The sequence below is a fragment of the Eumetopias jubatus genome, unplaced genomic scaffold (assembly GCF_037043125.1).
Source record: "Eumetopias jubatus isolate StellerSeaLion01/CBP00866 unplaced genomic scaffold, mEumJub1_p1.0 scaffold_1, whole genome shotgun sequence".
In the NCBI taxonomy this organism is placed as follows: Eukaryota; Metazoa; Chordata; class Mammalia; order Carnivora; family Otariidae; genus Eumetopias; species Eumetopias jubatus.
Window position 1 is genome coordinate 6,644,720 of NW_028274807.1, and position 144,179 is coordinate 6,788,898.

The 144,179-nt window shown below is 39.9% G+C and overlaps 3 protein-coding genes across 6 annotated transcripts; all 3 read left to right on the top strand.

The window, feature by feature from the left end:
• Positions 1 to 2,743: 2,743 nt before the first annotated feature.
• On the top strand, positions 2,744 to 114,396 carry BRWD1 (bromodomain and WD repeat domain containing 1). The gene is made up of 41 exons (XM_028095609.2): positions 2,744 to 3,004; positions 3,118 to 3,176; positions 3,320 to 3,349; positions 3,517 to 3,576; positions 25,535 to 25,685; positions 27,736 to 27,834; positions 28,201 to 28,361; positions 29,728 to 29,949; positions 39,219 to 39,319; positions 40,549 to 40,619; positions 42,227 to 42,327; positions 43,090 to 43,130; positions 43,918 to 44,016; positions 46,146 to 46,296; positions 46,549 to 46,683; positions 50,831 to 50,959; positions 51,385 to 51,610; positions 57,564 to 57,749; positions 59,797 to 59,980; positions 63,644 to 63,737; positions 67,485 to 67,616; positions 73,646 to 73,740; positions 75,443 to 75,632; positions 77,312 to 77,437; positions 77,527 to 77,634; positions 79,617 to 79,741; positions 80,402 to 80,484; positions 84,459 to 84,570; positions 85,197 to 85,258; positions 85,768 to 85,923; positions 86,149 to 86,269; positions 87,176 to 87,301; positions 88,779 to 88,851; positions 89,951 to 89,989; positions 91,570 to 91,716; positions 92,340 to 92,492; positions 95,316 to 95,482; positions 99,878 to 100,101; positions 101,588 to 101,752; positions 104,725 to 105,636; positions 106,669 to 114,396. Exons 1-41 carry the CDS (start codon positions 2,956 to 2,958, stop codon positions 107,829 to 107,831), a joined length of 6,828 nt encoding a protein of 2,275 aa, XP_027951410.1. The 5' UTR covers positions 2,744 to 2,955; the 3' UTR covers positions 107,832 to 114,396.
• A 7,140-nt stretch (positions 114,397 to 121,536) lies between these two features.
• On the top strand, positions 121,537 to 132,785 carry PSMG1 (proteasome assembly chaperone 1). The gene is made up of 7 exons (XM_028095610.2): positions 121,537 to 121,690; positions 122,773 to 122,879; positions 124,014 to 124,165; positions 125,902 to 125,964; positions 128,929 to 129,127; positions 130,646 to 130,782; positions 132,565 to 132,785. The coding sequence occupies exons 1-7, from the start codon at positions 121,557 to 121,559 to the stop codon at positions 132,637 to 132,639; spliced, it is 867 nt and encodes a 288-aa protein (XP_027951411.1). The 5' UTR covers positions 121,537 to 121,556; the 3' UTR covers positions 132,640 to 132,785.
• A 305-nt stretch (positions 132,786 to 133,090) lies between these two features.
• Positions 133,091 to 136,950, top strand: LOC148164960 (uncharacterized). Of its 4 annotated transcripts, none has more exons than XR_015768304.1 (3): positions 133,091 to 134,183; positions 134,655 to 135,326; positions 135,453 to 136,950. XR_015768304.1 is itself a non-coding variant. In XM_088023867.1 (2 exons), exons 1-2 carry the CDS (start codon positions 135,281 to 135,283, stop codon positions 136,001 to 136,003), a joined length of 537 nt encoding a protein of 178 aa, XP_087879993.1. In that variant the 5' UTR covers positions 133,091 to 135,280; the 3' UTR covers positions 136,004 to 136,950. The 4 variants fall into 4 exon arrangements, 1 of the variants encoding a protein (XP_087879993.1); XR_015768303.1 differs by having other exon boundaries at positions 133,091 to 133,536; positions 133,652 to 135,326; XR_015768302.1 differs by having other exon boundaries at positions 133,091 to 135,326.
• Positions 136,951 to 144,179: the final 7,229 nt, after the last annotated feature.

Consider the following 144,179-nt stretch of genomic DNA (forward strand, 5'->3'; position numbering starts at 1 on the left):
GGGCTTTTGCAAAAGAAAACTGTCCTCACTCTGATGCCTCATAATGGTTACCGGGCTGCCCATACCGGAATTGTAGTTTTGGACAATGACCAGTACTTGATATATAAATTCTTATATGTTTTGGGGGCTCTCTTTTGCTTTTATGATATTACGGCAAAGTGAAATATGTTGGGGCACCTGACTGGCTCATGGGATGGATCGTGGGACTCTTGATCTTGGCCTTCTGAGTTCGAGGCCCACATTGGGTGTAGATTGCTTAAAGAGAAAATCTTTCAAAAACAAAACCAAAAACAAACCAACAAACCACCCAAAGTGAAATATGCAACTTCTGGGTCAATCTTTGAAAGTTTAAATCCTCCCTTCTTTAGGTCTTTATCACTTGCTAACTTGGGTAATCTTAAGCATCAGATCATACTGTCCCACAAATATGCACTGTAACTTCAAATAATCAAGTTGTGCCAAGTACTCATTTTAACAAATGAGCTACAGCCTGTACGTCCTATCTTAGTTGGTGGCACAAACTTGACCTACTCAGCTCCAAACTTGAGACTTTGTGACTCTTCTCATTCCACTTCAACCTCATCTTGCTGACTTAACCTCCAATGCGTTTCTGATCCTGTCTCTGCCTCTTTGTCCTTGTCCATTGGCCTAGTGCATCTTCATTTCTTTCCTATTTAAAAGGTCATCTAGGGTGCCTGGGTGGCTCAGTTGGTTAAGCGACTGCCTTCAGCTCAGGTCATGATCCTGGAGTCCCGGGATCGAGTCCCACATCGGGCTCCCTGCTCAGCGGGGAGTCTGCTTCTCCCTCTGACCCTCTTCCCTCTTGTGCTCTCTGTCTCTCACTCTCTCTCTCTCTCAAATAAATAAAATCTTAAAAAAAAAAAAAGGTCATCTAAGTGGTTTTCCTGCCTCTTGGTCCTAAAACTCTCAAATCAATCCTAAAATTAAAACGGACCCTTCTTGGCTTAGAACCTTTCGATTGCTCCCAATTTTAACTTTTTTCTTCTCAATTTTAACTTCTTAGTGGGTCCCATCCACACCTCCAAAATCCCCCCAAAGAGTCATACTAGAGTTCCTTAAACTTGAAATGTTACTCATGTCTTGGCCCTTTGTTGTTCAGACGCCTGGAATCCCGTTCCACACAGAAACTGGGAAGGCTCAAACCTCTCTAACAACTCTCCCTCCCACAGGCAGGTTGATCTCCTCTCTTTGCCCTAAATTTTGTCATTATTTGCTTACATCTGTTTCTCCTAAAAGACACTTAAGTCTCTGATGGCAAGGAAGTGGCTCATTCTTTCTTGGTCTCCGTCATTTGATAATGTTTGCTGAATTAACAGATAGAAGAACACGTTACTGATGCACTTGTCTGAACATGTTCGGGTTGTTCACTCACAAACATATATAGGATCTTTCGTTACCTGGTGTAAATGATTATAAAAAACTAGCACGGACAGGGTGCTTATTACTATATGCCAGGAACACGTATTAACCCACAGGGTTGTAAATGGTCACAACCCTACGAAGTAGGCACAAATATGATTTACAGTTTACAGGTGAGGGAAAACTGAAGCCCAGAGGTTAAGTGATTTACTCAGAGTCAAACATCTAAGAGTGGCACAGGACCCAGGGTCAGTTCCACCTGAACCTGAGCTGAACCGCTACGTGGGGGTTGTTACACGGAGTAGGAATTCGAACGACAGTATGCGACATACCCCACGGCGGGTAGGGCTCTTTGCTTTGCTCACTGCTGTTCTTTCGCGCTCAGAATAGGATGCCCTGGACATGCTGAGCGCTGAACCCAGTTCGGCCAGAAGCCTAGCCCGGCAATTGAGAGAGGCCAAAACCCTCGTCCACTGCTCCAGCTCTGAATCCACGCCGCTGCCCTCGTGCGTTCCCCCAGGTTCCTGCTTCTCTTCCCGGGAATGGGCTGCCGCCTGTCGGTACCGCCCGCTTCCTCCCATTCCTTTTCCCCATCCGGCTAAGTCATCGCCGGTTCCAAGCGGCTTTCCCTGGCTAGCGCGGTGGACATCCTCTGCGATTGACTGCATTTTCCCTAACCCCGTCTGTCTGCTGGACTGCTGGGCTCTCCCAGGACCGCGGCTGGGCTTATTTATTCATCCTTCCGTCCCGTGGACGTTGGCCGAGCCCTCCACAAGGCGGACGCATCGGCGTCCGCGGACCCCTGCCCCCCCCCACCTGTGGCTTCCCCGCATCCGTTCTCTCCTCCCCCGGGAAAGCTTTGCGGGCCGACGTTCTCCTCTCTGCGGGTGGTGCGACTCTCAAGTTCTACGGGTTTCGCGTCCTCCCAGCGAGCCATCTTTCGTGAGGGGCAAGCACACCGGCCCCGATGACTGTCCGAGAAACGTGCCCTCCTGCAGCCCGAAGCGGGCGACCCCGCCAGACCCGCTGCGCGTTCCGCACCCCCGTGGGGAGCGACACCACTCCGGCCGGGGCACGGGAACCTTCCCCCGCCCCCGCCGCGCCCCCGGCCGGCCCCCGCCCCTGCGCAGCGCCCGACCTCCGCCCCGGCGCCCGCCCCGCCGCGAGCCCGGCCGCCGCGCCGCCGCCTCACAATGGCCGGGCGCCGCCTCACCGCGCGCAGGGATCCCGGCCACGCGCGCTCCCCGCCCCCACCCGCCGCCTGCCCGGGCCCGGGCCTTCGCCCACCCGCCACGTTACCGTCGCGGCGCCCCTGGCACGGGGGAGAGAGAGGCACAGCCAGCCGCTCTGGTCGCGACCCCACCGTCGGTCGGACGGGGGCGCCGGGCGGTCGCCGCGCAGGGACTACTTTCCCTCCCGCGGAGGGACTACTTCGCGGAGGCATCGGCGTGGCGGCGCGCACGGCATGGCGGCGGCGGCGGCGCGCCAGAGGTAGAGGGACGCCGGCCCGCTCAGGCCTCGGCGCGGCCTACACGCTTCGCTCGCCCGCTCCCGCCCCGCGCCCCGCGCCCGGCCATGGCGGAGCCCTCGCCCGCCCGACGCCCGGTGCCCCTCATCGAGTCGGGTAAGACGCGCCGTCCGCGCCCTCCCCGCCCTCCCCGCGGCGCCCCCAGCCCGGCCCCGGCCCCCTCCCCGCCGCCGCGCCCGCTCTTGACCCGACTCCCCGTCTTCCCGCAGAGCTGTACTTCCTCATCGCCCGGTACCTATCGGCCGGCCCGTGTCGGAGAGCCGCCCAGGTGAGTGCGGGCCCCGCGGGCGGCGGCGGGGGCCTCCGCGTCCCGGCCCCGGCCCCGCCGCCGCCGCCTGGGTCGCGGGTGGAGGGCGCCGGGTGGACCGGGGTGCCCCCCGCCCTGCTAACTGCGCGTCTCGTCGGCTGCAGGTGCTGGTGCAGGAGCTGGAGCAGTACCAGGTCTGTGCTTCGTGGCGCCCGCCGCGCGCCCGCCCCGCCGCGCCCCCTCCGCGCCCCCCTCCCCACCGTGCCGGGGCCGCTCGCCCAGCTCCCCACCCCAGCCCGCCCCGCCGCCCCCCGCCCGGCCCCGCGCGGTGGTCACTCGTGTGCGTCTCGTGCCTTTGCAGTTGCTGCCGAAGAGGTTGGACTGGGAGGGCAACGAGCACAACAGGAGCTACGAGGAGTTGGTGAGATTTTTGACATTTCCATCCCCGTGTGTCCGAGCACCCGCTCCCCGCCCCCTGGTCGGGGCTCCTGCTTGCGGGGCGAAGCGGCCGAGCGCTGCTCGGGGGCGACCCCGGGAGAGCGGGACTCCCTCGGCAGGTTTTGTTTTGTTTTGGGGCGGCCAGGTTTGTTTTGGGAGGAAACGGCCCAGGGGGGTGGCTGGCGGGAGGTGGGGGCGACCCTGCGCCGCGGTTTGCGGTGGGGTGGGTCCCCAGGTGCGGCTGCCTATGGTGAGAGCCGGGGGCGCGCGTGCGCGCGGGCGGGGGGGGGGGGGGAGGCGCCAGCCACTCAGCAAGCTGCTCTCGTCCTTCTGTTTTCGTACCCGACTTGTAACTCGACCTCTGATTGGTGTTCTCTCTTTTGCCCCGCCCAGCTCCTCTAACCACTTGTTCCCTAGGAATAGAATCGGTGGTGCCTGAAAGGTGGAGAAATGTTCTCTTTAGCGATGTTTTCTTTCCCCCCAGCAGCGCCATAAAAATCTTGCCGTTGTGACAGTATGCTACTCCTCCAGTACTTTTGCTTCTCGAAACTGTATAATACTTGTTGAGTGCCTTAGAGAACTTATTTGGATGAATTTTTGTGTTGACCTTGCTGTACGTAACTTAACGTAGGCCCTAACTGTGCCGTTTCTCCGTTTAGAGCACCATTAGCGTAGATTATGCTTCTCTCTTCAGTGCACCTTGCCAACTTTTTGAGTTGCTCTCACAATATAGAATTAGGTCTTGCCCACTGGTTCGTCGTATGAGATAAAACAATCTTTAGGAAAATATTTTTGCCGACTTGTGTATTAGGAGAAAGGATTTCGTTAGTTGCCAGGCTGTATCAGCATCTTGTATGAGCAAAACAGTGAGGACAAAACAGAGACTCCTGAGTGATCTATTACCACAGTTCTAATACTTGTGATAGAACTTGGTAGTAGGATACGATCACTTCTTGGATTAAACAAAAGGACAAAAAGTAAACGGGGATTTGTCGTCTGTATACGAACAGTTAAGTATTACTGACAAAGGCTGGAGAAAGGATTTTATTTCAGTCATCAGTTGTAATATTTACTGATGCAGAGTTTTTTGAAGCAAAAACTTAAAAGTGAATAGTATTTCCAAGAAAGTTCTAAAAATTCTGCATCATGACAGAATTGAATATGTTATTTTGATATTTAAGTCTAGGAAACGTTTAAAGGACTACTTGTTTTACACCTTCTGGTGAGAGAAAATGGTGTTATCAGGGAAGCAGAAGAGCATTATTGACAGTGCAGTTGTGCTGTGGAAGAGATAACTGTGTAAATTTTGAGATGCTGTAACTACTGGAAAACTTTTTAAGTATTACATTTTTGGCTTCTCTGTTAGAATCGCTTAAAATCCTACTTAAAATTCTGCTTAGAATTACCCCAGATCTCTGTGATGCATTCCTGTGGTGTGGCTGTGAGCCAGGTCATCTCTCCTCACCTGCTCGTGGGCTCTGGTGGATATCGTCTTTGTCCTTTGCCTTTCCCTGCCTCTACCCTCTCCTAGCTCTTAAGTGACAGAGGATGAGCTTCCTTTTTTTTTTTTTTTTTAAAGATTTTATTTATTTATTTGACAGAGAGAGCGAGAGCAGGAACACAAGCAGGGGGAGTGGGAGAGGGCGAAGCAGGCAGGCTTCCTGCCGAGCAGGGAGCCTAATGCGGAGCTCAATCCCAGGATCCTGGGATATGACCTGAGCTGAAGGCAGACCCTTAACGACCGAGCCTCCCAGGCTGAGCATCTTGTATCCAGGAGAGTTATTTTTTGTCAGAGTACGTGAGTAGCTTCTAGTTCTTCAAACCAAGCCCGCTTTTCTTTCTATTAAGCAGTATTTCAGATATACGCAAATCAGAATAATGAAATGAACCCCGTTGCCAATTTGCTATCTTTACTTCGGGTTCTATTTGAAGTTTTTTTTTTTATGAATTACCAGTGGAAATCTTCAAACAGAAAAGTAAGAGTAATGAACCATCCACTAGGTACTTCTTATCAGCCTCAGTGATTAGCAAAGAATGTTGCATCTGTTAGCTCCCTCCCCTAGGCTGTATTGTTTTAAAGCAAATTCCAGACATTCCTTTATTTTATTGGTTAATATGCTGAAGTATTTTAAAGTAAATCTAGACATTATATTTCCTTTCTCAATTCTGCTGAGTGCATCTCGAAAAAATTGAAGGACTGTTTCTTAGACCATCACAGTGCCAGTGTCTGTCACACTTATGATCCAAAGAATAATATTCTTTGATAGTATTTATGTGGGTTTCTTTATATATTTAGACCATATTCGGATTTCCTCTTGTTCCTTGGATTTCTTTTTATATTTAGTTAGAATTGGGTTTTAGGCAAGGTCCATGTGTTGTACTGAAATTATTTTCCATCTCTCTTTTTTTTTTTTATCTTCCATAGTTTTTTCTCCTGTGCCATTGATTTCCCGAAGAGGCTTGAGTTGGTCTGTAAAGTGTTTCACCTTCGGGTTTTGTCTGATAGTTTCCTTATGCTGTTTCCTTGTGCTGTTAAATTTACTCCTTTTTCTCAGGAGTTCTCATTCTTGGATCAGAGCTCTCTGGGAAGCTTTATAAAATCTGAATACTCAGGCCATGTCTCAACACCAGTTAAATCAGAATTACTGTGTTGGGACTGGACGTTGGTAGTTTTTGAAACCTTTCAGGTGAGTCCAGAGTCACTGCTTACAAAGTTACAGTTTATCTAAGACTTGGGACCATGTTGTCACTCCAACCTGTACTTTGGAAGCCAGAGTATTTTTGCTATTTCTTGAAAGAATTGAGACTACTTATCTGCAGTAGCAGTTGGGCCTGTGAATTCGTAAAATGTAATTGGGGTATTCATGATTTATAGGTGGTGAACATGAAAGAGGAAGAAGGAAATAGAGCTATGGAATGGGGTACAGGAGTGAGGAAGGACCTAATTTGTAAAGAAGGAGCATGTTTAAATAAGGCAAACGTGATTCAAGAGACTTACTAATTGAGTAACATGCAATTTTGTAGGTCACCGTCTTCCTTAACCAGTAAATAAAATCAGGAAATCCTTACATTGGAGCCTGTTGTTAGAGAATTTATTGTCACTATGCTTTTTCTTTCAAATAATGTATAATAGGCCTTTAAGGAAAACACTTAAAGTTATTTGTATTGAAATACAAAGTTTAGGGGCGCCTGGGTGGCTCAGTCTTTAGGTGTCTGCCTTCAGCTCAGGTCATGATCCCAGGGTTCTGGGATTGAGCCCCGCATTGGGCTCCCTGCTCGGCGGGAGGCCTGCTTGTGTTCCAACCTCTCTTGCTGTGTCTCTCTCTGTCAAATAAATAAATAAAATCTTAAAAAAAAAAAAAAACAAAGTTTATTTGTTGTACGTAGTCATTTTTCTTAAATCTTTAAATTCCGTTATAAATCTTACAGTGATTCTAGAAATATTAATTTTTATTTTATTTTTTACTGACGTTTAATTTGTAATGAGAATTTAATCTTAAGATATTTAACATCACTTAATTGTCTTAATTAAATTTCTTTGAGCATTTCACAGTGATACAAATATATGATTATTTCAGCCACCTCAGGATTGCAAACTTTGTCAAATCTAAGTTTCATCTTTCTAAAAGTTAACACTTGTAAATATTTTAAATTTATTGTAATAAATTACTCTTTTTACTCTACCAAATATAAAAATAGTTCAGTCATTACAAAACCTTATTATTACCATTTGGTTATTACTATTATTACTATCTGGTTACTACTAACCAAAGTAGTTGCAGAATAATTTGCACAAATGTATCAATACATTTTTCTATTTCTCATCTCTTACTTGTCCATCTCCCTCAGTTATGAATTAACTCCCCAAACCAAGGAGGAGAGCAATATTACCACTGTGAGCTCCCTACTGGATTAAGGAATTAAGTTATGGTAGATTATAAACCAAGATTTAGAATTTGGGTGCACTGTTAGACTCTACTTGAGGGTTGAGTTGAGCCTTTTTTATAGCAAGGCTACTTATTTACCTATTTCAAACAAAAACAACTTTGTATTGGGTAATCGTATTGCAACTGACTCCACTATTTTATTTTCATTGTGGGATACTGACGCAGCTTATCTCTTTCCTGTCTGAATTCTGCATTTCCTTTGTAGTTGACTGTAGAGGTGTATCGTTCTGTAGGCATTTCATTGATAATTTGGGACCACTAAATGATCATGGCAGTGTGATGACAAGTTACAGTCCAGCAATATAGCGGTATAGAAATTATAAACTTGGATTTTTGTGCCATGTATTTGGGCTGTAATCCTGATTTGTGCTGCTTTCTAGATGTTCTAATCTCTACCTGAGTGAGTTTCTTGATGTTTGTAACAAAGATAATAGTAATTTTTTAAGATTTTATTCATTTGAGAGAGAGAGAGCATGAGCAGGGGGAGAGGGAGAAGCAAGACTCCCCAATGAGCCGGGAGCCCGATGTAGGGCTCGATCCCAGGACCTGGAGATCATGACCTAAGCCGAAGGCAGATGCTTAAACATCTGAGCCACCCAGGCACCCCAAAGATAATAGTAATTGTATCAAAGCATTGTTGTAAACATGGGGAAAAAAATGGCTTACGATGCCGGGCATGCAGTAATAATCAGCACTTACAAGTAACGATGTTGGTAGGATGACAAGGCCTAATTGGGTAGACTTTCCCTTTGCTTAATTTATATTTGTAGGGTCTAAATGAGATAACAAAATACAGTCTCTTTTGGCTCTTATGTCTGAATGAATGATACCTGGTATTTACCCATTTATCGGTGAACGTGTTGTGGGCTGGGGAACTTATGGTGCCTTCTAGCTAGGTGCTGAATAATGGTAGTGGTGTTGTTATCGATGAGTCCCTTAGCCCTGACTGTGCTACCGTATTTGGGTAAGCTCTCCATGCCACGTAGGGCTTGAACTGCGTATCCTGAGATCGAGAGCGTGCTCTGCCCTGCTGTGAAAGAGGATAGTTATTAATTACTTTGTTTTCAGAGGCTCACCTGATCATAACAGTTATTTGCATCTAAGGGACAAAAGTCACATGAAATTTTTTCCTTTCACATTGTCTAAATCCTTACAGATTTTTGCCATTTGGCTCTATTGGTGTCTGAGAAGGATTGTTACAACCTCCATCCATTATAGAGTTGTCTTTTTTCTTTCTCCAGTTCTTTCTTTATGTTGGTGGGTACGTACAAATTCATAATTGTTAACTTCCTATTGAATTAACTTTTTTTAAGAAGACTTTTTTAGAGTAGTTTTAGGTTCATAGCAAAATTGAGCACTGTCCCCTGTAAGTGCACAGCCTCCCTCGTTTTCCGCATTCCCCGGAATGGTACCTTTGCTGCAGTCGATGAACCTCTGTTGACCCGTCATATTCACCCAAGTCCATAGTTTACATTAGGGTTCTCTTAACATTTACAGTGGGTACTCTTGGTGGTGTGCATTTTGTGGGTTTAGACAAATGACACATACCCATTAATACAATATCATACAGATACTGCCCCCAAATCCTCTGTGCTATGCCTAATTATCCTTCCCTCCCTCCTAACCACTGATTTTTACTGTTCCCATAGTTTTACCTTTTCCAGAATTTGACCTTTTTTTTTTAAATTAGGAAATGTTCTCTCTTTCTCTCATAATAGCTTCTTACCTCAAAGTCTGACTTGGCCTTAGTACAGCCAGCCCTGCTTTCTCTCTGTTAGTGATGGCATAGTGCATCTTTTTCTGTCCTTTTACTTTTAGTAAAGCAGACATTTTCCCGTGTTCTCATTTTCTAAGTATGTCTCCTGTAAACAGCATATAGTTTTATTATTCAGTCTTCTACTTGGAGGCTTTAGTTATAATGTAAGTAATTAATACAATTAAATAAAATTGTGTTAAGCCTACCAGGTATCTTTCTTATATGTTCCCATCTCTTTATTTCTCTTCTCTTTTGGATTAATTGTTACACTATTTATTGCTTTTTAGGTATATATCCTTTTATTATTTTAGCGGTTACCCTAGAGGTTACAATATGTGTTGACCATTTTACGTGAGTTATTTTACCACCTCCCAAGTAAATGAGATTAAAACTGTTAATTCTTACCCTCCTGTCCTTTGGGCTATTTCATATTTTACTTTTACATATGTTATAAATTTTTCCAGGTGTTACTGCTGTTGTTTTAAAGTTAATACTCATTTGCTTACCCACCGTCTACCTTTTCTGGTATTTTCAGTTCTTTCCTATCTTCCCATGTATCTTATCTGTGATTATTTTTCTTCAGTCTGGACAACTTACTCCATTACTTATTTTAATGAAGTTTTGTTGGCAATGGCTTTGGTTTTCCTTTTTCTTATTTATTTTTGGTTTGAAACATTTTTGTTTTGTCTTTGTTTTTAAAAGTTGTTTTAAAGGTGAAATTCCGGTTGGTGCTTTTTTTTTCTCCTTCCCTTTCAGCACATTAATAGTGAAAAATTGGCAGTCTTACTATTTCTCCTTTCAAGATAATGCTTTTTTTCTTTTTTGGCTGCTTTTTAAGATTTTCATTTTGTTTTTGATTTTTAGTAGTTTTACTGTGATGTACCATAGTTGTTATCTGTTGCTGCATGACAGGGTACCCCAAAACTTAGTGGCTTAAAACAACGCGGATTTAATATTAATTATTCCAGAATTTATGTAAATTAGAAGTCCAGGCACAGCTGAGCTGAGTCATCTCAGTCTTCATCAAGGTTACAGTCCAGGTGTTGGCCAGCTCTGGGGTTTCAACTGGAGACTTGATTGTAGGTAAGGTAAGGTAAGGGTCTGTTTCCAAGCTCACCCGGTTTTTGCCAGATCAGTTCTTGGGTTGTTGGACTCAGAAGTCTCAGTTCTAGTTGTCTGTTGGCTGTCCTCAGTTCCTTGCCACTTGTCTATCCAACGGGGCAGCTTGCATCATCAAAAGGTGAAAGCTGACGAGGAAATAATAATCTGCTAGTAAGACAGAAGTCACAATAATGGAAGTGGTATCCCTCAGTGTTGAGTGTATTCTTTTGGTTAGAAGTAACTTACTCAAGGGGAAGGGATTTGGGATTTCACAAGGTAGTTAGTACCAGGAGGTGGGGATCATTGGAGGCCACGTCAGAAGTTTCCTACTACATGCACTTTAGATTTCTTTGCATTTACTGTGCTTGAGGTTGTTCAAACTTCTTGAATCTGTGTGATATCAAATTGTCTAATGTGTAATTAAATTCCTAAAGGGAAAGAATAAGAATGGTGCAGAAGAAATATTTTGAAGAGATAATGGCTGAGCATTTTCAACATCTGGGCCTTCTCTGGGTTCACTGTTGACTACTCCCTCTCTTGATCAGGGGTCGCGTTTGGCTTTGTGTATCCCATCATCTTTTGAAGTATGCTGGGCAAAGAGTAGAGGTTGAGGTAATACAGTTAGTCCCAGTAAAGGATGCACCCTTTTACTCTCAAGTTCTTTTTTTTTTTTTTTTTTTTAAGATTTTATTTGTTAGCGTGGGCGAGAGAGAGTGAGCAAGGGTACAAGCAGGGGGAGCTGCAGGCAGAGGGAGAAGCAGGCTCCCTGCTGAGCAAGGAGCCTGATGCGGGATTTGATCCCAGGGCACTGGGATCATGACCTGAGCCGAAGGCAGATGCTTAACCGACTGAGCCACCCAGGTGTCCCTACTCTCAAGTTCTTAATGTGAGAGGCTGGGTGCATCTAATTCGTGTCCTATCTGGTTGTCTCTGGGTTCTGTTGCAGCTATAGGTACATTTGGTTCATCAGTAGCTTCACATAGTTTAAGGATTGGATCAGGATTTTCTCTTCCAGCAGAGTTTGGGGTTCGGGCACTGGTGAGATTTCTGAGCGAGCGAGTGACCGATCTATTTTTTTAAGTAGGCTCCACATTCAGCATGGAGCCCAACACGGGGTCTGAACTCCCGGAGACGTCTATATTTTATAGCCAGGTTGCTAGCCTCCCAAACCTTGAAAGAGCTTGCTCTGTTTTATAGTCCAGTTGCCAGCTTTTGGGTTGCTGAGATCTCTTTGCCCAAATGGAATTTGGGCCCTTGGCTTTCTACTCTATTTTCCTATCCCTAGCTTTCAGAGGGCCTCTGGAGTGCACTTGGTGTGGACTGGGTCTTCCCCAGCTGCTCTGCATCCTGTTTTCGGCCCTTTGCAGTTGGTGAAGGCCCGTGGGGAGAATTGGGGTGGTGGAGACACTCTTTTTTTTTTTTCTTAAAGATTTTATTTATTTATTTGACAGAGACACACCGAGAGAGGGAACACAAGCAGGGGGAGTGGGAGAGGGAGAAGCAGGCTTCCCGCCGAGCAGGGAGCCCGACGCGGGGCTCGATCCTAGGACCCTGGGATCATGACCTGAGTCGAAGGCAGACACTCAACGACTGAGCCACACAGGTGGCGCCCCTGCTGTAGACACTCTTGACTGAGGGCCCTCAGCATTCTCATCAGGCCTCAGACATGCCAGCCCACAGATGTTTGTGAAGTTTAAAAGTTTGGCAGGTTTTTCCTTATTCTCATCTGTGCTCAGTTTGTCCTGCCTCTCTGCTAGGGATGAAAGCAGCTGTGAATCTTTTTCTGGTCACACAAGGGCTCACCAGTTTCTGGGGCGTAGTTGATGTCAACTTGTTTTCTCAGCTCTGTGATGGGTTTAAAAATTATTTCCTTTTTTTTTTTTTAAAGATTTTATTTTATTTATTTGACAGAGAGAGACGCAGCAAGAGAGGGAACACAAGCAGGGGGAGCGGGAGAGGGAGAAGCAGGCTTCCCGCAGAGCAGGGAGCCCGATGCGGGGCTCGACCCCAGGACCCCGGGATCATGACCCGAGCCGAAGGCAGATGCTTAATGACTGAGCCACCCAGGTGCCCCTAAAAATTATTTTCAAGCTAGACCAATCTGTTCTCATTGTTAACGTGAGGGCAGTAGCCTCACACATTATCTCCTTTTAATAGTTGAAATAAATGACTACTTTCAACTTAACAAAATTACGTGGGACATGTAACTGTCTGCAGTCCTCTGTGGGTACACTTAATTGTCCTTCCTGGCACATAGTCGGCTCTCACTGTTCATTGAAAGAATCAATATGGGTGGCCTAATGCTTAGTATATTTTCCTGTTGAGAACCAGCCATCACCAGTTTGGTTATTAAATGATTTTCTTTTTCTATGATCTTTGATTTCTTAAAATCTGTCTGAGACATGGACTTTATTTGTAGGTCAGAGCAGTGTTCAGCACTGGAATGGCTGTGAGATACATGGAAGTTGTACATCCCTTTTTTAAGTTCGTTAGACCATTTTAGTAGGAAGGTACAAAATAGCGTCTTTGAGTCATATTGACTATTATGTAGAAATGCGAAAGTGGCATTTTGAACACAAAACTTTTGTGTTACAGTTAAGTAATACCATAGCAGCGCAGGATGAATTATGTGTGCAGTGTTTAGAATTTGGCCGAGACTTTGACTTTGCTTATTATTTGTAATGGGGTAGGTGAATGAGATTTGGATGGGAGACTCTTAACTGCTTAGAAAAAATTCTCTGTGTTGGTTTTAATCAGTTTGCATGTATTTGGCTTTAAAAACTTCTAGGGGCCACTTTGGCTCTAAACCTCTTCAGATACTCCTTGATTATCTTGTTACGTGCCATTTTTATTAGTATGCAGTATAGCCAATTGCAAGGATCCAGTGATGCTGGAGCGTTGTGAACTAGACAGCCAGGGTTCTTATTTTTAGCTTTGCCTTTTCTTAGCTCTTTGCTTCTGGGCAAGTTATTTCATGCCCGTGCCTGTGTTTTCTCATCTGTAAAATGCAGATGAGTAGTTTGGGGATATAGTAAGTTAGTCTATGTGAAGTACTTAGAAAGTGTCAGGTAGAAATCACTGTGTACATGTTAGCTATTACCATTAATGTAGTGAAGAGTTAAAATAGTCAAAACCTTAAAAGCCTTAGAAGTGTGCCTTGTACATTGTTAAGTGTGCATTATTACCTGTTCTTTTTGCAAATGTGGAATCTGAAGTCTTAGAAAGTACCTTGTCCAAGGTCCCATAACTAGTTAGGTAGGGCCAACTAGTACTTTTAACCACACTGCCTGAGGGTCAGGAGAGTCTACTACACCCCCTTACTCTAGTTTCTGTTCAAGTTAAACTATCACTGGTATATTTCAGGCTGGATTCCACACTGAGAAACTTTTGCTGGAGAAAGACCTTGTGGTAGAGCCTCAGTTTAAAGCCTTACATTTTGCCTATATTAAATTTTGCCCATATTTATTTATTTATTTATTTTTAAAAAGATTTTTATTTATTTATTTATTTATTTGAGAGAGCGACAATGAGAAATGGAAAGAGCACATGAGAGCAGAGAGGGTCAGAGGGAGAAGCAGACTCCCTGCGGAGCAGGGAGCCTGATGCGGGACTTGATCCCAGGACTCCAGGATCATGACCTGAGCCGAAGGCAGTCGCTTAACCGACTGAGCCACCCAGGCGCCCCAAATTTTGCCCATATTTATATGTAAATGTTTGAGGATCTTGGTAGTGGTCTTTCTGTGGGGGGGGGGGTAACTGAAAAGTGATGTAATTAATTAGTTCATTAGTCTTTTCTCTGTAATCTGACCAAAAAGTGTCCTAATATTAAATAAAAATTGCTGTTTATTGTAGAATATTTAGAAAATGCAAAAGCAAAGAAAAAATAGAAAATCATGAGAGCGAGAGGTGTTTCTTTTTCTTTATATACGCTAACAGAAATAGGATCTTTTTTTGAGAGCGCGTGAGAGCGTGAAGGGGGGAGGGGCAGAAGGAGAGGGAGAAGCAGGCTCCTCACTGAGCAGGGAGACCAGCCTGCCGCCCGACGCTGACGCTTGATCCTGGGACCTGGGATCATGACCTGAGCCAAACGCAGATGCTTCACTGACTGAGCCACCCGGGGGCCCCCAAAATAGGATCTTTAAAAAGATCCTATTTTGTGAATTCCTTTCCATTTCTCTAGAAAATTTTATCTAACCTTTTGTTTGTTGGACATTTGGTTCGTTTCTAGTTTTTTTTTCTGTTAGTGATTCTATGGATACCAAAGTAAGATCTGTGTATCTGTGCATTTATTTACATCTTCTATAATTGTCATTTATCATAAATTTCTAGAAAGTTAACCATTCAGTAAAATGGTTTGTGTTTTTTTTTAAAAGTTTGTTTATTTATATGTAAATAATGAGCTCTGCACCCAAGGTGGGGTAGGAACTCATGACTCCCGAGACCTAGAGTCCCATGCTCTTCTGACTGAGCCAGCCAGGTGCCCCTCAGTAGCTAATGTTTGAGTCATTTTTTGCCAAGTACTGCACAAAAGTTAAGAGCTTTTAACCTGTATAATCTCACTTTCAGCAATCCTATTACCTTGTCTGTATTGTGATTTCCTGTTTGAGATAAAGCTGAAAGGGATAAGTAACCTCAGTGAGGTTATATTCCTAGGGGGCAGATCCAGCTGCAAGCCCACTTTGTGTGATACTCATTCATGAATGTGTGACGCATTTATTCAGTAAGTGAAAGCCTGTTGTATTCAAGGTTCCAGGGAGACCAGTGTGGATGAGATGGACAAGGCTCCTGGTTTCCTGGGGCTTTACACCCTAGGGGTAACCAGAAGTAGCAGGCAAGTTACTGCAATACAAATTCACATTTGTATGGTGATGGGGATTGGGAAGGGGGGGTGGGGAGGGACAGCTTTTGTCCATGGGGTGACATTTGTCTTGAAGGATGAAGAAGGAAAGTGAAGCCATGAGAGGATCAGAGGGAAGAGTAGTTGCCATCAGTCTTAAAAACCTGCATAGCTCTTGGCCGCATCTACTGCAAGAATGAAGACCATTGTCAGCAATCAGACTGTCGACATTTCAGAAGTCAACATCGCTCTGAATGACACAGTGTTACTCTGAAGGGCCCCAGAGGAACCCTGAAAAGGGACTTCAGTCACATTAATGTAGAACTCATTCTCCTTGGAAGAAAAAGAAGAGGCCCTGAGTTGACAGATGGTGGGAGCTAGAACGGAACTGACTACTGTCCGCGCTTGTAGTCATGTACACAAGGAGATCAAGGGTGTTACACGGGCCTTCTGTTACAAGATGAGGTCTGTGTATGCTCCCTTCCCCATCAGCGTTGTTATTCAGGAGCATAGTTCTCTTGTTGAAATCTGAAATTTCTTGAGTGAAAAATATATCTACAGGGTGTGAATGAGGCCAGGTATTGCTTGTTAGGTATCTCAAGCCCAGAAAGATGAGTTAATTCTTGAAGGAAATGACATTGAACTTGTATCAAACTCAGTTGCTTCGATTTAGCACAACCAGTAAAAACAAGGATATCAGAAAATTTTTGGATGGTAACTATGTTTCTGAAAAAGGAACAGTTCAGCAGGCTGATGAATAAGATTTAAGTTGTCTGGTTATAGAAACAGCAAGATGCCAGATGATTTTTCAGACTTAATTTGTGATATTTTAAAGATGTAATAAAAGCTGTACTGATTGGGGGCTTTTTCTTAAACCAATCATCCTTTCCACCTATTTGGCAATTAAACCATTGCAGAAGTAAAAAAACAAAGACAGAAAACCCTGCATAACCTCTGACCCAGCAGTTACATGCTTAAGACTTGTTTTTTTAAGGAAGTTTGTTTTGTGCCTGTTGATAATTCATCTTTTCTGAATTGCCTTTTTATATCTCTTACTTGCTTTTCTGCTGCTGTCTTCCCATTTTGTAAGAATTCTTCATCTCTCTAGGTTCCTTTAGTCGGCCACATGTTCTAGGTTCCTGTCCAGGCCTGCAGGGTGCTTTTAGTTTTGTTGGGAGCTTTTTTTTTTTTGGAGCTTTTGTTTTTATGGAGGTTTAAGAGTTTTACTTTGGTTACATCTGTTAATCTTTATTTTGTCTTCAGGGTTCTCCTTAAAGCCCTTCTGCACTCTAAAAATTAATATTATAAAAGGCGGTATTATGTGTCTATTCATCGTTACTATTTTCCAGTCCATATGTAGTTCCTTTGTCATGTCTTTATGTTCATTTGATTTGAGCGTATGGTTGGTGTGAGGTATGAATCTAGCCTTTTCTAAACTGTCAGTTTGCAAGGACCATTTGAGTCGTCTTTCTCTTCAGGGACTGTGGTCATTGTCATGTACCACATTTTTGCTGACTTCTTCTCTGTTCCTGTAACATTCTATACTATGTTAGTGATGAGATTTTATAATACATTTCTTACTAAAATGGTTTATCAAATTCCCTTTGCTCAGCATTTTAGCTCAGAAAGAAGGTGATCCTTAAATATACAGTGTTATGTTTTCAGCCAATTAGGAAGGAGTTGGTTCTGAACTATCCCTTGAACCAGTAGCTGTGCAGCTATGGATCCTTTCTGGCTCGTTACTCATTTGGGGACTAATATTTCTATTCCGAATGATTTAATTGTATTTACTTAAGTATTCATACATTTCAGGACTCTGCAGCAGAACCTAGAATCTACATCAAGTGCAGGGCTTTTATTTGACTTTTTGTAAGCTCTTGTTTTGTTTGTATTGAGTTTTATGAATTTGCTTTAAAGACATAGCTAAAATGAATAGGTTTTATTTCTCTTGGTCTTTTAGAATATGGCAGACTTCTTTTTTTTTAATTTTTTATTTTAATCACCATACATTACATCATTAGTTTTTGATGTAGTGTTCCATGATTCATTGTTTGTGTATAACACCCAGTGCTCCATGCAGAACGTGCCCTCTTTAATACCCATCACCAGGCTAACCCATCCCTCCACCCCCTCCCCTCTAGAACCCTCAGTTTGTTTTTCAGAGTCCATCGTCTCTCATGGTTCGTCTCCCCCTCCGATTTCCCCCCTTCAGTCTTCCCCTCCTGCTCTCTTCTTCTTCTTCTTCTTTTTTTTTTTTTTTAACATAGATTGTATTATTTGTTTCAGAGGTACAGGTCTGTGATTCAACAGTCTTGCACAATTCACAGCGCTCACCATAGCACATACCCTCCCCGATGTCTATCACCCAGCCAACCCATCCCTCCCACCCCCTACCACTCCAGCAACCCTCAGTTTGTTTCCTGAGATTAAGAATTCCTCATATCATGAGGTCATATGTTACATGTCTTTCTCTGATTAACTTATTTCGCTTAGCATAACACTCTCCAGTTCTATCCACGTCGTTGCAAATGCCAAGATCTCATTCCTTTTGTTGGCTGCATAATATTCCATCGTATATATGTACCACATCTTCTTTATCTATTCATCTGTCGATGGACATCTTGGCTCTTTCCACAGTTTGGCTGTTGTGGACATTGCTGCTATAAACTTCGGGGTGCACATACCCCTTCAGATCCCTGCATTTGTATCTTTGTGGTAAATACCCAGTAGTGCAATTGATGGATCGTAGGGTAGCTCTATTTTCAACTTTTTGAAGAACCTCCATACTGTTTTCCAGAGTGGCTGCACCAGCTTGCATTCCCACCAACAGTGTAGGAGGGTTCCCCTTTCTCCACATCCCCGCCAACATCTGTCGTTTCCTGACTTGTTAATTTTAGCCATTCTGACTGGTGTGAGGTGGTATCTCACTGAGGTTTTGATTTGGATTTCCCTGATGCCGAGTGATGTTGAGCACTTTTTCATGTGTCTGTTGGCCATGTGGATGTCTTCTTTGGAAAAATGTCTGTTCATGTCTTTTGCCCTAGAATATGGCAGACTTCTTGATGAAATGATAAACTAAGTCTGGCTAGAAGATGTTTTGCATTAATATTGAAAACTCTGATCCTTAACTCTGTTCATGTGGCTGGAATTGTTCTTTGGTGCTTCACTATTTCACGGCTTCTCTGGGCTGTCGCATACTCATACATTTTGAAATGTCCTGTCTCTTCTGCTTTAATACATCTTGTGAAATATTAAAAAAAAAAAAAAGGGTTGACTTTTTGGGGCATATTTGTCTCTTCATTAAGTTTCATGTAGGACCCAGGCTTTAATTAGTCTTCACACAGGTTTATTTTAATTATGTTCTGTTTAGAAAGTTCAGTTACTTTCATATGTTACAACAGAATAATCTCAAGTATAGTGGTTTCTTTTCAGAAGTCAGTTGATTTATGGATAAAGCCCCTGAATATTTTGCCTTTTGTATTTTATTTCTTTCAGATGATATTACTCCCTATTGTGATGGTCAGTCAGAGCTCCCTATCAAGAATATCAGAACTCTTAGATTTTCTTCTTCTGAATAATTTGTAATTTGGAAAAGCTTTAATAGTCTAGAAATAGGGCTTGCTGTTTTGCTAAGTAAGGGAAGAAGAAAATGATATTAATAGGTTACACAGAATTACTAACTAAGGGTATGTCCTCATTTGGTATTGGCTGAAGCATTAATAGCATTTTCCAGGCAAGCCTCACTTTACGGGATGGCTGGTGGATGAGTTTGCTGCAGATTTTCAGATTGGTGGGCAGTGCTGATAGGATTGGTGTGATTGCATAGCACGTGATAGTAGGCTTATGGGATGCTTTACTTAAAAGCAGTGGCCTAAATAACAAAGTTACAATGATATCTTGTAAGTCTGTAGGTGGAATTGATGCACTGATTTAATGGTGTCATTAAGGCCTTAGTCTCTGTTTTTTTGATTGGGCAGTTGACATTTTGGCTTTTTTCTCCTCAAACTCTTAGTTTTCATGTTTGCTCTCATATCCTAGAAATGATGGGAGGGAAGGGTTCTTTTATTAGGGAGGAGAATTTTTCAGGAACATTGCGCTGCCTCAGAAAGTTTCTTCTCCGTTTCATTGGGCAGGACTACATAGGAGGGTCCTGCTGAAGTGGGGGAGATAGTGGCTGTAGGGTGAGCAAACCCGGTCCACTCCGGGAAGCTAAAACTAGTTGTCTTTCCTGAATTAAAATCAGTGCTTTTGAGTGAAGGATCTTTATGCCAAAACTAGATCATTTCTCTGCCTGCGTCCTTTTTTTTTTTTTTTTTTAAGATTTTCTTTATTTGTCAGAAACAGAGAGAGAGGGAACACAAGCCGGGGGAGTGGGAGAGGGAGAAGTGGGCTCCCTGCTGAGCAGGGAGCCCGATGCGGGACTCGATTCCAGGACCTTGGGATCATGACCTGAGCCGAAGGCAGACGCTTAACGACTGAGCCACCCAGGCATCCCTGCCTGCGTCCTTTTGTATAACCTGAGGGTTAAGGTCTTTTCCCCTTTTACATCTATAGCAATATTTATCTTGCTACTGACTACTAAACTTGCATTTCTTTATAAAGCTTAGAAACGAGGCCAAGAACTTCTGTGGCATCAGAGGCTGAGGGGAATTTCTTAAGGAAGACATCAATTTTTTTTATTCTGTATCAAAGGCTATGCTGTCACTTCTTGTTTCATTGTGGTGCTGTATGCCCATTGTGTAGGAGTTGCGATATGACGTGGTACTTATGTGTTTTCCCTTGTAAGGTTTCTAGATGTAGTTTAATCGAGGGAAAGCTAGCTAATAGTCAGATAGGAACATATTAAAGATATTAAACATTCATTCTAGATCCTGATTAGATTATAGTATCCCAGACTTTACAGAAAAAGCTACTTTCTCCCATAACTTTCCAGTTAGACAGGTTATCTAGACCCTACTACCACTTTGTTGTATAGTTGCTACCCTGGGCTTGAAGAGGCTCGTGCTCACAGCAGTATTTAGTGATAGTGAGAGTAACATAGTGATCCTAGGAGTATGGCTGATAAACTTTCTGAGAGTGACTGTGGCTACAAAAAATAAGATGGTAGAGAGACTGGCTATTTGATGTTGGAAGGAATTTAGTTCTGGCCTCATTCCTGAGGATGTTGTATAATTGCCTTACTCATTGAAGTCGCTGGTAGAGACTATTACCAGTCTGTGTAGGACTTGAAAATAGTGAAGGAACATTATTGTATTGATTTGGTCAATATGATACTAAATAATCCAGAACCATTTTCTGTTTTAAAAAAATATTTGAGAGTGAGAGCGCGTGCACACACGAGCAAGGGGAGGGGCAGAGGGAGAGGGAAGGAATCTCCGTGCTGAGTGTGGAGCCCAACGCTTAGTGTGGAGCCCAGCGTGGGGCTGGATCTCATGACCCTGAGATCTTGACCTGAGCTGAAGTCAAGAGTTGGCTAATGTTTAACTGACTGAGCTGCCCAGGTTTGTTTTTGTTTTTTAAGATTTTCTCTTTAAGCAAGCTCTACACCCAGTGTGAGGCTCACACTCAACCATTTTCTGTTCATCATTTTCGTTGCCTGTATTGGGACTAGAACCACCATACTTTCCATTAATACCTTGTTTTATACATAAATAGGTTAGCAAACCTCCTCCCCCTCCATCTTTGATGATTGTGCTAGAATCCTCAGAAATGCAATGAATCTGTAATTCTTTTATGGGATTACAGCTGCTGCGTGGAATTGATGTTCCTGCGACACCTGGACTTCGTCTAAGTACACGTGCCTATGTTGAAGCCTCCTATTATTTTAATCAGTTTTATTGCTTCTTCAACTCAGGCAGTGAGTGTAATCTAGAACGTTTCCCTTCTAGATCATTTAAGAGATAAAATAAGACCATGTTTAGCACTAGGAGGCACTCTGTTAAAAGTTTTCTGCCCGTACCTTTTCTGTTAGAGAAGTTGTTTCTAGCCATGTCTGTTATAGCTCATCTTTAAGAACTAGTCTCCACTCAGGAGACAGGCTTGGTTGTGTAACCTCAAAACTTAAAGCCAATTATATAAGTTATCTATCCACCTGGAGAGTAGAAATCTTAAAACTATTAGAGTGATTTTCTGCCTTATAGAAGCCATATTGCCATTGCCCAAAGTCATCTTACCTTTCTTAAGCTTTTTAGATGTATTATTTAGGTTGGTCAGTGTGAGTACTTCAGTGGGGGTTTTGTTTTCAGATTTGCATTACTGACAAGTTCTTAGATCTGTGATTTTCTTGGCCCTGTTGGAATTACTTTCTAGTTCCTTCTATCTCTCCCCTCCCATGATGAGCTCATTATCTACAACAGTTTTTGGACTTTCACATGCTGACACTTTGAAGCGCAGAGTGCTAATTCGTATTAAGAAACGATGTTTACCTGAGCTTTGATAGGCCTTTGGAGTGTTGCTGTGGGATATCTGTCAGGGTAGGAAACAGAAGTCAGGTTGAGAAGTTGAAGATACTTTATTTAGCCTCTTCTGTCACCAGGGCTTATGAACAAATATTTTAAATATTCTGTTTACTTGAGAGAAAAAGAGACAGAGAGTGGGGGAAATGGGAGGGGGAGAGGGAGAGGGAGAGAATCTCAACCGGACTCCATGCCGAGCATAGAATCCTATGTGGGGCTCCATCTCATGACCCTGAGATCATGACCTGAGCTGAAATCAAGAGTTGGACACTCAGCTTTTATATGCGGGAAGCGTCGGGTTTAGGCTATTTGATTAAGGAAGCTGAACTAATTGTTCCGATGGATGATAGAAAACATGACATGATAATCAAGAAATTAAGGTGTTATGGGTGAAGTCCTGTTTGTTTAGAATCCTGTGGTGCACTGCCAAAAGGTGATCTTAAATCTCAACAGCTTGGGTATTGAGTGGCAAATAGTGTTCTGGAAACTATCAGCGAGGTGTTTTCAATATAGGTCTGAATGTTTTTGCCTAACTATGGCGTTGAAGTAGAGAATAAGTGAGCACTTCCTTGCTTGCTATAATTAAAACGCTTGATTCATCTGGGGGAAAAAAAAAGTTGGACACTCAACTGACTGAGTGACCTGGGTGCCCCACAACAACTTTATATTGAATCCAGGCTTATTTTATATTTGAATTAATGCATAAGAACCAAAAGTGAGATCTTGAGGTATGTTTCAGATTTTCTTTGGAGCAGGGTTTCTCAGGGAGCTTGAAAAAGTGTGTGGGGCACTGTTGGTGTCAGAGTCGCATGGGGATTAGTAGGCATTGGTGGAACGGAGCCAGGGGCACCGTATGTCCTGCACCTACAGACAGTTCTGTACAGTGATGTTTTTTGTCTTTCCTCAAATGTTGGTAACGTCACCATTGAGAAACCTCATCTCATGATTGAGAAACCTTAATGCAGCATTAAAGTGTGACGTACATTCAAATCAGGTAACATTAGGCATCTTCATGAGTTAAACCTAACACAGTACCTTTTGTGTTTTTAAGTTTTTGAAGTATATATGACCTAAAATAAACTGCATGCATATTTATAAAGGTTCAGGTTGATGAATTTGGATGTGTGTTAATAACTGATGAACCCATCACAGTGAAGATAGTGAACATTTCTATCACACCCCAAAATTTCTTCTTCCCCTCTGAAATCTCTCCTGCTTTTCTTTTCTCCCTGCTTCCAGCTACCTCTGATCTGCTTTCTGTCATTATATATTAGTGTGCATTTTCTAGAGTTTATGTAAATAAAATCATATAGGGTGTACTCTTTTTCTGGGTTCTTTCAGCATAATTATTTTGAGACTTCATCCATCTCATTGTGTGTTATTAATTCATTTAAAATGTTTTTAAAATTTAAATTCAATTTAACCTATAGTATATTATTAGTTTCAGAGGTAGAGTTCATTGATTCATCAGTGGCATATAACACCCAGTGCTCATTCCATCAAGTGCCCTCCTTTAATGCCCATCACCCAGTTACCCCATCCCCCCACCCACCTCCCGTCCAGCAGCCCTCAGTTTATTTCCTAGTTTAGCATCTCTTATGGCCTCCCTCTCTGTTTTGGTCTTAATTTTATTTTTCCTTCTCTTCCCCTATGTTCATCTGTTTCTTAAATTCTACATATGAGTGAGATCAAATGGTATTTTTCCTTCTCTAACTGACTATTTCACTTAGCATAATACCCTATAGTTCCATCCATTTTGTTGCAAATGGCAAGATTTCATTCTTTTTGATAACTTTTTGATAACTGAGTAATATTCCATTTACTCCTGGGCCATAAGTTTTTGTTTCTTCGTTTTCTTCTGGAGTATCTTTTTCTTCTGTGCAGCCTCCTCTTCTGGTTTAGGAACAATCTGGTCTTCTTCAGTAAGGATTGCTCAGTGTGCCAGGAAGAGCTCTTGTGTGGATTAATCTGACCATGAGCCCCGTAAGTTCTACACTGCACCTTGGGGGCTTGTTCACCTGGATGTACTCAATGACCGGAGAATCTACATCTAAACCCTTAAGTTCAGCATTACTCTGCATTGTTAAGCGTGTGCAGTAAAAATTCAGCACTCTTTTTGGGCCATGACTGAGTGACCTGGGTGCCCCACAACAACTTTATATTGAATCCAGGCTTATTTTATATTTGAATTAATGCATAAGAACCAAAAGTGAGATCTTGAGGTATGTTTCAGATTTTCTTTGGAGCAGGGTTTCTCAGGGAGTTTGAAAAAGTGTGTGGGGCACTGTTGGTGCAGCCCCACTGTTTGGCCTGGGCACACCTACCACCTCCACCATTGTAGCAAGGCAATGGCACACACGGCTTCTGCAAAGTGACATCCTTCAGATACTTAGTGGCTTTTCAGATAAGTGTACCCTTGATGGCCTGGGCAGTTTCATGTGTGTTCTTAAAGTAAACACGAAGATTTGAACTTTGTGGTTTGCATGATTTTGTAGGGTTTTCTGTCTGGGTCAAGTGAACAGCGAGCCATTTTCAGAGATCACCTCAATCTGCTTCAGGGAATAGCACCTAACTGTTTTCCAAAGTGGTTGTACTGTCTTATATTCCCACCAGCAGTTTCTCCATGTTCTTGTCAATCTTGGTCTGGCCAGTACTTTTAATTTTAGCCATTCTAACGGGTGTGTAGTAATATCTCATGGTTTTAATTTGTGTTTCATCAGTTACCAGTGAACGATGTTGAGCATCTTTTTGTCCGTTTGTGTGTGTGTGTGTGTGTGTGTGTGTGTGTGTGTGTGTGAGACATGTCTGTTCAAATCTTTTGTCTTTTTAAAAATTAGATTTTTTTATAATTGAATTTTGAGAGTTTTTTATATTCTAGATACAAGTCCTTTATCAGAGATATGCTTTGCAGACATTTTTTTTCAGTCTGTGGGTTGTCTTTTCATGCTCTGAACAGTGCCTTTTGAAAAACCAGAAGCTGTTAGTTTTGATGAAATCTAGTTTATCGGCTGGTTTTTGTGTGGATTGTACTTTTGTTGTCATTAGAGATCTTTAACCCCAGGTCATAAAGATTTTCTCCAGTGATTTCTGTGATAAGTTTTTCAGTTCTGAATTATGCATTTTTTTAATTTTATTTTTTTAAGATTTTATTTATTTATTTGACAGAGGGAGACACAGCGAGAGAGGGAACACAAGCAGGGGGAGTGGGAGAGGGAGGAGCAGGCTTCCCACCGAGCAGGGAGCCTGATGTGGGGCTCGATCCCAGCACCCTGGGATCATGACCTGAGCTGAAGGCAGACACTTAACGACTGAGCCAACCAGGCGGCCCTCTAGATTATGCATTTAGATCTGTGATCTGTCTTGAGATAATTTTTGTTTATGGTATGATGTATGGATCAAAGCTAATTAAAAAATTTTTTTTTGGCAAATGGATATCCAGTTGTTCCAGCTCTGTTTGTTGAAAAGATTATTTTTTGTTCTTTGTGCTTTTGTCAAAAATCAGTTGTCCTCATATGATTCCTGAAATCAAGTATTATTTTTATACCTCAACTTTGTTTTTTTTTTTTTTTTTTAAAGCTGCTTGGGCTTTTGTAGGCCACTTACATTTGAATATGAATTTTAGAATAAAATTGTCAGTTTCTGCAAAAAAGGCTGCTTGGATTTTGATTGGGTTGGCTTTGAACCTATAGATCAGTTTGCTGTTTATTTATATGTAATTTCTTTCAGCAACGATTTGTAGTTTTCCTTGTACATGTTTTTCACGTTTTGTCAGACTTATCCCTAGAAGTTTAATATTTATTGATAATATTGTAAATAATGTTTTTAAAACTTGTTCTCCAATTTAGGTCTTGTCCAATAAGCATGTGGCTCCTGATCATCTGTTGCAAATCTGCCAACGCATTGGTCCCATGTTGGATAAAGAAATTCCACCCAGTATTTCAAGAGTCACTTCTTTACTTGGTGCAGGAAGGCAGTCTTTGCTACGTACAGCAAAAGGTACCTTAATTTGAAGAAGTGTTCTGCTTTGTAGCTTAATAATAATTATAATTGTGAAGTAATGTATGCATTGTGGAAGAAAGGCGATATGTAACTATAAACCATGCTGTGGACTATAAAATTTTCTGCGTTTAGCATAGACATTGAATTTTACTACGTAAGTGTTTAATGGGTCCTTCTGCATTTAAAAAAATGATAAAGGTTTAGATGTTAAGTGAAAAAGCTTGAATTTATTCTGAGATGTGTTTGAGGTTTTATCGATGTGAGTTCTTAATTTTCCATTTTGTAGCTCACTTATAACTTCATTGAATGTAATTGTATGTGTCTAATAAACTCTTTAAAAGCTAGAAGTATTTTATTTGGTATTTAGATTCTGAAAGCCCTTTGTAATAAGGGGAAGTGATTTTTTAAATTGGTAGCAGTTTGAAACAAGCACCAAAAATGTACAATTGCATGGTTCTTTTTCATCAATTTAATTTTTTTGCAAAGTTATGTGGTAGCAAAATGTTTGGAATTGCTGTTCTTTTTCTGTTAGCTTGGTATATATATCACCTAGACTAAGTATATGTATGTGATATGATCTATGTATACAACGTGGCTTAACTGCTAATGGGCAAGAATGTTGGCTCTTCTGATCCTGAGTGTATGTCAAGTTCATTCCCCATGATTATCTTTAAGATCCATTGCTGATACGGTGCTGCCTCCTAGGTGCACCAGCAGCATAAAGCTTGACTGAGAAAGAACAACCCTCCTTCTTGGTTCCATGCCAGACTGGTTTGTCAGCTTTAGTTATTTCTTAGTGCTCTGTAGCCCTGCCACACTGTGGCTTGGGTCAGGAAACTGTTCTTATTCTCCCTTCTCTGTGTCCCCATTTCCCTTGTAATTATTCTATTTTAGGTTGTTATGTAGTAGTTGCCTGAGTGGCCTGTTTTCCTCTGTTTTCTTTACTTGTGTCAAGCTCCGTGTCGTTTTGTGATGAGCACTGCTTTAGAACTGGCAGACCTTAGAAGAGACTTAAGCCAGCTGCCCTAGGGTAGGGGCCCATATTTCTCTGTTTTGTACTGGTGTCAAGAGAGGATGCCTTGTAACTGCTCTTTGGTCATGATAGTGGTAATGAATCCGTTCATGTAAAAAGTAATATGTGTGTTAGATTGGGGCACCCGAGGCTCAGTAGAGGTTTATATGATGCCTTCCTTCCCTTCCTCTTTCATTTGTGAAGAAGCTAATTTCTGGCACAGCATAATCTGTGTTCTGCTGCTATCTCCTCTAGAGGGGGCAGATGTTTCTTCTTAGTGTATTTGTTGATAGGTCAAAAAGGGACGGGACTCTAGAATTAGTGTTCACACTCACAGATCCTATGTGCTCTTGGGTAAAGGCTTATCCATGATCCTAAAACAAGAGGAAAGCCATTTAATTTTGTCAGTATTTCCTAAGGAGATTAAAGTCATGGTAATATTGGCCAAAATTGATTTTGAAACTCCATTAACATTTTAAGGATTTTCATATCAGTCAAATAAAATTTTTCTTACAAAAATTTCCATTTTGGGAAAGTTGGATCCGTTGTGATTAAGATCTCTTACCATTCATATTGTGTGGTGTAATTCTGCCTTGACAAATAAAAACTTACTCGGCATAGACTAGGACTTGGGAGTCAAAAGATCTGGTTTTACGGTCCGTCTGGACTTGGTCATTGGCAGTGGGTCTCTTGAAAGGTCCCAGAACCTTTGAGCCTCAGTTACCTCACTTGTGCATTGGCGATCACACCTACCTCACAGGGTTGTTGTGAGGATTCAATGAGATGATGTACGTGGAAAGCACTTTGTACATTGTAAAGTGCTATACTCATGTTAGCTGTTGTTGTATCTGAGATGTCTTAATTTTTTTTCCCCTTCAGAAATAGTCTAATAAACCTCTAGGGCTTTTCTGTTAAAGTATATTAGTTGGTAAAACTTTGAATAAACAGTTTGTTACAATATACGTAAGTATTCTATAAAATCTTTCTTGGGGTTAACTTTCAAGATTTTATGTGTATCTAAAATTCGTTTTAAAGACTGCAGGCACACAGTTTGGAAGGGCTCTGCCTTTGCTGCTCTTCACAGAGGAAGACCTCCAGAAATGCCAGTGAACTATGGTTCCCCACCCAGTCTTGGTGAGTGAGCGTGGCTTGGCACGTGACCGAAACCCTGCTTTTAATTTCTTGACCGATTTTGTAACGGCTATATTAAAATTTAAAAGGAAATACTGGTAGTGTTGTTTCAGTAGTGATAAGTATCCATTTCCAGACTTACTGTTTTCCTAAAGTTATTACTAAACGTAGTAAAAATTATTGAAAGATAATCTTATGCTAATAAGAAGCCCATAATGGTGATTATAGTAGAACAGAGTTGGGGAGAAACTTGTCCTTAGGATTTCTTGGACATAGATTCTGTGACCCTCTAGAAATTGTTGTGGAGTTTTTCTTCGTTTTTTACATTATTGGCTCTTCTTAACCATTTTCATTGTTTTTATTTCCTAGTGGAGATACATCGAGGAAAACAACTCACAGGGTGTTCCACTTTTAGCACAGCATTTCCAGGAACTATGTATCAGCATATAAAAATGCACAGAAGGATTCTTGGACATCTGTCTGCTGTTTACTGTGTAGCATTTGATAGGACAGGACATAGAATCTTTACCGTGAGTTAATGTTTTAAACTCAATTTGGTATCATTTAGAGCACTTCAGTGTGCATTAGAATCATGTAGGAGATCTTACAAAACATACAGATTCTGTGGTTCCCATTCTCAGGGATTTTGACTCCGTAGATCCGGGGTGGGGCCCATGAATTTGCATTTTTATTAAGTATCCCAAGTGATTCAGATGCAGATAGCCAGGCCTTGTGTTTGTGAGACATTGACTTAGTGGTTCATGGGCATGATCATCAAGGATCTTAAAAATATGCATGCCTGATACTTCCCTTCCATCCCATTCTAGACCTACTGATGATGGTAGTTTCTAGTAGTATGTCCAGTAACCAAAACAGACCAAAAAAGCTTCCATAAAAATCCAAATCTTTGCAGGTGATTCATATTCACATTGACTACTCATTGATCCAGGGAAATTGATTACTTGAAAAGTGAAAGATTATTTTATTATTATTATAAAACTATAAATATTTGTAATCTAACATTTTAATTTTTTTTTTTTTAAGATTTTATTTGTTTATTTGACGTTGAGAGAGACACAGCGAGAGAGGGAACACAAGCAGGGGGAGAGGGAGAAGCAGACTCCCTGTTGAGCAGGGAGCCCGACGTGGGACTCGATCCCAGACCCCGGGATCATGACCTGAGCCGAAGGCAGATGCTTAATGACTGAGCCACCCAGGCGCCCCTAACATTTTAATATTTTAAGGGAAGATTACGATGGGTCAGAAGTTTAAGTTTCCTTTTTCAGTTGTGAGATTCAGAGTAGATACTCAAAAATTTGCTGAGTTAGATGGATGCTGGCTGGTGCCACAAATTTGAGACCCTGTTGGGTTATTTAAAATGAGGGTGCTAGTCCCGTTCTTTTTTAGTTCTTGAGATTGCCACTTACTTAGCCCGTGAACCGTAGGTCTGTCCTAATACATATCAAATTATTTAGCTTGATGTGAACAAAACTGACATTTAACCATTGTTAATTGATACAGGTGAGCCATGAACTTTTAGTTGAACTCATTGCTTGGTGGGGAATTTTGGGAAAATAGTATTTATAATGTGGTCTGATCCACAGAAATGAAAACTTCATAGTATCTTTATATAGATGTTATTTGATATGAAGGAAAAAAATTGTTCCATACGTGTTCTGACTGTAAGATTCATAATTTACAGAATATTATACAGTTGGAAAGAAAAGAGTTATAGATACTTAATTTGAATGACATGTAAATGGTATTTTTAAAAAATGCTAGGCCATCTTGGTTACTTCTGAGTATTAGCAATTGTGAATAAAGTTGCTATAAACATGAAAAAAATGCTAGAAAAGACTTGTTTTAACGTTTGTTTTTGGGTGTATTTTTTCTCAGGGTTCAGATGATTGTTTGGTGAAGATTTGGTCAACACACAATGGCCGCCTATTATCAACATTAAGAGGTCATTCTGCAGAAATTTCAGATATGGCAGTAAACTATGAGAATACAATGATTGCTGCAGGGAGCTGTGATAAGATAATTAGAGTGTGGTGCTTGAGAACTTGTGCCCCAGTTGCTGTGCTCCAAGGACACACAGGGTCAATCACATCTTTACAGGTAAACTAGCTTTAGGCACATTTGTGTATGAACTTTTGTTTAAAACTCTTTCTCCTTAGAGATGAGAAATAGTTAAGATGCTTAGTAATTATGTGATCTATTTTAGTAACCAAGAGAAAATGTAATTAATCATACCTCCATGAATCTTGGAAGGGTGAGGTAATGTTGTCTGGTGCAGCTAAAGGCTTTACGTGAAGGCATGATGGATAACTTACTGCTTCCTAATTAGGCTTACAGTTAAGCTGGGGAATGTCATTTAGAAACAGGATAGGTTCATGATCTTTCTTTCTTTCTTCCTTTCTTCCTTTCTTTTTATTTATTTATTTGAAAGAGAGAGACATTGAGGGAGGGAACACAGGCACGGGGAGTGGGAGAAGGAGAGGGAGAAGCAGGCTTCCCACTGAGCAGGGAGCCCGTTGCGGGGCTCGATCCCAGGACCCTGGGATCATGACCTGAGCTGAAGGCACTTAACGACTGAGCCACCCAGGCGCCCCGGTTCATGATTTTTCTACTTTAAAACCTGTGGATTTTTCTAAGTTGATTAAATTTGCTGAATTATTTTTAAAAAATCTTTTCGCTTTATTGTGGAGGAGAATTTTACACATAACACAGAGTAGAATACTATAATGAACCCCTAGGTGCCCATTAACCCATGGCCAATTTTTTGCTCCAACCACACTTCACTTTGTACCTAAAGCAAATCCTAGATTTCATTCCATTTTTTTCTGTAAATATTTCAGTGTGTCTTTCTAAAAGATAAAAATTTCTTTTTAATAAACACAACCAAAACATTATCATCATACTTACTTTTCTCATGTTCAAATTTCCAGTTGTCTCATTAGTAGCAATATTTTATTTGTTTGAAGGAGGAACCAGACAGAACTTATATCTTACAGTTGGTTACTATCAATTAAAAGAAGCTTAAAACAAATTGCATTCCCTTGCCCAATTTTTTAAAAAATCCCCTTTCAGTTTCTTTGTTGAAAGAGTTGGGTTGTTTGTGTGTGGAGTTCCCACAGTCTGGATGTTACCGTCTCCATCCTTGCAGACTGGATCAACATGTTCCTGTGTATTTCCCGTAACTTGGTTGTTGGATCCAGAGCAGTAGTTCTGCTAAACGTGCATGTGAATCACTTGGAGGCCTTGTTTAAAACACAGATTGCTAGGCCCCACCACCAAAGATTCTGATAGAAAGTGTCGGAGGTGGGGCCTGAGGATGTGCATTTATAATAAGTTCCCAGGTGCCCCTGCTGCTGTTCTTCCTCCCCCAGGGACTGCACTTTCAGGATCGTTAATCGAAAGGCTTGAGCGCCTGGAGGTGTACGCTCTTCTAGTAGGCAGGGAGAGTCTGGTAGTCTCTCTCTAGCAGCCATTGAGGATACTGTCTTAGAGTCATTAGTTCATTCAGAACTGAAAATGGTGCTGTTCGGTCAGTTTTTTGAAAATTTTGTTAGGAAGATACTGATTTGTAAGGCCTTTTAAGGCACATTGGTGCCTCCGATTTGATTTTGGATAAAATTGTGGGAGTGGTTCCACTTTCAGGTACGAATGCACCCAGGCTATGTGTTAAGTGATCTCTAAATAGATTTGGTGTGAAGTCCTGTGACAAGAGACACTTTTCTCGACTCTTCCAGTCAGTTTTCTTGAAGAATAGAGATAACAGATTTATTTTTGAATGAAGACAACCAGAATTGAGATAGTGTTTTATTTTGAAACTTTAAGCAAGGTTTTTGGTGTGCCTGTTTATTTTAAGGAAAGAGTTCTTTAGAAGTTTTCATAGTCTGAACATTAATTCAAATCTTCACTGTGTGTTCCACAATTGACATTGTGTTATTTGATATGAACTTCTAGGCCAGTATAGCAGCAAATGAGAAAACTTCTGACTTTGTGCTGGTGTCTGTCCTCAAACCATCATGGAATCCCTCACTGTGAAAGTGGAGCTCTGGTCTTTCCCATAACCCATTCCTTTGGTAATGGGGCCCACATTCGGTTATCACCTACTGAAAATATCTGAAAAATCTGTTTGGTTGGTAGTAAGTTTTTATACACCAGACGGTTCATCTCTACTTGCCAGTGGTTACCAAAGTTCAAAGTCAAACAAGTACACAATTTTAGTTATTAATCTTTTTTATATTCTTTGCCCTGTTGTTACTGGCATGTAGAAACCATTTTTCACTATAGTAAAGGTTTTTTTTTTCAATTTATATTAAAAGATGCACAAGGAATATTGTTTGCAGAAGAATTAGACAGTAATTAATAGCAAATAAGAAAATAAGCCTCCATGATCTTACTATCTCGAAATAGTCACTGTGAATATTTTGATGTACACCTTTCTCAAAGGTAGCATTATACAATGTCATTTGATATCATTTACATTCTTAAAAATGTTAGTATTATTACAACCAGAAGTAGAACCTTTTGTCTGTCTGAAAGAATAGCAAATGAGCATTCTGCAGGAAGGAAAGACACTGTGTAGGTGGCTTGGACTAGCTTTCCTTTTTAAAAAGAACTTGAAAAGTTAGACACAGGTGAAAAAATACCTGAGATACACACCATGAGAAATTAGGACACCAAGGTAAGGAAAGCGAGGAGCTATGAGTCAGAAGGCATTTGCCAGTTCCAGAGGAGGTGGCCATTAAAGCTTAGCAGAATTTTTGACACACTTATGGGGTAGAGAGGATATATCTTGAAAATACCTACACATAAGTTCGACTAATTAGAATAAAAAAAATTGCAGCAGATAACTGGAAGTTAGTACAAAGGAAATTCTAGAGTTGAAATAAAAAGCTGAATATCAGAATTGAGTGGATGGTTTTGATAGATTAGACATGACTGAAGAAATTGGAAATTTAATGAACTGGAAGTGAGGTCGAAAGAAAATAAAGGGATTGAAGTGCAGCAGAAAGAGGTTGGACTCTCAGGCTCTGCTGAAAAGATACTACATGTCTGTACATACACATGCCACATGTGTAATTGGGTTTCCTGAAGAAGAGGAGAGAATGAAGCAGAGCTGTATTTGAAGTGGTAACAGCCGAGAATTTTGCAAAATGCACTGGAGGAATAGAGCCACAGATTGCAGAAACACTGGGGATCTTGAGCAGAATAAAGAAGAATACAGAAGACTACAGCCATTGAACATCACCCTACAGAGAAATCTTCAAGTAAGCCGAAGAAAAAATAAAGAAGCAGTAAGACTGATGATTAGCTTCTCAGTAGGATAGTGGAAGTCAGTAGGCAAAGAAATACTTCTAAAGTGCTAATAAGGGCACCTGGCTGGCTCAGTTGGTAGGGCATGCAACTTGATCTCAGGCTCGTGTGTTCAAGCCCCATGTTGGGCTAAATACATAAAAAATAAATAAAAATAATCTTACATTTGGATTTATTTAAGTAAATAAATTGCTAATAGGAAATGACTGCCTTTCAAGAATTCTGAACCTATCGAAAATAGTGCTTTAAACACATTTTCAATTTCCTAGCAAGGGAACGGCCCTAAGGGGGAATTCTAAATAGTAATAGGCCGAGAGGGAAATATGATCCCAGGCTTGGAGATACAAGAAGGAATAAAGAGTTAAAAAAAAAAAAAAAAAGTGTGGGCACATGAAAAAAAGCATCGATTGTATACAAGTATAATAGCTTATGGGTTTAAAAATTACTATAGAGAATCTAACAAATAATAGTAGTAAAAGCTTGTATATCAGGAGGAGGTAACTTTAGTATTTTTAACATCTTTGCATTGTTTGAGAAGTAGACTTTTAATAAGATGAAGATGGATTTTGTAATCTCCAAAATAACAACTAAAAGAATTGTAAGAGAGTGTGTAACTACCAAGCTAATAGAGGGGGAAATGCGGAATAATTAAAACAAAAGGCAAGAAAGGAGAGCAAAAGAAAGGTGGGAAGGTCTAGGATGCTACCAGGCTGTGATTAGATAGCAGTCTGTTTATGAACACTTGATGTGTAAGTGCATTAGGTGGTTCCAGCGAGAGAGAGAGATTTCAGACAGAACTAAGAAACAAAACTCCATCTTTGCTATAAGGCTGTAGGGAGGCTGGAAGTATAGGATGGAAGACTTTTGCAAATACCATAAGGCTGGTGTAGCATTCTAATATTAGCTAATAGGGCTTTAAGGCAGTTAACATTTTTGGAGGCAAAGAGGGACAGTTTATAATAAAAAGTTTCATGAGATAGAAGAGTTCTAAATTTAGGAATGTGGCATCAAAATACATAAAGCAAAAATAGAATTTATGAGGAAAAATGGATCTCAATAATCATAGTGGGAGGTTAACACACCTCCATCTCTCCATAATTGAAAGAAGAACCTATGCTATAAAGAAATCTCAGTTTGAACAGATGATGACCTTGACCTGGATGCCAGATTGACACATCGCATATAATATCTGCATCATTTCTTTGTGGTCGTAAGTGGGGTGTTTATATAAATACTATCCACATTCTGACCCTTAAAGCAACTTCTCAACAAATTTGAAAATACTGAAATAATCCCAAGTATGTTCTCTGTCAGTGGTGTAGTTAAACCAGAAATTACTAACAGCCAGAATTAATGGGAGAATAATCCTCAAATTAAGCAGTATACTTTTAAATAATCCACATATTAAAGGAGAAATCACAATAAAAATTTGAGAATACTTGAACTGATTAATGAAAATATTAGGTATTATGTATCGTGGGATGTAGAGTTTGGTAGGCAGCCACAAAGACGATGTTTGATAATTCTTGCCTCCTGGACTCATGCCCCTTGACCTGTCTTACTCTCTTGACTCATTCATCTTGAGGGAAACCAGCTGCCATGTTGATAGGACACTCAAACAGCCCTATGGACTGTTTCGTAACATTCATGGCAATTAACTGAAGTTTCTTGCCATAAGCATGTTGAGTCAGGCCTTTGGGAAGCGGGTCCGCCATCCCCCGTGTAAGCCCAGGCTGCTATCTGCTGTAATCTCATGAGACCCTGAGTGAGAACCACCTAAGCTCCTGAATTCTTGACCCTTAGTGATTTGGGTTATGAATATATATTGTTTTCGGTAGCTACATTTTGGGGTAATTTATTACATGGCATAAGATTATTAATACACGGCGGAAGCTGTGCCCAAAGGGAAATTTATAGCCCTCAATGCATGTATTTAAAAAAGCTGAAATTCAGGGGTCAAGTGTATTTCTCAGAAAGAACAGGAAACAATAGAGGACAGGGACATTAGGAAGATAAGTACAGAAATTAAGAATAGAAAAGTAAGCATAACAGTAGAGAGGATCAGCAAAGCCAAAAAGTTCTTTGAAAGACTAAAAATGTTGCTATAAGAATGCTCAAGAAGAAAATTTCAAAAGTTACCATTGTCAGCTTTGAAGAGGAGCATCTCTGTAGACCCTTTAGACATTAAAAAGAGGATATTTTATTTATTTAAAAATTTTTTTGATGTAATCTCAACCCCCCCCCCCAGTGTGGGGCTCAAACTCCTGACCCTGAGATCAAGAGTTGCTCTACTGACTGAGCCAGCCAGGTACCCCTAAAAAGATGGCTATATAGGAAATTTGAAAATTAAGATGCAACAGGTAAATATTCAGAAAAACACTTATGAAGACTGCCACAAAAGGAAAAAAATCTGAATAGATCTATAACTATAAAGCTGTGTAGTTAAATTTCTTACCCACCTATGTAGTATTTCTGTTAAAGTTTAACCTGAATCTCATGAGGAAGCAGTCAGACAAATTCAAATTAAGAAACAGTCTGTGAAATAAATCTATATCTTTCAAAAGTTTAGTTTAAAGAAAGGCAAGAAAATAATGTGTCATATAAGGAAACTAAGAAAATGGTACAAGTATAAATGTGATGTGTGAGCCTTGATTTGGTCTTGGCTTTAGGAGTGAAGAAAGCCTATAAAGCACATTTGAGAAATTAGGATAAATTTCAATATGAACCATATATTACATAATAGTATTATATTGATACTACATTTCTTGAGTGTTGGCAAGCTTGTTATAGTTATGGAGTAGAAAGTCACTGTTCTTAGGAGACTCATGCTGAGGGTCTTAGGGCTGAAGTGTTGTGATTCAGGTCCACATAGTTCACTTCTGTCCATGTATGGCAAGAGACAAGTATGGTGCCATATTATATGTATGATATACTTTAAAAAGCCATGAGAATCCATTGAAAATGCTTTGACAGGTTACAGTTTATCTTCTGAAATAATAGCTCTGGGACCAGATAGTGCCAATGGCTGCACAGCATGTGAATGTATTAAATGCTACTGAACTGTACCTTTTATTTTTATTTTTTTAGACAGGAGGAGGGACTGAGAAGGGGGAGGGGAAGAGGGGAAAGGGAAAAGAGAGAATCTTAAGCAGACTCCATGTTCAGTGTGGAGCCCGGTGTGGAGCTGGATCTCATGACCTGAACCAAAATCTAGTCAGATGCTTAACTGAGCCACCCAGGTGCTCCGTGAGTTGTACATTTTAAAATAGCTAAAATGGTGAGTTTTATGTTGTACAAATTTTCCCCCTCCACAGCTTTGTTTAGAATGCACATGTAATAAACATAACAAGAAAGATTTGCATTTAGCAGTTGATAGAGTAGCTAACTACCTTTGAGTAGTGCATTCTTTAATAGCAAAACAGAGGATCAGCATACATTAAAAACTTATTTTACCACCAAACAACTTGTAAAAGTAGAAGTTATTATGCACCCAGGCATATGTTATATACCGAATAGTTACTGAAAATGTGTAGATTTCAAAACTGTTGTGACTTTGGAAGTAGCCATATGAGATCATAGTACAGAATCACGAAGCCACCAGTGACTCTGAGAAATCATACTTGTTACTGTTTCCTTTATGCAGGACTTATCTAACCTACCTTGGAAAAGTGAGACTCATTTTTAGTATACAGAAATAAATATTATGGTCACTGATGAGTAGCTTTGAGGATGATTAATGACGCATGGCTGGCTGTCAGTGATCTGCATTTGAGGAATGTTGCTACTTAGAAACAGTGAAGGAAAGGCTTGAAATGTTAACAATGCCTGTTGGGCACTGAAAAAAAATCTAAAAAGAAAACTCCAAGCTCAGAGGACTCACTTGTGAATTTTATTAAAACTTATTAGAACTCCTGAGATCTTAGTAACCCGGATGAATATAGGACCTATGTCCTAAAACCAAAACTTTGCTATAAACCACCATAACTAATTAGATGTAACGGAGTACGAACATAATTCACAGTAGCAACAAAAGCCTTCAAACACATATACCAGGAAATGGGGAAAGTCTGTATGAAGAAAAGTCTTAAAAATAATGACAGAACCTTGGGGTCGGCGATCGGGGGGTGGAGGAAGGAATAATCTATATTAGTGAAAATGTCTAGTATACTCCTGAATGAAGATTCGGTGATGTAAAGATAGCATCTCTCTCCAAGTCTTGGTATAAAGTTAGTGTGTTTATATTTGAAATACCAGTTGCTTTGTTTTAATGGTCTTTAGCATGCCATCAAGTTCATTTAGAAGAAAATAAGCACAAAGAGCCCTTCTCCCCCCCCCCCACCTTCCCAAAAAACCCCTAAGCAAAACAAACCTCACATCTTTTGCTGTGCTAGATATTTAAAAATACGTTAGAGGTGTTACAGAGAAAACAGTATGGTGTTGAGCTAGGGACAAAATAGAGAGCAACACGACTTGTGTATCTAACAACTAGATTTACTTAGAACATAGTGACTTAAAGGAGTTAACTCTTCTGCAGAAATTCAAGTTTAGAATTCTTAAAGTACTCTATGCAGATTTACAAATTTTACTGTGATGTTTTAATTTTAATTAATAATATTTGATTATTAATTACCTTCAGTTATTAATTTTAACGGGATATTCTCCAAAACTCAGTTTTAGTCCATATTCTGGGACACATCTGTTTAGATGTAAGTAATCACTTTCAACGTTGAAAAACCCTTCATTTCCTGTACTTGAAGAGAAAGAAATTGGGAGAAGCTTCTTTTAAGAAGTATTAGGTTCACATCCTACCTCCCTTACAAAGTGTATATAATCTTGAGAAAAATCATGAAACAGATAATAATAAACCATGTCTCTCTGGGATGTTGTAGTGATAAATAATTATGTAAATAACGTAAAGACATTTCTTCCCAGCTCTTCCTTTTCTATTAATGGCAGCCCTGGTCTTTGTTTGCTAACCTCCTTCGTGTTGAATGACTCATGAGTCAGCAAGTTGTGGTGTTCTTCATGGGTTTTTCCTCCCCATTCTGGGGAAAGGAAGGGAGTACTTCCTTCCGGTTAAGGTTCTTAGATTAACTGGATTGATTCTTAGTTGTTTTTCTTATCTGTTTCCTTTCAGTGACTATTGTATACTGCTGTCTGACACATTTTTGGGTTTTACTTGAGAACTGCAGTTACTTCTTGCTCTTACTGGGTCCACATTCTCTACCCATTTAACCCATTCCTCCACCACTTGCAATAATAAGCACTTCAGTCATATAGATATTTCTGTTGCTGTCACATACCATATTCCCTCTCACTTTGGTACTTTTGTTCATATTCTTTTGCCTAGTGTGTTTTCTTGTTTTCTTTGTATTTTCCTCTCTGTTAAGCCTTGTTGGGTGTCTCTGGTCCAAATTGGTCTTACATTGTCTAGCTTGTTTGTGTCACACAGTTGAACTTTGTTAAACCTAAGTGTTAGCTCATTTCTGAAGTTACGGTATAATTCTTGTGTTTTCTTAGAATACTTTTATAGCTTCTTTTTAAATACTTGAATTTTTGATCTACTTGGAATTGATCCTGATGTACAGTCCAAAGAATAGTTTCCAGATTGCTGCACAGTTGGTAAATCATTTATGCAGTGATTCATTGTTTCCGCAACCAATTTTGGCACCTTTATCTTAGCTCTTATATTAAGGTCCATTTTGGACTTTATAGTATATTTTTCCATTGGTCATTCTGTCACTGTGTACCTACCATGCCCCATAATTTTCATTATTGAGACTTTGTATTATGCTTTCATATTGATAAGACCAGGACTTCACTTTCTCTTTGTAAAAGTTTTTCTTGTTTATTAGTTTTCAAAGTAATCTTTTACTGAGATCACATTACATTTATAAATTAGAGATAACCTAGGTTGTGATTTTTCACTATACTGTCGTGTGTATTTTGTAATTCTTATGTTTTACTTAAGTGTGTCAGTTGAAGTTAACTTTGAAAAACCATTAAACTATGACTTCGGTAGAAGCTCAGGAAACTGAATTGTCTGTGTTGTTGCATTTTAGTTTAGTCCAATGGCCAAAGGCTCCCAAAGATACATGGTCTCTACTGGTGCTGATGGAACAGTTTGTTTCTGGCAGTGGGATTTAGAATCCCTGAAATTCAGGTAAGTGGCTGTAATTATGTGGTAAGTTTTCTTTCTTTAGTGTTTAATTTAGCCTAATGAGATGAAGTCTGATTATAAAGGGAAGTTCTATATTGTGGTTGCCTTTTTACTTTTTATTATATACAGCGTTAGTGCCCTATTGACTGTTTACAGTGTGTTGTTTATTTATAAAGATTTACTTTAGAGAGCGCACAGGGGAGTGGCAAAGGGAGAGGGAAAGAGAGAATCTCAAGCCAACTCCACACTGTGTGTGGAGCCCGGTGTGGGGCTTGGCCTCACAACCCTGCGATCATGACCCGAGCTAAAATCAAGAGTTGATGCCTAACCATCTGAGCCACCCAGGCGCCCTTACAGTGTACTATTTAGATGGATATGTAGAAGAAACACAGCTGTTCTATCTTAGTGGGCACATTTTATGGGGGGAAAAAAGTGAGATCGTATATATGTGAAATGTTTTGAAAAATATTAGAGATGTACTGTCCAGGATGGTAGCCACCAGTGGTGTGTGACTTCAGATGTGGGTAGTGCATTCGAGGGACTGAATTATTAGTTTCATCTTAAAAACTGATACTTGATTCAAGTATCACAGAACCTTTAAGCATATTTCAAATAACCTATGTGAATTTAGTTTTTCAACTGTGAGTTTTAGGAAACCAAATACAGATAAAGTATCTTTGATGAAATCTGCTCAAATTGAGATGTAGTATGTATTTTGTATATTCTGGAAGATTTCAAAGATGTAGTGTGAAAAGAAGGATCTAAGGTTCTCAGTATTTTATTCATATTAATATTCTGGATATATTAGGTTAAATGAAATAAAACTGATTTTATCTTTTTACGTTTAATGTGGCTACTGTAAAAATTTAAAGTTACACGTGTGGCTCTCAGAGTTTCTGCTGAAACTATGAACAGCATTGCTGTTCCCTGGTGGCTGTATACCCTGCCCTACAACCTGGATGGCGGGTTCACTTGCACTTGAAGTTTTAGTCCCTCAGTTACGAGATGGGGTTGGTAGGTCCGCTCTTGCTGTGGGGTAGGGTTCTTGTGAACACAGGGATTGGACAGAGCCTTCCAGAATCTGTCCAGCTGTAATAGCATTTGCAGAGATACTTGTGAGGTACTTTATAAATAAGGTTATAATATTTAAATATGCTAGATTAAAACCAGCATTATAAAGCCTGTTAATGTGTTGAACTAATGAGTTTTAAAAATTGCATCTTCTTTTAAAGTCCACGTCCCCTGAAGTTCACGGAAAAGCCTAGACCAGGTGTTCAGATGCTTTGTTCTTCTTTTAGTGTTGGTAAGATAAATTTAGTAATTTTTCTTCTTAGTTTTATTTATCATTTATTGGATGATTGTGTTATTGCTAAGAGCATTTATCAGATGGATGGTAAATGACTTCTGCCCATTTCGTTAGGCTTAATCCAAGATGTTTATTTCATTAGCTTTTTTTCTTGTCTTTTACTCCCCCATTCTACCATTCTCTGATTTCTAATGGTAATCAAGAGTCAGACAGCTGGCAAAAGGAGGCTTAAGGTATCCACGTGAGCCCCCTGTGTGAGATCTACCAAAACTGTGGTTTTCTTGGATGGGCTAAACTGCAGATTTTTATAGTTTAAATTTGTTTTCCACTCATTTTGGTGAAATTATCGCACATTTTCTTTTCTTGTACAGTGAGCTTGTGTGGTAACCTTTCTTGTTAGGAGAAGTCAAAGATTTTCCCCCATAAAAGTCTGAAAACTTGAATGAGTGAACTTTGTATTCTGAAGCTAGGGTTAGGTATGTGAAGTTGTTCAGAAAGCAGAGCCCCTTTTGTCAAGCGTCTTTAGAGTAGCAGCACATATGGTCATTGCCACAATTAATAAAGCAGTGGGAGATAGTGAGCATTTCCAGATTGAATTACTTTTTGAATTAAAGTCCCATCTGAAAAAAAAAAAAGTCCCATCTGATGTATGTGTGTTTTGTTTTTTTTTTTGTTTGTTTTTGTTTTTCAGCACCATCCAGCAATTCTCCAGCACCAGCTAGGTGTCCTACAGTTCTGTTCTAAGACTATCTCCCTAAAGAACAGTTTGGGATCCCACAGGTTAAGGGCTCAGTCCTACAAAACCCCACCTCTCCCCTTTAGACCAGGTTGTCAGCTATGCTTCTGACTGACTGGCTAAAGACCAGAGGTTCCCTCGAGCCCCTCCTTGGGTTTGATTATTTTGTTAGAACAGCTTATAGAACTCAAACATTTTACTAGATTTCCAGCTTATTATAAAAGGATATAATTGAGTAATAGCCATGTGGAAGAGATGCAGAGGATGAAGTGTATGGACACTCTCGAGACACCCCACTCTTCCCAAATCTCCACATGTTCACCAACCTGGAAGCTTTCTGAACCCTGTCCTTTAGGTTTTTTTATGGAAGTTCTGTTACATAGGAACAGTTGATTAAGTCATTGGTGCTTGATTCACCTCCCTTGCTCTCCCCCTCCCCAGAGGTCAGGGGAGTGGGACTGAAAGTTCCAACCCTCTAATCACATGGTTGGTACTTCTGGCAGTCAGCACCCCCATTCTTAGGTGCTCTCCAAGAATCACTTTATTAATATATAAACTCTGTTGTGGGTGAAATTGATTTATTATGAATATCAAGATACTTTTATCAGTGTTGTTGCTTAGGAAATCCCACGGGTTTTAGGAGCTCTGTGCCAGAAATAGGGATGAAAACCAAATACATATATTTTTTATTATAAATTAAAACATCACTCTATTATATTAATTTTAAAAGGTCTTTATATAGTGAGTTAGAAAGTGGATCTATTGAGATAAATTCAATTTTGGGATAAAAGATCTTAATTTGATATAGAAATTTAATGCAGATATTTGTTATAAACTGAATTTTTAAACCTTAACATTTTTATTTCAGGTGGTATGTTTTTAGCCACAGGTAGTACTGATCATGTAATCAGAATGTATTTTTTGGGTTTTGAAGCACCTGAAAAAATCGCAGAACTTGAAAGCCACACAGTAAGTATTCATGTTATAAAATTGTATGAATTAATCACTAATAATATTCCTGTTGGTCCATAGTCAAATATTGCTAACAAAATTGTTATTGGTTCTAATTTTAAATGTAGGAAGGGTTGCATATATAAAGGTGAAGGATATTATTGACAATTAAGTATGTGACTGTGCTAATATTTTGTGGTGGTTATTTCAGCTTTAAGTCGAAAATCTTGATTATGACAGTTGATCTGGGTGGGTTTAGTTTCAAGGGGCCTATTCATTTTAATCACACTCATGAAATCAGAATGGTATTTTATTAATGTATAGTAAGATAGATGACTCTCAGGATTCTGGAATACCGCTCAGTGGTCAGGTCATCTTTTTTCCTAAAGGAAGTTTTATGAAGTTATTTGATAAACAGTTCCAAATCACTTTAAAAGAAAAATTTTTTTGTACATAAATATCAAAGTGATGCCTTGTTTTCAGCTGCTTTATGTTTTGGTCACTTTCCACATGTGTATTCTTATACAGATGTAATTCATTGTAAATATAGTTTTAAATTTATTAGGAAAGATTTTTTTATTGTCTTGTTAGAGTCATAGTTAGGTTTTTTGCACGTAAATGTAGGATACATGTTTGAACAATGGGGCTAAGCAGCACAAGTACACATTCTTATTTTAAACCAAATGTGCTTCTAGTTCTAAGATGGAGTGGAGTTTTTTTGTTTTGTTTACAAACAAGAGCGATCACTTCTGTGTTTGTTTTCTGCCCCCCCCCCCCCAGGATAAAGTTGATAGTATCCAGTTTTGTAACAATGGTGATCGGTAAGTGTGTTTGTGTTTGTGAGTGTGTTTTTACGCAAATATACTATGTTTCATATTAGTACAGCTGATCACTTTGTATATTGCAGGCACTTAGTAGAAAGTGTATTAATTGAATGAAAAGTGTCCACAGTGGGGGAAACACATTAAACATAGGTTTTTAGAATTGTAGCTTCTACCAGGTCCTATGACCAAAAGGAGCTCCCTATTAAGTGTAAAGATAATGAAATTCCTTACGTTTGAGTAGTTAAAAAAACTCTCTAGTCAACCACTGTTGATGTGTCATGTAACAGAATTGTCACTTAAATTATATACTCTGTTGTGGTCCCCAGTTTCTTTCAGGTGCCTTTCCTAAATTGCAGTTTTTAATATTTTCCTAGTTAAAAGATTGATTTATTTTTACACAGTGGCCAGTATGAATTTGAGTTTAAAATGAAGATGCTTACAATGGAGTTTTTGCTCTTACTGATTTTCCCACACATCTTTAATTCTTCCTATTTTTGCCCTCTCCAGGTACTACGTGTACATTGCCTTCTCAAAACTCAACCTGACAAGCTATTTATTGAGTTTGAAATGTGCTTTAACTCCATAGGGCCAGGCAAATTCTAGCAAACCCGATTTTTTTCCCCATCAGATTTGCTCTAAATCCCTGTCTTTTGAATTAACACCTATACATTTAGGCCAGTTAACAGTCAGGATAGCTACATTAAAAATGTTTTTGCTTGGGACTTTGACTGTATTTCTTGGTGGCATGTATGTGAGTATAAGATGTTTTTCTGAATTTTTTAAGGTTCTTAAGTGGTAGCAGAGATGGAACGGCACGGATTTGGAGATTTGAGCAGTTGGAGTGGAGAAGCATTTTATTGGATATGGCAACCCGAGTCTCAGGGTGAGTGGAGACGGTTTGTTGGAATCAGGTGGCTTCATAATCACTTGGTCCTTCTCCCTAGTGGTTGGAGCCCCCAGGTCCTGTGGCGAAGAGCAGTGACCTAAATGAATGGCTACTTCCTGTATATCTGATACATAGATAAATAAATCTCCTATATCCCAAAGAATTTGTACATTTATGTTTCTAGTACACTTGCCTGGGCTAGGGTAGTGCCATATCAGAATTCTTACCGCTTTTCCTGAAATGTTTCACATTTAGTCCTTTGGAAATCCTCATGTCTGCTTTATTTTTAATAATTATAGGGGAAATTAAATCCCCTGCTATGGCTCCGACAGTTTTATTTGGCTTCAAAATACATTTGACATTCACATTTTTGTGAAATGATCTGTGGTAGGGAATGGAGAAAATGTTTACTGGAAATCTGATAGTCCTTTCTCATAAACAAATCACATCTCTGCCATTACTTAAAAATGTTTTATCTGGATATTCAGAAGCATCTTTGTGTGAGTAAATACGGTCAGTCCTTGATTGGTTGAAATACTGAAGGTTATTTCATTATTAAGAAACAAATTGAAATTGCATTTACCTGTGAACAATGATTTTAAGCAAAATAGGAACATCAATGTAAAAACTTTAATACAAAAATTTTTACTGAGGGGCACCTGGGTGGCTCAGTCGTTAAGCGTCTGCCTTTGGCTCGGGTCATGATCCCAGGGTTCTGGGATCGAGCCCCACATCGGGCTCTCTGCTTGGCGGGAAGCCTGCTTCTCCCTCTCCCACTCCCCCTGCTTGTGTTCACTCTTTCTCTGTGTCTCTCTCTGTCAAATAAATAAATAAAATCTTTAAAAAAAATTTTTTTTTTTTATACTGAGACTGGAAACTGCTCTTGTTTTCTTGCTGCCGTGGAGAGTGCTCTGCCAGTAATTCCTTCCAATGGTGGGAATATTCTTTTTTCATTTAAAGTTTTAGCCTTTACTCCATTTTGCCTCTTCTGTTACACTTTTCCCTGACCAATCTGGTTAGAATTATTCTCTTGTGTGTGTTCCATTGTGCTTATATAGATAGGTGTTACATGGCACTTCTTCCATATTCTTACAGCTGTTTTCTTTCATTGAAATATATGTTTATTATATGTTTATAATTTCTTAGGGTGTATTCTCTGATTTCAAAAAGCAGCTGGGCTTTACCTTTTCTCTGTGTATATACTGACTACTATGTTTTACAGAGAAACTTTGCATTTCAGGCTGCAAAATATTGTAGACCTTGTATCCAAGGCCATTCTTGTCAAGAGAACCATAGTAACCATCTATAGGGAAGTGTAAAGAGATGAGTACAGTTTTATTTGTAGTTCAAAAGATGAATATCTGTGTGTCAGGCACCTTTCTAGACACTGGGGGCTGTGCAGATGCATTGCCTTCTTTCTCTCTTCCTAAAATTTCTTGTATCTTCTCTGGAGAAAGAAACAACAAAATTATTGCTGTTAGGGCTTGGGGTCAGGGGAAGGGAGTAATAGAAAAGGGGTAGAGAGAGAAAGCTTTGCTTTTATGAGCAGTGGTGATGTCCTAACATATGCCTTTATTCATACTGAACTGTTTCTTTGTCACCACGAGCAGGGGGAGGGGCGAAGGGAGAGGAAGAGAGAATCTTAAGCAGACTTCATGCCCAGTGTCTGACTTGGGACTCAATCCCAGGACCCTGAGATCATGACCTGAGCTGAAATGAACAGTCCGATGCTTAACCAACTAAGCCATCCAGGTGCCCCTGAACTGTTTGTTTCTTTTTTTTAAAGATTTTGTTTTATTTGTCAGAGAGAGTGCACTTGAGCAGGCAGAGGGAGAAGTAGGCTCCCCACCGAGCAAGGAGCCTGATGCGGGGCTCCATCCCAGGACCCTGGGATCGACCTGAGCTGAAGGCAGACGCTTAACCGACTGAGCCACCCTGGCGTCCCCCCTGAACTAGAATCATCCCCTCCCCGTCTCAGTTTTGCTGTACTCTGTTTATAGATCATCTGTTATGGGTCAGATGTATATTAGATATATAATGTATGGACATGAACTGCATTACTTCAATTAATTTTGTATTGATTGTACTTTTCAAATGAATTTACACATTGTGTATGTTTTTCTTAGGGACTTATCTTTGGAAGAGGAAAGGTTTATGAAACCCAAAGTCACAATGATCGCTTGGAATCAGAATGATAGCATTGTTGTCACAGCTGTGAATGATCATGTCCTTAAAGTGTGGAATTCTTACACAGGGCAACTGCTTCATAACTTACTGGTAGGTTGTTTTTATATAACAAATCAAGAATTTTTTTGAACTATAATTTGATTTTTGAAGCTATAATATTAACATATTAAATATGTTTCACCCACTGATTATCAAATGAGTAGAAATTTGTAGATACATTAATGTTCAAGCCACTGTTAATACATTTTTAAAAGCCTTTATACACTATGACAATATGGGTTTTTCATTTTAAACTTGATAACTTGCAAACCTTCATTAACTTTATGACTTTGTTGAATAAAGGGACATGCTGATGAAGTATTTGTTTTGGAGACACATCCCTTTGATTCCAGAATTATGTTATCTGCAGGACATGATGGCAGCATATTTATATGGGATATTACAAAAGGCACCAAGATGAAACATTATTTTAATATGGTAAGTGAAGTGTATCTTCATGTATGCTTGCATTGGTTTCAAGTACTTGGATTAGAAGTTTAGCCAGACACCAATCTGCATGTTTTGGCAGTTTATATTTCTAGAAATCAGGTTGCTTAAAGCCTAATAAATATCTGACAGCCATACATATATATACTCATGAAATTCTCTGTGTAACTGAGTCATCCAAGGGAAGGAGTTTCAAAAGTTACTTATTTAGCCCTCTGTGTATATATATGCAAATGTGTTTGAATTTGTTTAAATTCGCAAAATTATGGTAATTATACACATTTTCACTACATTTATTGAAATATTTGGTAATAAAACAATATTCAGTAAAGTCATCTAGGGAATTAAAAACATCATTGAGTTTTTCCAGCCTATTTTTTTTTTTTGCACATGTAATATCCTAAAACCAAATTAGGATCCTGTTGCAAATTTTTAGAATTTCTCATGTATAACCACAGGCTAGTTACCAAAATCAGCAAATTTAACATTGATAAAGTAGCATTATGTAGTTCTCTATATTCAAATTTTGTCAGTTGTCCTAGTAATGTCTTCTTAGTTAACTATTTGGTACTTGGAGCAGTATTTAATTCAGGATCATTCATTATGTTAAGTGGCTGTATATTTTAGGTTTCTGTAATCCTCAACAATTCTTTTTTTCTATTTCTCACCTTTTAACTTTCGATGAGTGCAGACAAATAATGTTACAGAATATTTGTGTTTTGTCTGCTGTTTTTTCATGATTTGATTCTGTTACACCTTTTTTTGGTGGTGATTTTTATTTTTTTAGATTTTTTTTTTTTTTTTTTTTGAGAGAGAGCGAGCACACATGAGAGGGGGCAGGGTCAGAGGGAGAAGCAGACTCCCTGCTGAGCAGGGAGCCCGATGTGGGGGCTCAATCCCAGGACTCCAGGATCATGACCTGAGCCGAAGGCAGTCGCTTAACCAACTGAGCCACCCAGGCGCCCCTATTTTTATTTTTTATAACCTTATTTGTTTTTAGAGAGAGCAAGAACTCTCAAGTGTGTGAGTAGTGTGGGGAGGGGCAGAGGGAGAGAGAGAATCCCAGGCAGGTTGCATGCCCAGTGCAGAGCTGGATGCAGGGCTGGATCTCAGGACCCTGAGATCATGATCTGAGCCGAAATCAAGAGTTTGACATTTAACTGACTGAGCCACCCAGAGTGCCCTGGTGGTGGTAATTTTAAATTTTGGAGATGTGGCATTTGCCAGGTTTCCCCACAATGAAATAGTTGTTTTTCCTCTTTGTAACTCTTTTTTTTTCCCCCCCTCTTTGTAACTATTAGGCTAATTTTTTCAGGAGGTATTTTGAGACTCTGTAAATATCCTGTTCCTCATTACACTTTTCACTCACAAACAGTAGCATCCCCTGAAGGTTTTTAGTGGCATCATTCTTTTCCATAGTTACTACTTGGCATTCTCGCACAGTTTTTGTAATCTTTGTTTCATTTGATGTAAAGAATGTTTTCCCAAATCTTACATATATTTTTAAGAATTTGCAGTTATATTTTTGACTGTAAATTCAGCCTTTCTCTAAGTTAACTATATATGTAATCTTCTGAGTTGTTGAGTATTTAAGTGGTTTCTGAATCAGGCACGGCAGCACCACTTCAGATATCCAGGTACATGACTGTTTATGTAGATCTGTGATTATTTCCTTAGGGTCAGTTCTAAGGGGGTTATTGTATAAAAGAGTTTCTGTGTTGTCAGGACTATCGTTTGATCTACATATGAGATGTTTTGTAAAATTACTGTACGGTTTATATTGAGTTCCAGTTCATAGTGTAATTCATTTTGGAGGCAGTCTAGTCGCAGGGTATAGATGAATGGTTCTTAGACCTTTTGAATGAAGGCCATCTGAGTCCATGTGTTCGGTTTTTTTTTTTAACCTTAAAATTTTTATTTCAGTATGCTTATTTTGGACAATTCTTGACAAACAGGTTAAAGTGCAGTATTTTATTTATTACCATAAAATGCACTGAAATAACTCAAATAACATGGCCGAATTGCACATGTGTAATTAGGCATCTCTGGAAGATGCATCTCTGGGTTCAAATTATTGGAAAAATATGTCTTTTTTAGCAGTTTTTTTGTGGTCTTAAAATTTATAGGTATCTCCATTTTCTTCATTATCCTTTAAAACTCTTTTAAGAACATTACATCCTGAATTTAACTATCAAAACAGAAAACTACATTAATTAAGGCTTTAAGCAGAAAATAAGCTAAACAACTTCTGAGCCAAAGAAGTCTCAAGTGGGCAACAATGATCTCACTTCCAGTGAGACGTACAAACTTCGCTATGTATACTGGGTTCTTCTTTTATTTTTTTAAAAATTTATTTGTTTTACAGAGAGAGCATGTGTGTGCATGCAAGCGGGGTCGGGGCGGGGAGACAGAGGGAGAGGGAGAAATCTCAAGCAGACTCTCTGCTGAGTGCGGAGCCTGATGCGGGGCTCAATCTCATGACCCTGAGATTGTGACCTGAGCCAAAATCAAGAGTTGGATGCTCAGCTGACTGAGCCACCCAGGCGCTCCTAGACTGAGTTCTTAACCTTTACTGCTCAGCTGAGAGGCTCCCAATTTTCTGTTAGACAGATTACATAGGGTTATAAATTACTAACATTACAATATTTCATTAAATACATCATAATTTTCAATGTGACATGGAATTGTTCTCCAAGCACAGTTGCAGATTGCATTTTGTCGGGAATCATTGTGGAGGACTCTTCAAACTGCAGGTAGAAACCTAAGTGGCTTGCTATATGAGTGCCTACTCAGGAAAATTTCCTTCTCTCCAGGTACCTTAGCAGCACTTTTGGTGCACTTAGGTCCATGTGTATGACAGGAGGGGAGCTGTCACCATCTTTGACTTGCCAGCCAAGGGCCTGGCCCCCGCCTCTGCTTTACTTGGACTGGAGGTTCTAGGCCTGGGGTGCAAAGTGGTTCCAGGGCATGGGTCGGGCTGTAGTGGAGATGGCTCTTCAAAGGACTGTGTGGGTGAATCTGTGTTCCTATGTTTCAACAAGAAATTGGAAGAAAGATATTTATACGGATAATTCCTTTTTATGTTATTAGAGAATACAAATTTATATACATATTATGTGTACACATAATAGGGCAGTGCCTTAAATATCCCAGTAACTTAATTTTTAAGTTTGTTAATCAGCACCCACTTGTTTGTGGTATATAGTAGTGAAGTGTTGCTTTCCAAGCAGATATTTCGGCATGGTGTGAGTTTGTTTTGGCAGTTAGTGAGTGGAGGATTCATTTTCCAGCACTGATCAAACTTGCCCTAAAGTTTAGTTATTAGAAAGTTACAGGGTCAGACAACAAATACGCATAGCTTTAAGCTGTTAATGAAACAACTCATTGATAAATTGGTAGTGCTAAACTAATATAATTTCAGTTGAAGAGCAAGAATAAAGTTGAAAAGCACTCTAAGGCAACATTCATGATATAATTGGAGTGTCCTTATTGAAATTTGCGGTAGTTTGCAATAAGGTAGATGCAGGCATTTCTGTGCGCACCTGTGTGACTTGGTAGCATTCCACTTTTGCGTGGTGGTCAGTCATCTTCGTGGAAAGCTTAAATTCTAGAAAAGTACTGATTTTAGTTCGTGAATACCAGACTTTGTTGATCTTTAATCATTTATCTTGTGGGTTGTTAGTCAATAGCCTTTTGCTATACATTAAAACAAAAGTTTATGAAATTGTCATTCACTTCTAAGAAGTAAAGGAAGCCTTTACTTTGGATTGACTTATGATCTTTCATTCTATGATTCTGAGAACTCATTCTTAGAATACCTTTCAAGATTTTTTTCTAGGCTAGTGGTATCTGAAATGAATTTTATTTTCTGAAAATATGTGCTTAATGCAGAATTTGTTTTTAAATATTTTCTTTCAGAAGTGATATATTTGGGGGTGCCTGCGTGCCTCAGTTGGTTAAGCGTCTGACTCTTGATCTCAGCTCAGGTCTAGATCTCAGGGTCATGAGATCAAGCCCCTCACTGAACTCATTGAAAAAAAAAAAGTGATATTTATAGCAGGCAATTGACATGAAAACAGTTGATAAAGCAAAAGCACTCGTGTAGAATTGGCTATAACTTTTTCCCTCTGTTTCCTAGATTGAAGGGCAAGGACATGGAGCGGTCTTTGACTGTAAGTTTTCACAGGATGGACAGCATTTTGCCTGTACAGATTCTCATGGACACCTTCTGATATTTGGTTTTGGATGCAGCAAGCCATATGAAAAGGTCTTTTTTTTTTTTTTGGTAGCATTTTAACCACTTTTAAAAAATTTTAATTCCAGTGTAGTTAACATACAGTAGCTTCAGGTGTACAATATAGAGATTCAATAATTCTGTATATTACTCAGTGCTCATCAAAATAAGTGTACTCTTAATCCCATTCATCTATTTTACCCATCTCCCTGCCCACCTCCCCTCTGGTAACCATCTGTTCTCTATTTTAAGAGTCTGTTTTTTGGTTTGTCTTGAAAAGGTCATTCTTAATAGTTTTTTACAGTAGTAAAGTAAGTAGTTGTGAAGGGTGTTTTGGAAATAGGTGTATTGATTTGGTTTCCTTGTTTTTTTTTTTCAAATTATAAATAACTTTAATATTTGTATTCTTTAACATGTATAAACCTCAAAATGTCAATCTGTAAACTTCTTTTTTTCAGATTCCTGATCAGATGTTCTTCCATACTGACTATCGACCACTGATTAGGGATTCTAATAATTATGTCTTAGATGAGCAAACTCAGCAAGCTCCTCACCTTATGCCTCCACCATTCTTGGTAGATGTAGATGGAAATCCTCATCCAACTAAGTATCAGAGATTAGTACCAGGTCGAGAAAATTCTGCAGATGAACACTTGGTTCCACAGCTAGGCTATGTGGCAACAAGTAAGTGCGGTCTTTTTTTTTTTTTTTTTCTTTCACTTTTTATATGAAAAATGTAAAAAATAATATGCAGAACTCACATACTTTTAGATTTACCAGTTAATAGTTTGTAATACTTGTTTTATCATTCTATTTCTAGATACATGTAATTGTTTTTAACCATTTGAGAGATAAGTTCTCAACCACATGTTCATTTATCCCTAAATACTTCAGTATGTGTTTTCTAAGAACAAAGGTATTCTTTTATGTAGCCATAAACAATTATCAAAAGTAGGACATTTAACACTGATGTAATACTGTTATTAAGTCTATGGTCTAATAAAATTTTGTCTGTTATTCTGATGTCTGTTAAAACTTTTATTGTTCTACTCTGATGTGGATCTCAGTTTGGGACTGCACATTAAATTTAGCTGTTCTTGGTGAAGTTCAGGTTGTGCTTTTTTTTTTTTTAAGTTTTATTTATTTTTAAGTAATCTCTACACCTAGTGTGGGGCTCAAACTCATGACCCCAAGATGAAGAATCACATGCTCTTCCGACTGAGCCAGCGAGGCACCCCCTGGTTGTACATTTTTTGATAGAATACAGTATAAATGATGATGGAGTGTTCCTGGAGCATCATGTCAGGGTGCTTATGATTGTGCTTTGTCCAAATACTGGTGACGTTTTCTTTGAAAACTTGGTTAAGGTGGTGCCTGCCAAGTTTTCCACTACAAAGTTATTTTTCTCTTAGTAAGAAATTTGTGGGGAGATATGATGTAAATAACCTGTTCCTTACCAAACTTTACCTATAAGTTTTAGTATCCATTGATGATTTTTGCCTGAATCAGTTGTTCTAAAGGTTGCAAAATGGTTGTTTTCTAACTTTATGGTCATTGCATCTGCATTTTATTAGTCTGCCTTTTATATGTTTATGTAGTTCCTTAAGTTTTAATATGGACTTAAGGGTTGTTATATAGTGGCTTATAATCCATAATGGTCATTATTTTGTTGCTTATGTTATTTTTAGATTTGAGTGTGAGAATCTCTTCAGGCTGCGTGTTCCCTTTCCTGAGTCCCTTGAACACTTCCTTAACTTTCTGGCGCAAGATGTTTGAGGTCCCGTCTTGTACTTTGCCTGGCCTAGTCAAGGGCAGAATTTTTGTTTTGTTCTGTTTTTTTGTATTTGTTACCAGCAGTGTAGTGTTTCTCCATACAGATGTTATTAAGCAAAGAAAAAAATGTTTCTTTTTTGTTTGGATGAGGTTTGTTTTACTAAAAGTTTAATCACCAATTATCACTGTATGTTTACTGTTTCAAGTGTTTCTTTTTTATTACTTTAATTGAAGTATAGTACATACAACAAAATTCACCAATTTTAAGTGTACAAGTCAAATGAGTTTGGCAAATGTTAAACAATCAGGTAACTGCTACCACAAGCAAGGTATAGAATGTTTCCAGTGCCCTTAAAAGTTCTGTTGGGCTTCTTAAATGAATTAATTTTTATTTAAATTCAGTTCATTAACATATAATGTATTATTAGTTTCAGAGATAGAGGTCAGTGATTCATCAGTCTTACATATAACACTCAGTGCTCTTTACATCACGTGCCCTCCTTAATGTCCATCACTCAGGTACCTCCCCCCTCCCCCACCCCCAGCAACCCTCAGTTTGTTTCCTATGATTTAGAGTCCCTTATGGTTTGTCTCCCTCTCTGATTTCATCTTGTTTTATTTTTCCCTCTCTTCCCCTATGACCCTCTGTTTTGTTTCTTAAATTCCATATGTGAGTGAGATCATATGATAATTGTCTTTCTCTGACTTATTTAGCTTAGCATAATACCCTCTAGCTCCATCCATGTCCTTGCAAATGGCAAGATTTCGTATTTTTTTTTGTTGTTGTTGTTGGCTGCATAATACTCCATTTTGTGTGTGTGTGTGTGTGTGTGTGTGTGTGTGTGTGTGTGTGTGTGTACACCACATCATCTTTATCCATTCATCTGTTGATGGACATCTGGGCTGTTTCCATAGTTTGGCTATTGTGGACATTGCTGCTATAAACATTGGGGTGCAGGGTCTTTTGGGCCTTTTTGGAATCTTCTCCTGGTCTATGCATACTTCCCAATTCTAAAACTCAGAACAGTTAAAATGTGTTTAAGGCAATGAAGAATACCATGACTCTTTATCCTTTAACAGTATTGATTTCCATTTTGTCACTTCTGTTTTGTCTTTTTGAGGAATTTTGTATAAATGGGATTGTACAATACTAAATCTTCTGTGTCTGGCTTCTTAGCATGGTGCTTTTGAGATTCATTTTTGTTGCACAGATCAGTTGTTTGTTCCTGTTTGTTGATAGTGTACCATGGTATGTGTATACCCTCATTTATTCATTAACAATTGGGGGACAGTTGGCTTTTTTCCATTTTGGGGTTATTATAAGGCATGCTGAAATATCAGATTACAATGTGGGCTTATCTTATGTCCTTTGGTTCTATAGTTTTGCTTTATGAATTTTAAAGTTCTGTTATTAGGTGCAGACACATTTCAGATTGTTCTCTGGGTGAATTCTTTTATCATCATGAATTGTTCCTTTTTTCCTTGGTAGTATTTCTTCTTTTGAAGACTTTTTCTTTGTTTCATGTTAATATGCTAATCCAGCCAATTTTGATGAGTATTGTCATGGTGTATCTTTTCAGGTTTTACAACCAGTTTGTGTCTTTATATTAAAAATGGATTTCGTGCAGGCACCAATCCAATCTGACAACCCGTCTATTAATTGGAAAATGTGGACCATTTACATTTAAATAAAATTATTAGAATTGTCAGGGTAAATTCTCTACCATTTTGCTATTTTTTTCTCTTTATCCTTTCTGTTCTTTGTGCCTTTTCTTTTTTTCCTGCCTTGTTTGAAAATGATTACCTTTTAGTATTTCATATTGTCTCCACTAATGTCTTAACTAACAATACCTGTTCATCTTATTTATTTCTAATGTTTATTTCTCATGGTTCTAAAGGTAGGACAGGAATTGTCTGTGTGGTTTGCAGACCTGTGGTTTTATCTTTGACCTTTTTTATGGGGTCTTTAAGGTCACAACTATTTTCATAATAATATGGAAATATTATTTTCCTTTTTTTTTTTTTAAAGATTTTATTTATTTGACAGAGAGAGACACAGTGAGAGAGGGAACACAAGCAGGGGGAGTGGGAGAGGGAGAAGCAGGCTTCCCGCGGAGCAGGGAGCCCGATGTGGAGCTCGATCCCGGGATCCTGGGATCATGACCTGAGCCGAAGGCAGACGCTTAATGACTGAGCCACCCAGGCGCCCCGTTACTTTTTTTAATAGTGTTGACAGTTGCCCTGATGACACAGAAGCAATGGTGGGTAAAGCTTCTGACACACCACCACTAAGAGTCATTGTATTCTTTATTGCCTTAAACACACATTTTTAACTGTTTTGAGTTTTAGAATTAGAAGTATGCGTAAAACAGTTCTGTATATTCTGAAGTTTTTGTGTTCTGGCTGGTGGGAACATGGACTATTTCCGGGTCTGTGAGAACTCTGGGAATTTTTGGGGTATTGCCTTTTCATGTTCCCTCCCCCCAGTACGGTAGAGTTTTACCCAGTGTGTGCATATATAATTATTTTGTCAAATAATCAGTTCAACCTCAGTGTACATCTCTGAGCTTTCTTTGCAATTCAGTCTTCTCTGATGTTCAGCCCTGCATATTTTAGTCTTCACCTCTGCTCCCAGGCTCTGACCTCTGTCTCCTCAACTTACTGAGACCTCTGGATGCTCTTTGGGTTTCCTCTCCTTGTTCTGCAGCCTGGAAGCTGCCTCCAGGCTGTTACCTGGACCAATCAAAGGGCTAGACTCCATTGTTGATTTTCTCTCAGGGATCGCAGTCCCGTGTATCTCTTGTCCAGTGTCTGAAAACTGGGGTTTTTTATATATATATATATACACACATGTATATACATATATATGTGTGTGTATGTACATATATATATGTGTGTGTGTGTTTTTCCCAGGGTTTTAGTAGTTTATGGTGGGAGGGCAGTTCCTGTAGCACTTAGCACTTTCTAAAGATTCCATTTATTTGAGAGAGAGCACAAGCAGAGGGGAGCGGCAGGCAGAGGGAGCAAGGAGCCCCACACGGGGCTCAATCCCAGGATTCTGGGATCATGACCTGAGCCTAAGGCAGACACTTAACTGAGCCACCCAGGCGCCCCTCTTTCATTTTATTTTTAAGATTTTATTTGGGGGGGGGAGAGAGCGAGCGCGCCTGTGCACGAGTGGGGCGGGTGGGAGAGGGAGAAGCAGACTTCCCACTGAGCAGGAAGCCTGATCCCAGAATCCTGAGATCATGACCTGAGCCAGAGGCAGATACTTAACCAACTGAACTACCCAGTATAGAACCCTACTTTAATATTTCAGTATTTGAATAGCATTATGCCAATTAGAAACAGTTACCGTTCTGATATTTGCCGCATCCCATTTAAGTGTTCTGTGCTGTGAATGAAAAGTTCCATATAGACCTTGGGTTTTTGCAGAGACGGGGAGAGGACTAGAAGTCTCCTTTTCTACTGTTTTCCCTTTGGTTCCAAGCTGTAGTCTTAGGAATCTTTTGTTATTCCCAGTTCTAATTAAAACCTTTTTAACATTTTAGGTTAGGGCTCCACTTTTTGCTTTCTTAGCTCATTATTTGAAAATAAAAAAAAAAATTTAGTGATTTTAAGATAGTCTCAGCTATGACATTTAGTTCTTGTAAGTTCTTCATTGATTTGCATGGTAAAATGGAGATGTTATCAGTGAGATATAAGGGAATTTAACTCAGATAGTAGGATGCAAATATTTTTTCTCCTGAAATAGTACATGACATTTTTTAGTTTCTGGATCTGTTACTATGGAGGCTAGGTTATATTTTTGCATTATTTTTTCTAATACCCTATTCATTTCAATCTGTGGGGGATTTTACAAGTTGCTGGGTGCTTGGTCTGTGTTATATGTTATGTTCGAAGACGATGCATTTTATGTGGGACAATATGTAAGGAATTGTTTGCATGAAAAAGTTAGTGTTTAGATAATTTTCCAGACCCCACAACCATCTAACACTTTTTATCCATTAATATTAACTAAACCTGTGATTTCAAAAATAAAGAAGCAAAGGCACTTTTAAAAAATCTGATTTTTGTACTTGAAGAGAAGCATACCTAAGAGATAGAGTAACTTGAGCTTAGTGGGAGAGGCATGTGTAGCTCTCTCCCTCAGCGGCACCTGCTCTCAGAACACTTGGGCTGGGAGAGCTTTAGTTTGTTGAAGCGTATTACTCTTTCTTTTTTAGTTTTTAAGAGAGTAGAGGAGAAATGCCACTGCTTTTCTCTACATCAGAAATCCTACCTTGTTGCTCTGGTCTTGTCAGAGACCTTGGGAAATAAGAGTTTAATGAAATCTATCTTATGTGAGGCAAGGGGAGTGTTAGTGTGAAACAGCAAAATAAAGCTTCCACTGAAACTTCCACAGGTTTCCATGTGCTCACCTCAGGGGTTTCAGAGGCTCTCCTGAGGTTTTTGTGGTGTTTGGTATAAAGGAAGGGTTTCATTTGTTTTGAATCTTTTCTCTGATCCAGTTAGTTATGAATATATAGGATATTTTTAATTCTTATTTTTTTAAAAATTTTTTTAACGCTTTTATTTATTTATTAGAGAGAGAGTTCATGCGGGTGCATGAGCAGAGGGAGAGGGAGAAGCAGGCTACCTGCTGAGCTGGGAACCTGATGTGGGCCTCGATTCCAGGACCCCGGGATCAGGACCTGAGCCAAAGGCGGATGCTCAACTGACTGAGCCACCCGGGTGCCTCAATTGCTTATTTTTTTTAAAAGAAATCTGATAACTGCTAATATAATTTTAATTGTGGTCTTCTGAAAGTTTGTTTTTCTGTTCATGTTTATTATGATTTTGTGTTATGGTTGTGAATTTACAGGTGATGGAGAGGTGATTGAACAAATTATAAGCCTACAAACCAATGATAGTGGTGAACGAAGCCCAGAATCCAGTGTTCTTGATGGAATGATAAGACAGTTGCAGCAGCAGCAGGATCAGAGAATGGGAGCAGATCAGGATACTATTCCAAGTGGACTTCCAAGTGGAGAAGAAACACCCCGAAGAGGTAAAATATATGAGAAATAATTTTGTCTTCTTATGGCTGAAATTGAAGAGTAAATGAAGTCATTTTCAGGTACATGCAGTGTGAAAAATTTTAAGTATATTTTATAACTTTAGTAGTCTGAGAATAACTTCATTAGGTGTGAAGTTGATGTACTAGCAAATGGACATTTGATTTTCAAGTACTTTGAAAGGCTGTGAAAACCTTTTTTGCTCTAAAATGAGTATTTACAGAATTGTATTGAGTAAAGAACAAAGTGTTTTGTGTTTTTTTAAGGGAAACTACAGTTCTAGGTTTCCCTTTAAACATTTTTAATTAAAAAAAATTAGTTGGGTAGAGCATAAAATGTTTCTTACAGAACCAGAAGGCTTGAAGTGAATTTTCGGGGTGAGGTTTTTGATCCTGGAGTATAGTGTTAGTTACTTTTTAGGAGTGAGAGTACTGGAGGGGAGCAGACAGTGGTTATGCAAATGGAAACTTGCTGGGAAAGATACATGCCTGTGGAAGATGAGAGAAGCCTCAAGTGCCACAGAGGTCATCCCTGCCATGTCACACCTGCTCAGGGTACTCGGCCACTAATTTCAGTACCTTTCCTTGCCGAATGTTTCCACTTGTCTACAGAAAAGAAAAAGCAAATTCTCCCAATAGACAGGTTAAGTATTTTGGGCAGGAATACTGCAAGTTGATGCTGTGTTCTTCTCTGCCTTGCTTTTTCCCCTTGACACAGTGTATTCTAGGAATTACTTCATATCCACTCACAGCACTTGCTCATCCTTTTTTATAGCTTCATAGTACTCCACTCTGTGGAATAACTGTTCTTTGTAATTAATCTGTTTATGACCATTTGAGTTATTTCTCAGACTTGCTATTTACGAAGTGGTGTGATCAGTAACTTGTGCATATGTTTTCTTCACATTGTTGGAGAATAATACTATAACTTGGGCAGTTAAATTTAGAATTTATTGTTGGTTCTCAATTCAAAACATGTTTCTTAAGTATCAGTATATTTTAATATAAATATTTGGATTGATAGGGGCCTTTAAGGGGTGCCTGTGTGGCTCAGATGGTTAAGCATCCCAACTCTTGATATCAGCTCAGGTCTTGGATCTCCGGGTTGTGAGTTCAAGCCCCGTGTTGGGCTCCATGTTGGATGTGGAGCCTACTTAAAAAAAAAAAAAAAAAAACAACAAAATAAGGTCATATAATGTTCTCTTCAGTAGATGAAGTGTGGTGCAATGCAAGTTGGTTCACATTTGATTGGTAAACAGAGTGCTGTACGTAGAAGAACGCAGGGGTTGTGTTCAGTCATGTGGATTTTGCCCTGGCCCAGGAGAGCTGGCAGAGTTGGAGTAAAATTTTATAGGCTCCTGCAGGCAAGGATATAGCTCCCAGTTTCTCTGTTGCATTAATAGCAGGAGGCCCTTCATACAGTATTTTAAGAAAACAAGCACTTTATCTAGGACACCGTTGTTCTCCATCCTTCATCCTGCTGACTTCCGCTCATGGGGGCTTGTCCTGCCTCCTCTGCCTATCTGATCAACTCTGCACAGGCTTGGGGCTCACTGTTGTCTGCGATGCCCTGTCCACTCTCTCAGCTCCAATTCAAGGGCTGTCAGCATTTTCCCAATCTGCATTTTGTGAAGTTTTAATATCCACTCTGGCGGCTTGCCTGCCTGAGTGGCTCAGATTATCTTTTAAAGTCAGAGGTAATGTTGGTGTTCGAGCTCTTGTTATGAAGCCACCACAGTTTGAGGAGTGTTTTTTTTTTTTTTCAAAAAGATGTGTTTTTAGTGTACAGTTTTGAAGAAGGCAAAGCCTTTAGGATGGCAAATAAAGCATTATAGTAGAAAAATCTGTACATTAAAAGATTTGGGAAGTCTAGTAAAAATAGAAGTTGATGTTTTTTGATAGTTACATTATGATTTTTTTTTACAAAGTTTTTTGGATTTGTATTTTTGGTTTGTATCTTATTAGGACTGTATATGCCTATTATGTGTTAAATGCATATTAGATTGAAATTTGGGAATCAATTTTGACAATTTTCCTGCAGGTTTTAGAAGACTGAGCTTAGACATCCAGTCCCCTCCAAATATTGGTCTGCGTCGTAGCGGACAGGTAGAAGGTGTTCGTCAGATGCATCAGAATGCTCCTCGTAGTCAGATTGCTACAGAACGTGACCTGCAGGCTTGGAAACGAAGAGTGGTTGTACCAGAGGTACCACTAGGCATATTTAGGTTTGTTTTAGGATATCTATTAATATTTCTTTTTACAGAAATATATCTATATGGTTATTTACATGTTTTTTACTCCATTAGTGGTATAAATAATCATATAAATATATTTTAGTAATGGGTCGGAATCTGTTCTAATTGTGGTAGGAAAATGTCGAAATTGTTTTTACTGTGGTAAATTTTTTCCTAACCATTCCTGTTCCATCTTTACAAATACCCGCTTTTCTCCCTTCAGTGTTATTTTGAAATAAATCCCAGGTGTATCGTTTTGTTCATAAATATGTCTAATTCTAAAAGATAAGGAATTGTCTTTAATATTACCACAGTGCCATTATCAGTACCTTAAAAAAATAATTGCTCCGTAGAACTAAATGTCCGGTCAGTGTTTAAATTTCCAATTGTTTTCAGTTTTTTGCAAGACTGTTTCTTCAGTGGTGTAATTTTGTCAAAAGGCACGTAATATATATTCTCTTTCCGTGACGCCGGCAGGCATTGGTGCTCACTGGCTAGGTTCATTAACTCATTAGGGGCCATAAAACAGCGATCGCTCAACTCTGTGAAGTTTTCATTTGTTACAGTGGGTACTTCTAAAAAAAGAAATTTATCCAAATGTACTGTTTGATTATCTAGTGGTAAAGTTCGTATAAAGAAGACAAGATAGATGCTTCTTTTGCTTTATTTACCTTCAAAATGAAGATTTACTCCCACCCCCAGTAATGACCAGTTTGTGTTCTCCACTGTATAAATCACACTGCTGTGATTTAGCTTATTTCTAATATCCTTATTAAGTTTTTCTATCTCTGGCCAGGAGGAGCCTCTTCAAGGTACCTCCTGAGTCCTTTTGAAATGACGGTAGGATCCTTCTGTGGTGCCCCTGCTATCAGGCATGACAAAGTGTTACAGGTTCGTCTTATAAATTTCTCATCCTGGATGTAGTATCATTCTTGAAGTAGCCTGATTTTCTTGTAGTGGGAAATATTTTATAAGTATAGTCTGGGCAGTAGGGTCTTTCTTGCTGCTGAGGTGTTGTTACCTGCTGATATTTGAGTTAATGAAATGGAGGTAGCAAATGTTGCTTTTCACTGATAATCTGAAATGTTCAGTATTCTGTTATGTCTCATAATAACTAATACTTTGAAGATTATTTTGTAAAGGTATGTCCATGTGTTTAGGCAGAAGAGTTTCAGTGATTGGTGGAAGAATGTAGTACTTACATATTGTATGGTGAATTTAAGAATGTTTACAGATACACAATAAAATAATGAAAAGCCAAATCTGGTACTGGGATGAGAAATACAGAAAATCACCGTCATGTATGTACTATGCTATAATTAAGCCTTAAAATTGTGTCTGAGTTGCATAGTCATCAGAACCAAAAGCGTCATTTTGGGATACTTTTTGTTGTCAAAAACAAGGGAAGTAAACAAGTATCAAGAGTGAAAGATCTGAAGAATACTTCCTTAAACAGGCATATATTATTTCTCTTAACATGGAAGACTGGAAATAGTTTTAGGCTGGAATCATGGTTCCCCGGTTAATCAGGGACTCAGGCTCCTCTGTTTCTGATCTCCATCTTGGAGTATGGCTTCGAGGCTTAAAGTCACCTCAAAGTCCAGCATAGCTGGACTTTATACAGTAGCCATCAATACCTGCATTTGTGATGGAGGTGGAAATTTAGGCCAGAAAAAGGAAGAGAGACAGAGGCAAAAAGGACATTTCTTGTTGAGAGACTTCATTTAAGCAGCCTTAATGGTCGCACATGACATTTTCTATTCATAACTCATTGATGAGAATGTTGTTGTATGGCCATATTTAGCTACAGAGGAGGCTAGGTGATAGTTTGTATTTAGAGCAGCAAACAGCCTAGATAAAACTGAGATTCTGTTTCAAAGGAAGAAAAGGAGAATGGAGTTTTTGTATCAACTAGCTGTCTGCTATAATAAAATTTTCCCAAAGAAGAGCGTAGCTTATTGTAGTGCTGTATTCTAAAATACATGTGAGATTTTGTAAGGGAGATGCTGAGTGATCTAGTAATGGTCAGTACTCTTGATGACAGTCCTTCTAGTGGGAGCAATAGGAATTTTACCTGTTTTCTTAGTGTGGCATTTGATGAGGATCAAGAGAAAATTAAACTTTTGTTTTCCAACTATAAAAGTAGTATGTGTCCATTGTGAAAAACTTAGGTAGTAGATGAAAGTGTGAGACAATCAGTCAATGACCCTAATGTGCTGAATGATGAGCAAATAGTATTGCTTCCCATTAGACACAGTTCTGGTTGGGGCTGGATTCCAGGCATGTAGTTTGTCTTAATTCAGTAATGGTAGAAACTCTCTTCATTCTGTTCATGCTAATTCTATGATCTTTATCTTTTTTCTTAACTGACCATCTTATTTAGCCATGAAATTACACAGAGTTGAAGATGATACTCATGAAGGCCTACAATGTTCCTTTGCTTTATTATTGAGAATGAAGTGTATGTAGTGTTTCATTTTCAAAACAAAGGGACGCATACAGCTATGGAGTAGAAATTCCATTTGGCTGCGAGTGAAAAACCTCATATAGTTCCTTAGATACACACAAAATTGGTGACACAGACCACTTGTGAAGGGCTGAGTCTGATTTAGAGCTGCCCTGTAGATAACAGTGTTGCTCATCTCCAGTGGGCTGGAGATGTACCTTGAGGAAAATGCGATTTCTGTGAAATCAGTTTTTACCTTAGGGCATTTGTGCATATTCTCTTTCTGAGCATCTGCTTGTATCTTGGATTATCGCCAATATGTCAGTTTTGAAACTGGCCCAAGTGGGGTTTTAAAGTGAACACAAACACAAAGACATGTTTTCAACAGTGTTCAAATTAGAGAAAAAGGACATTCAGTCACTTGAATTCCCTAACCATGGAGAAGGAAAAAGAACTTCAGTACTTTCCTCATGGTGGAAGGTCCCTTGTTTTGAAATTGGTCACAGTAACAATCCTTTGTTATCATGTGAGTTGAGAGAGAGGGGTGATTAGAAGTACTAGTACACTGCTATTCTGATTTTCTACAAATTATAAAACATGCAGTTTGAATAAATTTGGAGGAGGATTCTGCTTTTCTTTAGGGAAAGGAATTGCAGTCTTAGAAAATTCATAGGGAGATTTTGAGTAGCTAATATGAAAAGTCCTGTTTGAGTTGGCTGTACTGGGTCAGTGAAAATATAAACAATTATTTCTGTATTAAATATGAAACATAGGGGGTGCCTGGGTGGCTCAGTTCGTTAAGCATCTGCCTTCGGCTCAGGTCATGATCCCAGGGTCCTGGGATCGAGCCCCGCATTGGGCTACCTCATCCTCCAGGAGCCTGCTTCTCCCTCTCCCTTTGCCTACTGCCTCCTGCTTGCTCCCCCTGCTTGTGCTCTCTCTCTCTGTCAAATAAATAAAGTCTTTAAAAAAAGAAAAAAAGAAACATAGGACCTCCTAACTGCCTCTGAGATTATATTTATATTAAATTTCTAACATAAAGTATAGCTTGGTTTGTTTTATTATAACTTTAAAATTTTTCTGTATTAATTTAAAAAGTATATAACCTTATGATGCCCAAAATCATAATGATTTTTTTTTTCCTCTTCATATCCTTTACTTTATCCATCAGTTCACTAACCAATATAACTGGATACTTACATTTGTAGGAAGTTGGAAGACTTCAGAATAGAGAAAGGTGAAGAGGAAAGAAATCTTTATATAATAGGAAGGAAAAGGAAGACTCTCCAGCTCACACAAAAGGTAACCTAAAATCTGTTTTCTTAGGAATAACTAGAAATTAAACTGAATTTGTACTTTTTTTTTTTTTTATCAGTGAGAATATTAGTAACTTTTGCCTGAAGTAGGATATTTCTTGCTCAAGGTCTTCTGTTTGGGATTTAAAATAGTAGACATAAGGTTGTACAGCTGTTAGGAAAGAGTAGTCTTAAACTTGAGGGAAGGACATAGCCTAATACCTAACAGTGCTAAAGGATTCTAGAAAACTCCTGTCTGATGACCACTCAGGTTAAGAACTGGAACATTACAAGCCCATTGCACACATTTCAGGTCCATTCCCACTCCTTGACTGCCACAGCTAGCCAACCATTTGATGTCTAAAACTGCTGGTTAGCTTTGTCTATTTCTGAAGTTTATCCAGATGATGCATTTAAAAAAAAAAAAAAAAATCTTAGATGGTACAATGATTTGTGACCCTCCAAAGCTCATTGTCCCAAAGAAAATCTCATTCCTTAGTATTTAGTTTCTCTTTTGATTTTCATGAGCATCACATGAGCAGCATTAACATTGATTCATGGAAGATGCCCAATGTTGGCAAGATCAGTGCTATAGAACTTTGTTGGAAAGTGCTTGTGTTTCCAGGACTTGCTCTCAGTTGACCACTCAGTCTTGAAGGCATGTCATGACAGATGGCCTGTGCATGCCTGGCTGCCATGACATGCTTTGTCGTTTCAGCTTGATGCTTGATAATTTTGTATATGACCTGGGCTTTGAGAATGAAGTAAAAATAGTGTTTAACTTAAAAGTGATTTAACTCATTATGTCAAGTATGAAAAGAAAAAACATGTTGACTGAATGAATATCTTTGGCCTGAGTTAGGATGTTTTCTCATGAAAAAAATTTGAAAGTTAAATTCACTAAAATAATTTTTAAGAAACTAATACATTTTTTCAGTTTTACTTTTGCTGGAAGAATAAGTTTTGGAAGATTTTTAAAAAATTTGATTATGTTGCTGTTCCTTATGTATTCATAGTTTTCTAATTTGGATATATTACTTGATCTAGTCTATGCAATTAAGTTATATTAAAATTCAAGGAATAGTTATAAAGTTAAATGTGAAGTGCTTTAATCTCTAACTGAAAAATTATGATTCTTAATCCTGTATTGAGTAAAAAGTCTAAGCTTTATACTTAACCATCTTATGTACAAAGCCCAGTTATATACAGTACATAAACACTGACCACATAGGTCTGTGGCATTACATTTTGTGGGGGAACAAATTAGGAAAAAGTTCAGTTTCCTGTAGGGTAGTGATGTTGTAAAAATGTCAAGAAACGCTAATCTAAGTGGAATCCTGCAGTATGCAATCTTTTGTATCTGGCTTAGTCATTTGGCTAGATGAGATTTATCTGTGTTGCGGTGAGTAGGTGAAGTCCATCTGTTTTCATTGCTGTATAGTATTCCCTTGATGAACATGCTGCTACTTAAGTGTGTTCTTGAAGGACATTTGGGTTGTTTTCATGTTTGACTGTTAGTCGTAATTTTCCTTTCAACATTTTGGATATGTCTCTTGGTATCTCTGTGGGTGTTTCTTTTAAGTATATGCCTTGGAGTGAAATTTTTGGATTATAGGATATGCGTATATTCCACTTGGTAGTTTATGCCCCGTGCCATTTCAGAATGATTGCTCTTCTACCTGTAATAGGTGTGAAAATTTCATTATGTTTGTAGATTTCTCTCTTTCTACTTGTTTTTCTTTAATGGTTTGTAGCTATATTATTTGTTATGTACACATTTAGAATTTCCTTTTTCCCTACTGAATTGAACCTTTTCTCAGTATTTTCACCCCTTATTTCTAGTAATGTTTTATTCTCAAAATTCTTTATACAGCTGTGCTAGCTTTCCTTTGGCTCGTGTTGCAGAGTGTATGTTTCCCTCCTCCTGACACTGCAGTTACGTGTATATTAGACTTTTACTGCTGATTCCCTTTTGTTAGGCTGCTATCTGCTTTTCTGAATTTTTTTTTGGACCTCTGTTTCACTTTGTTAGTTCTGTTTAGCTGTGTGTAATCTGGTGTTAAACCCATTGTGTTCTTAGTTTTAGTTACTGTATTTCTCAGTTCAGAATTTTTATTTAGTCCTTTATTAGGGCTTCCAGTTTTCTGCTAAAGTTCTCGTTATTTTAATTTCTTAAAAATCCGTGTCTGATAATTTCATTATTTTAATATCTTGTTCCCCTGTCTGTTTCCATTGCTTGATTTTTTTTCTCATTTTTTAACCATCACATTTTCTTTGTTACCTGTGGTTTTGACTGAATGTTAAATGTTAGAGATAATTGGAAGCCTAGGATGATATTTTTTCCCCTGGAGAAGTTTTACGTTTGCTTCTGGTAAGCTGCTAGGGCCACTTCAAGCCTGTATTGCCTTAATCCAAACAAGGTTGGGGCTATAGTTCCTTTGGATTACTGTTCATCTGTAGTTTACTGATAGGACTAGGCAGTGCCCTTTGATCGAATAGCCAAAGCCTAGAGTGTTCTCCCACATAGGAGGCTCTGAATTGCAATTTTTTTGTTAGCCTAACTGGTTTAATCTGTCAGTGTTTTGCTTACCCATTCAACCTGTCAACTTCCTCTTCCAGAGTGAAATTCTAGGTTTTTCTTTTGTTTGCACTCTTTCCTATCTTGGGCCTACAGTTCTTTATAGGTTTTATTAGGAAGATGCCCTCACACTTATTTTTAAAAAAATATATTTTGAGATATTTTCTTGGTCCACCTGTGTTCACAAATTTCAGTCATGAAACTCATTAATAGGAGTTTTTGTTTTAACAAAAATCAGTACTGACAAATTAAGGAAAGTGCAATTCATTTTAAAAGCAGCCAGTGGCATACTGAAATGATAAGATAGATACCAGTGATTATCACACAGAAGGCACTGATGTGAAAATTAATTTGTATATCAGCTGAAGGAATATGTGCTTTCATTGAGTGATTTCACATACAACTTGGGTGTTTGAGGAATAGCAGGCTCCCTCCACCCTTTAAAAAAAAAAATGCAGCCGGGTGCTTGGGTGGCTCAGTCGTTGAGCGTCTGCCTTTGGCTCAGGTCATGGTCCCGGGATCCTGTGATCCAGCCCCGCATCGGGCTCCCTGCTCTGCGGGGGGCCTGCTTCTCCCTCTCCCACTCCCCCTGCTTTGTTCCCTCTCTTGCTGTGTGTCTCTCTCTGTCAAATAAATAAAAAATCGTTTAAAAACAATGCAGTATATTATATTTGGATGCTTTTTAAAGATTAGTTATTTTGTTTTGATAAAATATATTTTAAAAATTCAAGTGGAGCTGAAAAGTACTGAAAACAAATCTAAAAATTTAAAACTTGGAAATAAGTGGGGTTAATATTTGAGGATTATTTTAGATATTTCTCTCTACCTCTGTTCCTTAATGTTGGTGACAGCATCATAATATACGAATATATACTTTCACTTCTAAGATATATATTCTAAGGGGTATCTCTTTTGGGTTGGTTGTTACATTATTAATGGCTAAACAGTTAACTTACAATTTAGTTTGGAAAATGCTGACTAATGTGCCTCATTTACCATGTCTTCTAAGTACCTTAAAAGTAAAAATGCCAAGTTTAATTTATGTGTGTGTCTATTTGAACTGTTACTATTTTTTATTTTTGCCTTAAATTCCTTTTGGAATTTGAAAGAATGCCCATCTTGCTGACGCTTGTACTTATTTGGGTGTTGATTTTTGTCTGCATGTTTATGTTTCAGTCTGACTCGGTGGTTTTGCTGTCACAGTCTAGGCAGAGGACATGCAGGCGCAAATACCCAAATTATGGTAGAAGAAATCTTGGCCGGCTTGAGTTATCTTCTGGAAATGAATCTTCAAGCTCTATGAGACATGTGAGTCTTGTAACTTTAAGTTATATAAAATAATGTTCAGTAACTTGTCTTGATTCTTCCCTTTGAATCTGCCAAGAGACTAGGTTGAATTTTTAGCAGCTTTGTTGAGACACTTATCATACAAGTGTATAATCCAGTAGCTCTAGTATATTAACAGAATTGTGCCATCATCACTACTATTTAACTTCAAAATATTTTCATTGCCTCTAAAACGAAATCTTAGACTCATTTGCAGTTACTTCCCAGCCCACCTCACTCAGCTCCTGGTAACCACTTTCTGTCTCTGTGGGTTGATTGGCCTGTTCTGGGCATTTTATATAAATGGAATCATACAATATGATTTTGTGACTGGCTTTTCTCCCTTAGCCTAATGTTTCCAAGGTTGATCCATGTGTAACATGTATCCATAGTTGTTTTTGGGTCTAAGGAATAATGCAGCTTACTAACAGGTTTTTGATTGAACATAAGGTATCATTTCATTTGGGTATCTATCTAGGAGTTCATTTGCTGGGTTATGTGGAAACTTTATGATTTAATCTTTTGAGGAATTGCTAAAAGGTTTTCCAAAGCAGCCGTACTATTTTATATTCCCATCAGTAATGTGTGAGGATTCCAGTTTCACCCCATCCTTATCAGCACTTGGCATTGTCTGTACTTTTGATTTTAGCCATCCTAGTGGGTGTGAAGGGGTAGTTCACTGGTTTTGATTTGCATTTCCCTAATGATTAATGATGTGAAACGTGTGCTTATTTCCTGTCTGTCCTTGGGGAAAGGTCTGTGCAAATCTGTTGCCCATTTTTCAGTTTGGTTGTCTTTTTTTATTGCTTTGAAAGTTCTTTATTCTGGATGTGAGTCCTTTGCAGTTACAGGACGTGCACGTATTTTTTCCCATTCAGGGCGCTGGTGTTTCACTTCTTTGATGGTTTGTTTCCTTTGAAGCACAAAAGTTTAATGAAGTTTGATGAAATCCAGTTGATTTTTTTTTTTTTTTAACTTAGTTGCTTGTGCTTTTGCTGTCATATCTAAACCTTTCTCTAACCCCTTTGTTTGACTTTGAATAATCACATGGAATTACGGGTCTTCATTTTGATTTTTGGGGGGAAGCCAGTATTTTTTTTTTTTTTTAAGATTTTATTTATTTATTTGAGAGAGAGAGAATGAGAGAGAGCACGAGAGGGAAGAGGGTCAGAGGGAGAAGGAGACTCCCTTCTGAGCAGGGAGCCCAATGTGGGACTCGATCCAGGGACTCCAGGATCATGACCTGAGCCGAAGGCAGTCGCTTAACCAACTGAGCCACCCAGGCGCACAAAGCCAGTATTTTTGTAAAGAGTCTTTGAAATTTAATAATAGAATGTTATTATTTTCTAATCGGTAATGTTTTGAGGTTTGAAATGTTTCATATGGATGGACAAACAATTCATTTAATTCTGTTACAAAGCATTAAAGTAGTAGTTCAGCATAGGGTTTGAGATTAAATCCAAATTCTTCCACTACGACAAGTTGTTTAACCTTTTTGTGCCTCTGGCCAGATCTATAAAAGCAGTCAGTGGTAACATATGTTCCTCAGAGATGTGAGAACTTACTTGATTGTGAAGTATTTAAAACAGTGCCTAATATCCAATAATGCTAGCTGCTATTATCACCAGCCTATTAAGCTGATTTTGTTTTATGTAATGAGACTGTTTTTACATTATTTTCTTATTTATAGTGAATTGAGCATGTTTTAACCCTTTCTTAACAGTTTTGGGTAATTATGGTAAACATTCCCACCTGTCCTCACTGGTTTCTGGTTTATGCTTACTGTGTTTTCCTTCATACGTGTGTATTTTATTGTTTCTCCTTTTGTACACAAGATAGAGCATACTATAGATGCTCTTTTGGCCTTGACTTTTTTCACTTAAAATATTCTTGAACCCACTCCTTATCAGTTCTTCTTCCCCGTGGTTTTTTAAGAGTTGCATCACATGTAATTGTGAGCTTGTAATAGTTTATTTAACCACTCTCTTACTTATGGGCATTTAGGACATTTCCAGTGCTTTTGTCATAAATAGTGTCACAGTGAATAATCTTTTTGTCTTTGTATGTAGTTTTGTCCTGTTGGAGATGTAATTTGGGAGTACGTTCCTGGGAATGGGATGCTGGGTCCAAAGACAGATTCCTATGAGTTGTATGAGATAGTGATAAAAAATTCCTGCTGAAGGAGGGTTCCAACCTGGCGTTTCTACTAGTGGTGCCTGGGAATGCCTGTTTCCCTACCTGTTAGCCAACAGATTGTGTTATACTTGATAATTTTTGCCAATTTAATGGGTGAGAGATGGTGTCTTAGTATAGTTTTATTTGTATGTTTTGGCTGTTCTTTTAGTGTTGTAAAATATATATAACATAAAATTTATCATTTTAACTTTTTCTGCATACAGTTCATTGGCATTAACTACATCTACAGTGTGTGCAGCCATCACCACTGTATGTTTCTAACACTCTCATCATCCCAGACACTCTGTACTCATTGAACACTGACTCTCTATTTCCCTTCTCCATCCCTGCTAGCCTTTCTTCTTCTTTCTGTCTCTCTATAAATTTGCCTATTCTAGGGACTCCTGTCAGTGGAATCATGCAGTATTTGTCCTTTTGTCTTTGGTTTATTACACAGAATAGTTTTATTTTGATTTTTTCATACTACGTGTGAAGTTGTTGAACATCTCTTCATATATTTAGAGTGTTTTTTTAATAATCTTTATGCACTATGTATTTATGTCTTTTGGTCATTTCTCTGTCATGTTTTTGGCCTCTCCCCTCTACTCCGCCTTAATTTTTATCTTTTTTGGGGGGAGGGGGACGGGGCAGAGGGAGAGAGTGAATCTTAAGCAGGCTCCTTGCCCATCGTGGAGCCTGATGTGGGGCTTGATCTCACAACCCTGAGATCATGACCTGAGCCGAAATCAAGAGTCGGACGCTTAACCAGCTGAGCCACCCAAACACACCCCCCTGCCTTTTTTAAAAGTCCTTAATAACTAGGGATTAATCTGTAGTTTGTAAGGTGCTGGGTGTTTTTTGCCATTATGGCCCCTAAGTAGTTATTACTTGGTGTAGATAAAGGCTTCTGATTTCAGTAGATTTAATTTTTTACACATCCTGCTGTGTTCCTGAATTGTCGTGTTAATTTTATCATTGAATTCTCTGAGGTTTTTCAGGTATCTTCTCCTTCGTACAGATAGTTTTACCCCTAATTTTTGTACCTCTCATTGATGTCTCTTATCTAATTGCGTTGCTCAGTTCTTCCAGCACAGTGCTGAATAGTAGTGGAGATAGTGGTCCGTATTCCTGTTGGTAGACACATGTCTACCACTTTCACATCAAGATGCTTTATTTTAGGTATCTACAGTATACATATATATTTTATTTTGCTAAGGGAATATCAGCTAATGCTTATTTTCTTATGTTCTTTTTGAAATACCAGGATTGATTATAGATTTTTTTCCTTTTTAAATCGTCACTGGTATGAATCTTACAATTTTTGTCTTTAAATCTGTTAATTTGGTGTGTTTTTAAGTAATGGGGAACTTTTTAAATTAAGGCAAACAGATAATTTGGAATATTAAATCCACTTGACCTTTTAAAATAAATCATAATTTTGGGACACCTGGGTGGCTCAGTCGTTAAGCATCTGCCTTCAGTTGAGGTCATGATCCCGGGGTCCTAGGATGAGTCCCACTTCTTGCTCTGTGGGGAGCCTGCTTCTCCCTCTGCCTGACACTCCCCCTGCTTGTACTCTCTCTCTCTCTCTGACAAATAAAATCTTAAAAAAATTTTTTTAAAAATCATAATTTTGTGTTTTGGTGTAGTTGGGTTTACTTCCATTGATACTCATTCACCTGTGTTGTTGCAGTGAGGTGAGGGGAAGTGGCTCTTGTGGCTGGGTGGAGATGGGGTGTGTGTGTGTGTGTGTGTGTGTGTGTGTGTGTGTGTGTGTGTGTGTGTGTGTGTGTGTGTGTGTATGGCAGCAGGATAGAGTTTGTGGCATTGTGTATATGCATGTTGGTTGCATTCCATTTTGGTTTGGAAAATACTGATGGTAGAAAAAGTTTAAGGGCTTTCTAGTTAGCCAGATTTTTGATTCCAGTTCCTGCACTTTCTGTCCTGTGACCCCAGGCATGTTACTTTACTTTTCTTAGCCTTGGGTGTCCCTATAGATGAAGAGCTAGTAATATACAGGTAGGAACCTGGGAGACAGTACAGTACTCATAGGGTGGATCCAAGTTTTGTGGGGTTGAAGCTTGTGTAATTTTAGAGTTTTCTTCTTCTTCTTCTTTTTTTTTTTTTAAGAAAAGTAACTCAGAGTTTCAAGCAGATACATGCTACCTTGATAGGCAAGTTAAATCAGAAGTCTGTGAAACTTAGTGTTGTTAATTTTAATTCTGCCTCTGTTAACAGAAGTGTTTGGAGAGTTGGGGTAAGACATATGTGACATTTCATAGAGTGTATGGTTTCTAGGTAGTAGCTTTGAAGAGTTTGTTTTTATTACTGTGAGTTAAAAAAATGTCCATTTGAGCATGAGAAGCACACTCCTGTTTAGTAGTTCTGTTGTGCTAGGCCTAGAATCTGTACTCGTGGAATAGTGTTGGGCTCACATTTTGAGAAACAGTTTGTAGAGTATGTTGACTTTACATTTTGCCTATTCAAATGAAGTAAACAAAAGTAGATTTTTTTTAAAGGATTTTATTTATCTATTAGAGAGATTGAGAGCACAGAGGGAGACTTGAGAGGGAGAAGCAGACTCTCCCGTTAAGCAGAGAGCCTGATGCGAGACTCAATCCCAGGACCCTGAGATCATGACCTGAGCCGAAGGCAGATGCTTAACTGACTGAGCCACCCAGATGCCCCCAAAAGTAGATGTTAACTTGAGATTTTGTCTTTAGAGTTTTGGATCTCATTGACATTTTCATTATCCATTATCAAAACTCCTAACGTAAATGCTGTTACAGGAAAAGGTCCTGTCTCAGTTTAAAAGTACCTGCCTGGGATCCATGGCCAGAACTTAAAGTGGATTGCAACTGTTAGTGCTGTGGGACTCAAAAAGTTGTTTGTTCTATTCTCTCCCCTTTATTGACTTAAAAAAATTTTTTTTTTGTATATGGTCAAGTAGTGTTTGACAAAGGAGCAAAGACAACTCAATGGAGAAAACATAGTTTTTTCAACAAATGGTGTTGGAACGACTGGATATCCACATGTAAAAAAAAAAAAATCTAGAGAGAGACTTCTCACAAAAATTAACTCAAAATGGATCATAAAGTTAATATAAAATGCAAAACTGAAATTTCCAGAAGATAGCAAACAATAAAATGTAGTGGACCTTGGGCAGTGACTTTATAGATCAAATACCAAAAGCACGATCCATTAAAGAAAAACGTGACAAGCTAGACTTCATTGAAATTAAAATCTGCTCTGGGAAAGATGTTAAGAAAATGAAAGGCAAGCCTATTGACTGGGAGAAAATATTTGTAGAGCTCCTATCTGATAAAGGGCTTGTATTTAAAACATACCATGAATTCTTAAAACACATTCATAAGAAAACAAAAAATCCAATTTAAGAATCAGCAAAATGTCTGACACCTCATCAGAGAGTATCTATAGATCATACAGAAGGATGCACACCATCAGTTACAGGGGATGAAAGTAGAACGACGAGATCCCATTGCATACCTGTCACAATGGGCTAAGTCCAGCAGTACACTGAGAACATTTACATTGGCTTTTTATGAACTTCACTCAGAGAAGGGCCGGCTGTACTAACAGTAGTAGCGTTAAGTCTTAGACTCTGGTGCCTTGTGCCTTGATAAGAAAAAGATCTAGTAAAGACATTTACCTTGTGTTTTCTTAAGTCCACTTAATTCTGTTTCTTGCCCGATGGCCTAAGGTGATTAGGACGAAGTCCAGTTTTTCTTGACTTGTGTTATTTAATCTCCAAGATCAGGATTTTTATTTTATCTACCCACCCCCCTACTCTCCACCCCCCACCCCCTGGCCAATAGGAGACTTCCTGTGATCAAAGTGAAGGCTCTTGTTCTTCTGAAGAAGAAGAGTGGAGGAGTGATCGAAGAAGTGAGAGTGACAGCGAGAGTTCAAGGTACCTTCTTTACCTTGTTCCATCTTTTCCACAGATTAGTCATAGGCTTGGATGCAGTGGGACGCGGGTAGCATTCAAGATGTGAGAGCTCACGTCTGTGGGACAACTGACTGTTTAGTACATTTAAAAGCAGGAGAAAACCGGATTAACAGCTAGTTCTATAGAAAATATTTTGGGTATTTTTTACTGTAAACATTTGAGCCAGCAGGACGTAGGGTGTGTGTACTCAAAATACCAGTCTGGTCTTGGGCTGCATTTATAAAGAGTAGTATCCAAAGTATATGTGGTAAGACCATCGTTCTCTTTATTATTAGTTAATGCATGTGTTGACCTTTTGCTTAGTTTTGGTATCCAGATTTCATGGGACCAGGATGTTAACATCTGTTCCTCCTCTTGGTAAAGAAATGTCAACTTCTCCTTTGGCAGACGCTCAAGCCAGAAATCTGGACCTCTTTCTCTTTTCACGAACACATCCATCACCACATCTAGGAAGGTGCCCCTTCCAAATACGACTCAAAGTATCTTCTGTTTCCATTGGTCCTGTGCTTGTCTAAACCACCATACTGTACTCCCTGTATCCTTTCTTGACTTCTTTTATTCCATTATGATTAGGAGCTGGAGTGATTTTTAGAACACCTTTTTTTTCTATAAATTCATTTTTAATTATGAAATAGACATAATAAAATTTACTCTCTTAACCATTGTTAACTGTATGTTTCAGTAGTGTTAAGTACATTCATATTGTCTTGCACCCAGTCTCCGGAGCTCGATGCAAAACTGAAACTGTATACTCATTAAACAGTGATTCTCCACTTCATGCCCCCAGTCCCCTGGCATCCACTGTTCTGCTTTCTCTCTCTATAATTATTGTCTTTTAATTCAACTTTTCTTGAGTTTTATTATACAAAGCAGGTGCTCTTAAAATTTTTCTAAATAGCTCTTTTTATTACAAACAGCTCTTAGACACGTGTTAGTGTGAGTGTGTTTATTGAGCCCGAGAGGTATGTGGTTGGCCGGTGACGGCCCAGTAGAGCCCTTTGTCATCCTTTTCTGTATTTGCTGAAGCTAGTCATGGGCAGGGGGCTCGTTTTCTGGATCTAGTTTTTTGCTTGATTCTGCTGCTGCTCTGGGGTGGGCTAGGACCAGTTCCTCTCATGTACCTTCTGTCGTGTCCGGGAAGGGTCCCCCTCTTGGCAAGAAGTTCTGACCACTTACAGCTTTCTATTTGTTGTGGCTTTGTTTTCCTTGGGCTTCTCGGTCTGTTCACAGATGGTTTTTCATTCCGCTTAAAATTTCTAGTCTATTCCTGAGCCACCTGTCACTCGGGCTGGGTGGGGGGAGGCCTACTCTTAATGGCTCTGTGTGATCTCTTCTGTTTTCATAACTACACTCCATCTTCTGAAAGGGGAATTGTTGGTTGGCTCTAAATGTTGTCTTCCATGAGGTCTCCTCTATATTATACTTTAAAAAAAATTCCTTAGGCTTACATCCTTTCCCTCATTTCCAGTGAAGGTTTCTCTCTTTCTCATGATCTCTGATCATTTCACTGTTCGCTGATGGTGAGGGCAGATTGTTCAAGTTAAATCTTCCCAGGATCCTTCCTTCCTTCCCTCTTCATCTCTTCTCTTAATGTTAGGTGACTGATTTGCTCTCAGGGCTTAGATTCTGGTTCCCTGCAACTTACGCTGTTTTCCTTTGCCAGTGACTCGTCATCTCGATACTCTGATTGGACCGCTGACGCAGGCATCAATCTGCAGCCGCCTCTACGGACGTCATCACGTCGGCGAGTTACCCGTTTTTGCAGTAGTTCAGAGGATGAAATGTCTACTGAGAATTTATCTCCTCCAAAAAGGAGACGAAAGAGAAAGAAAGATAATAAACCTAAAAAAGAGGTAAGAGAGGTACATCTTTAAAAACATCTATTTACACTTTTTATAGAGGTGTTTCTGTCCATACTTAGAAATTAAAAATCTTTGGGAAATTGGAGCTTTTATATTCTTTTGACACTATTAAGTCATCAAGACTCAAATGTAAAATGGAATTTATATTTGGAAAAGCTTCTCTTATTATGAAGTCTTCTCTGTCGAATCTGCCGCAAATTGGCCTTGGCACCGACTCCTTCCCCAGTTTGACACTTAAAGGGGGAGCCCTGTTTTGCTCACAATCCCACCATAACTTTTTATTTTCTCCTGTTAATTTCAACACCAGAAATGTGCTTCAGGGCATTTTAAGGCACTTCTTATTTCATCTGCTATTGCCATGTTTCCCAGATGCATCTGATATGTTCTCTCTCATTTGGCATGTTCACACACACCTAATTGTCCCTACTCCTTATGTGCACAGTGCTTGTGTCGTGCAGGTGGTGGCCATTATTGAAAGATGCCACGTCTTTGTACTTCTTCTCTGTTGCTGTGTAACAGATGACCCTGAAATTTAGCTTCCTAAAACAACAAACATATATTCATGTTTTGATGAATTGGGAATTTGAGGGCTGATTAGCTAGGTGATTTTTGGCTCACAAGGTTGCAATTATCACATTGGCTGGAGTTGGCAGCTGTCTGAAGATTTGACTGAAGCTGGCTGATCTTCTTTGAAGCTTATTCATTGGGCAGTTGGCTGGTGGACTCAGTTGCTAACCACATGGGCCCCTCCATAGTGCTGCTTGGGCGTCTGCAGGACATGGTGGCTGATTTTCCCTAGAGCAAGTGATCCTGAGGTGTAAGCAGGGGGTGAACCCTAATGCCTGTGACAGCCTAGTCTTCGAAGCCTCTTGTTACTTCTGTTTTATCTTCTCTTTGTTAGAAGCACTTCCAGCCCACCCTCCAGTGGAGATGTGGCTGCACCTCTTGAAGAGGAAAGGAGGAGAATCAAAGTTTGGTCATGTTTTAAAATCACCAGTTCTAAAACCTCAAATCAAGAGGAGACTGTGATGATTAGTTCATGGTGAAATTCAGAAGGGTGTGTCTGTAGAGAGTCTGTGTGCTGAAGAGGATTTAGGTTGGAAATTAGGCCCCTTCTCTGTAGGATGTAAAGTGTTATGAAGAATCTATGTGAAATTCAGGAGATGCTAGAAAAGTCCTAGATAAATCTACAATGCTTTCACAAGTGATACGTTCCTGTGTATGTTAAGGAACCAAATACGTATGCTATTTAAAAACTAATTATATGTTAAAAAAAAAAAAGATAGTAGGAAGGGAAAAATGGAGGGTGGGAATCAGAGGGGGAGACGAACCAGGAGAGACGATGGACTCTGAGAAACAAACTGAGGGTTCTAGAGGGGAGGGCGGTGGGGGATGGGTTAGCCTGGTGATGGGTATTAAAGGGGGCACGTATTGAATGGGTGTTATACGTAAACAATGAATCATGGAACACTACATCAAAAGCTAATGATGTAATGTATGGTGATTAACATAACATGATAAAATAAAATTTAAAAAAATAAAACAAAAAAACTAATCATTAGGTGACATTCCCATAAATAGTCATTCTCAGTGGTGAAGTTTCTTTTGTTTTTCAATTAAACAGTGTATGCATGCCCTTTCTATTGAACTAGTTCTCTTCCCCTTGGCAGAACTTGCGAAGGATGACTGCGGTGGAGCTTGCAAATATGGAACATTTATATGAATTTCATCCTCCAGTTTGGATAACTGATACCACACTTCGAAAGTCTCCTTTTGTTCCTCAAATGGGTGATGAGGTGAGAGTAATAAAATTTAAGAACTTGAATATGGACCATAAGAAAATATTTTACTGTTAGGTTTTAATGTAAATATATGCTTTTTGTAGGTAATATATTTTCGACAGGGTCATGAAGCTTATATTGAGGCTGTCAGAAGAAATAAAATATATGAACTGAACCCTAACAAGGAGCCATGGAGAAAAATGGATCTCAGGGTAAGATGATGATATTTTTAAATCATTAAACAATTAGCACATGTATAGTTAAATATTTATAAATCCATTAAAAATAAACCTAATGGAGGCATATTTCATTACTGTCTTTCCATTGATTTCCTACTTAAAAACATTTCTACTCTCACCTTGTAAACCTTAAGATCCAGTAGCAAGACGTGTTCGTCAGTGGGCAGTCTTTGTGTATTGCTGACTGGTGTATGAAATTCTAAGTGTGTTAGTCTTTCAGGAAGGCATCTTGGCAGTATATATCATTAATCTTAAAATGTGTATATCTAAGATACATATTCAAAAGAAGTACGGCTTTTCAAGAGAGGAAATACAAATTAAAAAGGGTTGGACCCCATGCATAAGGGACTAGATTGATGAAAACACTTGCGTACCCCTGTACTTAAGCGATTTTATAAATTTTTTTTTTTTTAATAACATTTAAAGAAAGAAACTACCACATTTCAGCAAGTAGCAAAGGTTTTGGTTTGTTACCAGTTACATTGGTGACAGGGTCCATTGAACAGCCTAGGCTTTCTGGAGGCTATTTTGACAATTGGAATTGAAACTGAAGAATATTTAGATGTTTTAATTTAGTGATTTTACTTCCAGTAATGTAGGAAACAACTGGAAATGCATGTGAATTTATGAGCAAGGCAATTTCATATCATTGTTTATAAAAACAAAACATTAGAAAAAATCCAAATATCCTATGGTATTGAATGAATCAAATCATGGTACATTCACAGAATTGACTACTATGTAGAGCCTGCTGCGTAATTGAGGCTTTTAAAATATTTGTTGAATGAATGACTATTAAATTTTTATAATTTATTACTAAGAGGAAAAATGGGATGTGAAATGTTTGTGGTTATGATAAAAATTTACAGACATATATCTCAACCACAATAAATACATCAAAAAGTCAATAGTGATTATATGTGGAATAGCACTACAGTTGATTTTTATTTTCTTTATACTTTTATATGTTTTTGATACTTTGAGTAACTGTTAGAAGGTGAAAACAGCTATGTTAGCAGAGATAGCTGTTCTTAACTCCCCTTTAACTTAGTGGCTGTCTTTGAACTTGGCTTGAGTTATGTTCTGATTTACGTATGTCTGTCTCACTGCTGAGTCTTCTGAGTACAGTTGATCCCCTCATTATTCACAGATTCCATATTTGTGGATTTGCCTACTTGGTGCATGTTATTTCTAACCCAGAATCAATGCTCAGGATGCTTTCTGGTCATTTGCAAACATGCACAGAGTGGCAAAAAATTAGATTTGCGTGACCAGCATGTTTCCAGCTGAGATTGAGCAAGGTGATGCCTTCTTATTTGAGCCCTCATCTCATAAATAAGGGTCCTTTTCGCAGTGTGTTGAATGTAACAGGAAAGGATGTTTACAGTTTTATGCTTTTTGTTGGTGACTTGCTGTTGAAAATAGCCCCCAAGTGTAGTGCTTAAAGTATTCTACAGTGTTAGCACAGGAAAGTGATGATGTGCTTTATGGAGAAAGTATGTGCATTAGATAAACCTTGTTTAGACCTGAGTTAGACTGCTTTGGGCTGTGAGTTCAGCGCTAATGAATCAATATATTAGATGAGGTGTCTTTACACAGAAACACACAAAACAGGGTTGTGTATCTCTAGGGAGAGAACAAAGCTGGAAAGAAATTCAGATTGTTCACAGTAGTTGTCTTTAGATATTGAGCTGGTTAGTGACTTATATGTTCCTTCTTAACACTTGTGGTATATTTTCTAAAGTGAGTATATTCCTTACATTAGAAACAGTATGAAATGTCTGTCCTAAAAAAGATGTGAAGATTAACATTAGCAAAAATTATTGTAATTAATGTTAAATTGGAAGCTAAACAGTGAGTTGACCTACTGTGGCAATATGGAGAATTATAGTCTTGAGGAATTGCTCTATTTAAACCATTTTAAACACTTGCTCTTTTAAAAATATCTGTTAAAGGATCAAGAATTGGTCAAAATAGTTGGAATACGATATGAGGTTGGGCCCCCTACACTCTGTTGCCTCAAACTTGCGTTTATAGATCCTGCAACTGGAAGATTAATGGACAAATCTTTCTCTATTAGGTATGTGTTACTGTTTTTTTATGGAATTATTTAAATTTAGATTTTTTTCTCTTGCTGATGAGCATGTCCTTTCCATAGCTGCAGGGGGTAGAGCACTGTAGACAGCCTGTGAGTTAAGGTTCCTGGTAGATGGGAGCCCAGTAGAAGTAAAGATCATGTGCTCTAGCAACAGTTAGGCATTGGCATGTTTTATACCTTTCCCCATGCCACTTAAATGTGTGGAGAATTCTGGCCTGGAGGGGACATTTCCTCTGTCTTTATTTTTGAGAAAATGTTAGAACAAATAATTTGTGTTGTCCGTTACGGTAGCCCTTAGCCACTGTTGCTCTTGAGCACTTAGAATGTGGCAGATTTCAATTGAGTGTGATGTTAAGTGTACACACTAGATTTTGAAGACTTGATACGAAGAAAAAGATTATGTAAAATGTCTCATTATTTTGTGCTGATAACATTGTGAAACAGGATTTAGGGTATGTAAGGTTAAATAAAATACACTCTTAACATTAATTTTACTAGCTTTTTCACTTTTTTTTTTAAATAAGGCTAGTAGAAAAATAAAAATTACCAGTGTACCTCCCATCCTATTTCTTTTTGACATTGTTACCCTAGGCTACAACCTACTACTCAGGGAGTTTAACAGTTTTTTATATTTCTGTTTAGGTATCATGATATGCCAGATGTTATTGACTTTCTTGTATTGCGTCAATTTTATGATGAAGCAAGACAGAGGAATTGGCAGTCTTGTAAGTCCATCCTTACTGAGTTTTATATGCCTTTAGAAAATGATCTCTCATTTTACTGGTCCATTTTTCTGGTTATAGTGCTGCTTATTACGGTGGATGCAAACATGTAAGTCATGGAAAGATATAAGTGACTGGAGTATATTTTGCTTAGGGCTTGGTACTTACTTCTCCTTAATACCCTTTTTAGCCAAGCACCATTTCTTGTATTCTTACAGTAGCTGATGTTTTGAAGGGATTATTTCTTACTCATTGATTATATGCTAGAATTGACCTTTTACTTCCTTTCAGACTTCTTCACACTGCATTTTTTCTGTCTTTTTAATGTGACTGGCATAATTCGCAAAATTATTCTATGATATAAAACAATCAGAAAGGCGAAAAATAATGCAAATTTCACACTGATAATGTTCTGATATACCAGAATATTTTACTTTAATGTCGTTATCAACCCAGACTTAAATAGGTTGACTTGAGGAAACCATTCCCCTAAAAAATTAATTCATAGAACACTTACACTTTATAACCCTGAGACATCTGGCTGGACAAAAAAATAAAATTATCTCAGTGTACATGCTAGCTTGACTGGTTTTTGTGGTGACCATTTAGGGTGGGCTGGTGGGCTCCTTTGCTTGACTGTGTAGGTCATTAATGTCCATGGGACAAAATTGATGATTGTAACCAGGCCAGGTAATACTAGTTAGCAACTGTAGTACAGTACCCATCTCGTAGGTATACGTGTATTACTTTCAGTATGGAATGCTGTCTGGGGAGCTCATATGTTGAGCTTGACTTAGGATCACTTAGGACCATTCATTCTCCTTTTATCAGTTTTGGTCTCTTAGAAATACTAAGTTTTACTCACCTCTTATTAGAAGTATTAAGTTTTACATCTGGTGTACACATTTGTAAATGATATTAAGACCTCATTAATTTTCCTAGTTTTTGCTGCCTTTTTCTACAGGTACTACAAATAGGTAAATTTTAGATAAATTCCCTGAGCCATCCCTATTTGAAATGAAAGATTGTCAGGGACCGTGGCTGCTCTTAGTAGACTGTTTTTAATGGTAATGTCCACTCAAGGAGTTAGCATTATTTTGGGACTAAAGGTAAAGGAAATTTTTCTTAAAGAAAAACATCTAGCCACACACAGAAACAACAAAAACCAAACTCGAGTCATCTGGAATGTGTGGGAGTTAACTAGTCCTATAGCCAGATTCTGAAGAACTTTCAGGTTTCCCACCTATTATGGCATCTATTCCCATCTATTTATCCAGCCCCCACGATGTCTAAGTTGGAAGCTGTTCTTTCATGCCACCAACATGTGCATCCAAAAATTGTTTTAAACTCCGTTCTTTTTAGCTCAGCTCTAGAGTTGGATTCCCACTCGCCTCTTGCAATCTAGTGGCTTTGTTTTATTTTTGTGCTTGAGAAATGGATCTTCTAATTAATTCGGTTTTGTTCCCCCATAAAATCTTGCCTGTTCTCTTGAAATTTGAGGGGTACTATTAAAAGAAGTTACTTGATTCTGATTTTCCTATATTGAAAACTTTAATCAAGTTCTACCGTACTATCTTTACTCAAGTTTATCCTACTTGTATAGGCAAAAATTGTTTTTTTTTTTTTTATGCTTAAGGAAAAGCCAGGTTTTACCTTCAGAAAAGTGATTTATTTTTTTTAAAAATTTATTTAAGTGATCTCTATACCAAACGTGGGGCTCTAACTCATGACCCTGAGATTAAGAGTTGCATGTTCCTCTGACTGAGCCAGCTAGGTGCCCCCAGAAAAGTGATTAGGGCTCCTTTTAATTAAAAGTGTTATCTTACACCGAAGAAATACTTTTATTTAAACTGTGAAAGTATCTTCTAGTTTTAGATAAATAAGGAGGAAAAATATTATAAAGTTAATTCTTACTATCAAAGACTGGCTTTTTTATAACCATGTATTTATGTTAGGCCTCTCAAAGTGAAGCTTTTGAGAGGCCTAACATAAGTGGCTTCACCACTGGACTTGTTATTACAATAATATCTATTATATAAATACTGTGGGTGGTATTTATGTTAAATTAGGTTATTTACGTTACATAATTGGTAAAAACCAGGGTATTAGATCAAATTTTTACTATATGCCTTTCATTTAAAAAGTTAGAACTTACCAAGATTTTTTTCTAAAGTTGAAGTTCTGTTTTAGAATATGTATGTTAATGAAATATTATCAAAAGTAGAAATTTATTAATGGCTGAGAGGTGGGTTGAGGGATGAGGGACTTACGGGTTTCTGATGATTTTGGAAAATATGAAATATACATAAAAGTCATGTTTACATGAATTTGAAAATATATTAAGAACCTCAAACCAGGGGTGCCTGGGTGGCTCAGTCAGTGAAGCGGCTGCCATTGGCTCAGGTCATGATCCCAGGGTCCTGGGATTAAGTCCTGCATCAGGCTCCTTGCTCAGCGGGGAGCCTGCTTCTCCCTCTCCCTTTGCCTCCCTGCTTGTGCTTGTGTGCTTACTCTTGTTCTTTCTCTCTCTCAAATAAATAATTAAAAAAAACAAAACCCTCTGGGACACCTGGATGGCTCAGTCAGTTAAACGGGTGCCTTCGGCTCAGGTCATGATCCCAGGGTCCTGGGATTCCTGCTCAGGGGGGAGCCTGCTTCTCCCTCTGCCCGCAGCTCCCCCTGCTTGGGCTTGTTCTCGCTCTCTCTGACAAATAAAATCTTTAAAAAAAAACCCTCAAAACAAGTAGCTCCGATAATTGTAATATTGCTTTTTTTTTTTTTTTTTCAGTTTTACAGAATTCAGTGTAAGCACACTTTGGTTAGTTAATACTATTTGTGGGTATTTTATTACATAAATATTCTCTTTCTTGGGTGTGAGATGTAGCATTAATTTTGATTGATACCATTTCTGTAAAACTTTCCTTGAAGAAAGAACTGTGAATCTACCAAGGATAGATAAGTGACTTTTTTTGGTTAGTGATTTTGTTTTGAGAATGGTGGAAAGCATGGGGTTATTACAGCAGTCTGTGTTTCTTCTGTAGTATTTGTGAAATAGCTCCCATACAGTGTGTTCCTCAGAAGTGTTCTTACAGAATACCTTCAGAAAATGACTGAGGTTAGTTCAAGCACTCTACAGTTATTTGGGTTTGTAGAGGAGTCCTCCTAATATCTACTTCCCTGCTTCTGTTACATCCTGCTGAGATAAAGGAATATTTGGATGTTTAATTTTTTTTTTTAAGCGAGGGAGATGGGAGGGACAGAGGGTGAGGGAGAGAGAATCCTAAGCAAGCTCCATGCCTTAAGTGGGGCTCCATCTCCCGACCCTGAGATCATGCTCTCAGCTGAAACCAAGAGTCAGTTGCTCGACCGACTGAACCACCCAGGCGCCCCTGATTTTTTAAATAATCCATATGTACGTGTTTCCAAGGGTACATCTAGAACTAATTTTTATTGTGAAGTCTTAAGAATTAAAACACTTTCGTGTGGCAATATTTATATAGGAACAACTTTAGAATAATCATGGATTAAATCCTCATCATACTTTTATATTTTGTTTTATTCAGGAAATATATATTTCAGAACTGTATGTATTTAATATACTTATTAAACAAGTATTTATTGATAGTACACATTGTTATAAAAGATTTTTGAGTTTTATTAAACCTTGTTCTTTGTTTCATGTTGTAAAATGTAATGGAACTTATTTTGGAGGTAGGTGTTTAGATCCACCAAACAACAGCATTTAGTCATAACTATTTTAGTTTGTTACACTGTTTGGTTATATGCCTTAAGGAAATTAAGTGTAACATTGTATCTTTTTACATTGACTTTATCACTGAAGATTGCTGGGAAGTGGGGAAGGGTGGCTAATTTTAAGATAAAGAAGTAATTTCTCTTTTATCTATATCATGGTATTTTATAAATTAAAAATGTTAATCTTGGCAAATTGGTGTCTCAGACTCGGTCATCTCTTACAGGTGACAGGTTCCGATCTATCATTGATGATGCTTGGTGGTTTGGGACAGTGCTAAGTCAAGAGCCATATCAGCCACAGTACCCTGATAGTCATTTCCAGTGCTACATTGTTAGGTCTGTATGCAGTTGAAAATTAATCCTCTATAAACATTCATTCATTGTGGTGGGTGGTTTTATGAAGAACTATTATGTTTCAGGTTAAAGACTATGATTTAGTCTGTCATGAGTCCTGTCAGTCTCCTCCATGCAGTATCTCTAGGACACCCCTGTTGCTTCCTGTTCACCAGTACCCCCTTGGGGCAGGCTCTGCTTGCTTCCCTGGGACCATTTCTGTAGCCGCCTGGTATTTCCTCAGCATAATACTGCAGGCTCCTCATTCAGGAGCACACATTACATCATTTCCCTTGTTTATGGAAGTCTGTGCTGCTTTCCCATTGGCTGTGGAATAAAGTCACATTCTGAAGTGTGGCATTCAAGGCTCCATGGTGTCTTTGAGTTTTTTTTTCTTATACCTACCCTATGTAAAGCCACACGGGATTTCTGGCTTTGTCTTTGAACCGCCATACATTTTTATACTTTTTTCTTATATCCTCCTAAAAAAATCTTACTGTTAATATTTAAACTTTTAAAAGCTGCAGAAAGGTTTTCACATTTTCTATTCTTTACTTTTGTAGTGGATACCTAGTTATTAGCCACAAGTCAATTTTATGAGAGGCTAACTGGACTTTTTTTTTTAACAGGTGGGACAATACTGAAATTGAAAAACTTAGCCCATGGGACATGGAACCAATTCCTGATAATGGTATATAATTTTTAAGTAATGAAAATATTTTACCTATGTTTTCAGTTTGGGAAGTGTTTTCAAATTATTATGGTAACTGTGAGCTTTACTAAAACTCCAGACAATTAATGTGTGTCTGGCTCATTAATTCTGATCCTGGGCTTCCGGCTTGATACTGACTGCATCTTAGCAGCCCCACTATCCTTTCTCATACAATCCTGGCTAGTTATTTTGCAGAATTTCTCTTAGTTTGGGCTTTGCTGATACTTATTCATCATCCAGGGTTCGCATTTTTGGCACTAGTGTCACAGAAGTGATATGTGGTCCTCAGAGGCACATGATACCCATTTGTTCTATTACTGAGGATGCTAACCTTCATCTTGTGATTTAGGTGTTGTCTGCCAGGTTTCTCCACTGTAAAGCAGCTACTTTTTCCTTTGTAGTGTCTTGTTTATGAGTTTTGACAACGTAAATATAGTGTATATTTGGTTGATTATTTTTCTTTTTGTTCTTTTTAATGGAATTCATAGTTGATCCACCTGAAGAATTAGGAGCTAGTATTTCTGTCACTTCAGATGAGCTAGAGAAACTGCTCTACAAACCACAAGATGGTGAATGGGGTCAGAAATCGAGAGATGAAGAGTGTGAACGAATTATTAGTGGCATAGATCAACTTTTGAATCTTGGTAAGTTTTTTAGTGTGAAGTTTCACGTTCAAGTTTTCCTTTCCTCAAAAGTATTTTAAAATTGTAGCAAGCTGTGGTTGTGTTCTTCACTACAATTTCTATTTGCTACTTTTTGGTTGGGCCTGCAGTGTTAAGTGTAGCTCTATTTTTAAATCATTTGTAGAGAAAAAATCTCTTAAGAGTAATGAATTTATTGATCAAGAATTCTTCTGTCTGCCTCCACAGACATAGCTGCAGCTTTTGCAGGTCCTGTTGATCTGTGTACGTATCCGAAGTACTGTACTGTGGTAGCTTATCCAACGGATCTGTACACAATTCGAATGAGACTCGTTAATCGCTTTTACAGGTCAGTAGAAACCTCCTTTACAAATAGTTTGAAAGGGTCTTTGGTTGTCCTGACCAGAGTGAACGGAAGTGGTGGTTGATGGTGACAGTGATGGAGAGGGAGCTGATTAGCATTACTTTGTGTTGCATTCTCTTTTTTCATGATGGTCATTTGTGGTCTTATGTGTAAGACACTGTTAGATGTTTAGATGAGAAATACCATGTTTCATTCCTCAATCTTTTGTAGTCTGCTTTTCTTATGAATTATGTTAAGTAGTTAGATATAGTATTTGTTTTTATTTGCATGTTAACATTCCTATTTAGCAGCTCGATTTAAAGATAAAATTTAACTTGGTTGAAGATTGGCCTTTGAAAGATTAATTCCCCAGAGTCATCAGCTTTTTATCTTTGGCTTCTAGAGCACTGGTAACTGTAAAGTTTCTTATCCTCGGTGATTTTTTTTTTTCAAGTAATTTATGGTATTTTTTATAATTCATCTACTTCAAGAAATTAGCTGTACAAAAAACTGGCTTCTTATATTGTTTGTGTAGCCAAACCTGGGAATGTGCATTTGTTCAGAAACCACTCTGCCAGGTTACTCTCTCAGGATTAATGATATTTAACACATTTTCTTCATTGAGTAGCTTCAATTGTATCTCTAGACAAGGTGAAAGGGAGGGTTGCTCTGTTGGTTTTCTGGATTAAGTGATCTGTTAAGATTTTTGGTTTTTAAATGTATTCTCTGTGGTTTAGCTTCTGATATAATTGCTTATAACTGGGATCATGTTGATAGCATTAGAAGGTTATTCGTTGTAACTTTGGCACTTAGATTTAATAATATATTTTGGCTTAATTTTTTTTTTTTTTTTTACTTGGTTTCTGTCTTTTCATTTTCTATGTCCTAAATTGCCTACTTTTTATTTTGAAGGAGGCTATCTGCATTAGTTTGGGAAGTCAGATACATAGAACATAATGCCAGGACATTTAATGAACCCGAGAGTGTAATTGCAAGATCAGCTAAGAAGATAACTGACCAACTTTTAAAATTTATAAAGTAAGTTACCTCCTATTACAGATGTTGTGAAAAGGTGACTTTTCATATTGTACCTCTTGCAACCAGCCAGTTTATAATTTTTGCTCTCTGAATTATACCTTTTTAATGTGCTACATTAAATGACGTTTCTTTACATATATATCATGAACATAATTTCAGTAAAGGCATGAGAAATTGAACAACCCAAATTTTTCTGTTTTTTAAAACTTTGAACTAATTTTATACTATACAGAGTTGCCTAAAAATACCCTTCACCCGGTATCCCCTTAGGTTAACATTTTTCGTATCTGTGGTGTCCTCATGAAACATTAAAATCTCCTTGGTGTAATACTAATGACTGCAGTCCAGGATGCCTGTGGATTTTCTCAGTTCTTTACACCAGTAGCCTTGCTCTGTCTTCAGGACGCAGTCCAGACCACCATGGCTTTCATGCATCTGCTGTTTGTGTGTCCTTTCATCTGTTGCTTGGTTTTCCCTTCTTTCCTGACCTCATCATTTTTTCTCAGCATTTTAGTGGAGAGTATTGAGTTTGGGTTTGTGAGATGTGTTGTCATGACTAGATGGGTCTGCGTCTCTTTGGGGTTGTACCCCATCAGCGTGTTTGTGTAAGTGTGCCTTTGCACATGCTTGCTTTCACTGGGAGATCAGTTTGGAAGAAGGGTAGGATGGAAACTGACTTGGAAAATGAGATCTGAGTTTTAACCTCATCTGTTCAAGTGAACATTCTGTGTCACTTTGGACAAATTACTCAGCCTGTTTCCTTCAAAATTAATGAGTTTTGCTGTATGATCTTTAATACCTTTTTCTACTATAGCCATGGAAATTGTTGGAAAGAATTATGTATTGGAGAACATGGTTTATAAACTGTGCCATCATTTTCACCATCAGGCTACACACTGGGAAGTAACTGGTTCTAGTCTGTCTCACTTTGCTGGGTTGAATCTGCCTCTTGCCCGGATGACTTGGACTTATTTCCCCTTCTCCAGCACTTTCATTTTTTTCTACTTCGGAAAAATCACATACCCATGTTCATCTTCCTTGTGCGTAGACATTCCTCCTTTAGCGTTCTTTCTTCTGTGTAGTGAAGATATAATTTGCTTTAATTTCTACTTTTCCCCTCTATTTTATTTCCATCAGCCATGTTCTTGGTACTCGCTATATGAATATATTACTAGCGATGATGTGTAGGAAAACTCATCTGCACATTCATCCAGTTGAGCTCATGTATATGCTATTTCTGGATTACCAGCTTAAGTTTTATACATACACAACTGGGCGGGGGGGGACTTGCTTTCAGTATTCTAAGATGGTCAGTTGTTTCCACAGAGTGTAGATTAAAAAACCTTGGTATTCCACTGCTTGAAATTAGGCATGCAAACTTGGGGCACTGTTTATATCTTAACCTGCAGTTTTAATTTTTGACAACAGTAGTAACTACATCTGCATACTCTTAAAAACGTGAAAAATTGTTTTTTAGGAATCAAGACTGTACAAATATCTCAGAACTTTCTAACACTTCTGAAAATGATGAGCAAAATGCCGAGGATTTGGTATGAAGTTTGTCAATTTTATAATGATTTTTGTTAATTTCAAATGGTAACTTAAAAATATTGAGTGAAGTAGAAAATATCAATTCTCACTATATTCCAATGAACTATGAAAACTGTTTTGATAAAAATATATATATTTTTTTTATTTTGTTAGTCACCATACAATACATCACCAATTTTCAATGCAGTGATCCACAATTCATTGTTTTCTTACAACCCCCAGCGCTCCAATGCAGTACGTGCCCTCCTTAATACCCATCACCAGGCTAACCCATTCCCCCCACCCCCCTCCCCTCTAGAACCCTCAGTTTGTTTCTCAGGAGAGATGACCCATGAGACACTGTGGACTTTGAGAAAAAATATATTTCTTAATTGTCTAGATGTTCAGTGAGGTAATTTGTTTTAACTAGTAATTGCTACCATATAAACAAAATATGTCTATGAATAACATAGCTGCGGAATATGTTCTCTACTTTTGGTAAAACCAATATCTGGGAGTTGGATTTAATTGTAATTAAAAATTCATGAACTTTTACGATGCTCACAGTACCCACAAATTCTTCATTCAAGACGGTATTGAAGTTTAGGGCAGATATCAATGGTGTTGAATAATTTTCCTTTGTACAGAATCAGGCAGGAAGTTGCAGGAGTTGTAGGAAGGGTATTCTTTAAAAACACTACTCAGGTCAGTGTAGTGTCACTTTCTATGCAAGCCCTTATTGTAATTCACTGACTTTCATGCTAATTTATATTGTAATAAGAATGGGTATACAAATATTTGATTTAGAGAATAAGAAAATGTGTAGAGTAGGAAATTCAGGAAATGTAGGAGGAGATGGTTTTTAGGGTTTTATGGGTAGAGGAAAAACACAAATTTAAAGTTGCTTATGCATGTTCTTAGGGAATGTAAGGGGTTATTAAGAATGATTGGTTTGTTGGAGTCTGGGTGCCACAAACGTCATCTGATAGGGTCTGCCTTTTGAGACTTTTGTAAACAAGTTAAAACCCTTGTAAGACCTAATGTCTTTGATATGCTTTTAGATTATTACATTTCTAATGAGAATATTAACACTTAAGCTGCTCTGATTTTTATTCCTAGGATGATAGTGATCTTCCTAAAACATCTTCGGGAAGGAGAGTAAGTTAATCTGCCTGATTGACCTTTGTTGTTTACTTATTCTGTGTTTTAAAAGCAATCTAAGGGGGCGCCGGGGTGGCACAGTTGGTTAAGTGTCTGACTGTTGATTTCGGCCCAGGTCATGATCTCAGGGTCATGAGATTGAGCCCTGGGTGAGGCCCAGTGCTGAGCCCTGGAGCCTGCCTTTAAGATCCTCTCTCTCTCCCCCCACCCCACCCTAGCCTTACGAGCATGCACATGCTTTCTCTTTCTCTCTCTCTCTCTCTCTCAAAAAAAAAAAAAATAGCTTAACATTTTAAATGTTATCCAAATGCTGCTTAAATTTAAGCTTTTTACCGTATTTATTTTCCTAATACACTTGTCCCAAATAACACTGAAGAAGTTAGACTTGAATTATTGTCATCTGATTGTCATTTTCATATAATTTCATTTTTAAACAGACTCCCAAGTGTTTAGTAACTCTTTAGTATTTGTTTGCTATGGCTGCTATAGCAAATTACAAATCTAGTGGCTTAAACAATTTTAAAAAATGGTGTTGGGGCGTCTGGGTGGCTCAGTTGGTTAAACATCTACCTTCGGCTCAGATCATGATCCTGGGACCCTGGGATCGAGCCCTGCCTTGGGCTCCCTGCACAGTGGGGAGCCTGCTTCTCCCTCTCCCTCTGCCTGCCACTCCACCTGCTTGTGCTCGCTCCCTCTGTTAAATAAATAAAATCTTAAAAAAAAAAAAAAAGGTCTTCTGTAGATTAGCAGTTGGACATGGGTCTCTGTGAGCTAAAATCAGTGTCAGCATAGCTGTGTTCCTTTCTGGAAGCTGTAGGGTAGAATCCCTTTCCTTGCGTTTTTCCAGCTTCTAGAGGTTCATGTCACCTCTTTTATATTCAGGCCAGCAGCGTGAAGTCTCTGGCTCTGACTCTTCTGCCTTACTCTGTTTTGTTTGTTTAAGATTTATTTATTTTAGAGAGAGAGCGAGCGCGCACAAGTGGGAGGGGAGAGGGAGAGGGAGAGAGAATCCCAAGCAGATTCTGTGCTGTGTGCGGTGTCCAGTGCAGGGCTCAGTCTCACGACCCTGAGACCATGACCTGAGCCAAAACCAAGAGTCGGATGCTTAACCAACTGAACCACCCAGTTGCCCCCTCTTCTGCCTCACTCTTAAAAGGACCTTTGTGATTACATTGGGCCAATCCTGATAATCCAGGACAGTCTTCCCGTGTCAAGATCCATGCCTTTAGTCAGGTCTGCCATGTAAAGTGACAGTCATGAGTTCTTAGGATGTGGGTATCTTTGGAGCCATTAATTAGCCTACCAGGTTATCCCAGGTGGTACCTCATATTCTGTGAAAATATTCTCTATACTTGGGAGATAAGTGGTGGGATGAACAATATTTTCAGAGTAAAGGGTGTGATGCTATTGGGTTTTTACAGAAAAGTGGGTTTCTTCCAAGTAGGTAGAAAATAAGAGTAGCCCTATTGTTACAGTACAGAAGACAGCTCACCTGGATTTTTACCACCATACTGTGCCATATCACTCTTAAATTTTCAAGACTGAAAAAACTTTTAATACTGTAAATGTGTTTTTAGGTCCATGATTGGAAAAAAAGGAGCATCAAAGCGACCAACTATGTTGAAAGGAACTGGAAGAAACAGTGTAAGGAACTAGTGAACTTAATTTTTCAGTGTGAAGATTCTGAACCATTTAGACAACCTGTTGATTTGGTTGAATATCCAGTAAGTTGTCGTTGTTTGAACGTTTGGGTCTTTTCTTGTTTTGTATAGAGATTGGGGTGGAAGTATTTACAGTAAGCTTTAATGAATAAGATGTCTTAGCTTCATGTTAACTTTGTCTCTTACCACTGAGTGGAAGGAAGAGTTGTATTTTTTTCTTGAATCTATAGACTCCCTTGTAACTTGGGCTGTGACTTAGTTAATCACTGCTGCATCATAATGGGAGGATTCTACATGGTTATTATCTTAGTAGGGCCAGCCCCAGGAAAACTGTAAATTGGATAAAAGCATCTGTATTCATTCCTTCAGTATGGGTAATGGGAAATGACCTTAAAAAAAAAAAAAAGATTATAAAACACAAATTTACTCTAGGAAGCTTGGAAATTATGTAAGAGTGTAAAGAAGGAAATAAAAATCATTCTGTGTCCTACCAAGTATATCATTTTGGTATATTTCTTATCTTGTCTTAATGTCTGGGTCTCTTTTTAAAAATTATGGATGATTCTTAAGGTCTCCTTCTAACCTTTTTCTCCTCTCTCATTTTGAATATTTTAGAGATCTGATGCACTTGGATTTCTAAAAGTAGGAATCAAATCTTTGAACTAATTATTGTTTTTAAAACCTAGGACTACCGAGATATTATAGATACTCCAATGGATTTTGGAACAGTAAGGGAAACTTTAGAAGCAGGAAATTATGACAGCCCTTTGGAATTTTGCAAAGACATCCGGTTGATATTTAGCAATGCAAAAGCATATACACCAAACAAAAGATCAAAGGTAATTTTAAAAGTGGTTATCAGAGAAAAAAGTGCGTAATCTATGTTGATGGTCATTTTCCACTTGCTGATAAATGTTGGAACATTACAGATAAGTGAAGAGAGAGACCACTGGTAAGAATAGCGCTCTGCCGCTGCCCAGATGTCTGCGGTTGGTCCCTTACAGCAATTCACGTTTACCTTTCCTGAAGTTGTATAAACAAGTGGGTATTGGTGGGCGTGAGGCTGCTGGTGAACTTGATACATAGAATGAGAAAAACCTGTGTGTTCATACACGTAGGACTCTTGACAAGTGGATTAGAAATTTACTGAGAGAGGCTGGAAGGATATTCCAAGCAAGCGAAGGAAGATCTGAAGCAGGGGTGGGACTGCTGACGCTCTGCTGGTATTTCGGGTGCAAAGAGGAAGCACGCGTGCGATCTGATTCTTTAAGAACACTGAGCCAGAGGGCATCCCCGAAGTCGTATTACAATGTTACACATTGGATAACTTTTCACAATTTGTTGAAGCATAATAAATGTACAAAAGGGTACATATACTCAGCGAATTTTCACGAATATCACAAAACCCTTGTAGCCAGTGTGTGTTGGGTAATTGAAAAAACAGCAATGATTTGAGAAGGTCTTAGAGCACTTGCTTAATATTGTAGCACCTTGTCTATGATCAGTGACTGTCACTGCTAATTAACCATTTTGCCTTAATTTCACTTTCTCTTCATTATTTATTACCAGACTCCCTGTGTTATTTTTAGTCTGAGAACTCTTTCCTTGCATTCAATATGCAAATTTAACATCAATTTAAACATCACTTTAACGTCGTCTTTTTTCCACGCTTGTGTTATTGTCAGTATTCATCATTAGTGAGACACTTTCTTTCCAGAAAGAAAATAAATCTCATTCGTGCCTCTTTCCCCTTTTATTTTAAAATACATATTTGAGGATACATCACCCATTTACAGTGTACAATTTATTGGATTTTTGGTTATTATGTTACCAGATTTCCAAAGTTGTGGTTAAACATGTGTAACATAAACTTTATTATTTTAACCACTTTTAAGGGTACAATTCATTGACATTATATTCACAGTGTTGCTTAGCTTTCCAAAACTCTCTTGTCAACCCACACAGAAGTCCTAACCGCTGAGCAGTAACGCCACACTCTCTCCTTCTCCCAGCCCTTGATAATAATGTCTCCTCTCCTTTGTCGGTATGCTTCTGCCTATTCTAGATGTTTCATGTAAGTGGAATCACACAGCATTTGTCCTTTTGTGTTGGGCTTCTCTCACTCAGCAGAACATCTGAAAGATTCATCCATGTTGTAACGTGTATGAGAACTTTATTCCTTTTATGCCTGAATAATACTCCATCGTATGGGTATATGACATTTTGTTTATCTCTTCATTTCCTGCTGGACAGTTGAATTGTTTCTGCTTTTTGGGTATTATGCGTAATGCTGCCATGAATATGGATCACGTCATCTGTGAAGAGCGATAGTTTCACTTTTAGTTTTACAATCTGATTTTTATTTCTCTTTTTGTCTAATTATTCTGGCTAGAATTTAAAGTGCATTGGTGAAAGGAGGCAATCTTATTCCTCATCTCAGGGGGAATGATTTTCCGTCTTTCACCATTGTATATGATGATGACTCTGGGTTTTTTATTTTTTTTAATTTTTTAAATTTTTAAAAAATTTTTCTTTATAACTCTGGGTTTTTTTCATACATGCCGTCTTTTCATTTTGAGGAGCTAATAATTTTAACACCCGTTTTTGTTAAATGTTTATGTTCAAATGTATCACTGAATTTTACATAAAGCCTAATGAGAAGACAGATAATATGAAGAATCAGAGGTTTCAAACTTTATATGATTAAGAAAACAAATCACTTTTAAAACTGGTGACTTACACTAGAATTCAGATTTGAAGGAAAAGAATAAATTTAAGGTATATACAAAATACTGGAAGTAATTGTCAAAGATCATTTCAAAGATGAAGTGGGATTTTGAATTTCACATGTATTGTGAATATGTATATAAAGCATATAGGAAATTCATGTATCCCAAACACTTTTTTTTAAAGATTCTTTAGTGTTAGTCTCTCCACCATTCAGCCCAGTGCATCAGAGTGATTTTTACGTAGCTTTTGAACATTAGACTTTTTCACTTACTTTCCAAGAATGATTGTGAATGAGTTGAGAGAGTACTTCCTGTAAATACATAGCTGTGCCAAAGTTATTTACAGTAGCACTTAACATCACACTGCTTGAATTCTTTGAAAGATTTGATACTATTTAATTGTAAAACTTAGTCTTTCACATCTTTTAAAGTTCTAGGGCCTATTTTCTTCTCCTGGAGGAAGATAGCCTTTGGTCTGTAATTCATGTTTAGATCTGGGTGGCAACAGAGGCTGTCACAATGCAAGTTGGAGACCAGGGTGAAAGTGCCTTTGTTTCCTCATCCCAAAGAGACACTGCTCTTTTGCTGCCTAATAAATAGCAACCCTAAAACCCACCAACTTCTCATCCAACTTTGGGAGAAGGGACATTTTTTTTGGGATTTGTACATGTAAATGTGAAAATGTGAAAAGCCAAATGAGAACCATTGACATGTAGACATCAGTCCCAGATTCCAGAGAATTGCTTGATTTAAAACGACTTTCTTTTCGTCTGAGAGGTGTATGTCTGATGCTGCCTGTTTCTTGCAGGTGTCACTGTTATAGACAACAGTGATAGAGTAGATTGCAAGTAGCCTGTGTGTTATACATTTTTTTTTGTGAAAGTATTTTAAAAGATATGTTGTAGTTCTAGTTTTGCTTTCATATCCTTGCAGATTTACAGTATGACCTTGAGATTGTCTGCCTTATTTGAAGAAAAAATGAAGAAAATCTCCTCTGATTTTAAAATTGGTCAAAAATTCAGTGAAAAACTTCGAAGAAGCCAGAGGTTCAAGAGACGGCAAAATTGTAACCGTGTCAATCAGGCTAACAAAAGTATCAGGTGAATTGGTTATTGCAGGCTTTGTATGCAAGTAGAAAAATTTCAGGTTGTGATACTTCTTTAATTTTATTATGCTAAAATGATCAGGAGTACAGTATGTTCAGAAAGATTAGTTTTTTAAGGCTTGAAAGCACTGCGTATAGAGCTACTGTAGAATTTGTAATTAGGTAAATTTTAAAGCATTTAATGAAAATGACAGATTTAAAAAATGTTAGGATTAAAGTATTATTTATTACGTAAGAAGCTTTTTTTTTAGTGCAGAGAGTAAAGTGGTTACTTTGTGTGACTGCTGAGCGTTTGACTGTGTAAGGGAAATATCGAAGAAACATTATGCACCCTATTTTTTTTCTGAGGATTGGTTGTAAAATATAAAATAGAGGACTTATTCTCTATGAGGAATTTAATATTACGTTCTGTCTTTGACCGCGTAGCTTACATTGATATCAGATTTCCAGGTACTTTAAAGTGTTGAAATGTGAAAATGGAGTAATTCAGTGTTTAGTCTGTGTCCAGCCTCCTTTTGAACATGCACTGAACGATGATGGGTGTCTACCTGTGAGTTTGGGGATTAAACTCTGCATCTCAATTCAGAACTGTCTCCTTCAGATTCATACTATTGATTCTCATAAGAAGTTTGTTCTAGGCTTAGCTTCCTCCCTTCCTTTTTTGTGCTATTGTTGTCAGATTACATCTTTATATATTATGGTTTATCTAGTTTTCCTTAATATTGCTTAGGAAAAGAAAAAAATCATTTATACTATTAATTATATTTACATATGTGATTACCTTTCCCAGTAGTTTTTATTTTTTGTGTGGAGTGAGTTACCCTCTTGGTGTCCTTTCTTTTCAGCCTGATGTCCTTTAGTGTTTCTTATAAGGTGCATGTGCTAGCAATTCATTCTGATCAGTTTTTGTTGGAGACTAGTTTTGCTGGATGTAGACTTCCTAGTTGACAGTGTTTGCTCTCCGTCCCCCACCAGCCACACACACATTTTGAGTATTGCCTCCCACTGCCTGCTGACCTCTGTTGTTTCCCATGAGAAGTCAGCTAGTTGTGCTACTTATGTAGCACAGACGGAATGGTTTTTCTCTTGCTGCTTTGAAAATTCTGTCTTCATTTTGCACCCGACTATGATGTGTGTAGGAATTTTTCCAGCTTTGTAGAGGAATGTTTTTCATCAAATCTGGGTGGTTTCTAGCCATTACTCAAATTATTTCCTGCCCCTTCCCTCTCATTTGGGGGCTCCTACTGTACATATGTGGATATGATAGATGGTCTCCCACAGGCCTCTGAGGCTCTCTTCATTTTTCCTTCTCTTCCTGTTCTTCAGGTGGGATAATACTCACTCACCTACCAAGGTCACGGATTCCTGTACCAGCTCGCATCTGCTGCTGAGCCCGTCTCCTGAATGTCTGTTTCAGTTATTATGCTTTTCAACTCCAGAATCTCTGTTTGTTTTTTTGTTTTTTGTTTTTTTTTTTTTTGTAATTTCTGAGTCTTTCATGGATATTCTCTGTCATCTTCCTTTTATTCTGTAAACATTTTTTCATTTGGTTTTTCAAATGTGTTTATAATAGTTGATTTAAATATCTTTAGTTCAACATCTGGGTCCTTTCAGAGACTGTTTCTGTTGCCTGCATTTTTACCTGTATGTGGGCAAACTTCCTTGACTCTTGGTATGTCTTGTACTGTTCTGTTGGAAACAGTACATACTTAATAAAGTAATGTTGCCATTCTGGAAATACCATCTCTTCAGGTTTTCTTATTGCTGTTTGTTAACATATTGTAGAAACTGGATTCTGATCCTTCTCCCTCCCTCAGTGATGGTGCTTGTTGCTGGTTTTGTTTAGTGAGTTGCCTAAACCATTTCTGTAGTCTGTCTTTCCTGCAATGTTAAGCCACTGAAATCTGCTTTTTAAAAAATTAAAAAAAAAAAAGATGGGGCTGTGTTCCTGGATGTCTTCCCTAACTTAGCATAGCTCAGTGATCAGAAATTTGTGCTTACACACTTGAAGTAAGCCTTCCACCCTTTTCTGAAGAGGGTCTTTGTGTGGAGTGGGGCAGACTTCACCTTCTGCCTATATTTTTCCAGGCGTGAGTCTCAAGGTCTGCCAAGGACAGCTAGGTAACAGGGCTCTCCTTGAGTATGTGTAGAACCTCCCACATCCCCAGGAAGACATTGGAGCTTTTCAGAGGCTCTTGTGACTGTCTCATTCCCTAGATCTCCTTTAAATTTTTGGCTGAACTTCTATTGGCTCTAACCAGTGTCACAGCTTAGGCAGCTGTGTGGTTGGCCTGGCTGGATTGCTGACAGTGAGTTTGGTGCCCTGGGGCAGAGCATGCGCTGCTTGGTGAAGCTCCCAAATCAGGCCCAGCTCCCGTTGCCTCTTCATCCTGGTCCTCAAGGCTGTGCCACAGAATTGGGGTGTGCATGACTGGGAGGAGCCCAAAGTTAAAATGCCAAAAATTCCAGTCAAGTTTTTTCTTAGATTCAGAAAGTTTTCTTGAATAAATACTTTTTAATTGGTTAAAGGCCTGTGATTACTTTCCAGAGTTGTGAAATGACTTTTTTGGATGATTTTGCCAGTTTTATCTTTGCTTTTTGGGTGAGAGGATCTGCCAAAGTCTTCCTTGCATCCCTGCCCCCTTGTTTAGACTAACAGAGCTGCCCTGAAACAGGTAAACCTGTGCTCCTTAGGTAAATGAGTTTGTCCTGTTTAGCTGCTTCACAGCCTGTAATTCAGGGACACACATCACGAAGTACTTACTATGTGAGTCCTCCGCGCCTTTTTTTTTTTTTCAACTTTTAATTCTGAAATAAGTTCAGAATTACAGAAAAGCTGAAGAATAATTGAAAGAACTACTTTATACTCCTTACCTGGACCCACCGATTTTTCATAGTATGTTAACATTTGCTTTATCATTCCTTTATCTTTTTGTTACATGTTTTTCTTCTGAATCATTCAAAAGAATATTTCTGACATCCTGCTCCTTTACCCCTAAATACTTAGTGTGGATTTGCAAAAAAAAAAAAATTCTAACCACACCTTACTGTATTTCTACCATTGACCCAATAATGTCCTTAGGGCGAATTTTCTTTTTTTTTAATCTAGACCCAAAGGAGGATCTTGCATTGCATATAGTTTCTGTTTCTTTAGTCTGTTGTTTAAAAAAATATTAACTCATTTAATCATCACGCAATCCTGTTTTCTTTTTCTTTTTTTTTTTTAAGTAATCTCTACACACAATGAGGGGTTCGAATTCACAACCCTGAGATCAAGTCACAGGCTCCACTGACTGAGCCAGCCAGGCGCCCTTCTTTAGTTTTAATTAGGAATTTTATTTTCAACCTTTGTCTTCTTAATTGACATTTTTGGAGAGTATAGGTCATTTATTTTATAAAATGAACCTCAGTTTGGGTTTTTCTGTTACCGTATGAGTTTAATTTTTTTGTTTAATTATTTTAAAAAACTCTCTCTTTGAACCAATGAAGAGTCTAACAGTTGAGAAAGACATAGGATAAAAGGGGACCAATCTTACTCTGGAGGTATTTACCACTTGTTTTCTGTTTAAAATGAAGATTATGATGAATATGAGCATGTAATTATTTCTTTTTGTATTTATTTGTCCTTCAGTTGATAGTAATGGAAGTTAATATTTTGACATAAGCTTGAAATTTCTTGATGACAAAACAGCTGCTGCTTTAAAGAACCTTGTGGTTGTCTTTAAGCTCAGATTAGATTCTCTTAAAAGCTCCTTTATCTTGTTGTTTTAAACGAAAATAGGATTTTTCATCATGAATATTACCCAGATCTGTAATTTAAGACCAAAGACTGTCTTGTCCTAAACTTCTACTTTTTCTTCATAATCCATGGCTGAGGGACCCAACATGGTGAACTAGTTGGTACTTAAAAGTAAACAGATTGGTTGTAGAAAAAACTGCCTTGTTCTGATCTCTTTTTTTTTGCCTCTGTTCTTACTGTTTAGGTTTTGTTGCTTTCTCCTCTTAATTTTATACAGCCTTTAGGAACATATAAATAGACGAGAGAGAAAATTGTGTCTTACTGAGATTCAGTTTTGTAATATGAATGAATGCCGGTATTACAGAAATGTTGGCTCTTCTTATTAGCATTTAATCCAAAGAACTTATGATATTCAGTCTGACTCTGTAAGTCTGCTCCTTGGATCATTGTTCATTACTCCAGTTTGGAATAAAATTATGTCCAATTTAGAGTAAGAATATTCGTCGTAATCCATGTCAGAATAAGATGTTAACAATGAATATTTTAATGTTTTGATCATAAAATTATTCTCAGGTTAAGTAATAGTATACTTCTACTCAGGCAATCTTGTTTTAATTAGATTTTGTTTCCTTTGTTCCTGTCTTTGACCAGAAATATCAAGCAGAAGCGGTTAAAGTCTCAGACAAAAGTAATTCCTGAATTGGTAGGTTCTCCTACCCAGTCTACCTCCAGTAGGGCCGCTTATTCTGCCAGCCAGAAGACAAGTGCTAGTGTTTCTTCAGGGGTGACGTCTGGTGACTCCTCAGACTCAGCAGGATCGTCAGAAAGAATGAGAAGTAGGCCTGTCACTCTACACAATGGCTCTACGTTATCTGGTGAGACTATCCAGCACTCACATGTATAGCACTGCCAGTTAATGTGGGTTCAGGGGAAAGAATAAATGAGATTGGCCTACCAGTTGAGGAATTTACAATTTAATGATAGAGTCAGAAGTAACAAATGAGCAGCAGTTACTATATGTTTGATAAGTGCTGGTCTTTGCAAATGGTGCAGCCACATTCTATGCAAACTTGAATCTTCTACATTTTAAATCATGGGATATAAATATCACACTTTGTATGCAAAATGTGATGCTTTTGTTTTTCTTTAAATTAAAGAAAAAAGGCATCATCATCATCATCATGTGAGCTTAAAACTGGATGGCCTAGTAAATTCTAAGCTCTTTATGTTCTTGGCTGTTTGGTAGTATAACTAGAGCTGATCCTAACCCTTTGTTAGCATTGTGGGAATGAGGCTGTGGTGGGTGTATACTTCCCTGTTGCTCTGAGTGATTCTGGTGACTTGTGGTGATAGTGTAAAAATTACTATAACTTAATATTAAGGACCAAGGATGTAGAATAGCCACATAGTAGAGTGGCAAGCCTTACAGAAGAGTCTGGATTACTTAATTGGGTCCCTTGATGAGTAAGGGAATCACATGATGAATTCTGCTTCAGGAAGATCAGTCACTTTGGCAGTAATATGCAGGGAAGGGGAAGACTCTAGAAACTGAGTCCATGTGCTGGGGAGTGGAATGGAATAGAGTAGGAGCAGTCAGAGTGGCAGACGGTGAGAGGAAGAAACACAGCTTGGTGACTGATGTCCTTCTAATGCAGCCACTTTCTTTAATGCAGAGTTGGGGTTGTGTTTGTGGAGCAAAACTTCTATCTTTTAGCAACGTGCTCCTGCTCACTTTGATGAAACTCATTCTGTGATATGTATGTAAGGATGGAGTGAACGAAAGAGCGGGAAGCTTCTCTGTACCATGTTCACCCTGGAGCATGCACTCATTCAGTGAAGTAGTAGGGAGAGGTGACCTGTACTGTTTATTTTTTCTATCCCTCCCTCCCCCTTTCTGGTAGAATATGGGAAAATGACCTCTTGAGCTGAAAGCATGTGTGGTACCACTGTGCTGTTACAGGGGTTACTAGCAAAAGGCCTGAAAGTGTGTCCACTGACGTGAGACTTAACAGTGGTTGTCTTTCCTACAGGATATACCGGTCTCATAGGATAGAAGTGGGGGCTAATTACATTTTTAAATGGAAGTTTATGAAATACGTACTATGAACTATATTTTCTGAAGCCAACTCAGGATTAATATGCTCCTTTCAGAAATAAGAGAACAAATTTGATTTGTAACGCTGATTACCTACTTTTTAATGCCAGAATTTTATGAGCTGGTCTTTGAAACGGTTTTTAAAAATAACAATCTCTTCTAAGTATTTTTGAGCATCTTCTTTTAATCTGTTTTTATGAAACAACTGCTTGTGTGTATAAAGATAGAATATGTGTGATGAACTGTTGATGCTTTGTTTTTCTTAGAAAGTGAAATGGAAGATTCCTTAGGTACCTCTTCATCATCAGCTTCAAATAGTTCAGAGGAAAGCAAAGAGAGTTCAAGACCTCGTGAATCTTCCTTACGTAGTGGGCTGGCCAGAAGCAGTAATCTCAGGGTGACCAGAACCAGAGCTGCTCAAAGAAAAACTGGTAAGACTCAGTGTTTGGTACTTTGGAGGAATGTATATCAAGGGAATCCATAAGCTAAGCATGGAATGGTTTATTGTTCTAATGTATCTACTACATATGGTTAAATGTCCTTTTTAGATTTTATTTATTTATTTGTCAGAGAGAGAGAGAACACAAGCAGGCTCCTCGCCGAGCAGGGAGTCTGATGCAGGACTCGATCCCACAACCCTGGGATCATGACCTGAGCTGAAGGCACATGCTTATACTAACTGAGCCACCCAGGCGTCCTTCCTTTTTAGATTTTTTAAAAAATTGAGATATAATTGACATATATTCTATTTCAGGTGTACAACATAATGATTTGATATTTGTATACACTGCAAAATGATCACAAAAAGTGCAGTTACTGTCTGTTACTGTACATAAAGTTTTTCTTTATTTCTTGTGATGAGGACTATTAAGATTTACTCTTAGCAGCTTTCAGGTATGCAAGAGTATTAACTATATAGTCATGCTGTACATTACATCCCTGTGACTTACAACTGGAAGTTTGTACCTTTTGATCTCCTTCACCTCCCCTCCCCTCCCCCACAAATCTGTTGTGATCAGTGAGCTTAGTTTTTTGGTTGGTTTTGGTTGTTTTGTCTGTTAGGTTCCACATACAAGTGAAATCACACAGTATTTGTCTCTCTCCGTTGACTTATTTCGCTTAGCATAACACCTTCAAGGTCCATCCATGTTGTCACAAATGACAAGATTCCATTCTCTTTTTTTTTTTTTTTTTAAAGATTTTATTTATTTGACAGAGACAGCAAAAGAGGGAACACAAGCAGGGGCGAGGAACAGGAGAGGGAGAAGCAGGCTTCCCACTGAGCAGGGAGCCCGATGCGGGGCTTGATCTCAGGACCCTGGGATCATGACCTGAGCTGAAGGCAGACACTTAACAACTGAGCCACCCAGGCACCCCTCCATTCTTTTTTATGACTGAATAATATTCCATTGTATAGATACACCACATCATCTTTTCCATTCATCCGTCGATGGGTGCCTTGTTTGTTTCTGTATCTTGGCTTTTGTAAGTAATGCTGTAATGAAATTGGGGTGCAGATATCTTTTTAAACTAGTGCTTAGATTCTGCGTGGAGCACTGGGTATTATGCACAAACAATGAATCATGGAACACTACGTCAAAAACTAATGATGTAATGTATGGTGATTAACAGAACAATAAAAATAAATTAGGTCTTAGTTTTTTTTTTTTTTTAAAGATTTTATTTATTTGACAGAGAGAGACAGTGAGAGAGGGAACACAAGCAGGGGGAGTGGGAGAGGGAGAAGCAGGCTTCCCGCGGAGCAGGGAGCCCAATGCGGGGCTTGATCCCAGGACTCCGGGATCATGACCTGAGCCAAAGGCAGACGCTTAATGACTGAGCCACCCAGGCGCCCCTAGTGCTTAGTTTTCTTTGGATAAATACCTAGTAGTGCAATTGCTGGATCATAGGGTAGTTCAAGTTTTAACTTTCTGAGGACCCTCCATACTGTTATCCACAGTGGCTGCATCAGTTTGCATTCCCACCAGTAGTGCATGAGAGTTCCTTTTTCTCTACATCTTGCCAACCCTGTTTCTTGTCTTTTTGATGATAACCATTCTAACAGGTGTGAGATGACATCTCAGTGTGGTTTTGATTTGCATTTCCCTTATTGGTGATGTTGAACATCATCTTTTCACATTCTTTTTTTTAAATCTTTTTTTTAAGTGTTTTATTTATTTATTCATGAGAGTCAGAGAGAGAGAGGCAGAGGAAGAGGGAGAAGCAGGCTCCCCGCCGAGCAGGGAGCCCGATGCGGGACTTGATCCCGGGACCCTGGGATCATGACCTGAGCCGAAGGCAGATGCTTAACCATCTGAACCACCCAGGCGCCCATCTTTTCACATTCTTGGCCATTATTTGTATGCCATATTATGAAAAATGTCTACTCAGATCGTCTGCATTTTTTAATCAGATTTTTTTTTTTGCTAATGAACTGCATGAGTTCTTCAAATATTTTTAACAATTAACCCCTTATCACATACATGATTTGTGCATATCAGTAGGTTGCCTTTTTATTTTGTTGATGATTCCTTTTGCTGTGCAGAGGCGCTTAGTTTGATGTAGTCCCACTTGTTTATTTTTGGTTTTTATTGCCTTTACTTTTGGTGTCAGATCCAAAAAAATCATTGGCAAGATCGATGTTAAGGAGCTCACCCCCTGTGTTTTCTTCTAGGAGGTTTATGGTTTCAGGTCTTAACATATTCAGGTCTTTAGTCCATTTCTGTGTATGTGTAAGACAGGAATCTCGGCTTGTTCTTTTGCATGCTGGCTGTCCAGTGTTCCCAGCACTGGTAAAGAGACCATCCTTTCTCCATTGTATGTTCTTGCCTCTTTTGTTGTAAACTAATTGACCATGTAGGCGTGGGTTTATTCTGGGCTCTCTCTTCTGTTTCATCCTTAGGGCTGCCCCCCTCCCTTTTTTTTTTTTAAAGAGAATGCACGGGCAGGGGTGGAGAGAGGGAGAGAATCTTAAGCAGGTTCCACATCTAGCACAAGGGAGGGCTTGATCTCACAACCCTGAGATCATGACCTGGCCTGAAGTCAAGAATCAGACACTTAACCTGAGACACCTAGGTGCCCCCATCCTTAGGGCTTTTAGCTTTAGAAGGGAAATCTGTTTTGGCATTAAAAGGTATGGGGTAACTGGGTGATAGACATTAAGGGCAGCACATGATGTAATGGACACTGGGTGTTATATAAGACTGATGAATTGTTGACATCCACTTCTGAAACTAATAATATATGTTAATTAAATTTAAATTTTAATTTTAAAAATTAAAAAATAAAATACTTATTAAAATATTCACCAAAAAAAGGTAGGGAACATCATTTCTAAAATAATTCATTAAAAAATGTTGAAATAAGGAAGGCTTTTCTAATCTTATTGCTACTTTATTTCTAGGTCCAGTTTCTTTAGAGAATGGATGTGGCAGAAAAGCCACTCGAAAAAGAGTCTATTTAAGTGACTCTGATAACAATTCATTGGAGACCAGTGAAAGTCTAAAAGCCAGGGCTGGAAATAACCGGAAAGTGCTACGGAAGTGTGCTGCCGTGGCTGCCAATAAGATAAAGCTCATGAGTGACGTAGAGGAGAACTCTAGCTCTGAAAGCGTCTGTTCTGGCCGTAAGCTGCCTCACCGTAATGCTTCTGCTGTGGCTAGAAAAAAGTTACTACATAATTCTGAAGATGATCAGAGCTTAAAGTCCGAAATTGAAGAAGAAGAGCTAAAAGATCGAAATCAGCCATCACCACTGTCTAGTTCTCATGCTGTCCAGAATACTGTGAATGAGTCAGAAAACGGGGATTCAGAGTCAGAAAGTGATTTGCGAGTAGCCCGCAAAAATTGGCACGCCAATGGTTATAAGTCGCATGCTCCAGCAACTTCTAAAACAAAATTTCTGAAAATAGAGTCTTCTGATGAAGACTCTAAAAGTCATGATTCAGACAATGTACATAACAGAACTGCTGGTCCATCCACGTCTGGGCAGAAACTTAAGGCAGAGAGCATCTCAGAGGAAGAGGAGGAAGCAGATTCTGAACCAAGAAAGTATGCCGGTAGGAAATATAACACAGGTCGCAAGAATCTTACTTTCCTTAAAAAAGCAAAGATCTTCAGTGATTCGGAGGACTCTGAATCTGAAGAGCAAGATCGAGAAGATGGCAGCTGTCACAGAATGGAAACAAACCTGATTAAAGGGGGTTCGAAGTGTGAACCAACTACTGGGTCCCAGTGTTTCTCAGATCACGTATCTGAGACCGATTTGGATTCAGATGATGACACCGCAAAAGAAAAACCAAACCATATTAGGAAAGGTAATTCAAAACCTATAACCTTGGCTCACTGGCCTGTTCTCACTGTTCTTCTCTCCTTACAGCATCCGTTGTTTGTTTTTCCCCATGAAACTTCTCTTCACCAGTGGTTTTCTGTCCACTCCCTGCATTCTCAGTCGTTTCTGTGCATCCCTGATGTTCTGTGTGCATGCATAACTGGTTGTCAAATGTGTTTAGTTTTATTCACATAACAGGCAATCTTGACCTTAACAGCTATTTTTAGTAAGATTTCACTTCTTGTATTGGCTGTGGGTTTCAGAAAAGCAGAGGCAAGCACATTTATAAGCTGTGGTGTTAGCCAGTTTCAGAAGAGGAAAGAAAAGGGTAGGACTATTTACTTGAAAAGGGATATGTAAGTAAGAGTAACAGCAGCAGCTAGCCAGCAGGATGGCCACTGAGCTGTTCTGTGGGTCAGGGAAATTGTTCTCCATGCTTTATGTATATTAACTAGTTAAGTCTTCCTATCTTTTATGAGCTAGATATTATTGTCCACTTTACTCATGGTAACTCTGGGGCACAGAGGGGTGAAATCACTTGCTGATTTAAGGCTGTATTTATTCTTGGTCCTTGGGGGCTGATGACAGATATTGAAGAGCAGGAGGCAGCTAAAGCTAAGATTAAAGGTGTTGGTGTGATTGGAACTTGGGAAGTGAAAAAAAGTTTCAGGGAGGCTGAGGGTCAGTGATTAGTTTGCATGCCCTAGTGCATTGGTAAAGAGAGGTTATTCTGTATTCATGTAAATAAAATGTTTGTGTCAAGTGTATTGTGCATGTAAATAGCAAGCAGGGCACGGGGTGTAAGTGCTGGGGATGTGCTATGCTTGTGACTGGTGCTGAGGCTGCACAAAAGGTCACTCACTGTTCTTAGGCATTAAGAGCCCGAACATTCACTGCCATCCTCCTTCCAAGTTAGTAAGAATTCCAGACTTCGGTGGTTGAAAATGTTGGGCATTTAATTTCGTTACACATATTACTCTTACAGATTAAAGGAATACTCCTAATTTTTAATTTTTAGATTCTACATCACAAGACCATGGACAAAGCAGGAAAGTTTCCAGGAAAAGGGTCTGTTCCAGTGACTCAGACAGCAATTCAAAGGTGGTTAAGAAGTCCTCAAAAGCCAGAACAGGTCTCCTCAGGACTCCTCGAAGACGTGCAACCTCTGCTGCCAGTAAGCTGAAGCTCACGAGTGATGTGGAAGATGTCAGTTTAGACAGCGCATGCACCAGAAGCAAAAGCGGAAGGCAGAAGCCCCTCCGTTCTGCGTGTGCCCCAGCTAAGACGGCGGCGAGTGATTCCGAGGGAGACGTCAACTGTGAAGTGCCAAATGAGCAGTGTGCTTGCCGAGGGAGGCCGCCCGCAGCCAGCTCCGAGGGCAGTGCGAAAAGCATTCATCCGTCTTTAAACGGAGACTCGGACTCTGAAGGGATGCCCAGTCCCGCACCCAAGAGCAGGCACACCAGGAGTCACAGAACAAATGTTGCACCTTCTAACACAAAGAATTCCTCGGTTGGGTCTTCAGAGGAAGAGTCAAAAAGCCATATTCCAGGGGGTGAGATGGGTCGAAAATGTTCTTCGGAATCCGCGTTGGTGCAGAAAGCTACTGCAGAGAATGCCTTTGAGGAGGACCTGAATTACGGGCTGCGCAGGTGGAACGGCCGGAGGCTCAGGACCTACGGGAAGGCCCCGTTCGGCAAGACCAAAGTGCTGCGGGAGGCGCCGGGGGCGGCCGAGGCGGAGGGGAAGCGGAAGAGGCCGCATCCTGAGCCCCAGCGCGGGCAGGCGGCTGAAGGCGGCGGCGCTTCCAAGCTGGGGGCCGACTCCGGCCCCAAATCCGACTCCGAGTTGGCGTCTGGGACTGAATCAGATGTGGACTGTGCCGGTGACGCGAAAACCAAAAAGAGGAAAACGAGAGGAAAAGCAAAAGCGACAAGAAGAGGTAAAGCTTGTGCCGCCGCCGCATCTCGAGGCGCGAGGCGGCGGAGGCAGAGCAAGCGGCCGAGGCTGAGTGCGGACGATAACGACTGGGAGGACTTGGACTATGCAAAGTCGAAGAGAGGCCTTCGACGTTCGAAAATAAAAACAAGGAATCAGGGCAGAAGGACCGTGAGGTACCACGATGGGGATGATGACAGAAGCTTAGAAAATGTGTTAGATTTTGATGATTGCACCTTATGACCTTGAGGGAACGCCAGTTCGTTGGAAGAGGAAATGGACTGGAATTTCTGGTGAAAGTTGGCTGTTGAAATTATTTTTGTCCTACAATTCAGGGAATATATTTATATTTTTCTATGAAAAGTTATGAATGTGACTAAATCATGACTGTTATTTTTATTTGCACTTGCTTGCCTTTGTAGCAGCGCTCAGCACAGGTGCCAAAATATGCTTCATTTTGGGGGCAGATCTACTTTGACAGTATTTAACTACCGATAGCAAGAATTTGAAATCTGTTCAACACTAGACATCCTGGTTATCGAAACCGATAAGCATTACTTTCATGGTAGCAAGTGTCATGCAGTTACTTTCTGAACGTGTCAAGAGGTGGTAGTTTCTAACCCCTGTCCTGTTGTAGTCAAACAATTTCACGTGGCCTATGTTTACAGATTCTTCATAAATATTATGTGCATACTGACATTACAATCATGGGAGGTGTAACCATGATTAGTAGGTGAGGTACCTACCACTTTTTTTTTTTTCCCCCTTTCCCTGGCTACTTGAGCAAAATGCATTATACCAGATTTGGTCATTTTCATTGAAATGGTTTCTTTCCAAATGCTGTTGGGTCTTTCCTCTCTTTTTCTTTATTTTTAAGGAAAATATCATCACTTTTATTTTATAAACTTGAATTTATAAAGTGCTGGTAAATTATTTTTTAAAATGTTTTGATTGTATATTTTAAACCTCTAAGGCCCCGACCGTAGTCCTAGCATTTTCTTTTAAATTGTGCACTAACAGAATGCTATATTATTTGTCTTTCCAAGATCTCCTGGTTTCTATGTAAGGGATTTAACCAAAATCTTGGTCTTCCATAGTCTTACTCTGTGAAATAGAGGAGTTTGTGTGCCTTAGATTTAGGAAAAGTGTGTTCTTTAATAGAGTGTACAGGGCCAAGGGAGTATTTAAATTATATGTAGTTTCCCCCCATTTCCATTGAGATTGTAGAGTTGAGTTTTGTTAAGAGTGCAATCGCAGATCTCATCTATATAGGAAAATAGTTAAACGTCATTCTCCATATCTTTGTTTTAGCTTACTGCTGCCATGTGCAATCCCAGGCATTCTTTGCAGGGGCAACTAAGTGTATCTTTACTAGTGACTTCTAGTTTAAATCTAAGAAACTGTCTTGTGTTGTGGGAAAATAATTTTGGAATCCATTTAAAGTGAAACTAATATCACATCATCGAATACATCAAATAAGTACACTTATTGTCAAGCCAAATATTTTTGCTTGATAGGTTGTGCTACTCCATACAGTGTAGGTGGCCATTCCTAGCTTGTTTGTGCCTGAAGATGGACTTGATTCAAATGGTTTACATATTTTGTAGCGAAGGAGTATGTTACAGTACTCCCACCTTTGTTATTTATTGGCCCTGTGTTTGGTTCCAGACAAAATTAACCCTTTGCTCCTGTGTATCCTGAAGGTGGCAGGTGTGGAAAAAACATCAGACTCTGGTGTCGGTGTTAGGGAATGTTCTTAAGTGTGGTTACTTTCCAGTTATCTGTCGCATTTGACATGGTAGAAGGTACTTTGTACTCTGATGTAAGGGGAAGGGTATTTTTGGACATTACCAACTGAGGTAGGTGGGCTAGACCTGCCCCTCCTTAGGTTGTTTAGAGAGCTTTCACCACTTTAGAACTATGAAGCTCTTTTTATCAAAGTTCATGTTTAGTATCTGGTAGAGAAAGCAGTTCAGGAGAATTGTCCTTGACTATTGACCTGAAAACATTAATGGGATGTTCTTTACTCTCCTTGTTTTAAGCAGTGGTGATAGATGTCCTATCCATTAATTTATTTAAACTCTTCTAAAGCTTCTCTGTTTTATATCTATTCTCAGGGTTATAACTCCATGTTTACCATCATCTGCAAAAAGGTACCAAAAAAATCCATAAATACAAATACAGAATACGTTCATAAATACATAAATTCTTTTGGTAATGTGAGACTTTGATCATTTAGGCTTCATCAGTAGAACTGTTATCTTTTGGACTGAATTAACTGATCATAGATTGGCTGGTCAACCAATTACTAATTTCTCTTTTTGTCCAAAATTGTTAGGCCTTTATGTATAGAAAGCAGTATTTTGGTTTCACCTGGGGGAAAAAAAAAAAAAAAGAATTTGGCCTCATGACTTGGAAGGCGTGGTTGACAATGGTAGCTTCTCAAGTTCTGAAGTAAAACTAAGGGATTGTAGTGAGAATCATTTTTATGGGTTTTTTTGGTCATGGTGCTATTCCTAAGGTTAACTTTGAATATGTGACACACACTCCTAAGTACTTTAAGGAAAATTAATAAATAATAGTTCAAAATGTTTACATTGAGCACTAGAACATGTTTGACTTTTTTTCTACTTCTCTTTATGCGAAATGCGCAGGGATTTAATGCACGATGTACTTTAATGTGTTTGGGATCAGTTTGTATTTACTTGTGAAAAAAGACAAAAGCTTGCAGATTGAATGTGAACTGATCCAGAAGTAAGTGCTATAGCTTTTCATTGCACTTGAAGTCACTTAATGGTGTATATGAACAACAAAAACTGCTGTGGTTGTGTATGTCCAAAGTCCAATGATTTTACTCATTTATGGTTGAAAAAAAAGGGCTGAGGTATTTAGATTTGAGTTTTGATTCCTTTGCAAGACTATTAAGAAAAAAGATGTCAAACATTTAAGAAATAGGTGAGGTTTAAAAACTTTTTTTTTGTCATATCAGACTTACTTTAAAAGGGTATACTGACAATGTGTAGTAACTTCTGAATAAAAGGGAAAGTGTATCCCATTTTCAGATAATTTTTAGGGCGGTCATTCTCCCTTTTTTATTTCAGGGGAAAACGTCTGATTAAATCGTTTCTCAATTTAGTAATTATTTGGAAATAACGATAAAGCATTTACTCACAGCTTCTAAGTTACAACACAGAAGTTTCTTCTAAGTAGTAGAGTTGTACCTAAAAAGCAAATTAATTTTATAATACGAAAATGGGGAGAAAGAACTTATGTTTGGGGAAAAGGCACTTCAAAACCTAGAATTGCAAATGAAAAAGGAGGTATGAAACAAGCCAATAAAAATGCCATCTTGAAGGTATTACCGTCCAAAAATAAGAATAAGACTTGCCACGAAATCTTCACACTCCATTGGTTGCTGACATCTTAGGTAACAGTGCTTAGACCAGCCTTGGGTTCATACTACATTCCCTCCCCCTCTTCTAGCCTTTTTTTCTTGAGAATAATCAGAAGACAGTTTATTGATTTCAGTGTATCATTTTAAAAACTACATGGAAAAGGACTTCAATCTCTCGTCAGTGCACATTGAATTTGATTGTGCCCCCTGAAAAAAAAGAGAGGTTGTGTATCAGAATGCAAGAACATTGTTCAAGGTGCTGACAGTAATGTTTTCCTTTCTACTCAGTTGTATTGGTTTTTTTGAGTAACTTTTAAATGGCTAGAACAGGTCTGTTTGACTTGCCCTTTATAGCTGAAATACCAGCTCCGTCCTTTTCATCCATGTTAAGTCAGCATGTTTCCTTTATTCGGCATCTCGGAGTTGTCCACAAACACTTCAGTGTCTTACGTTGTATGGAAATTGTAGTTGAGTTATTTTCTGGTGTGATGTAGTGCGACACAGCACCCTCACTGCGGGAGAATTCTCCGTTATTATGTAAGTCCATCTCTCAACTTCTGCTGTGGATAACAGGATGTAATAAAGCAGAAACTGTAAGAAACTTGCAACGTCACTGTTTAAAGACTGTCTGATTCTAGTATTTGGGAACAAAGACCAAACCAAGTAAAATTTGTCAACGCTAGGGAGAAAATGGAACACTGGGAAAAATCTAGTCCAACAACTAGATTAGCAAGTGCTAATACCACTTGGTAGCTCAAAAGTTGTGAATTAATGGAGAGGATTAAAGTGTAAAGACAATAATGGTGAGGGCTGTGTTGTCTTTTCTCACTTTTTAATTAAGATTTTTGTAGCTATTTTCTTAAATTATAGATGTTGCTGAATGGTACGTGGGAATTCTCAAAGTTGGAGAGATTTTTACTAGTCACTAATAATCTGCCAAGCTGGTTCCTTAATACGTTGTGAATTTGGTGGAAAAATATCAAGACTTTTACTTGGTGTCTCCTTAAGGATTGCTTGTATGGATCTGATGTAGGGAGGTTGGATGGGGACAATTACAACATTGGGGTCTTACAGATCTGCAGGCTCTGTCTTTGGTAGCATGTAAGTAACTATAGCCTATCTATTTGTCACGACTGAGCGTTTCGTTGAATTATCAGTGTTTGAGCATATTTTCTGGTCATGCTTTAGTTTTTAAGGTAAGTTTTGTCATTTATTAAAACCTTTAATGGAATTTGAACTCCCAAAGAGGCATTCTGACTGACCTAACTGAAATGAGATGACCAGTTACAGTTTGCATGGATTGGAGCAGCCAGCCTGGCCTACAGGAATATTATTTAGAAGTTATTACCTTTTTTGATCTGTGGTTAAATGTTAAAACAATCCTTCATTTTTAATATATTGAAGGTAATTTTCTAGGTGTTGATCCATACTTAGTCCTCAGACTGGATGCACACATTCAGTTCACCTGTGAAATTCTAACCATTTCACTGGAGCCGGACAAAAAGGCAAATCTTTAATTTTCCACTCCCACACAAGATCTCTCAAACTTTTCTAAATTAACTCATTACCACATCTCACGACTCTCAGTTGTCATCTAGGAACCAGTTTTAATTTACTTTTTTAAGTCAATTACTAACTAAAATAGAGTATGATAAATTTAATGTTATCCTAACATTTTTTTTTTTTTAAACTGCTTCAAGCCTTCTAGCTGATTAATTCTGTAAGGTCTGCAATAGGCAGTCGATTTCCCTTGCAACTCATTTTTACTCTTAAACAGCTCATTTTTCTCTCTCAAACCACTGTCCATTTGTGATTTCTTTCTCATGCAGGCGGAATGCAGGGCCACACCCTGTCGTGTGGGCTGAAGGGAGTTGAAAGATGGGCCCGAGAGGGGGTTGTCCTTGGATTGTCTGTGCCCTGCTGCTTTTCATTAGGGAAGTAATAAAGTAGATTGAAAACCAGGGTTGATTTCTGATACCTTACCCTGCCCAACAGTTTAAAATGCTCTGAGATCTCTCTCAAGAAGTTCATTAAACCCAGAAACCAATATTGCACTGTATGTTAACAAAAATTTAAATTTAAAAAGTTCAGTAAACAGATACAGGATCCCTGAATTCATACTTCATAGAGCTTTTATCAGATTTTTAGAAAAAAATACTGTAGTAGTCATCACAAGTCTTTGAGAATCATGACTTACCAATTAAACTGTTTTCTGGGGATGAGAGAAAGCCTTAGAGTGATGAGCTCCATTAGCTGTCAAAGCCAAACAGGATTCTGTGGTGCCGTCACAGTGTGTTGAAGACTTTAAATAGAGGAACTTAAGTTCATCTGTTCAACAATAAAAGTGACCATGCTAGTGAAGAACAGCTCTTGATTCTGGAGTTACTTCTGACAATCTCCAGACCTGAGGTGGCCATACTGTAGAAGCTCACTTCTCAGTGTTAACCAACTCCCCCAGAAAACAGAAAGGTGTTCAGCTCGGGGAGTTACAGAAAACACAGACTTTCTGGTGTATGGGATCTTTTTGGAAACTTGTGCTTTGGGAGGAATGAATATCAGTGATAAATGATGTTTTGTTTCCTGAGTTTTGATCATTTTGTTGCTTCTCAGTGAAGGGCAGACAAGAAAGAAGGCATCTCTCCTAGCTCTGATGAAAGCCTTGCTCGAGAGAGGTTACTGTGATTTGCAACTGAAAGGTTTCCCCTCTTTGGATTTACCACCAGCCACAGCAACCAATAATGTCAGTACTTCAGAAGTATGTGAAATAGGCTAGTACATTTTCATTCTGATTCAGACATGCTTCCATCTTTTTCCATTCTCAGATTTGTTTTTCATACTCCACAAGTAAAGTGCTGATGAGATTGAAAATTTTCATGCTTCTATGGCAATGATGTGAAGTTTATTTTGGATCTGGGAAAACAGTTTTGTATTAAGTATTATAATTGGAATATGATTAGTCCTTAAAGTAGAGAAACTAGAGATAATTGCTTTGAATCAAAACTGTAATGTCTACATCCAAGTTCCTTCTATTCAACACAGACCATCTTAAAGCACACAGTGATACAATTTAAAGTGGCCATCTCGCTGAACTGTGATGGGGGTACTGCTGCAGATGTGAAGTTCTACTCTAGGAACGAGGTTTTTGCCATATCCAAATAGGAGAGCAGTGATGCCTCAAGCTGGCATTGACTGCTCCAAATCACCTGACTGACCAAGACCATCTGGGGCAGGAGGACTTGGGGGATGGTACTGACCTGTTAGTATTCAGTGACGCTATCACAAATGTATTGTTAGAGCAGTGTCCTCCAAAAGTTTTCAGCTTGTACCCCAACATACAAATTGGACTTGATCCTGTATATATTTCTAAAAACTGTTTGTAGTTTTCTCAAGGAGAATAAAGCACTTTATAATTTACCAAGTTCTCAGTAATAAAATTAACACTGACTTACATGTATGCATTATTATTTTAATTTCCCACACTCTTCTGTCTTCCTGAGTGCTTGCCTCTTTATTCTGTGACGTTCCCGTTGTAGGCCTAAGACTATAGAGTTACAGCTTCATCAAGTTGGAGTGGCTGTACGCAGTAGAACTGACTCCGTTATCCACCCCCAACAGTTACATATTTGAAGTGCAGATTTTCTTAAAGTACTTTTTAAAAAGCCTACTTAGAGTTTCTTTTGTAGAATCTTGTTTCCCCTTATTTTGGATTACAAATAAGCATTTATTAAAATGAGCTTGTATTTACTGGGCTCCTAAATTTCATCAGTATATCAAAAAGGAATTAGTTGCTGCCACTTAAGTCCTTTTGTGCCACAGAAGTGTTTAGTCGTGCTAGGTTTTTATCTGTACTATCAACTGATTATGTTGTTGGGAATGAACTGGTTATCTACTTTTAGTGTGGTTTCAACATGCAAATGGAAGTAGTTGAGCGATGCTGGTTGTCTTCATCCTGCGTAGGCCAGATTTCACCTTAATTTTGTTATATATTTACAAGAACGTTTGTTGTAGCCTATTCACATTCTAGTATTTGCCTAACATTGATTTAATGTGCTGAAGATTCACTTTGGATCTAGGATTGCTTTGCAGACACATTAGTTGGTAATTTTAAACATTCCTGAGAAAAGGCCCTTCTGAAAACACTGTAGGCCACGCGCTTTCTCATGGTCTCTGCTGCTTGTGGGAGTGACCGCACAGAGCCCGGCCAGGCAGGGGAGGCTGTGCTGCCCAGCAGTCCGTGATGATGAACTTAGCCGTTGAAAATGCCATTTTTGCAATGCCTGGGGACTTAACACTGAACAAACCATGTTACCTTTAGAAATAGAATTTCACTGGAAAAGTATACAAGTCACGTAATTGGCAAAAGGGACTGATGCATTTTGGGGGAGTTGCTTTTAGTACAGTAGTTCTAACCTCTTCTGGGAGAACTCTAACAGGTATCGGAGAAAGCACAAGCACATCTATGAAGTGAGTTTCACAGACTGAGGGTAAAATCTGAAGGGCTTTCATTTTGAGAGCAGAAGACTTTTCCTCAGTTCTCATTCTATTAATGAACCTGTCAATCAACAGAACCCCATTTTCACCTGTGGTCATTTGTGCTTGGTGGCAGAAGGGCAAACCTCTCCGTTCCTAAAGGAAGAACTAGGAAGGTTGGGTGGTTGGGAGTTTCACTGCAATAAAATAATAGCATTACTTGAGAGCTGACAAAAATGAGTCCTTATTTTCTCATCCTTAGTGGTGAAAGGGATAGAGTGGGAGAGAGAGTCCAGATGGGGAGTGTGAGTATTTCAGTGGTCTCTAGCCTGTTCTTACCAACTGCTGAATGCACACGAGGTGGGGTCCCACAAACTCACCCTCCAGCAAGGCTTGTGTACCTTTAAAAGTTTTAGATAGCTTGACTTAATGGCTGCAAGGCTAGATTGCCAACAGGTAAGTCCTAACTTTAGCGGCAGAAGTTCAGGTGCATTTTTATCAAGAAATAACAGGTTTTGCCTGCTATCTCAAAGTAGGGCGTTCCTGTGAAACTTTTCATAAGCCCAAATGGGATAAAGCAAAGACGCAACTACCAATAATATATATGGAAAAAATTGAGGGCATTTGCAGACTCTGAAAAATCATCTCTCAGGCTTCTCTGATACCTTAGGACCTGTCTTACTAATGGATGCATAAAAATCAGTGTAGATCAAGCCCAGAAGCTCAGACAGTTCAAGAACTCTGGCAGCAGAGGGAGGAGCTTGGTGGGCTGCCCTTGAGGCTCAAGGTGTGTGCTGCCTCTGTAGAGGCTCTCGGCGAGACCAACACCAAGCACTATTTGCGCTTTTTGCCCCCCACCCCGCCTTTTTTTTTTTTTTTTTTAAGATTTTATTATTTGAGGAAGCCCAAGCAGGGGGAGCGGCAGGCAGAGGGAGAGGGAGAAGCACTTGCCTCGTGGAGCAGGGAGCCCGATGCGGGACTTGATCCCAGGACGCTGGGATCATGACCTGAGCCGAAGGCAGACGCTTAACCAACTGAGCCACCCTGGTGCTTCTTTTTTTTTTTTTTTAAATAAATGTGAAATCCTCTTCTATTTCAGTTAGCAAAACCAGGTAGATCTTTTGTAAAAGCGAAGTGACGTTATGTGAACTTTCAAAAAGCCTAGGAGTGCATTAATTAATCCTGTATTTGAAATTTGAAAATCTGGCTTTGAGACATTGGCAGAATAAAACTGACTTGAGCCCACCTAAGCTGGTAAACGTGGAGGAGTGGGCACAGCATCATGGGGCTCCTCAGCACAACTGGGATGATCTCAGGCCACACTTGGAAGATTGCCTCTCCAGAGTACTTCCAGTCCTGCTCGGTGGATCCCTCCACAGTTCCTAGCTCTCAGCTACAATAACGCTCCTCAAAGGAAGCTTTCCTTGCCCTGCGACTGTGTTCTTACGGCCCCCCTGCACCTCTTCATTCTTACAGCACCTAGAGTTAACATGTATAGAATTAGTTTGTTTTAGATTCTTTGTCCTGATCCTCTGGATGCCCGGCCTATATACCTAGCTCAGAAAATTGTTATTCAAATGATAATGAAACCAGGATTTAATAATTCCAGTTACGTAAAAATGCTCAAATATTTGAAAAATGGATCTAGGATTAAAACCATATTTTAGTTAGACAAAATGAATAGGCAGTTCCTTCTTCTCTACTGGTTCTTGTTTGTTTTGACTAAAGGTGTTGGAATTCAAACTCCCAGGACCTTCTTGAGGCAGAGCTGATGCCGCGTCCACAGAGTCACGATGGCACTGCCTTCTCCTGGAGGTTCTAGGAACATTATTTCAGAACTCCTATTGAATATCCTAAAGTAGTTCAACCGAGAATATCTGAAATGATACCAAGAATTTAGTGCTTTATGATGCTGAAGATACATTCTCACAAGTCTGGTCCTGTGCTAAGTGGCAGTTGTCCTTGCAGATTAGAAAGTATGCCAGGTGGCATACTGCTCAAGACTTCCTTTTGTTGATAAGGAAATGGGAGGTTCTATCAAGGTCAAGAACATGTAGTATCCCTGATGAGAATCGCTTGAGTTTTTTACTTATTTAGCCATGTGAATAACTTTTTTAAGTTTATTGTTTAGGAATGTGTTACTGAGGAATTGTAAGTAGTAGTAAAATCCTGTGTTACAAGGTTTTTGCATTTACATGAACTTTCACTCGTTTTTCAGAATCTGTTCCTAGAGACAGAGAACCCAGTACAAAAATGAGAACATGTATGCATAATCAGAAGGCTGCAGTGCAAATGCCTAGTGAAACTCTGAAAGCAAACATGGTGCCTGAGAAAGTTCTCTGCAGATGTGCTGCTGCGTCTGCAAATAAAATAAAAATAATGAGTAATCTCAAGGAAACGATTTCAGGACCAGAAAATGTCTGGATTAGGAAGAGCAGCAGAAAGCTGCCGCATCGAAATGCTTCTGATGTGGCTAAGAAAAAAATGACTGAGTGTTTATAAAGAGGATGATACCACCATAAATTCTGACAGTGAAAAAGAGCTAGAAGGTATTAATAGCAAAACGCTTTCTTTCAGGCGGTTCAGATCCTGGAAGGCAAAAGCACAATAGTGACTATGGGAATGTATAAGTGGGATCAGGGGCCACAAGTAAACCGGCAGTTGCATTCTGCTCCGAGCTCTAAAGTTAATCCCTTGTTGGCACCTTTTTGGGGATTTTTCTAAAAGCCATAATCCAGCGGGTCACAGTGGGAGGAAGCCTTCCTTCCAGTGAGCCCTGGTATAGACACCCACTACTGAGAGGTGGAGGGAGGAGACAAGTGGCCTGTCCTAAGATTGTTCCTTTTCAGAAAGGAAGAGCCTTCAGGAAATCTCTTGATTCCTTAGAGGAAAAAAATAATGGGAAGTGTACAGGGTCTGTAGCAAAAACTTTAAGGACTGAAAAAAAAAAAAGTCAAAATTGCAACCTGATGCTAATTTTAAGGGTTCAGACCAGCACGGCTACGGTGTGTCATTACTGCAGTAAGAGGGGAAAAAAAGTAGGCACATTTCAAGAGAAGTGCCACTGAGCCCATTTGCCTTTTGAGCTAGAATTTGCAACCTCAAAAGTCAAAAACAACTTAAACTAGAAGGACCTGGGGATTCAATGATGGGGATGTTGATAATCGAGTTCTGAAACAGAGTGTGGGAAACAGGCGATTAGGGAAAATCCATTAATGTCTTATTGTTTATAATACTGGAATTCATACTGAATGGTGACCACTTGATATGACTAATTCAGGGAATATATATTTTTCTATGAAGGCTATGAATGTGACTATCACAACTCCTTTTCCTCATTTTTACTTGCACATAACAGCATTTACAGAGATGCCAAAATGTGCCTCATTATGGGGCAAGGTCTTAGTTTTAACCAGTTAGAAGATAAAAGGTATAGATGAAGATCAAAACAGTCATATTTTTGGGTGATACAGTGACATTCTCTTATGTTTCTCTACAACACCTTAAAAATTAGTGCTTTATGTACACTTCGAGCAAATTAATTACAATCTCATCACAACAAACTTTTAACGACAGCATGTGTGGGCTCTTCCATTGTGGCCTTTGCTAGGATTAGAAAATCTGATCTCAATACTAATAGAATTCTTTGCAGTGAGGTTTAATTTGTTAACAGGTATTTGTTGAAATTAAGATCACCAGATTAAATGAATGCACTGTTGAATCTTTTTGACATAGTGACATGCTATTGGAAAAATGAATTGTTAGAAGCAAATTGTTTTCCCATTTAAAAATATCTGTGAAGACCCCTTCAGGTGGCTCAGTCGGTTGGGTGTCTGCCTTCGGCTCGGGTCATGATCCCAGGGTCCTAGGACTGAGCCCCACATCGGGCTCCCTGCTCAGCGGGGAGCCTGCTTCTCCCTCTCCTGCTCTCCCTGCTCTCTCTGTCAAATAAATAAATAGTAAAAAAAATCTTTAAAAAATATCTGAATATTAATATATGATTTGCATGTGTAAATCTGAAAAAGTAAAATACAGAAAACTAAGTGTTTCTATTCCTTTTTCATTAAAAGACTAATGTAATGCATATATTTTGGTTATACAGATAGACCCAAGTGTCTAGATTACTTGAGAAGTTTGTTTGTGGTTGCATGTCTGCTTAAAAAAAAAGGCTTTTTGTCATTTTTTTTTTTCCTTAGCATAAGCCAGAATATTTCTAACCTACAGAGTCTGTGTCCTTTACTCTGTTTATAGTATACTTTCATCTGAAATACTGATACCAGTATCTTGTTACTAGTACAGGTGAGAAAAGGAAGAATTCCTAATAAACTGCTAATATTTTTAGGCGCATGGGGGTTTGATTTTTGATTGCTAATGGAATGTTTAAACCTATTTCCACTCCCATATTTACCCTTAATTTTATAGAAATTTCTCATTGGGGCTGTTATATTCTCAACAAATACCATAAAATGAAAATATTTAAGTCTCAGTTAAGACTCTTTTATGCAAAATTTCTTGTCAATTTCAATGTAATCAAAGAACTTGTTCTGAATTTAGGTTCAGTGATGGTGTTAATTTCCGTCAGTACTTGAGGAGGTGTCACCAGCCTTCTTTCATAACGGAATCTCTGCTGGTTTAGTATTTAAATTGAACATCTATTTGCCTTTTTTTGAAGTGCTTGGCCTAAATTTATTGTAACTGCATGAAATAAGCATTTGTTTAAAACTTAACATTATTGTAAAACTCTCTGAAATGTACGCAGAATTTAAATCACGGGCCAAATGTATTATCATTACCCTACTCATAATTTTAATCAACTTTCTAGAAATGATTTCTTCATAATGTAATTGTGAAATCAAATCGTGGTAAATTTTATGGTAAAAATGACAAGTTACTTTATTCGACAAAAGGACTAAGACAAAGTGATAGCCAAACATCCTTTTTATTCTGCAGTTCAGTCATTCTGTAAGACAACCCAGGAGTATCAGTGTAGCATAAAAATATCACAGTTGGTAATCTTGCTAACTACTGGCCAAGTTTCCCAAGCTCTCACTGCACGGCAATTTGGTCATACTGTTTATACTTAAATGTTCAAATTTTGCTTCAAAACCCAAATTTTCATTTTGCAGTAATATGTGAAACTGCGAAAACGGACTTAATGTACATGCTTCTGTTGATACTTCTCCACAGCTTAAAGTATTCGTAGCAGCTTTCTGAGATTCTTTTTAATACCTCAAGAGGTTCTGCCTGACCCCAAGGTAGCACCTTGTAGGTATTTATCGGCAGTGTTCCAAAATGTAAGCAGTGTCCTCTATTTTCAGTACGAGTAAACGTAGGTGAGCGGATTTTGACGTTTCACGGCAATACCGGACATCGCCCTTTAACCTGGCACCGCTCTCCCTCCCGTCTGCTCCCAGGGCTCCGCGAACTCGGTCTTCCAGCGCGTTCTAACGAAGAGAACCGATTCGGGAACACGTGCATACTTGCTTAGTAATGAAAGGCTATTTAAGGCGAGAATAAATTTTGTATGGGAAACGGCCACGTTTTAAAAAAGAAGTAACTATTTTTGCATTCTCATAAACTCTTTCAGATCGGCTTGACAGTCATCAGCTTTTGAAATGTGAATTCTTATGGCCAGAGTAAAAGTCGCATTTATACCACCACGAAGCGCTGTGTTTCTTCCCGCCCTCCGCCCGCAGCACGGGCCCCCTCCCGCCCCGCCCCGCCGGAGAAGGGGAACGGATGCCGGGTGAAGGAAGGCAGGGGAGCGGGGCTGGTTTCTCCCGGGAGCCGGCAGCCGAGCGCCGCTCCTCTCCTCCGTGCGTCCCCGGCCGGGACGGGACGCTCCGGACCCCGCCCCGCGATTGCCTCTCTAGCCCGCCGTCATCCGACCTCTCGGTGTCCCCGCGGGCTCAGGCTCCGGGACAAGACGCTCGGGATTGGCGCGGCCGCAGGGGCCCGGGGCGCGTGCGCGGGGGCGTGGCGTGAGGGCGGTGCTTAGGGGCGCGGGGGCGGTGCAGGGGGCGTGGCGGTGCGCGGCTGGGGGCGGGGCGCGCATGCGCCGTGCTGGGGCGCCGCTGTCCGGCCGGGACGGGGGCGGGGATACCATGGCGGCCACGTTCTTCGGTGAGGTGGTGAAGGCCCCGTGCCGGGCAGGGACGGAGGACCAGGAGGAGGAGGAAGAGGGGAGGAGGGAGACGGCCGAGGACAGGGAGGTCCGGCGGCAGCTGGCTCGGAAGAGGTGAGGTCCGGTCGGCGGGGGCGGGCTGGCGCTGGCCTGCTGCGGCCTCGGTGGCGAGGGTGCCGCCAGGGCTTCCTTTGCGGGGACTTGGGGGCCGTCCTGCGCACTCATAACGGATTCTCTGGCGGGCCTCGTGTGCCTGCTTCGTGGGCGTAAGACCGCTCTCTTAAAGCCCCTTTATCCTCCGCCCCGCTCTTCCGTTAGCCTCGGTGTCGGTCGCAGGTGGATAATGCGTCTCTTTAAAAAGAGATTGGAGAAAATAGTAAAACGACCCCTCACCCGTACCCAGTAAATTCAGCAGGTGTGACGATTTCGCCGCATGTATTTTATCCGCCACCACGTCTGAGTCCGAGTGACCGCGGCCTTTCACCGCTCCATGTTTCAGAATGCACCTCAAACGGTGTAGGCATTTTCTTGTGTATGCTATTATCATGCTAACAAAATTAACGATTTTTGATACCATTTAGTAGCCAGGCGTGTCCAGACTTATTCAGGAGTCTCAAACATGAGGTTTGTGTAAATCAGAGTCCTTTCGACTTCCTGACTCTAGAGCTGCCTGTCATTTAGAGCAGCCCCTTCTCACCCCTGCTGAGATTCGTTGTTCTCTAGGGTGTCCCAAACCCTTAAATCTGTCTGGTTTAACCTGTGTGTCCCAAACCCTTAAATCTGTCTGGTTTAACCTGTGTCTCCCTTACCAGCATTCTCTAGATGGACGTTCCTTTTGGAGGCGTGGTCAGATGCAAGTTCAGTATTTTGCTGGCAGGAAGGTGGTACCTGCCATTTCTTACCGCACACTGTACCCATTTGTGCCACTTTGGGAGATGCTAAGATTGGTCAGTGGGTCAGGTGGGCAGCTTGGTCTCCGTTGTGGAGTTCTCCAGGAATTTCGCATCGGATGGTTTTATCTGTTAGTTATTGTTGCCTGAATCTGTTGTTTCCTTTAGATGATAATTACATTCTTTATGAAATTAAAGCCTGCATATTGCTTATTACAAAATCATGCCTCTAGTATCCTTTTTCTCATAATACAGTACTAATTATACTTAAGTTGCTTTAGTTTTGTCTTTTGTTTCTTGTGTTAGGGAGGTGCGGCTCTTCCGAAGACAGACAAAAACATCTTTGGAAGTTTCTCTGCTGGAAAAATATCCTTGCTCCAAATTCATAATTGCTATAGGAAATAATGCAGTAGGTGAGTAGAAATGTGTTAGATTGAAAGAACAAAATCTGAGGGAGGTGGGTGGGGGGATGGGGTAACTGGGTGATGGGCATTAAGGAGGGCACGTGATGTACTGAGCACTGGGTGTTCTATGCAACTGATGAATCACTGAACTCTACCTCTGAAACTAATAATACACTATATGTTAATTAATTGAATTTAAATAAAAAATTTTAAAAGAAAAAAACCAAAATCTCTTGTTACTTATTTCTTTCCCTCATACTTCAAATGTTTGTTACTTTTTTAGAAAAAGTCATAGCAGAGTAAATTTGTATCTGAGTAAAATCTGTGCTTGCTCATGTGATACCATCTTTTTGATAAACTTTAAAAAAATAAGATTTAAAGGAAGTGTGCTTCGGTTCAGGAACTTGTAAATTCCAGGAACTGGGTTTATAGTGTGTTCAGGTATCCACATTTCCTCAGACTCCTGGGCCTGTTTGGACCAGACTTGGTGGAACAGAGGTGGCATGTGTACATGGCCAGTGGTTCTTAAATGTTTTTGAATTAACAGCCTCCTTTGAGAACAGGATGAGAGCTCTAAAAATAATAGTGATGGTCGCTAACATTTTTGAGCACTCACGTTTGAAGGTCTGTACATATATGACTCCATTTGATAGGTTAACGTGAGAACAGCACAGAGTTCAGCTAGGACAGCGTACACGAGCAGGTACACAAACCTGTGTGATTTTAGCTGGTGCACAGGCTCTGGGGGCGAGCATTTGGGATCTCCAGTGAAGCCGATCCCTTGCCCTATCAGGTAGCCCTTGCTTGCAGGACATAGTAAGTACATGGTAAATAACTGTTGACTCATTTATATAAAGTTCTCCTGGCCTATAATTTTCCCGCAAGTGTTGCCTTGTGAGAGTGCAGTAAAGCCCGGCAGTAAACCTGGGTTCTCAGTTCCTGCCTCGATACCAACTATACTTAGGCCATGGCCTTTAACTTCTTGAGGCCTCAGTTTCCTTTTCTGCAAAATTTAGGGATAAGGTCAGCGGTCTTATTGGCTCTTGTAGTTCTCAAATTCTAGAATAACTTGAAATCATTTTTGATTGTAGAAAATGCAGCTTGCAGAACCAGGCACTAACTGATGTGAATTGTTTTTCACAGCGTTTTTGTCGTCATTTGTTATGAATTCAGGAGTCTGGGAAGAAGTTGGCTGTGCTAAACTCTGGAATGAATGGTGTAGAACAACGGACAAAACACATCTGTCCCCTGCAGAGGCCTTTTGTGTGTTTTATCATCTGAAATCGAGTCCCTCGGTACGTGGGACTTGGATGCTTCAGAGAGACCTGTTTAGGCATCATTCATTTAGTGTTCGTGTGAATTTCATGTTCCTTTATATCTACTTTTGGGCTGACGAATTGTGCCTGCAGACAGTGCTGTTATTTATATAAATATTAGTGTGGCATACACAGTGTGTTGATAAAGTTCTAGGAAATTCTGAAATAACTTTGTTAGAAAAAAGCCATACACAGTAGACATTCACACCTTGCTCTCATTCAAAAAATTATTTCAGCTGGTAACTCTCAATGTGCAAAAATGTGTTCACTCTGTGAAAGCAGGGAGTTCTCCTTTGTGGCAGGATACCCAGGATTTAACAAATGCTAGTATGTGCTAGAAACTCAGGTAATGTTTGTTGAACAAATGAATGCTTTATGCATTCTGAGCATAATTCTCTTGACCTTGAGCTTTTACCCTAACCTGATTTGTTACGTCCTGAAAGTCATTCTGTAGCTGATGTGCAGTGATTCCTTGTGTCCTGTTTGTTCGAATCCTAATCTTGGGTCCATTCCGAGAACACAGCATAGTGGGCAAGTTGAGGGTCAGGAAGATAAGGTGGCCAGGCAGGTGCTGTGTCTCTGCACCTGCTTGTCTGACAGTAGCATTCTCCAGCTGCTGAGCTCTTGAACATGGGCCAGTGCAGGGGTTCAAGCAATGGAAGAAGCCACTAAGTCCCTAATATTATAATGGGGCTTATTTCAAAAGGTAAGGACCAAATGTTAGCCTTGTAAACTGTAAAGTTTGATTTTTTTAATACTTCTAGTTTTTTTTTAACATGTAATCCAAAGTTATTTAAGTTTGCATAAGGATTTTTATGCACATCCAGCATTTATAGGAGATAATGAAACTAATCATGTTTTTGATCTGATCTTTAGTTGGAAAGATTGTACTTTAGAATAGATTGTGAAGGTTCAGTAGGAGAAATTTCTGTCACCTCTTCTAGTCGTACCACTTCTTAGTTAGATATCTCTTGATGATGCACAACTTACGTGTGTAGTTAATTACATGTCCTGTCTTTTTCTTGTTCTCCATCCGCATGTACCTTTTTTCTCTTCTGTGCCTCCTTTGGTTAATTAAGTGTTAGCATTTCTGGCAATGTTTTAATAGAAGACATTGTTGAGTTCTGTGGATAATACCACTCCATGAGCATTAATAATCAGGAATCCAACCTTTTATGGCATCGTGGCATTACAAATTATTTCACTTTGAGCATATGGGTTGGAACTTGGTTTCTAAAATACTACCGTCTTCAGAGGCATCAGTACCGTTTCACAGTGCCATTTGGGCTGAGATGCTGTCCAGCTGACATTCACTCTGCTAGCACCTAGAGTTTGTATAATGCTTATGTTTTATAGTGTTTACATTTATTTTGCGTTTGATCTTCCTGGTGTGTGACCTCCAGGAGGGCAGCAGGTCTGGTGTCATTCCTGTGTCATAAAGAAGATTCTGGTAGCATTTACTGGTAGTAGATTCAGTGTCTCCTGTGCAAACTCTTGTGGTCACTCCATTAACGTGTACTTCATTCTTATGTTAACTGCCAGTAGTGGTTTGATTCTTAAGTTTTAAAGATAAATAAATAAGCCAATAGCAAATTCAGAAAACAGGTGTTACCTAAAGGTTCTATTAGGATTCGCATGATGCGTATATGGGGGTAGTTCAGAGTGTGTGTAAAATTCCTTTGACCTGACAAAAAACTTGGAATGGGATTTTCCAGGTCCTCCTCTGTCAGTGCAGTTGCTATGTTGCTGAAGATCAGCAGTATCAGTGGCTGGAAAAGGTAAGAGAAATGAAGACTGGTGAGCTCCTTTTTTTAAGGGTTCCATGTCTTAACACTTGAGCCTACACAGCCAAATACCGAAGCAGGGAAGTATTTGGTTTTTTTTTTTCTTTTTAAATTATTTGCTTATTTATTTGAGAGAGAGAGCACAGAGGGAGAGTGAGAGGGAGAAGCAGACTTCCCGCTGAGTGGAGAGCCCAACGCAGGGCTCAGTCCCAGGACCCTGAGATCATGACCTGAGCTGAAGGCAGATGCTTAACTGACTGAGCCACCCAGGTGCCCCTGTTTTTTTCTTAAAAATATCCTAGGAATTTGTTACAGAATATAAAGAATAAAATAACTCATTTAACAAATGTGCTGAAGATTATAGGTCATAGAAGCATAAAACAGTTGGATTCTTCCCGGCTGCTGTATTGTTATGTTTGAACGAAAAACAAGCTACTCGCATGAAACAGAACAGGGTCATGGCCACAGGTGCAAAATGACAGTGCTGATCATGCAGGCTGGTGATGGCTTGGGGTTGCGAGGCAGGAAACAGGTGCGAGCTGCATTCAGGGGGTTGGCACTTGGCTGCTACTTGCTCCAGATTCCAAAATATTATGGCCATTTGTCTTAGAATTAGGATGGCTTAATTGAGGCTTCATTTTGTCGGAAAATTGTGCATGTTATGTGCCCAATAAAACATAGTTTTCAGTGAAGAATTTAGGAATTTTAGAGAATAATCATAATTTTGGCAGTTGCATATTATTTTTTTAAGATTTTTTAAGCGACTGCCTTTGGCTCAGGTCATGATCCTGGAGTCCCAGGATCGAGTCCCGCATCGAGCTCCCTGCTCAGCAGGGAGTCTGCTTCTCCCTCTGACCTTCTTCCCTCTCATGGTCTCTCTCTACCATTCTCTCTCTCTCAATAAATAAATAAAAATCTTTAAAAAAAAATTAAAAGAAAGATTTTTTGTTTATTCATTTGAGAGAGAGACGGAGAGCATGAGCAGGGGGGTAGGCAGAGGGAGAAGCAGACTCCCTGAGGAGCCGGGAGTCCGACGTGGGGCTTGATCCCAGGACCTGGAGATCACAGCCTGAGCTGAAGTCAGGCAAAGGCAGACGCTTAACCATCTGAGCCACCCAGGCGCCCCAGTTGCATATTATTTTTAAATGAAGTAGGTCTCAAATATATATCTTAGCAACATTTGAGCTTAAATCTTAGGTATATTTTTGTTTAGGTATTAAAATTAAATTAACTAGAAATAAATTTGGTGTACACCTGTTTTAAACCAGGTTGGCATACTTGGAAACATTTATTAAAAGTTATTAAATACATCTTATTAAATGAGGAGTTATTCAAGAAGGTCTGTGGCCCTTCTCACAATCATATATGTGATTTTGTGTTATGTACTGATGTGTATTTTTCTACTGTATTATTTTAGCTTTCCTCAGGTCTTGAAGGGTGGGAAACTGTTGTGTTAATTTTTGTTTGTGTTTAAAGATTTTATTTAGGGGCATCTGGGTGGCTTAGCTAAGCGTCTGCCTTTGGCTCAGGTCATGATCCAGGGTCCTGGGATTGAGCCCTGTGTCCCCGAAGGAACAGATCTCTCTCTCTTTAAAAAAAAAAAATAAAGATTTTATTTATTTGAGAGAGAGAGTGCACAAGCAAGGGGAGCAGCAGAGGGAGAGGGAGAAGCAGACTCCCCGCTGAGCAGGGAGCCCGATGTAGGGCTCTATCCTAGGACCCTGGTTTCATGACCCGAGCCGAAGGAAGATGCTTAACCAACTGAGCCACCCAGGCACGCCAATTTGTGTTTTTTTAATTTAAGTAGGATGATTGTTATGTCAAAAATATTTTATTATTTTTGTACTATGGGACTTTTCTTTTCCAGAACTTAAAAACTTTTTAATCAGTATTTTTTTTTCCTTAGGGACACTCTGCATCCCCCTACTGTTTGGTTCATGTCAGCCATAAAATCCTGATAAACACACACAATCTAACAGAGTGGTCAAGTGTGAATTCAGACTGTGGGTGTTGTAGGGAGGTTGATAAATTAGGCTTTGTGAGTGATGTTGTATTTCTTAAATGGGATGTATCTGCTGATGTTAACTATTTTGTGTTTATTTACAAAGCTATGAGATGATGAAATTAGCCTTAGAAATCATTAATGATGTGTAAAATCTGTAGTTCTGTTGTTATTATTAGAAATAGCCATTTTCTTCTTTCGTAAAATACTTCCCAACAAGGTGAGTGGCCTAAAGTTTACTTTTTTTTCTTAAAAAAAAAAAAAAAAAAAAGCTGCTTGTTTTGTTTACATCACCATAGGTTTTAAAAGCTGGAAAGAGTCCTTGGAACTTCATGAAATACACACTTAGGGGAAAATAAAGATCTAGAGTGATTAAAACTTGCCTATAAGCAAAATAACTTAAAAAATGCATTTAAGAAATACTGCAGTGATACAACACTATTACGAATGCACCTTGCAGCTTAGAAACATCTTTATTAAAGTGTTCTTGGATACATCAACACATGGATTAGAGAAGGGGGATCACTTCCTTTTGCTGATATTCTGCTAGTCCAAATGTAGCTTGCAAGTAAAGTGGTGTTCTTAGAAATGTCTGTATTAGAAGAGATCTCGTAGTCCAGCAGCTGCTTTGCGCTGGAAGCCAGTCCTGGTGTTAGCCCAGCTGCTGTGGGTACGTTTCTTCCCGACTTCATTGACTGCACTCTGCAGCCCCCTTAGGTGGGTAGGACTGTCCTCTGTTCACAGCTGAGGAAAGTGACTTAGAAAAGGTCAGCAAACCAGGAAGTGACAGACCCAAGATCAAACCCAGGTGAGGGGACAGCAAATGTGTTCTCTTTTCCACCACCTCTCCAGGGGGGATATTACTGTGAATGGTGTTAGGTAAACAGCTAGAGGAATCTTTCTGTTCTTTAACAAAACTATGTGTGTATTTTAATTTGAGGTCAATTTTGCCTTAGGTCTTTGGCTCTTGTGCAAGGAAGAATATGCAAGTAACTCTTCTCACATGTCGACATGTTACTGACTATAAAACTTCAGAATCTATTAGCAGCCTTCATTCTCCTTTTCTGAAAGCCCTAAAAACACAGAATTTCAAAGAGCCTCCATGCTGTTCACTGCTGGAACAACCAAATATCGTACATGATCTTCCTGCAGCAGGTGGTATTAAAATTTGTAACATTTACAGCATATCTTGTTAGTGCTTTATTGGTTATTGGTTATTACTTTGACTATTAGAGGTCTTTCTAAAGTAGTTCGTTAATGATGATACCAATGTATTGCTGTTAATCTTTAATATTTATTTTTGCTAGTATGTTGTGTTTGATTTGAGTTCTAACGTTGTCCACACACACACAGTTATGATGTGAGAGCAGCTCAGAGTGTTTTTTTTTAAATTTTTTATTGTTATGTTAATCACCATATATTACATCATTAGTTTTTGATGTAGTGGTCCATGATTCATTGTTTGTTCATAACACCCAGTGCTCCATGCAGAATGTGCCCTCTTTAATACCCATCACCAGGCTAACCCATCCCCCTACCCTCCTCCCCTCTAGAACCCTCAGTTTGTTTTTCAGAGTCCATCATCTCTCATGGTTCGTCTCCCCCTCTGACTTACTCCCCTTCATTCTTCCTCTCCTGTTATCTTCTTTTTCTTTTTTCTTAAAATATGTTGTGTTATTTGTTTCAGAAGTACAGATCTGTGATTCAGCAGTCTTGCACAATTCACAGCGCTCACCGTAGCACATACCCTCCCCAATGTCTATCACCCAGCCACCCCATCCCTCCCACCCCCAACCACTCCAGTAACACTCAGTTTGTTTCCTGAGATTAAGAATTCCTCATATCAGTGAGATCATATGATACATGTCTTTCTCTGATTGACTTATTTCACTAAGCATAACACTCTCCAGTTCCATCCACGTCGTTGCAAATGGCAAGATCTCATTCCTTTTGATGGCTGCATAATATTCCATTGTGTATATATACCAACTCTTCTTTATCCATTCTTCTGTTGATGGACATCTTGGCTCTTTCCACAGTTTGGCTATTGTGGACCAGCTCAGAGTTCTTAACTGTTCGGTTGCAGAGTTACTCTGGTTCTTTTTGGTCTGTGATAACATCATGCAAGCCGATGTTAGATGTAAATTGTTGGTGCATGAAAGTTGATAAAGTATGTTTTAATTGTCAAGATAGAAGTTTCCAGATACTGAATCTGGAGTTTCTTTAATATTTTATTTTGTATTACTGTTACTAATTATACCCTAGCATCACATCAAGATGAGATTGTTTCTTACTTTTCAGTAGCTAATATAATTGTTATTTGTTAATAAGTAAGTTTTTCCCCCTTAAATGTGAAGTTTACTGGAATAAGTGGCTAATTTATTGTATTATATTCAGCAAAATTTTAATCTTGTAGTTACTTATGATGTGTCTCAGTATATTCAGGAAATGCAAAATAAGCAGTATTTGCAAAAGCAAGAAATTACTTAGCGAAAATAAATTGGCTTTGAAAGAAAATACGCATCATAAGTGGTTTGATATGGCAGTAAACACATTAAGGAAAGCAACAGAGACAACTATTTTTAAAAGTAGCCTTTGTTATTTAGAGGTATTTAGTTTAAAAATTATACAGTAGAAGACTTAAGTGTTTTTTTTTCCTTGTATTATTCATAGTTCTGAGTTACTGTCAAGTGTGGAAGATTCCTGCAGTTCTGTACTTGTGTTTTACTGATGTGATGAAGTTAGACCTAATCACAGTTGAAGCTTTTAAGCCTATCCTTTCTTCCAGAAGCTTGAAAGGTTTGGTTAAGGTAAGGTTTTAGCCCATTGACTTAACACCTGAGTTATAACAAACTTAATAACAAATGGTAAATTTATGGTACTGATTTAAAACTTAAGGAACGCTTAGAGATCCTTTTTTCTCAAAGTAAAGCTTTCTAATCTGGCACTTGGAATTGGATTGTCACCCTCTCTTTTAGATGTACTTCTGTAACTGGAGAAATGTTTTGTTCATGCTTTTTCATGGTAGATCAGTGCAGCGCATTGATATAAATTCCAGATGGCTGTGTAGAAAGGTGGTTTGACTGTTCAGGAAGTTTCTGTGACTAATTCATTTGGAAGGTTGTAATATTTAAGAAGGCATTTTTGAGCACAGCATGGATCAAATTTTCAATGTTTATTCACTTAATTTTGCATGGGACTGGCTATGTGAAGGCGAGATAAACCCGTTTCCTGCTCTCCGTGTGTGTGTGTGTGTGTGTGTGTGTGTGTCCGTGTGTCCCTGGGCTCTTTCACCAGAAAAAGTCATTGGAACATGTACACAAAAAGTTTTGCCTGTGATTTCAGGTGGGTTTAGGAGCTCCTGTCTTTTCCCTAAGAGATTTGCTGAGAGGGCATGCGCCCTGGGTAAGAACTTCTCTCCCACAGGGAAGAGACAACAACAGCGTTCCACAGTGGGAGTCCTGTTCTATTGTAGAACGACCATTGGTGTTAAGACACCTTTTCTGGCAAGTTCTGTTGGAGTTAGCTCATTGCACTTGTCTCATTAAATTAGTTTGCTTGCTAGATGGTCAGCTCCGTGGGAATGGACCCCTTTTTTCCATTTGGGTAACCCCAGGTCATCAGGTACCTGGCATACAGGAGAATGCATTCCCAGCCATTTGGTGAATTAGTAAGAGTAGAACTTAAAATTAAATTCGTGTAATTCAAGCATGATTTCACAGTAGCTGGAGTCACGGACAAGCTTTCTGAGCAGCTGAGTTGTTTCATCGGTCGCGTCGCTCTCGGGGGACGTACTGCTCGTGGGGTGTGCTTCTGTGGTTAACGGCTGTTCTGTTCCGGGGCGGCACGGCGCGCCGCACGCGTTCCGGGGACTGGAAATCGTCGTGTGGAGTCGAAGTCCACCTGCAGCTTTTAGGAGTATTCTTTGAAGGGGAAATTGAGATACCTTGTCCTAAGCTGTTCATTTCTTCCTGTAAACGTTAACGGAGTTTGAGGAGCGCGCTCGTCTCTCAGACGGGAGCAGACATGGCCGTCCTGAGTTCACTCACAGTCTCTGTTGATCTGAGGGGGGGGCGTGCGGCCACCGACGTGGACTTCTCTTGAGCCATGTGAGCGCCACGGCCTGGCGGCGGCTCACACCACTGCCGTGCCAGCCGGGCGGAGGAGAGCGCCCCGTCCCCGTCGCGGGCCCGCCGCGGTGGGCCGAGGGCCATCTGAGGAGAGGTGGCAGCGGGGAGCGCGGACGTGGGCGGGCTCAGAGCCGAGCGCCCCCGTGGGGGAGAGGCCGGCCTGGAGGGTCACCTCCCGCCAGAGGTCTCGGAAGGGCCGTGGAGGCCGTGAGGCATCCCCGGAGAGTTTTGGGCAAGGGGAGGACAGGCTTAGATGTTTCACCTCCTTAAACACTTCGATGTCCTGAAGCGCTGAGGTAGGTGCCCCGGTGTGCCACCTCCCGGAAGAGATTCAGGGCAGGGCCTGTTCCCTCTGCGTGCCGTTCTGTGTACGGCCTGAGAGTGCAGGGGTTGGAGTGTCTCCGTTGTTTCTGACTGTGTTCTCCGTCCCACCGAACTGATGACTTTCTTCTCCTCTTCCAGAATATTCCCCAGAGCACAGACATACTGAAGAAATTGCTGACAACAAATGAGATTCAGAGCAACATTTATACATGATTCCAAAGATCGTTTTGTAAAGTGTTCTTACCCATCCATTCCTTCAAGGGGAGCAGTGTGTATGGTTTTGTTTTGTTTTGTTTTGTTTTTTCCCCCAAGGGGGTGTTTTACAGGTATACAAACAGAATAAACTTAATTTAAATTCATTATAGTTTTGTTTCCTTTTTGATGGTGGTACTCTTGACAACTGAAATAAGCCAGATGTTTTTCTTCATCCACTAGGTGGGAGTATTGTTTTATTTGAATATTTTATACTAATATAGTTAAAGTTTTTTTAAAAACCTACAGATAATACAGGTTTTAGTAATATGTAAGCAGAGTTACTTTAGTGCAGCAGTTCTGTGTGATACTTGAAAGTTATTTGTTGGTGATTATTATTTTATTTATAAGAGATAGAGCTACGAGCCGGAGGAGAAAGGGAGGGGTGGAGGGAGGGGGAGAAGCAGGCTCCCCACCGAGCAGGGAGCAGGGATCCCGACCCCGGGGCTCGATCCCAGGCCCCTGGATCATGACCTGAGCCGAAGGTCTGCATGAATATAATTATAGATTCTATGACGCTTAACCGACTGAGCCACCCAGGTGTCCCTGTTGGTGATTCTTAATATGTGAAAAGTTTGTATTTTATGGGTTCTTCAGGTTTTTTGTGTGGGTAAAAATTGATCAGGTAACAAAGTTATATGTTTGCTCAAAATGAAATAAAAAGAAATGTGTATTTCATCACTTTTCAGTAATATCTGCCAGGCAGGCTCTTCGTGCAGACTTCTCTGGGCCCTGGTGCAGGGTTAACTGTGCTGGAGGTACAGGCTCGGCTATGGCAGACCTGTTGTCGCTGGAATGTGACATGAGTCATGAGCTTGAAGTAGCCACCCTGCTACAGAAAACCACACACTGCACTCGGTCAGTGAAAATAAATTTTACAGTGGTGAAGTTGAGAAATGCTGCTTTATTATAAGTTGTGGAATCATTTGTATATTACAGATTTATTATTACTATTATTTTATTTCAATTCTAGTTGGCATGCAGTTCACTATTGGTCTCAGGAGTAGAGGTCAGTGGTTCATCATTTACATACAACTCTTCAGTGCTTACCACAAGTGCCTTCCTTAACGCCCATCCCCCATGTAGCCCATCCCCCACCCACCTATATATTACAGATGGAGACAACGTACTCGTATCTAGTCGTATCTTCTAGATTCCGTTTTGCTTACCTTTGCTTACTGTTCTTGACAGTGTTCGTAGGTGGGTTGAGGACACTCTGCACTCCCTTTCTTGAGCGTCGGAAGTCTTGGGCAGGGCGCGCGTGAACACACTTTGATGATAGAAATTGAAGCATTCTTGTTGGAGAAATGTCTGCATCCATTCAGAAATGTGTTTGCAGAGCCCTGTGGTGACTTTGGGGTCCAGTCTGGAGCTAGAGCCTTCTTTCGCCATGGGGGTTAGTTGGTCACAGAGGAAGAGTAACCTTGGAAAACAGCAGCTCTCAGGCTGACCCTTACAGGCCTGGTGGCCCCCGGAGTCCCAGTTTCCTCATCTCTAAACTGCAGGTAGGTAAAGGAAAATTAATGAATTAGTGTAAGTGTGCAGGAAGTGTTTCTTCCCTCAGGTTCCATTTTTCATCTGTTTAGTGAGGAAGAATCGACCTGTTTATGTGGTTGGGTGGTTGTAAGTATAAAAATAGAAAAACGCTTTCGATGAACAGGAGAGGGTCCTCCACTTGCACACCCCTGTGTACGCCCACCCCAGGGACCCCGACTTCACGGTGCAGCCAGGAAGGTGTGACCGGCAGGCACTGTCCCCCGTTCCTTCTCAACACTCCATGCCACATTCGAGAACCATGATTCTTGGCGATATCAAGGCCAGGAGTGGAGTTGCTGGGGGAGATGCTTAGTGGTTGGGTTTATCAGTGTGGCGGGTTGGTTGAGTGTGTTTTATGTTCCTTACTTTGCACTGAGGTTCATTTCCAGTAACATCAGTAATTATTTAGCGGCATAGAATCTATAATTATATTCATGCAGATAAGTCGCCCATTTGAATGGCGGTGGTCTCTGGAGAAAAGTAATCGGAACGAACACAAGTGGGTACCTACAATGCTGACGTCTCTTTAATGCCGATGGACACTCATTTGTGAACCGTATGCAAGTCTGGAGATCTTGGTTTGGGCTGGAGAGAGACGCAGAGAGGAGGGTTGTGCAGGGGTGATGGTGAGAGAGGATCTGCACTGAGGCTGCCTGGAGTCCTGCTCGTTTGGGGAGGCGGGGAGGAAGCAGTCTGCAAGGTGCCCCTGGGGCTCCCCAGGCGAGTCGCTCTCCAGAAGAGCTCAGGGGAGGCCTGGGCAGGAGCCCACCCTACCCGCCCCTGCTGTGTGGCTTCTTGACTTAATTACCCGACTTCAGAACAGGCACTGGGTATCCAGTCTGTTCTCCACCCTCACGTTCAACAAGGCCACCCCTGACATTTTTGAAGGTGAAGTAGCAGCGGCCTCTTTCTGGTGGCCTACTTAACTCTGAAGCTGCTGGAATAAACTCCATCATGGCCATACCTGGAGCCTTGGCTCCCCCGTTCTCTGCAAATTCTGCTTTGTCTAGTGAAAATCCCAGGCAATGGCACTCTCCATTAGTGTTTGGGGAAAGGAAAGGAGCAGATGGAGTTCAACATCGTTTTGACTGTCGTTAACGCATCTGGCAAAGGTGAGCCCGAGCTGCCTGCAAGTGTACCTGTGCCGTCTGGTTTCACTACAACAGATCTGGGGGAGGGCGTGCAAGGGGAGGGTTTCCACGGAAGCCGGGCCAGTGTACTTACTCTGTGAATGTCAGTTTCGCTTGTTCAGGAAGAGGACCGGATGTGTGAACTAGCCCTCGCTCTCCCTTCTCCAGCCTCGTTGCCATTTGGAGATGCTGTTAGTCCCCTGCAGCCCGGACTGCATCCTGGAAAGGAGCTACTGCGATTGACCACAGAGCAGAGGACTATGCCTTACTTGATGTTGCCTAGACAGCTTTATGGTTGTCATCTGACACCGTCCTTGAAACAGGCCGAGGAAGAGCCTGTTCTACAAACGAGGGCGCTAAGGAGCTTGAGTCCCACAGGGTCAGACCCCGGTGAGGGGTGGATTTCAGCCCAGCTCTGCTGCACCGGGCTCAGCGTTCCCTGCAAAACTGCCCACCCGAGGCTGGGGAATGCAAGGTTCCAGGGCCTCACGGCTGGAACCATCCAGAAGACCGGAAAGCCCATGACCAAAGATGGCTCAGCCTGCCAGGGACAGGACTGGCCCGAAAGAACCAAGTTCCCTGCCTCAGCAGCTCCACATCTCAAGTCCCAGCAGGTGGCCCTGGGCACAGAGCAGACTGACATCGGGCGGAGCCGCTGAGCTGGGGTCTGTTCCATGTCAGGCTTCTGGGGGCAGTGTGCACTCGGCCCCACACCCGGCTCTCCTCGTCCGAGTTCGAGTTTCTGTCTGGAACCTGTTTCGTGCTGTGGGCAGGAGGCTAGGAGAGCAGGGCCTAAGTCCCTGAGGGAAGTCACGCTGGCAAGGAAATTGCAGGCCGTGTGGGCCACTGCACAGAAAGCTGCCGGGCAGAGGATCTCAGTGGGCGCTTAGTTGAGGGGAACATACCAGAAATCCGAGAACTGGCGGCGGAACTGTGCTCTAGATGCAAAATGGTATTTGGAAGTGTCTTCTGGGAATGTTAGCTCCTCTGGCTGAGCCCGGTGAGGCCCGGCCAGGAGCTGCTGAAGCGCCAGGGCGGCCGTCCCAGGGCATGGAGTCAGAATCCAGACGGCATGACCTGCTAGGCCTGGCCCACAGGCCCGACAGCAGGCCCAGCCAAGACACGCCTGGTCCCCGCCGCCTTCTGGACTTGTCCCCAAAGAGGCGAGGGTTCTCTCTCCAGTCCCAGAATGCCTCCAACTTCGAGAGATACGGGGCCTGGGCAGAGGCCTCAGAATGAACGGACACCCTGGCCTGCCCCGTCCGGGAGCTGCAGGCCTGTGGCGAGGTCCATGGGCACCCCGAGGCCTCGCGGCTGGACTCAGACCCACATGGATCTGCGTTACTCTGAACCCTGGGGTCTCCACTGGGTCAAATGTGGGCCTTTGATGTTTATAACAAAACAACCTGTGTTTTGGGTTGCCATGTGGCTGCCAGACCATGAGCCTTGCTGGCGATGACTCAGAAATTCCGCCTCATGTTCTCAAAAGGCCAGAGTGCTGGATTGAAACCACATATTAATAACTTGGCCGTCTGCTCAATCTCGTAATATTAAATGTGAGATTGTTCGTGTATTCGTGTCTACACATTGTGAAACCAATATTAAACATGACCCATACCAAAATAGCTCAGAGTGTATTTATTTCAAAGGAAACAGAATGATTTACGTTGAATCCTCATTGCTGCAGTGAACTTTAAAGGTATCTTGAGGAAGGGATAAAAGGCCATGCAGTTATTACTGCAAGTTCACAGAAATCTTTGGACTTTTAAGATACGAGGTCCTTTTTATTTAAACATTTTTAGATGTTATAACTACAAAAGCATTTCTGCTTTTGACTCATGATCTGCTTAGGTTTTTGATTAAACCTTCATTCATTCTCTTTCTCTCCCTAGGATGTTCTATTCCCATGTTCGACAAACATGCTTGCTTCGCCCATGTTCTAGAACCTTCTTTCGGTGCTGCTGAACAAGGAGCTGAAGCCATCTTCCCATCTCTTGTCATCTGGGCTCTGGGGCTCCTAGAACACCCGTCTCTGTGGGGGCATTATGCAGCGTCCCAGTGCACCAGGTCCCGCTACTCCTGGGTGCCTCCGTCAGGCCCGCAGTTCCGCAGAAGCCTGTTTTAGCGCCAGCCTCGGTGCCCCCCGTGTCCCCCTTCCCCTCCCTCTCACCCTGCGGCCAAAGGGCACTCGCCACGGGAACGGGGAGCCCCGCCACTCCTGTTGTCTGTCAGATAAACTCCGAATATCCGATGCCCATTCAGGCTCCTACTTAGTCCAGATTAATTGGTCTTTCCCAATCTTACCTCCCCGCTCTTTAAAAACTCAGCCACGTGCTGCCTTTTTCAAAAGTTGCTCCTACCTGCTCAGCTGGTAGCTGTCTGTTCTGCCTCTGATCTCCACAGAGCCAGACAGCACGTGTACCTGTCCCCCCAGCACCCGAGCCATCTGTGTGGACGGGCTCGAAGGGTGGGGGCGATGCTCTGTCAGGATTTGGGGGCAACTCCCTGGGCAGGGGTGAAGATGAGAGGGTTGAGAGTCAGCCCTGGAGGATGTTGCCTTGAATGTGTGCCTCGCACAGGTATGAATCCTTGGCAGGTAAGAGTTAGGGCCCCAAAGCCAGACGCCTGCCTCTTAGCAGAAACAGGACAAAAGTGAGGGCATTCCCACAATTGGCAAATGGGATTTTAGCCACAGCGGTGCATGATTATCGTGAATTTCTCAGTGAGTAGAAATCAGAGCAAAATACTGGAACATGCGCCATTGAAAAAGAGCTTATTATCTATATGTCTATATGTCTCTATATGACTAGTGAGTGCACTCCATGCCCAAACCTGAGAGTGGCCATACAAGTCTTTATCTATCATCTATCTATCTATCATCTGTCATCTTTCTGCCTATCTACAAGATTTTATTTATTTGTCAGAGAGAGAGAGAGAGAGAGAGAGAGAGCACAAAGCAGGGGGAGTAGCAGGCAGAGGGAGAAGCAGTCTCCCTCCTGAGCAGGGATCCCAAGACCCTGGGATCATGACCTGAGCTGAAGGCAGATGCTTAACCAACTGAGCCACCCAGGTGTCTCAAGTCTTTACTTTTCTGTAGTGGGTCTCCCATTTCTCTTTTGGGCCTACATTCCACCCGCGACAGGAACTAGATCTTCCTTAGTTCAGGAGAGCCCTTTCCCTGGGATGTGTCTCCACGTTGGGCACCGACCTGGGTCTCAGGAAGGTGTCGCACCAAGACGACCTGTCCCAGCTTCTTCCGCTGGTGTCTGCGGACACAGGCTTCTTCTTGACCCCTGTTCTCTGTTCTCTTGGGGCCACCTCAGCCCCAGGTCCAGAGCATGCAGCAGTAGAATGCTCTGGGGACGATGAGGGCTGTTTCAAGGCAGCTTTCCAACACTGCAGAGGGGCATCTCTTCTGCCCTGATGTTGGAGGGGTCCACTGTTTCTTTTGTAGTTTGTGTCTGGTAAAATTCTGGGGTTGGGCATTTTGCTGGGCCCTTCCTAGGGAAGGTTCCCGTTGCCCTGTGATCCAGGCGATCTGTCGTGCTGGCCTCTGCCCGGCCCTGGCTTGGGAAGTCGGGACACATGCAGGGACCCCCAACAACATCTACGCTCCCTGTCCCCACCCTCCTCGTCCACTTCCCTGCGGTCTCCTCTCTCGGCACAGGAAGGACCAGCTCAGATGGATCTTGTATCTCCATCTTTCCGTTTAGACCAAGACCTCACATTCTGGGACTCGAAATGGGCGGAGTTTGACTCCTGTACTCGGAGCTCTGCACGGTCATTCAGTGTGGCATGAAGCAGGGGATACTGGAGGGGGGCACGGGGTGCGGGGGCTATGAGGAACACAAACCAGAGTCACACTGCGAAAACCAGACACAAAGACAAGGGAAGAATATTTGTTCAAGTTTCAGTCATGATTGTTTTTAGGTGGTGGGGTTTTGGTGGTTTTCTGCTTTTTACGTAAAAAAAATTTTTTTGGGGGGGCGCCTGGGTGGCTCAGTGGGTTGGGTGTCTGCCTTCGGCTCCGGGCATGATCCCAGGGTCCTGGGATCGAGCTCTGCGTCGGGCTCCCTGCTCGGCGGGGACCCTGCTTCTCCCTCTCCCGCTCCCCCTGCTGTGCTCTCTCTCTCTCTCTCTCTCTCTCTCTGTCAAATGAAAAAATCTTTAAAAAAACTTTTTTGTATTACTTTTATAACTCAGGGGGAAAAATAACCCCCAGACCAGTGAATTTTAAAAAAGATCCGCACTCTTTTCCTTTTCCATATGTCCGGTTTGGATCTCATTTCAGGGTGTGCCTCCAGGTATGCCCACCAAATCTTTTGCTTAATCTTCACAAAGACCCATGTTAAAAAATGAATTCTCAGCCTGATTATTCATCTCCCTCTGTTTGGCACGTACTTATTTCCAAGTAGTTGGGGTGGAGTGATGGGCAGGGTAGACACCGTGTCGTTGCGGAGCTTGTGGTCGGCGAGGAGCCCACCTTGATGGCTGGACGGTGCCTGGATCCAACCCCCACAGTCCCAGATGGGGGACCCAACAACAGCCCCGTGTACAGCCCCTTCCGAGGCTGTTCATGTTACAGTGGCAGAAAGGTACAGCCTGTCCTCATTATTTGTGGATTCCGTATTCACAAAATTCCGTCCGCTGAAATTTATTTGTCAGCCTCAAATCAACACTCCCAATACTTTCTCGGTCATTCACGTGGACACATGCAGAGTAGCAAAATGAGTCACTAGACATGCGTTTCCAGCTGAGGTTGAACAAAGTGACACCCTGCCTTCTTGTCTCTGCTTCCTGCAGAGCCGATGGGAGGATGGAGATGGGAGACCAGCAGGCTCTGGCTCTTGGGCCACTGGACGGTGTTGAAGACCCACTCTGGCATGTGTTAGTGGCATGGCCTCAGACAAGTCACTTAGCACTTCTGAATCTTGTTGGTCTCCCCTAAAGTAAAGAGAATAGAATCTACTTGGATGAGTTGTTTCTAGAATTCAAGACTATAATCTCTGTGAGTATGTTCATATCTTCCCTAGGAACAGTGGCTCAGGACTTGCTGAATCCGCGTTTGTGGAGACTTTATCACTATGACCCATCCTGAGAATCACCGGCATTTGGCTTAGAGGTCTCCAGCCAAACAGGGTTGTCTTGGCTAGACATCTCTCAAGGTGACTGTTCTGCCTCTTGAGGACTGGGGCAGATTGTGTGGGGCGGGAGGAGGAGCGGTGTTAAGTGTCTTTGTTGGCTCAGGCTGCCATAGCAAAAACAAAAGAAATTTATTCTTACGGTTCTGGGGGCTGGGAAGTCCAAGATCAAGAGGCCAGCTGGTTCAGTTTCTGGTGAGGACCCTTCCTGGCCCGTGGATAGCCATTTTCTCCTTGTATCCTCATATGGTAGAGAGAGAAAGGAAGCAAGCTCCCTCATGTCTCTTATATAGGACACCAGTCTCATCATGAGGGCTCCACCTTCGTGACCTTATAGCTTCTCAAAGACCCCATCTCCAAACAGCATCACATTGGCGGGTAGGGTTTTAAGGTATGAACTTGGGAGCGGGCGTGGATGGGAAGAACAATATTCAGTCTACAGCAAAAACAGAGCAATTGCTCTGTGGGACAGGTCTGAGGAAGGAATTATAGAGAAATCTGGGTAGTCAGGGAGGGATAATTCTGTGTTCCGCACTGGGGGAGGAATGGGAAGGAGATGCAGAGGGAGGTGGGAGGCTGCTGAGGATGCCTGTTTCCATGGTGTGGAGAGCAGTCCGTGGGCTACCATGCCAGCAACACCTTGTAGGAGGGTAAATCTAATTATATTTATAACTTCTTCCCTGGGTTAAAAATTGACTTATTTTTTTTAGATATGGTTTTTTCATTTTCTATTACCATTTTCCCTCCTGACTTATGGATGATTTGGAGCTTAAAAGGACAGTTCTTGGGATGTGGCCCCTGTATTTTCGTCACAGCTGACAACCTCTATCTTAGTATTTTAATTCCTTCATTACCAATGAGAGAGATATTTTCCTGTCTTTAATCTTAGCTGAGTGGATTATTCAATAGAATTGCTTTGTGTGTGTGTGCATGTGTGTGTGCATGCATGCGTGTGTGTGTGTGTGTGTGTGTGTGTGTGTCTCCCTTCCTCCTTTCCCTACCAGGTTGGCCCAGGGTCCACTGCAAAATCTCCAGGCTGATGTGCAGCTGCTATGCTGGCCACCACTGAGGAGACCCTTGTCTGGTATTATGGGCTGAATTGTGTCTGCCCCCTACCTCCAAATTCATTCCTTGAAGACGCCAATGTGCTTATGTTTGGAGACTGGGCTTTTTTAAGGACAGTTAAGGTTAAATGAATGGTTAAGAGTGGAGCCCTAATCCACTAAAATTGGTGTCCGTATAAGAAGAAGAGGAGACAACAGAACTCTCTTTCTCCATACAGGGGCACAGGGAAAAGGCCATGTGCGGATGCAGAGAGAATGTGGTCTTCTATCAGCCAAGGAGGGAGGTCTCACCAGAAACTCACCCTACCTAACACCTTGATCTTGCCCTTCTAGCCTCCAGAAGGCTGAGGAAATAAATCTCTTGTTTAAGCCCCACTATCTGGGGTATTTTGTAATGACAGCCCAGGCTGACTGATAGAACTGGCAATGAACAATGGAATCAGGACCACTCTACTCTTGTGCCCTGGAGCAGCCTTGTGGGCTGTCTCCTCAGCCTCCTCTTAGCCCTTACCTCTTTCTAACAGGACCCAGGGATACCAACTTGGGGAGAATTTGCCCAGGAAAACTGCTACTACACTGGGTAGAATGGCGAGTTTGGGCCTTCTTGCCCATCTCATCCAGCTTGGGTGGTGACCATCTGCAACTTTACCAGCTAGACACAACAGATTTGGTTCAGGGAGCTGACAGAGCAACTAGAAATTTAAGGGTGAGGTTTTGGAAGTGAGAGAGCCAAAGAAAAACATGCATGATAAATTCTCCATACGTTCATTCTAGGTTGATGGCTAAACTTTGTGGGCACACGGGAATCACAGGAGGCCCAGCAAAAACGGAAAGCATGGGAGACTGGTAAATTTACTGTGCTTTTGAAAATATCCCTCAATCTACAGACAGCTTAGGCAGTGGAGATGGATACATTGGCTTGAAGTATCTTAGCATAACCTCTGCCTAAATCATTGGCTGGCTACAAAACTATGTAGGTGAAGGGAAAACCCCTAAGAGCCAGACTTAAAAAAATAAAAATAATAAGCAGAGATATTAATGGCTATCCACTGAAAGTGAGATAGATTTGCAGGTAGAGTCAAGGCAAGTTAATTGTCTATTAAAACCAACAACTCTCAGAACAAAGCAAAGTCCAGAATTGCTACAAAATGTTGCCTACAATGTCTAGTTTTATTTTTTTTTAAAGGATTTTATTTATTTGTCAGAGTGAGAGAGCACAAGCAGGGGGAATGGCAGGCACAGGGAGGAAAGAGGCTCCCTGCTGAGCAAGGAGCCCGACGCGGGACTCCATCCCAGGACCCTGGGATCACCACTGAGCCGAAGGCAGATGCTTAACCAACTGAGCCACCCAGGGGCCCCAATGTCTGGTTTTCAGTAAAAATTGACAGACATGAAAACAAAAGATAAAGTATTTCCCAAACTCGGCGGGAGGGGAGGTGGAGGGAAACCAGTCAAAGCAACTGGCTCTGAAGGGCTCAGACATTATATCTGGCAAATAAAGACTTCAAAGCAGCTATTAAAAATACGTCCAAAGAATTAAAGGAAAATATACTAACAATGAATAAACAAGGAATCTCAACAGAAATGAAACAAAGCAAATGAAATTCTAGAGCTTAAAAGTACACTAACTGAAATGAAGATTTCATGGCACGAGTCACATGTCAGAAGAAAGAGTAATTGAATTTGATAGAATAATAGAAATTATCTAAAGAACAAAGAGAAAAACACCTCATAGTCAAACTGCTAAAAGCCAGAGGTAAAGAAAATATTTTTAAAGGAACAAAAGGAAAATGTTAAGTCATATACAGGAAACAATAAACAATATGGTTTATTGCTGACTTTTCCCAGAAACATGAGAAGCCAAAAGACATTGAAAGCCCAAGAGACTTTGTGAATTTACTGCATTTTCTGTAAAAGAACAGTGGTTTCCTATTCTTTTTAATGGCTTCCTGTTCTATTTAATGACATAATCAAGGTGTTGATTGGCGGGGGAGAATTATAACCAGTAGGTATCCTTCAAAACTGAAGACAAAAATAAAGCCATTTTTAGATTTTTTTTGAAGGGAAAATAAAACAGAATTTGTCACTAGTAGACCTGTGCTAAAAGAATTGCTAGGGAGAAATGACGTCAGATGGTAGCTTGGATAGTAACTCAGATACATAAGAAGGATTGAAGAAAATCCTCAATGGAAACATGTGAAGATGTAAGAAATATATATGTATAATATATATAATATATAAATGTATGTATATATATGTATATAGTATCTGTGTATATGTATATAAATATATTTGAAAAACGTATAAATATTTATGTGAAATTTATATATACACATATAATTTTTAATTAAAAAAGACATGACTATATAAAGCAAAAATTATAATACTGTATTGTTTGGCTTTAACATATAGAAATTAATATATATGACAACAATAGCACCAAAAGTAGCACAAAAGGGAATGGAGCTAGACAAATACAAAGTCCCAATGTTTTATTAGAAGTTAGTGTTAATTTCAAATAGATTGTGGTAAGTAAAAGATGTATACTGTAATACTTAGGTAAAGCACTAAAAATAATGCAAAGAAATATAGTTAAAGTCAATACAGGAATTAAGATGGAACACTAAAAA

Coding starts and splice junctions, on each gene's coding strand:
- BRWD1 (XM_028095609.2), top strand. CDS start 2,956: ATGGCGGAGCCCTCGCCCGCCCGACGCCCGGTGCCCCTCATCGAGTCG. Junction 46,297..46,548: donor AACTGCTTCATAACTTACTG/GTAGGTTGTTTT, acceptor TGTTGAATAAAG/GGACATGCTGATGAAGTATT. Junction 73,741..75,442: donor AGTGACAGCGAGAGTTCAAG/GTACCTTCTTTA, acceptor TTCCTTTGCCAG/TGACTCGTCATCTCGATACT.
- PSMG1 (XM_028095610.2), top strand. CDS start 121,557: ATGGCGGCCACGTTCTTCGGTGAGGTGGTGAAGGCCCCGTGCCGGGCA. Junction 124,166..125,901: donor ATCTGAAATCGAGTCCCTCG/GTACGTGGGACT, acceptor GGGATTTTCCAG/GTCCTCCTCTGTCAGTGCAG. Junction 130,783..132,564: donor GCTTGAAAGGTTTGGTTAAG/GTAAGGTTTTAG, acceptor CTCCTCTTCCAG/AATATTCCCCAGAGCACAGA.
- LOC148164960 (XM_088023867.1), top strand. CDS start 135,281: ATGGAGTTCAACATCGTTTTGACTGTCGTTAACGCATCTGGCAAAG. Junction 135,327..135,512: donor CGTTAACGCATCTGGCAAAG/GTGAGCCCGAGC, acceptor TCCCTTCTCCAG/CCTCGTTGCCATTTGGAGAT.